The 138,084-nt window shown below is 40.7% G+C and overlaps 7 protein-coding genes and 1 long non-coding RNA gene across 17 annotated transcripts; 5 read left to right on the top strand and 3 right to left on the bottom strand.

Moving 5' to 3' along the window:
* Nucleotides 1–10,286: 10,286 nt before the first annotated feature.
* Nucleotides 10,287–11,344, top strand: MC3R (melanocortin 3 receptor; the record flags this gene model as incomplete). Its single annotated transcript, XM_084538043.1, has 1 exon — nt 10,287–11,344. One exon carries the CDS (start codon nt 10,287–10,289, stop codon nt 11,262–11,264), a length of 978 nt encoding a protein of 325 aa, XP_084394169.1. The 3' UTR covers nt 11,265–11,344.
* A 35,236-nt stretch (nt 11,345–46,580) lies between these two features.
* On the top strand, nt 46,581–53,185 carry FAM210B (family with sequence similarity 210 member B; the record flags this gene model as incomplete). Its single annotated transcript, XM_084538597.1, has 3 exons — nt 46,581–47,225; nt 48,921–49,093; nt 49,906–53,185. The coding sequence occupies 3 exons, from the start codon at nt 46,581–46,583 to the stop codon at nt 50,120–50,122; spliced, it is 1,035 nt and encodes a 344-aa protein (XP_084394723.1). The 3' UTR covers nt 50,123–53,185.
* A 391-nt stretch (nt 53,186–53,576) lies between these two features.
* AURKA (aurora kinase A) lies at nt 53,577–59,934 on the bottom strand. The gene is made up of 9 exons (XM_084538282.1): nt 59,887–59,934; nt 59,600–59,690; nt 58,219–58,501; nt 57,572–57,650; nt 56,690–56,881; nt 56,238–56,376; nt 55,704–55,852; nt 54,885–55,059; nt 53,577–54,290 (listed from the first exon to the last, which is right to left on the bottom strand). Exons 2-9 carry the CDS (start codon nt 59,651–59,653, stop codon nt 54,099–54,101), a joined length of 1,263 nt encoding a protein of 420 aa, XP_084394408.1. The 5' UTR covers nt 59,654–59,690; nt 59,887–59,934; the 3' UTR covers nt 53,577–54,098.
* Nucleotides 59,935–60,192: 258 nt separating this feature from the next.
* CSTF1 (cleavage stimulation factor subunit 1) lies at nt 60,193–68,658 on the top strand. 4 transcript variants are annotated; one of them, XM_084538278.1, is made up of 8 exons: nt 60,196–60,413; nt 60,743–61,234; nt 61,680–61,850; nt 62,493–62,688; nt 64,096–64,373; nt 65,084–65,281; nt 65,866–66,256; nt 67,766–68,658. In XM_084538278.1, exons 2-8 carry the CDS (start codon nt 61,115–61,117, stop codon nt 68,023–68,025), a joined length of 1,614 nt encoding a protein of 537 aa, XP_084394404.1. In that variant the 5' UTR covers nt 60,196–60,413; nt 60,743–61,114; the 3' UTR covers nt 68,026–68,658. The 4 variants fall into 4 exon arrangements, with proteins under 4 accessions (XP_084394406.1, XP_084394404.1, XP_084394403.1 ...); XM_084538280.1 differs by lacking the exon at nt 67,766–68,658 and adding an exon at nt 66,964–67,057 and having other exon boundaries at nt 60,193–61,234; XM_084538277.1 differs by having other exon boundaries at nt 60,196–61,234.
* On the bottom strand, nt 68,003–75,190 carry LOC311445801. The gene is made up of 4 exons (XR_014698632.1): nt 75,051–75,190; nt 74,573–74,673; nt 73,584–73,683; nt 68,003–73,327 (listed from the first exon to the last, which is right to left on the bottom strand). It is a non-coding gene; the product is annotated as an uncharacterized lncRNA (long non-coding RNA).
* Nucleotides 73,246–96,854, top strand: CASS4 (Cas scaffold protein family member 4). Of its 7 annotated transcripts, none has more exons than XM_084538269.1 (7): nt 73,246–73,379; nt 85,724–86,152; nt 89,147–89,251; nt 90,265–90,411; nt 92,220–93,545; nt 94,350–94,409; nt 95,116–96,854. In XM_084538269.1, the coding sequence occupies exons 1-7, from the start codon at nt 73,335–73,337 to the stop codon at nt 95,527–95,529; spliced, it is 2,526 nt and encodes an 841-aa protein (XP_084394395.1). In that variant the 5' UTR covers nt 73,246–73,334; the 3' UTR covers nt 95,530–96,854. The 7 variants fall into 7 exon arrangements, with proteins under 7 accessions (XP_084394395.1, XP_084394399.1, XP_084394397.1 ...); XM_084538271.1 differs by having other exon boundaries at nt 73,260–73,379; nt 85,606–86,152; XM_084538272.1 differs by lacking the exon at nt 73,246–73,379 and adding an exon at nt 76,650–76,849.
* A 146-nt stretch (nt 96,855–97,000) lies between these two features.
* RTF2 (replication termination factor 2) lies at nt 97,001–121,866 on the top strand. Its single transcript, XM_084538283.1, has 9 exons — nt 97,001–97,199; nt 97,959–98,053; nt 98,155–98,248; nt 98,481–98,620; nt 99,399–99,477; nt 114,957–115,070; nt 117,464–117,518; nt 117,602–117,694; nt 120,369–121,866. Exons 1-9 carry the CDS (start codon nt 97,131–97,133, stop codon nt 120,554–120,556), a joined length of 927 nt encoding a protein of 308 aa, XP_084394409.1. The 5' UTR covers nt 97,001–97,130; the 3' UTR covers nt 120,557–121,866.
* On the bottom strand, nt 104,025–114,940 carry LOC311445798 (beta-1,3-galactosyl-O-glycosyl-glycoprotein beta-1,6-N-acetylglucosaminyltransferase 7-like). The gene is made up of 4 exons (XM_084538281.1): nt 110,706–114,940; nt 106,012–107,208; nt 105,435–105,530; nt 104,025–104,616 (listed from the first exon to the last, which is right to left on the bottom strand). The coding sequence occupies exons 2-4, from the start codon at nt 106,985–106,987 to the stop codon at nt 104,390–104,392; spliced, it is 1,299 nt and encodes a 432-aa protein (XP_084394407.1). The 5' UTR covers nt 106,988–107,208; nt 110,706–114,940; the 3' UTR covers nt 104,025–104,389.
* Nucleotides 121,867–138,084: the final 16,218 nt, after the last annotated feature.

Here is a 138,084-nt window from a genome sequence, read left to right as displayed (position 1 = left end):
AGAAAACATTCATTTTTCTTTTTTCTTTTTTCACTGTTTTGTATAGTATGTTCTGCAAAGCGTAGTGTCAGTTTGATTGTTAAATAAAGCAGATCAGTAATTAGCAATAGAGCTAATCGTTATTCTTTTGTTAATTGGTAATGCACAACCTACTTAGTCACTGAATTTGAACAACAGAGTTTTTCCCAGTCTTTGAGAGTGGATCCTTGTCACGATCAAGAAAAGAACAGAAACAACCCACGTGTTGCTAAAAATAACAGTTCTTCATCCACTCAAGCCATTTCCTGCAAGCTCCCCACTGTGTGCAACAAGCACTAATAAAAGAAATGTCAGAGCAGGGCTCCCCGGTGCATCCCCTGCCCTCCCAGCTGGCCGCTCAGTGCTGGGGGACCACACCAACCCCAGGCCCTGAAAAAAAGAAAAATTACTTGCCCAGAAGGTGTGGTCTAATCTGACTGGGATACCTGTAAAATTACAGAATCACAGAATTTTCTAGGTTGGAAGAGACCTCAAGGTCATCGAGTCCAACCTCCAACCTAACGCTAACAGCCCTCCACTAAACCATATCCCTAAGCTCTACATCTAAACGTCTTTTGAAGACTTCCAAGGATGGTGACTCCACCACTTCCCTGGGCAGCCTGTTCCAGTGCCTCACAACCCTTTCAGTGAAGAAGTTCTTCCTAACATCTAGCCTAAAACTCCCCTGGCTCAACTTAAACCCATTCCCCCTCGTCCTGTCACCAGGCACGTGGGAGAACAGGCCAACCCCCACCTCGCTACAGCCTCCCTTGAGGTACCTAAAAAGAGCGATAAGGTCGCCCCTGAGCCTCCTCTTCTCCAGGCTGAACAAGCCCAGCTCCCTCAGCCGCTCCTCGTAGGACTTGTTCTCCAGGCCCCTCACCAGCTTCGTCGCCCTTCTCTGCACCTGCTCAAGCACCTCGATGTCCTTCTTGTAGCGAGGGGCCCAAAACTGAACACAGTACTCGAGGTGCGGCCTCACCAGAGCTGAGTACAGGGGGACGATCACCTCCCTAGCCCTGCTGGTCACGCTGTTCCTAATACAAGCCAGGATGCCGTTGGCCTTCTTGGCCACCTGAGCACACTGCTGGCTCATATTCAGCCGACTGTCCACCATCACTCCCAGGTCCTTCTCTGCCTGGCAGCTCTCCAACCATTCCTCTCCCAGCCTGTAGCTCTGCTTGGGGTTATTGCGCCCCAGGTGCAGGACCCGGCACTTGGCCTTGTTAAACTTCATGCAGTTGACCTCAGCCCATCGGTCCAGCCTATCCAGATCCTCATTCTTTGTTCCTCTCTTGAGCTGAGCTGAACCTTGGCTGCCTTTAGCAGCACTGCTCATGCCTGCTTGCCCTGCCACAACCCATGCTTTAGTCATGAAAGCTTTGCTGAAGTTGGTGACACTACACAGAGCCCCATTTTAACTCATATTTCAACCTCTTACAAAGCATTTCATGCACAGTCGTACACACCTGAATATCAGTCTTGCCTTGGTAATATTAATGGTGCATCCAATGACAAACCCTAAAGCTAAGCAAGTTAACAACATGTGGTATTCCAAATATATAAAATATACAAAAAAAAATATATATATAGGCAGCTCTATATATTTACTCCTCTGTGGCACAAGATGGCACCAGACACTTCCCTAATCTCAGTCTGTTACAAAAGTGGACAGGCAAAGCAGTTTAAACCAGAGCTGTATGTATGGGTTTAAGTGACAGGAGCCATAAGGCACTGGACTCCACCAGCTGTGTTCAAGATGTCCACTAGCCCTCGGGAGTGCCTGGGGCACAGAAGGATGCCTCTTCTCCTGAGAACTTCAGCCTGTCACAAAAGTTTTTTGGTATTGACAGAAGCAATCATTAGAAAAAGAAAAAATAAATAAATAAAAAAATAAACAACAACAGATCACTGTTACCTCCTGATATTCCCTCTATTTCATTCTGTTCACTGCACCATAAACTCAGACAACTCTAGTGTAGTTGCTTCCTCTGTTTTAAGTCTTGCCCAGCAAATGACAGGATAAGAGTAAAGCAACAAGCATCCCAATACAATCTCTATGTCTTAGATAAGTTGACTGATGACATATTGATGGCTGGATCTGCATGTGCAGTTGACCATCCTTGTGCACACAATTAATCCTGTTGCAGGCTTTAGACAGGAGTCTTGCAAACACCAAGCATTCACCAAAACCTTCACCCTTCTTTACACGTGCAGTGGTGTCATTTTAAGATCAAGCAAGGCAGTGAATCATGAGCACTTCAGCACAGTCACAAGCCCAGCTTTTCTGAAGAATTAGCTATTACACATCACCTAACTCAACAAGCACAAAATGGATTTCTAGATCCTGGCTTTTAAAAATTATAGACAGAGATGTTGTTCAAATAATAAAATTAATCTAAATTAATTTTGCCTTTGGGCAGGTCCTTTTGGCTCTGTCTCTGAAGCAACATCCACAAGAAAACAGGCCTGTAGGCATGGTCCTGGGCAGCAGCAGCAGAAAACCAAAATTGTCTAAATCTAGACCTTGCCAATTTTCCCTCCAGAAATCATTCATCATCATCCTGTATTTGACAAGGTAAGGAGCACTCAGCTACATTCTCTTCTGTATTTTTAGCCATAGCTGTTATTTAGAAACCTTAGCCACCAATGTTTGCCAGTGGCAGGTGATTACTAAGAGCTTTTTGAAATTCCAGCATCAGTGTCACTGTTTCTTATCATTGCAATATTTGCTGGGGAGTGGAAAGAGGGAGGGGAAGTCTGAAGAATTTGGATTCACACATCACTTCTCACTTAGTATGAGAAGTGAAGATACAGATTCCAGGAAAAATATTTGCCCGGCTTCACACAACTAGGGGACTACAGAAGGGAAAACCCAAAGCTCAGGCTCATGGCCCCAGTGTGTTTACCCCCCTGCTTTTCATGGATTGAGACCTCAGTGAGAGGGAAAGTAGAACTACATTTGAAAAGAAGAATCTTGTGTTCAATAGACAGGAATTAGGTACTCTGGGTTTGAATCTCAGTCACATAATATCATTATATCTCTACCGCAGAATGATAGGAGCATGTTATTCCCTTTCCTGCTTTGACATCTAATTAGCCAGCAAAGGAAAGATAACCCAGTAGGCATGGGTGTGTGTCTACAGCAGGGACAGATCTCTGGACACCTTGTTAGCATATGATCTCCCCAGACAGTCCACAAAAGCCTTTTAAGCTAATATTTCTTGGAGGAAGAAAGGCATCATCAGATCACATAAAGAAAATCCTCGGTAAAATTAAGCATATATATTGTTAATATATTATATGCACACATATATTAATATTATTATTTTATGTTTATATATATATATAACTACCAGAGTAGAAGACAGAAGGGAGTCAGGGGGAAGCAGGAGGGGGATGAAGATTCACCCTGTCCACCTGAAAAGAAAAAAAAAATGCTGGGTAGTGACAACGTTCTCTTTCAGAAAACTATGAACAAGGGACATCGTGAAATCAGACTTCACTGGTTTAGGGTTATGTCACCTGCATCCTCTGAGCCCAGGAAAGCAAGGTTGCAGAATGGTTTCAGAAGTTTCTAAGCTGTCAGCAAAAGTGTCCTTGGTGAATTCAGATGAAATCTAATTATTTCTGCCATCAGAAGTTAAGTAAGATTGAAGATGGATGTAACCTTTTCATGGCAATACCTTTTCTTGTCAAGAAAACATTCAGTACTTACAAAATGTCAGCTTTTCTTCTTTTAAATGGGAAAATGTGCTATTCAAAAACCCCTAACTATACATTATCATCAAATACAAAGAAATATGCGTAAATAACCTTGAGTACTTGAACTGAAGAAAAAACACATGCACACAAAACCATGAAAGGCTGTGAGTCTAAATAGATGTTGCTTCAGTTTTCATTACCAAATGGGTACAAGGCTTCACAAATCACATTTGCTTTCTAAATGTATTTAGCTTTCCATATCAGGAAGATTCTAACAGAAAATATTCTGTATTTACACACTGTGGTTTGACATTACTAGGAAAAAAAAAAAAAATATTGCAAATTTCAGAATCCAGAAAAGGGAAGCACTCTGATCCTGAAGAGAGTTTAAATCTCATTTTACCCCGAAGGGCCAAATCCCTGGGAGCAGCAGTATGACTGTGCCAGTGTGGTTGGTTTAATAAACAGACACAGGCCTTTGCTATTTGTAGTTACAGCTAAATCTAAGCAGTAACTAAAGATTGTCTCACTCCATTCTAGAAGTTATTTACAAATAGCGATGCAGATAAAAACACTGAAGCTGAATTTCTTTTTACAGCTATTGTATTAAGGTCACATCTGTCAAACACGAAAAGAACAGAATTGGAAAACCTTGGACCAAACTAGCAAGACAGAAACTAGGCTTAACAGATAATTAAAATTAAAGGTTAGGTTCCAGAAGATTTTATCACAGCAGTAAACACTCATGGGACTTTCTTTCCCCTGCTTTCTTTTCCTTCTTTTTTCCTTTCTTCAAATTTAGTCAGCCAAGGATGTTTCTTTTGCAGTCTTCATGTGAGGTCATGCACAAATAGACAGAAATAAAAGTACATGTTTTAAACAGCCTGAAACTGATACTTCTGCAAGTTTGGGACTGGCTTGTGTCAGGTACAGCACACAGTACATCTCTAGTACTTGTGGAGTAATAGTATCAGAAAAAAAAAGAAAAAAAAAAAAAAAAAAAAAGAAAAGAAAAGAAAAGAAAAGAAAAGAAAAACAGCACCTACAGCTCAGCCTGGCACCACAGAGCAATGAGATTTGTGAAGACAAAGGCTGCAATATTTTCCAGAGACACATAGAAAATACTCCAGGGATTCTTGGCACTGACAAAGCTGAACAGCAGAATGCAGCTGGCTCAATCATATCTGCTTGTCTTTCAACGTTTACGTGAGAGCACAAAACTGATACTCAGTGTTATTAGTCTAAAGCACTTAAAATCCATTGAATATGACAGAGTGCCTGCAGGTGCTGGGAAGTGTTTTGCAATCAGATCTGCTTTGTCTCCTTTTGAACTTGGATGAGAAAAAAAACCTGTGTATCATGTCCAAAAGTTGAGTCTGGTTAAATTAACTTGTTAACAGGCTGAAATTATAGAAACATTCATCTAAAAGCCAATTTGCTGTAATCACTACTAGACGTTCCTGTTCCTCACTAATCACAAAGGTTGGCAGACCCTCTCTCCACTTGCAGTACTGGAGCTTTTTGCTGCAGCCAGGGTAGAAAGGAAATTGAAAGAATCAACTCTGAAATGCTGTGAACTGCAAGCATTCTATTTAAATAGGGTTTCAGTTGGTTGTATCAGGTGAGGATCTACTCTTACTATTTGAAAATCTCTTCTAATAATCTGATACAAATATGTGCACCCTCTATTCATCTCAGATTCACTCTTGCCTCAGATCGTAGTGAGCCTCAGAGTATAAAATAACTTTATTAGCTATGGGCTTGATTGCAAAATGTATGAAATACAACTTCTTGAAGGAACACAATCGATATTTTTCCAATATTGCATCTGATTCTGCAGTCTATGAATGACAGTAGCAAAAATGCTTCCGCAAAGCTGTTACTCTAAAACTTTCATAAAAACCACAGCATTTTAGTGGACAGCACTTAATCATCCAAGTGTTTAAGATAGTGTCATCATATGTCCTTTTTGCCAGATTACTGTGAGGTTCCTGCTTCCATTTTGTTGTGCATTGATAACCTGAAAGCAAAAGAGCCCAAACCAGATTTCCACTATTTTTAATAACTAGTGATATCTTCATGACTTCAGTGAAAAATATTAAATGATTTTTTTTTTCTTGAACTAGGTCGCTACTCAACAGGTTTATAATCTACAAATTATCTGGTGAATAAGATCTCCAGTTTAATTCATTGCATTTGTCAAGTATTCTATTACCAAAAACTAAAATTCTATTGAGTCAAGAGTTCAGCACAGAATAACTCTGTGTGTCAGTAGAGAGCTGAGTAACCACCACGAAGTGCCCAGGTCATGAATTCAAGCACATGTTTAAAGATATTTCCAAATCAAAGCCTGTAACATAATGGGCACTCTAGAAAGATGCACAGAATACAAAAACAGTGTACCGTGCTTTTGCTTCACTGAGATAAAATATTTTTATTTTTATCTAAGTCTTTTTTTATAAAGAGCAAAACTGAGGAGAAATCTTCAAAAGTATTTCAATCGCTATTTTGGCTATTTGGAGCAGCAGGAAAAGAGTAATTACCTGTTGAATAGGAATAGCTGCCTGTTTATTATTCTATGACTTCCTTTAAATTTTCCAATTTGGTTTGGCACAAACTATTGTTGAAAAAGAGTGAAAATAAAATAAAATGATATGCATTTATCAGCTGATACCAGATTGATTCTTGTGACAAGTGTTAAACAAGGTTTTTCATTCAACATCATCACAAGAGAAATATGTTTAAAAACTCTATTATCCACACTTAGCAGTAACGGTTATTTTCTCTTTACCTTTCCCTGAGGATTATACAGTTTTTCTTGTGAAGAAACAAGTGAGTAATAATAGCAAGTAACCCAAAAAAAAAAAAAAAAAAAAAAAAAAAAAAAAAAAGGCATGATCAGTATATATCTCTGGAAAAGCAGCAGGAACTGACAGCTGAGTGTCATCAACTTATGTTAATATTTATAATAATATGTTATTGCAAAATACATTGCAAAATTTCATTTCATGTAGGCTTTCCAATTCTAAGCAGAGCAATCCCTAACACCTTCTGAAAATGAGGCCTAAGGTGTCTTGTGCAAGCACAGTTTCTTCCCATTTTTGCAAAGACCTTAGAGTTGGCTTGAGCTTGCAATCAGACACATGATGCTCAAGCCCACTATTTTTAGCACTTAATGGCAAAGCTAATAGTGCCATTAATCCAATCCGCTATATAACATTCAATTTCCACTTCAAATTGCATCTCAGTGCAAATGGTAGCTTGATTCCCGCTGTCAGATGCATTTGGAAAATCATGATGAAACATATTTAATGACTTCTGATTCTCAGATTCAGCTGACATATGGGAAACCTGTAGCAGTCTTTTGGAACAGTGTAATGGAGAATTCGAGAGTTGATATTTACAGAACTGAAACCGAAAATAATTTTTTAGCCTGGACTGAAGTAAAGAGTGACATTTCTTGTAAGCCATGTTCAGTCAGCCTGGATGCTTTCCGTGTGCCTCATCCCCTCATTCTGACTCTCCCAACTGGATGTGGCTAAGCCTGCTTTGCTGTTCTTTTTCCTTTTACACCTTCTATATTCTTCCTACCGCATGTGATTGAATTCCTTTTAATCACATCTTGTTTTTTTTTTCTTTTCTCTTTTTCTTTTTTTCTTTTTTTCTTTTAATGGCATGTGTTTCTAGAAGAAAGAAGTCATTGCCTTTATTATCCAAAAAAATGCAAGGAAATTAATAGGTTTCCTTAGAAAAAGAGAAGCTGCAAGCTCTGTTGTTGTTTGGTTTTTTTTTGTCTTGAGTCATTTCTCCAGCTAATGGCTATTTAAGGATCAAATCATGATATCCAAAGCAATAAATTATATAAGATGATTCACTCGTGCTTTATACTAATCATGACTCAATTCTGGTTTTGCATGTTAACTCTAGAGACACCTTTTTTATTCTGAAGAACTAACGAGCATAGTGCAGTACATTTGCTGTGCCCAGCCAGATGGGGAAGAGAGGACTGGAATTTAAATGGCAAAACACTCCTGGGAATTTGTTTACATGGGGGTAGCTAAAACATTAGTGCCCCTCCATCAGCAGGTAGTCCAGAGCCAAGCTCAGAAGGATGCTGTACCTCTTTGAGTACCTCAGGTGTGGGCACCCTTCTCCATGACAGGGAACTCTGCCTTCCATCCTGCTCCCACCAACAAAACAACCTCCACCTGCAACTTCACAAGACAATCCACAAGTAAGCTTGCAAGGAGGGAATATCCTGCCCAGCCTTGGGCTCCTCCTCTGTTGGAAAGACAACATTTATTAGGACAATGAAAATCACTATATCCAGAAATCACTATCTTCAGTGCACTCCATCAGCTCAAGAGAGTTAGCAAGAAACAACTGAGGTTCGTTGCACAAAATAAAGGCAGCTGCTCTAGGCATAAATCCATAACTGCTACACTCTAGAGGGGGCAATATATTTTCCCTATCATGGGATTAGAGGAATGGGAGAGATATTTTGTTGTTTTAATTTATCTGCTTTGAAACACATCACTGTGAATTTAGGGAGAGACTTTGAAAGATCAATTAAATTCTTTACAATGTTAACTGGACAAATTGTTGGGCAAGTCCCCAGCTTATTTTACATATTAAAATTCCGGCAATGGATGCCGCCCTTGCACACGTATCATTTGAAGTCTGAATTTGAGATTGAATTATTGGTGCATGTTAATGAAACTGTGGGCTCAGAAAGAAAATGAAAAAGATTTTTCACTTTCTGAGCTAACAAACCTGTGATAGAAACTCCAGATATCAGTACATGTGACACAACATTGCTTTGATTCTACAGAACTTCTGTGAAAACACCAGTCATGAAATACACAGACATCAGTTAGTGCTTCCAAAAAAAAATCAAATTAAAAAAATCACTACACAGCTATAGTGTGACTAAATAATGTGCAAAGAAAATCCACCTTGTGCTTGCCACCTGCTTTACATGGTAACTGGTCCCACACAGGCTAAAATCAGTACAATTCCACGTAAGGGGTGGCCTCCCAGCAGAAAAAGCAGCTACTGGAAGGAAGGTTTAATTTTCAAAGAGTAAAGAAAGGTAAGAGTGCATGGAAATTTATTCAATTTCTCCAACAGAGGCGCCTAGCTGGGGATCATCGTTAGCTTAAGGGATGACAAAAAAGTTCAAGTGCAATTAGGTCGGAAGAAAAGATTACTTCAGGTCATTGGACATGCTTCCAAGGAAAACAGACCAACATTAGATTTCCATTCTTGTGAACTGAACAATAGTATAAATAATAATAATTATTATTATTATTAATAATAACAATAATGGGGATGGGGAAGACAAATGAGGCAATTGAACTTGAAGAACCCTGTCCTTGAAGCCAAAGTTAGCAGAGCTGGTTTGGAAAGTGTATTCATCTAAAAATTCACTTCCATGTAATACATTCAACAGCTAGTTGAGGGTCTGGGCCACCTGGGGTAACCCTTCACTGCCTATACAATATAATCCATTTCTGAGGCAGAGGGAGAGGAAAAAATATATGTATTAACTAGCAAGAGTTGGTTAAGCCTTTAGGCTGTCTGAGCTAGGCCAGGGAAGAGGCACAATGCAGAGGAGACAAGCACCCGCACTTTGCTTCACTTGTGAGCAAGGAATTTGGGAATCAAAATAAACAAACAAACAAAGCCCAAACCCAAATCATTTGTGAGCAAGAAATTAAACCCCCAAGAGCTTGTTTCTGACGAAACCAACACTATCTAGCTTTCAGAGCATGTCAGCTAGAGCTCTGGCTCTGGGCAGAAGGAGTGTAGAGCAATATAATGCATGGGCACCCTACACACTTCTGAGCACCCTTTTTTTATTATTATTTTTCCCCCAGATGAATTTTAGGGCAAATCGATCATATTTGTTATCTGCAGAGGGCGCCAGACAGTTTCAGATCCGCTGGTGGATCTAGCGAGGGGATGCTGTACCTGGTGGTTGCAGCTGTCACTCAGAAAGGTGCTTGCTCTCTAATGGCCACTGCTCTGCAAGGAGGATGTAGTAGGAGTTGTTTTTTATTTCATGCATGTATAAACCCCTTGGTTCTTTTTTTTTTTTTTTTTTTTTTTTTTTACTTTTCTTGCCACTGAAGTAGCAAGAGATGCTTCACACAAGCTGCAACACACGAACCCACACTGGCCCCAGCCAGCTGACAGCAGCAGATGGGGAAACTGCCTGCTTTTAATCACCAGAATTAGAACCAGCAACGTGCTGCTGATGATTTTTCCCTTCAGAGAAAACTGTCTGATGCCTGATTTGAAGCTCACTTTCTTCTAAGGCAGAAGAGCAGCCTGTGACTGACACAAAACTCACTGTAATTGAAGATTTTTTTATTTTTTATTTTTTTTATGTTTCTACTTGCAAAATCGATTAACAAAAACTCCTGCTTGATTCCATCCCATGTGCACAACAACAACTTGGAAAGCTTTTTTTTTTTCTTCTTTTTTCCTTTTCCTCCTTTTTTTCAACCTTTGCTCTGTCAGGTCTGTAATCCCTTGTGAATTCAAGTCTTTTGCTGACAATGAATACCACACACTTTGCCTTTTCATTTCAGCCTGTGCTGCTTAATGTCACCGAAGACTTCAATGACTCAATCCTCAACAACAGAAGCAGCGATGGATTTTGTGAGCAGGTCTTCATAAAAGCTGAGGTCTTCTTGACTTTAGGGATCATCAGCCTGCTGGAAAACATCCTTGTCATTCTTGCAGTCCTGAAGAATGGAAACCTACATTCTCCCATGTATTTCTTCCTGTGTAGCTTGGCTGTGGCAGATATGTTAGTGAGCATGTCAAATGCCTTGGAGACCATCATGATTGCAATCCTGAGCAACGGCTATTTGATCATTGATGACCACTTTATTCAGCATATGGACAATGTGTTTGACTCAATGATATGTATTTCTTTGGTAGCCTCAATTTGCAACCTCTTGGTTATAGCCATTGACAGGTACATAACTATTTTCTATGCTCTCCGTTACCACAGTATCATGACAGTGAAGAAAGCTTTAACCCTGATTGTGGTCATCTGGATCGCTTGCATCGTCTGTGGCATCATATTCATTGCCTACTCAGAAAGCAAAACTGTCATTGTCTGTCTCATCACAATGTTCTTTACCATGCTCTTTCTCATGGCCTCCCTTTACGTTCACATGTTCTTGTTTGCACGCCTGCATATTAAGCGGATCGCTGCCCTCCCTGTGGACGGGGTGCCCTACCAGCGCACTTGCATGAAAGGAGCTGTCACCATCACTATATTACTAGGTGTCTTCATTGTTTGCTGGGCACCTTTCTTCCTTCACCTCATTCTCATTATTTCTTGCCCAATGAATCCATACTGTGTCTGTTACACTTCACATTTCAATACCTATCTGGTCTTGATAATGTGCAACTCGGTAATTGATCCGCTTATTTATGCCTTCCGGAGCCTGGAGATGAGAAAGACTTTCAAAGAAATAGTGTGTTGCTGTTATGGCATGAGCATGGGACAGTGCATGCTGTAAACATCTGGCTTTGTGTTGAGAATAGAGAGAGGATACATACAATAAGTGTATGAATATATACATGTATGCAGATACCTAGCAAGTCCATTTTAAAAGCCTTGCTTGAAGGAAGGGCACAGGGAAAAAGAAGAAAAAAAGAAAAAAATATATATATTTAATGCCTTGATTTATACTTTTCAAAATGAGAAGGATTTAACTAAATGATTTGAAGTTATTTAAAGAGTTGTAACAAAATTAAATCAAAAGCAGTTTGCAAAATAGATCAAAAAACTTACTGGGAAGAAAAAAAAAAGAATCCTGAAAGTGAATGCTACTTTACAGAGAATGGAATAATATTGTGCCTGTACCCTTCATTTGTACCTGTTGCTTTATCTCTGTGCCTCTGTCAACAAAGTCAGTGTTTTCTAAGAGTCCATTAGTAACTCCTATGAAAAGCTATTCATTTGCAAGACAAGTGAATCAAAACAAATCAAACCACTGATAGGTAACAGCGTGGCTGTACTGTAACTCCGATGTCTCTATCTTTTAATAAAGGATTAGATTGACATTTATGCTGCTTGCTATCAAGTCAACTGAGAAAAAAGGATCAAAGTAAGCAGTTGCCTGGCACTGAAATATTCTTTCACTAGAAGTCAGCTAACTGAAAGTGAACTGTTGTAGAAGTGACAGTGTGATTTGAACAGCTGACTGACAGAAGTGACTCATTTAAGAAGGCATCTACATTGTTTATTGTGATATGGGAGTATCATATCCTCAAAAATTAAAAAAAAAAAAAAAAAAATGGAATGCACTGATAAATGTACTATTTGGTATGTTAATAAAATAAAACATGGATATCTCCTTTTGATAAATAGTTACCAATAAGATTCACCCCTTGAGAATTTTGAAGACCAGGGGTCTGAAGACAGAGATGAATATAAGGAATAGCTAAAATGCCAAATAGTTTGAATTTAGCTTTGTGTTAAAGCTGCATGAACTCTTCAGAAATAGCCATTTGGCTAATTTAGGTACCTTTGAGAAGTAAGCTGTGTACGGCAGATATGACTTCTATGCACTGTCAAATATGTGTCATGGGTCAGACTGATTTTACTTAAAGATCTTTAAACTGAGTTCAGTGGATGAACACTGCTGCATTGGAAATAAGAAAGGAACGTGGTCTTTGCAATCATTTTCATGTGCAAGTTTGTGGCATGTAAAGCATGCAATTTCAGCTACAACAATTTAGTCTTTTCCTCTGCTTCTGATAGGAACAAACCACATAAGTGGCCTTCAAATAGCTTATTGTAACTGAGCAATGGCTGACATGATTTGTATATAACACAATGTACAGGCAGTATCTCTGTCATCACAGTGCCAGACTAAGAAAACTCTAAGCCATTCAAGTCTACTTGGCAACTTTCTGGTATCTTGCATTCAGTAAGGGCAGCTTGACTTAAGACTTGATTTTATTTTTTTTCAGCAGAACTGCTAAGTTTTTATTTCTGAGGGTTCCCTTGCCAGTCTAGGAACAGTTATCCAGACCAGGGCCCCCCAGTCTATTCCACTGCCAGTTCTGCATCCACACAACTATAGTCTGGCACAATCCCAGGGTGATGGTAGCTTCATGACCACAGAAAGAAAGAAAGAAACAGAAAGAAACCACCAAGATCCTTTGGGCACTGTGAAGCACATAGCAGAACTGGCACAAATGAAAATTTTCCCACATTTAAGGTAGAGAACAGAGAAAATCCCATCAAGTGGCAAGTAAACTCAACCCAAATGCTTTCAACCTGTATCGATGTCTCACAAATCACAGTTTCACAGTACTAAGATCTATTTTGTCAACTCAGTCTGTCTTTTGCAATGCCAGATGTAGCACATTAAGATGAACTGAAATAAATCATCACAGGAAATCCCACAACTGACTTTTCTTGCTGTGGAAATATTGTACCTACTTATAAAAAAGCCCTACCTGCTGTTAGTGTTATGTACATTTATACCATGGAGCATGGTTTGCCATGATATTCTGCCTCAGGTTATTGTGTATTTAGTTCTTATTGTACCTGATGTCCTACTTATGTCTCATTTTGAAAGTGATTTTAGATGAGACTGATTCATACTGTGCTGTGCCTTTAAGAAAATAAATAAATAAATAAATAAATAAATAAATAAATAAATAAATAATAAAAATAGATCTGTTGAATAAAACAATCTGAAGGCATCACTTTGAATCCTGTTTGTTTCTCTCCATTCATGATGCCATGTCAAACCACAGTCCCCGAAACTAGAAATAAAGTTTAACACTGGTCAAAAACTCCTCAATCTGCGTGCTGTCCACAGAGCTATGCAGAAATGAGTAAAAAGCCAGGCATCTCCATCCCACTCGCAAACACGATGGAAAGAGGACCCATAAAATCCCTCAAACATCTCTCACACTTCTAGCACCAATGAGCAAAGGTGCAGTTCTTCCCCACAAATCATCCACTGAGATGGATGGTGTGCTTGTTGAGTCACATTTCCAAATTCCCAACTGTAACTCACACTTTGGAAGCCCATGGTGCAGTACCGTACAGGGAGCCAGGATGGCAGTCATTGCTAGCCCATCTGTGATGGGAAAGGAAAGAAATTTTCCTTGGGACTGAACTCTGGAACGAAAGTTAGTGAACAAAAACTAACAGTTACAGCTCCAGGTGTGAAGTGGGAGCAAATGGAAGAACAGGACTGTGCTCAGAAAATATCACTGCAATCATTTCCTTTGGGCCAGACCTTAGTGCTTCACAGAGAAGGGAGTCAAAGAACTGGTGTTCAGCCACCCACAGGGTAAGAGCTGAGGCTCAGGTCAGCACTCATCTAAGGGACATGCAAGGAATGGAGCATCAGCAGTGGTCCCCCAATACAGCATCATTTCCCAGCAGCACCCACTATAAATGTGTCTGTACAGCAGAACAGACATCACAGCAGCACCTCTTTCTACAGGGCTGCAGCCCTGAACATATGCAAAGAATTGGAGCAACATTTCTATCTGCCCAGAATATGCCCTTGTTTATAGTTGCAGTGAAATAGGAACATTTTCAGAGAAGCTAGTGGTAAACATAATGCATGTTATGCTCATGAGCAGAAGTACTTCTTCCTTGGTAAGAGTGCTAGGCTTCATGAGATAGATACTGTTTCCCCTTAAATAGGATGAGAAATGGCAGAGATAATATCCTTTCCATTTAAAGATGCCATTTGTATGGATTTATTGATTCAGTTTCTGTGCACAAAAATTAGTCAGCCCATGAGTACTGCATTTTCCATTTGAACTGTCATTTGCTCAGAGATTTGTTAAAAAACTCATATATTCAGACAAATACTTGAATTCTCAGGAGCACAAGAAATTCACTAAGCCAACTCAATACACCATATTCTGCAAATTATAGCTAGCCTTGCCTCTTTGATGTAATATTAGCACTATGCATGCAATTTTTCCATCAAAAAGTGTCTAAATATTTTATAATTTAAAGCATTTATCCTAATGGATAAATAAAAAAGTCTAGGAACAGAATCCTGCAGTAAACCAAGGTCAGTTGGGCCACTGGTACAAATACCTTGTCAGAGATGAACCCCCTTCACTGAGATATAATGATTATAGCAGTTGATGCCCAGACTGGGACTACAGTTAGCTGCTTGATTTGGTAGCTATACCTAAACCACTTAGGTGATTTTTAAGCTGCACACCTCTCAGTATGACAGAAACCTCTCAGCTAGTATGACCTGGGCACAACAGCCAGCATGGGTACAGCAAATGCAATTGTTCCAGAATAGCTTGTTCCTTCCTGGCTCCACCTCGGAAAAGTAGAGGCAAGCCACATTCAGACTGATTGACATGAGAACTATCCCTTCTGAACAAGGTATAGAAATTTGGAACATTCTCTGTGGGCTACAGGGTACAGGAGGGCTCCTATAGCTACTGTTGACAATCTGAAGGTTGGCTCCAAATGTCACTGTAAACATTGCTACTGAGCAACGGCAGGGCTCTTTAACATTCCCTCTTCAGAACAGCCCTGAGTACAGGCATGGATCTGATTCTTCATCACAGCTGTAATGCAATGCCTGTATTCAACAGACTCTTAGGTGGAAGGCTGAGGAAAGATAAAGTTTTCAAGGAAAATTAAAAAAAAAAAAATACTACCCATATATCTCTGTGAAGAACATTCAGATGTGTTGTTCTGCCCATTTTCAAAGGTTAAAACTTAAAAGGTTAAAATGCAATCCTGTTTTTTAGTGTTTCAATTAATAATAGATATTAAATGACTAGAGGCGTGGACCAAAGAAGATAAAGCAGCTCCTTTAGGCTAGAACTACAAGTGAAGCCCTTTTGCACAGCTTAACGCTCACTACACAGAGTGCAATGTGGCATCACAGCTGCAAGTTTTGTTGTGTTCTCACTAGGCTGGAATAGATTAGGGTTACAGCTCAAGTCAGACTTTACACTGATGAATGAAAATAAGCTGTATTGAATTTTCTCCAAGGAAAAACATTGCTTTCGATCCTTTAAATCTGATTGGAAAATAAGTAATTTTTATTCTTCTTCCTTGTTTAAAATGATTTTTTTTCTTAGAAATAACAAGTACAGGAAAGCTTTCTTCAAATCCAATTTTCATAACCATCCACCACCTTAGCAACCTCATAGCCATTATATATCTCATAGGCAATTTAAATTGTAGTTCACAACTATGCTTATTCATCACTCTCATAACATATACCTGTTAGAGTCGATCACTGGGTAAGGTACCAATACAGGGCCTTTCTACTCGCACCAGTGCAGGTATGAGCAAAAGATGCATTTCTATCACACTCAGATTCAAGTTGTGCACAGTAGATCTAAACTTGCATGAGACGTGGAGGTTTGTATATCATTAGTGGGATAGAAATGTCTCTGAAACAAAAGCCATAAAAATGGAACGCAATTGATTTGGTGTTTGTGCAACACTGTATTGGTCAATGGGGCAGAAGGCAACTACAGAAATGTATATATTTCAAGAAGACTTCTGACAAGGACTTTGAAGAATTAAGATAAATGTATGTGATATTCACAGCATTCTGAAGACACTGATGAGAAAAGGAGATCTACTCACAATTCTTACTCATTCATATGACTTTGGCTGCACCAGAAGAGAATACGGAAGTATGTTCTGGAAAGACAATGAAAGTACATTTAATATTTGCTATTATTGTTGGTATGAATGTTCATACTGCCAGAATTAACTGTCTTCTGTAAATGGTTCTGAATTTCCAAGTTTTTTTAACTGCAAAATTTAAAACTATGTAGAACACATTTTATTTAATTTCTTTGTTTACAAAAAACACACATTTTATTTTATTCAAGGATATTCCTTTCTTTATTTTTTTATTTCTTTAGAGAAAGATTAGAGACAAACAAGGCACTTGTGAAGCACGATTTACTTAATAGATCCTTAAATCCATGATTCTACCATTTCAACTCTCTCCATTAATAAAAAACCACAGTCAATACTCACCCTCAAGCATTAACTGATGCAATTTCTGGTTTGCTCTATACTGCATTATTGAGTCAAACTCAATGATATTCCAGGAAGAGTAAAATATATAGAACAGTCCTCTTTCACTGTAACAAGTATAATAAGCAGCATGACACTTTCAACACATTATTGATATAATTGCCATAATTGTAAGGATGCACTCTCTGGGTAAGCTGCAACTGAACCACAAAGCCAGATGCCAAGTGTGATGGACTTGAGGCTGCTCTGTACATAACTTGACTTAACACATTTAAGCACATGTAAACCCACATACGTCACGAGGAATGAACATTTCTGGAGACTCACATATTCCTAAATGTACAAGAAACTGTAGGTAAAGCAAAACAATCGCAGACCTCCACCCTTGTGCACCTGCTATTGCATGCTTTTCCATTCAAACTAACTTACTCAACACAGTCCCATTTTATACAAGCAATTGGGTAGAAATTTCACTATCTCTACCTTCAAAAGCTGTACAACTGAAACAACCTATCCCCACAGGGGCCATTATACTGAGTGAGTTGATAATCAAAGCAGTGAAAAGGTGCAGCAGGGAGAATCAGTCTAAACAGTTATTTCCAGTGATGAGGAAAGACAGCGAAGGCCTATTAGCACTCATTCCATTAGGAGTTCATATTACACCTTAACAGAGTTTTGCATGAGTGTCAGTGTATGTGACAAATGTGCTGGAGTGCATGCTGAGAGAAAAGCATCCAAGTGTGATGGAGAATAAGAGCATTAAGTAGCAGAGCGCTTCCTCTGCCATTAGCATACAGCTGTGAAGGTCATCTCAGGACTTCTTGAGCTATAAGTGGATTGAACTCCTTGTCTCTTTTTGTACTATCTTATTGCATGATGGTGGGTATTCCTAAAAGCCAATGTCACAAGCAAGGCAGTTTCTCTTAGTCTCTTCAACAGTCACTGAAGAAGATGAGACTCTTCTGCTCACTTCCCAGAAAAGTCAAATTAGGATAATGCTTCATGACATCTGCACCAGGAACAACTTTCTTCTTTGGCTACAGAGGGAGCTGACAGGCCCTGCTAAAAGCTAGCTCTTAAATCTTTTTATCTAATTGTTAGTTTTGTCAAGGTAAGTGGTCACACAGTTCTATATTCAGGAAAAAAAAAAAAAAACAGAAGTAGCATTACCTTGGAAATAACTTGTTTTGTCCTCTACCCCCAGTAAAATGAAGTGAATTTATATCCTACCCTGCAGACCCTGGCCTTTCCAAATCAAAAATGAACTACTGAAAAAATTGCAGAGTACTTTTGTTTTTCCTGAAATATCTACGTAATGGAAAGGGGCAGACAGAGGCATCTCTATTTCTTCTAGTTATGCCATCACTTCTGAGATCATAAAGAAAATCTGGTTCCAGAATTGCCTGAACAGTGGGAGACCTAGAGCTATAGCACTGCCTGCATGCAGGAGTACCAGCGTACAATGAGTTCATTCCATAAATCATTGCAGTTCAGCAACTGCTGAGACTTTCATCACCATCAGGTTCAACAGCCCTAAGAAAATATTAGGTAAAAAAGAGAGAGAAAAGAAGGCTGGATGGAAAATTGAAGACTGAACATCTGTTCAAACAGCTACTGGTGGCATGTAGCAAGGCTAAAAAACATGGGAGAAGACAAGATCTGACAATGGATAAGTTTGGTGCTTGTGAACAGACAAGGACTATTATCTGTGAAATACAAGCATCTGCAGCTAATTAGTACAGACCTTGTCTGAATCATTGTTAACTACCTTATTTCACAAAGGCAACACGCTGCTCCTGTCTTCAGCCTTTAAGAACAAAGCAGCTCTTCATAAAATCCTTGTCTTTCAAATCGATGCTGAACATATTCTTCATTTGGGCAGAACACCAGACCAATTCTTGCAGCCTTTTACTGCTTACCTCTTCATGACAGACAATTATCTGATACCCATGAACCTATCTGACTTTAGTAATCTTAAAACTGTACAGCACGTACTTGAAAATCAGCTCTAAATCAAGGACTCATAATTTGTAGTTCTTAAGTGGTATGTGGATAGTAAACAAAGATATTCTTTCTTTTTCAGTCTTCTCTGCACAAAATCGACTGAGGTAGACTTGGAATTCAAAATTTCTGGTAAAAAGAATTTAGAAAGCAAAACCAGAAATGAAGCATGCAGTAAACTTATCCTCATAGATAAGTAAGTGATTTGTGTGTTTGTTTATAAATCTTGACATGCAAAAAAAATCAACCAAACATACTGCTTGTCATAATGAAGTGTACTGCGTTATATTTTTATGTAATATACGATGTATTCAATCAGAAAGGTATATTATATAACACAAATACAGATTTCTACATATAAAAGATGTTCCCAAATTTAAAAGAAATCATTTTTATGTAGACCCTGTTAATATATTTCCAGGTTTGCCACCCAATATGAGGTAGGAAGCTTTATTTTTCTTGCCATTGTGACTATGCAGCTTTTCTTTTGCTTCTGAGCCAAGGATGCGTAATAAGTAACTGTGATCATCTGTTCTGCAAAAGCTATCACAGGGACCATTAACCACCTTCATATCCCTCATTTGAGAAAACAGCTCTAACAATTCCAGTAATGAAAAACATTTGTATATGGTTATGTAAGTCTAATGCTTAAATAAGCTTTATGGGATGCTAATCATCCAGATTTTATACAAAATCATATGTAAAATAAATGAATGTGTGATTTAATTTATAATGATGAGCCATGTAAGTTGTATAAGTTTGGAGAGGGTGGAGGCAAAGAAGGAGATTTGGGTAGATTTGGAGAAGCTTTTAAATGTCCAAACAGATTGTGTAAATTGAAATGAATGTCTTGGTTTTTGTTTGTTCGTTTGTTTTTTAATTCACAACTAAAAACTAGGAAAAGGCTGGAGGTTTCAAGAAAATGATTTTCAACCACCAGATTGGCCCTGGCGTTTTCATTCAGGAGTCAGAGCATACCGTATAGCTAATCTTGGGGCAGAGACCAAAGGGCTTGTCATTTTAAAATGTTACCCATGAGCCCAGCCTGTATCTCCTGAAAGACACAAGTGACTTTCTCAGCACTAAAATCATGAAAAGAGGTTCACCTTAGCAGCACAAAAACTAAAGAAAATGCCTACCTACTGCATCATGTAATAACCTGAGCAATCAGTTCCAGGAGAGGGAATAGCAAAGGTAGGGCAACATGTCCATCATCAGCAAATAAAAAAGTAGTCTCGAGACATATTTTTAAGCAGAATCACCTAACATTCTCTAAAAACAATGTTCTTCTCTCAAGCTGGTTTGAGGGGGTTTCCCACTGCTTTCTGTGACACCTGTTGCAGAAGGTACTTACAAGCAAAATTTGAGTAGGTGATTCTCTTTTGGTTTCTGATTGCTTTTCTGTCTCTCTTTGCCAGCTGTGCAACAGCATTTTCAACCCTGTGCTTTTCTATTTAAATGAAAGAATCCAATTAAATGAAAGAATCAATGTTTAAGAATCAATTCACCCCAATTCCTGAGCAGCATTTTACACAATTTCCCTGTTTAATGTCATGTGTAACAAATGGGAACTTCACAGGAAAAACTCTGAAAAATAAAAATAAAAATAATCCATATATACAACTGATGCAAACCTGTCATTTCTATAAATATACAACTGTGTTTCAGAAGTTCATACGTATTCTGCTGTGTTATTGTTATTGACCAAAAAAAAAAAATGTGTACAGGTATAATTAAAATCTTCATATGGACTAATGTACCTTACTGTGTACTGAACAACCATTAAACACAAGTTAGGTAAAAGCAATTAATAAAACACCAAAGAGAATTATGTATCAAACCTAAGAAATCCCCATTGGTCAAAATCAGATTCTATAAAGCAGAAAAAAAAGTGCATTGTGAATGTTAAATTTGGAAGCAAGTGTATATTTGTGTACAAAGTGACAGTTGCATATTTCAATTGTAAAAAGCTTTTACTAATGAATGATTGTTCTCTTATGGTAACTTCATATATATCAGAAAGCATCAGCCTTTTCCTTTCTACTAAGGAAGCTGAGTTTAAAGTGAGAGCAAATGCAAGCATTTGACACGTGGGTGTAATAACAATGCAAATATTGTTTCCACAACTGATTTGTATAATTTAGCCTTATTATGCGTGATCTGGCATTCAGTTTAATAATTCTATCATATTATTATTATCTAAAATGCATATATTATTTTGCTTTTAAAAAAAGTATCTGAAAATCATAAGCCAGATCATAAATTCTGTTACAATGTTAATGACTATGAGAACATAAATCTTAAATTAAAAGCTAGGTGAAATGGAATGGCATTGGTAAGAAAAGCAAATTTTCATAGGGCAGTGATTTCCTCTTGAGAAAAAATACTTTTTTATTTCTTATTTCTTTTCCTCAATTTCTATGGGCAGGTAGTAATTACTCACAAAATCTGTTGAAAGGGAATCATGCATGCATGGAATCAGAGTGCACACAGAAGTTACTAAATATTCTTTTTAAAAATGAATTCAAGTGGAAAAACATGATGTTCTCAGAGTTTCAATTCATCATTTTCTTCCCTCATCTCATATAATTTTCATTTAAACAGGTTTAGGTTCGATTTCTACCTCTGGTTATTATACAGTGTCACTGGGAGCTGACATGTCATCATGACTTCACAGTGCAAAGATCTTTTTTGTATTAAAATACATTCTTTGCTGGCTGAAAAAAATAAAAACTATGACAGATGTGCTTAGTGGGCTCATATGTATTTCCAAAGGCAATCACATAAATGAGAGAAGGGAAATCTTGCCTCCAACCTGCTCTGAAAAGAAGTCATTGTATTATGATGTCCAGGAACAACAGCTTCCAGTTGGCTTGATGGGAGTTAGTCCTAACCTCTGCTAACTCCCAAAGGGGCAGAAAGAAACCTCCAAGGCATACTTGAAAACGTTGCCCTGTAGCTTTGGCCTCTATATTTAGGCATCCTTAATTTTAGTTAATTTAAACCTATTGTACTTGTAAGGGTTAAATGACAAGCCAGGAATATCCTTGAAACTTGAAGCCTACAACATGCAGAATTTTAAGGCAAGAAAGCCCAAATAACAATGTTATTTGGAGTGAAATATTCACTATCTAAATTCTGTATGATAATGCAAGTACATTGAAAATCAACGTTCTCTCTGTTAATGAGACAGGGTAATCAAAAAGAAACTAATTATTGCTTAGATATGTAGGATTTAAAATATCATTTTTTGACCTAAGTGCAGCTTCTTACAAGAATCTAACAATAATGAAATTACTGACAGTCCAAATGTACAAGAAATATTCAAAGCCAGCCCAATTACTATCTGAAAAACAACATGTGAAGAGGTAATCACTGTTGTACTCAACACTTTCCTTTTGCTTTGCTTAAGGAAAAAGAACTAGAGTGCGAGGCTTTGTTTTTCTTGGTTTTGGCTTGCAGACCAGAAAAACACTTAATTGGTACTGTGGGCAGAAGAATCTTTTGAGTACTTCCCTGCTGTTGCCCACTCCTAAATGAATTGAATTTCTTCTTTAGCCACCAAAACATACTGATCACAGGTTTCCATCTTTCAGGGTTCTGTAAAGCGTAGGGAAGAGGTAGGAAAAGATGTAGGGGAGCATTTGTTAATTAATGTGAAATAGTGAAGCTGGCAGAGTTGGCAGGAAGGATATTTTGTTCAGGGAAGAGAATTTTCCAGATACTAACAGGAACAGCTCAGGGAAGAAAAGAAAAAAAGAAAAAAAAAAAAAAAAAAAAAAAAAGTCTAGGATAGCTGCAGCTATGTTTTGCGTTTTGTTTTCTTAAATACACTCCCTGTGGAAGTTTGCCTTAATTAAAAATTATTCTGATATATGGAAGTAATACTTTACTTCTAATGTGACAGTTACTCCCAATTTGCTGTATAATTACTCGTTAGGAAAGCCAAATATCTTCCTAGGCATATGCACAAATATTGCTATTTAGAAAATTATTTCACTAATACACTGCCCATTTTTTTGGTTTACTGGAATCTGGTAAGAGAACAACATGTAACAACATCTTTTAACACTTCTTTTTCTGAAGAGATAAGTAAAATAAGGCAGCTCTGTAAACAGTGAAAGTTTTTCATACTCAAAGCCACCACTTCAAAGAACTTTAAGCAATCAGATTTTCTGAATAAAGGAAAATATGGAATTAACATAACTAAGTATATACTTTCCACGTTTATGCAGCAGTGTATACCAGATCATTAAGACATCTGCATAGTGAGCGAGCATGTATTTAAAAGAAAAAAATCTTTTCTTAGAGGGAAGAAGGTGTTGGAATTTGAACAAGCCTTATCTTAATGAGAAACAGTCATTACAAAATATGTCGTTGGTTTTTAATCATTTAAAAGTTACAGGATTGTCTTAATGTTGTAACAATGTCATTTTCAAAGGTCTTTTTGTTCATATTGTAAATCCAACAGCATCTTGCCCGTTGTGTCAGTACTTATGTAGTCAGACCCACACTAGCTGTATATATTCATGGTGTTTAAGTACCTAAAACATGCTCTTTCACATCCTACAATAAGCAATTCCCAGTTAAAAACAGAACTTAGGAACTTCCCTGTCATCATGAGTTATGTAATGTGTACACATTTACCTTATACGTGTGCCTTTATACACATACACATATAAGCCCATACACTCATTTTCATCACGAAGTCATACTTTGAATCTATCACTGACAATTCATAGAAAATCTGGAATGTACTGGCTTTTACACAGTCAAGTTTGTTCTTCACATGTATGAAAGTGTAATTTGTTTGTGTTCTGCTAGTAAGAATTTAAACATCCTCTGTTCTGCTGCCATCAGTTACGTCTAGCTAGTTTGAATTAAAATGTGAAAAACAAATGAGATCCACAGATTTATAATGTCATTTTAAGACAAAGTGGCACAAGGCAAACTACAATTTACTTAGATTAACACTACCTAGTGTTTGTGGAAGCTTAAATCTCAACTGTTCTTTTCTAGAGCCTCTGTTAATCCAACTGCTGTTTCAATTTTTATCATCTTATTTTGTGGATCTACAAAATACAACATCTCTAGTAGAGAAATTAGAATACCAAAGCAATCTCCTCTTTGATTTTTCTCTGTTTTAGCCCCTGTGTGTATTTGAAGGCATATGGGTGCCAAATTTCTTCAGAGAGCTGGGATCTCTGAGTCCTGAAAGAAATAGGAACCTAACCATGAGCAGCACAACACTTGAACTGCTGAGTATCCCCTGGGCAAACGCAGCCTGCAGTTTGATTGCAAATCTAACCCAGCAGGTCAACATTTCTGAAGAGCTCAACATCCTATTTTGGAATAACAAAAAGAGTGGCAAGCCTTTCAAGCAGCCTGGCACAGCTCCACGGCAGAGCACAAACCTGCAGTTTAAGCTCTGCGAGGCTCTTTGTGCAAGCGTGGCAAAGATGATGACTGACAATACACAGTGTGTCCTTCAAAGGTTTGTGCTTTTTTCCCCCCAGATTGACACAAATCAGGCCACTCACAGATAGCCACCACAGGCACGCTGATGCTGTGAGCAACTTGCTGTGCCACACCATGGCAGGATCAGGGGCACTCAGCAGAAGTGCTGTCTCGCAGAAGTGTTGAACTCAAACAGATCTAATCAGCAGTGCGGACAGGGCTGTCTGCTCCACCTGGCCTGAAGTGTTTATAGACAAAACCAATATGCTAGAGTTTCCCTGACATTCATGCTAATAAACTGTGGAAGCAAATCAGCATTACAAAGCAAAACAACAGGTAATTGCCATAGACATGTACTGCAAAACAACCAATTTGTCTGTGATTTAAATGAAAAATTACTATTACTCTGCCTTCATTTGCTATCTTCTGTATCAGAGCCTGTTATTAGTCATATTCCTGGTCCACAGTCCAGGAATAAAAGAGTTTAATACTGAGCAGGAAGTGGGTATGTTGACATAATAACCAAAGTGTGTATATTTTGGTTGGTTAATTGCTTCTTTTCAAGAGAGGAAGGTTATGGAGCCATCGTGCCCCCAGTTTTGGACAGTCAGACACCACCACGGGAAATGATAGCTCAAGTAGGTAGGATAATCATTGGATGCAACACTGTACACTAAATTACAACTAGAGAAGTTTCTTATTAAAAAATAAAATAAATAAATAAATAAATAAATAAAAAGAATCAATTACCTCTTACTGTCAAGCACATGGAAATTAAGGGTTTCTTGACACCATGCTGTGAAATACCGGCAGGGTTTTTTTTCTATTCTGCATTAGCAAATATTTCAAGCCCTGACTCATTACACTGGTTAGCTTCAGACCTTCAAATAACTTTCAGTAACAGTAACTAAAATGTCTGAGGATTCCCAATCCCAATAGAGTGAATTATTAATGGAGGGAAAAATCCTGATCATTAAAAATCCTCTGCTGAAAAATTGTCACAATCATGTGACAAATGTGCCCCACTGCCAGGGGCTCTCCATCCCATTGCCAAAAAATATTTTTCAACAAGGACTTTGAAAACTCAGTCAGGTGCATATCAGCTGTACCTTTCCCATACTTACTTCAGGAAGCAACGATTTGTGCATTTGTTGTCTCCCGACTGCTCTCATTTATAACATGCTGACAGAATTCCAGGTTCATGCTTCTAATTCTACTGTTCTTGTTAGAAGAGGTGTTACTTTTGGACAATAGATGATCACCTTCTCTCTGGGGTGCTCCTGCAAAGCAAGAAAAAAATGAAAAGTAAAACAGATACTGTGAGCCTCACAGTGTTGTTTCTGAACAACAGGAAGAGGTCATCCAAGCTTGCTCCAATTTACTCAGACTGTGCTAACCTAAAAACCTGCTCATCTCAGAGATGTTGTTGCTTAAGGCATGCCATCATGCACTTGAAAGGATTTGTTTGTTTGTTTGTTTGTTCCAGATAACTAAAAGAAGACTATGACGATACTGCCATCTCTGTAAACAAAAGCAGGCTTCCTACACTCTCCAAAATTGTATGACACTAAAAATTACTGCTACCAAACAGTAATGGGACAACACTACAGAATGGGAGATCAGCAGAACTGTCAAATTAATGTGAGGGATCTAACCTGCAGGACGTTCAGGACACTGGTAATTTGAAAGAAGGACTGTGACTTAACTGGCAAATATTTCATGCTGAATTTGTTTCAAGAGATCTGTTTTCCACAATCTTGCAAAATATCTCAATGTATCCCCAATATTTCAAAAATACTGGGGGGCAGTGTTTGTTTTGTGGGTTTGTCTGGTTTGTCTGTTGTTTTTTTTGTAACACTTCTAGTGACATCGGTACACTGATCTGTTAAAGACCAGCACATATGCTTTCCTGGAGTAGCCTTCTTAATGCCCCCCTTTCTTCTCACTCTCTTTAGTTCTCACCCAAGGGCTAAACTCAAATTTTTATGATGAGGACATGACTCAGAGTGGCACAGTCAGAAAAGGCAAAAAATTCAAAGAATCATGCAGATCCACTTCCCTTCTCTTTTAGGACCTAATAAAGCAAAGCCCTGGAGAATGTGTTTGATTTTAACACCTCTGCTATCAGCAGCAAGGATCTTTCTCCCAGAAGTTGCAGTGATAGGAAGTAATTGGAGGATTTAATGTCAAGCAGTGTTTTCAAGGAAAACCTGTCTTCAGGTACTTGCTGAGCACCATGCACATACTCATTCTGGTTATGTTGAGGCACTCGGTCAAGCACAGACCTGAGGGTGATTTTATCATCTTGGAATATAATTCACTAGCAAACATTTCTGGTTGCTGCAGTCCCACAAAAAAAGTGGTTTGGAGTGTCCACCTGGTGCCAGATTGCACAGCTCATTACCAGCATGTAGGAAACAGAAACAAGCAATGAAAATCATTTGTGCAGATTGCTTTTCATTGTGGTGAAAGCAAAATTCTCCATTCAAGCTTCAAATCAAGCACTACTTCACTAATCATGGAAAAACTACAGATGGGTAAATATTGACAGCCATTGAGTTCTGTTGCACAACACAAGTAATTGCTCTCCACAACAAGAAAATGAGAGTGAGAAGTGCAAAAGAAACCTACTGAAGAAGTTCCAGCCTGGCCAACTGCAGGTGGAGCTTTGGAATGCGCCAGAGCAATTTAGCAGGCTGTGTATAAGCAGCCTGTGCACCAAAGAAAAAGAGAGGTGGTTAGAGGCTTCCTATTGATGTGAAAAATGTTCAGCTTCACTCACATTAACAGAAACCTTCCCTCAACAAGAAATAACTTTGTGGCCCTGTCGTTTATGTGAGTCCCCTCCTTTGAGGACAGAGACCAGGAACAGGGAGGAACCCTTGTCCTTGTTCTCCTCCACTACAAGACCCCTCACCATAAAGTGATACTATACTATACTATATTACACCACACTACACTGTATTTCAAAACAGTTAAGAAGTTAACCACCAAAACTGAGGAATCCCTGTTATTTTGCTGCCTTTTACTCGCTAATCTACGCAATGCTTAAGTAGAGGTTTTCGAGGTCTTTCAAAATCACAAAAGCATTCTAAGAAAAAACTCTTTTCCTTTTTCATCCAAAGAGAATTTTTCATATAAAAGTCAAGTGGTAAGCTTTCCTGATATCTTTTAGATGAATGGAAACGTTCCAGACAATAACATTTTTTGTTTCCTGTGCAGCTGACGTAAGAGATGTTACGGCAGACTAAAATCTAAGCCACTTGCAGTAACCATTTAATGCTTTAATTTTTTCCATTATATGTAATTTGGGACTCCTAGGCAGGGAAGTAGGGAGTGCATGGACAACCGACACAGCTAAAAGCTTTGCAATTAGCCGAGTATGTAGTTTAGTGCAATTAACATTAGAATGTGTTTGGTTTTACAGTTTTTTAAGCCAGCTCTGGAAGCAGCATGTACACTTTTAGAGCAGTTTAAGCACTACAATACTCTCAAAACTCCCCTTGCAATGGGAAAGCTCTGAGGTAGGTTTCTTGCCACTAGCATCATTGCAATTATAGTTGCCCTGATGCTATCAAGTGTAGGGAGAAAAATGGGGATCTTTGTTTTTCTGTCTTTATTTGAAACCAAGGGTATTTCTCCCTCTGAAAGCCTCATCCCTGAAGATGAGGAAGCTTTACTAAAGAAGCGATGCAACAAAGTAGTGACTTGTTAATCCTCGGTCCCACTACTCTGTGCCACACACACAGATAAAAGTCTTAAGAAAAAGCATTAATACGTTTTGAAGTGGAACATATGTGCACATCTTCTGGGCATTTCTACCTGAGGTTTCCTTTGAAGTGACTCTGCACCCCGGATGCTGACCACTGCTGGCAAGATAGCAAAACTCCTCGTACAACTTGTAGGAAAATTAGGTCCCTAAACAGGAGTATAGATCCTTCAACAGGAGCCCTGCAGCTTCTAGATTCACACAGAAATGATCAGACCATCCTTCTCTTACTGAGGCTAACCAGTCCTGTAGGAGCAATAAAAGTTACAGCACGGCTTCTAGGAGTAGAGCTAGCTGCCATTTAAATATTTTGCATTACTATTAAGGAAAAAATCAGACTTTCATAAGTGTCATAGCTCAGTTAGAAAAATGAAGCAATAGGCAAAGATACAACACACTGTGTGCAGCAACAGCTCAGAAGGAAATGCATGTTGTCTTAATTCTGAGCACAACATAGCATCCATGTTGTTTTGTACAAACTACTGCTTTGCCAGCTTTCCACAGTGTTTGTTATTCTTTTTGCAACAGAATTGATCATTTAGCTGCATCTGATGCTCTGCTTTTATGTGCTGTCCCCTGGCTGCTGCAGCCTTCTCTTTTCAACATTTTCCCCACAGAGCATCCTTAATTAAATTACTCTGTGTTGTATACAGACTGCAAAGGGACGGGGAGCTAGAGCTAGCACACAGCTTGCATTTGAGCAAGGAGGAAGCCAGAAAAGTCTGGCTGGAGAATGGTGTAACCCCCATGCTGTAGGCACAGGTCTTCCTGTGCAAATAGAAAACCTCCAAGCACAGAGTATCTGGCTACAACTAAACACTGACAACACTGGGAACAGGATGGTGCTAGGGATTTCCAGACAAAAACAAAAATATATTTGCTTATCTGAAGGTTTGGTTTGGTTTTGGTTTGGTTTGTTTCACATAGGTGCAATGTAATGTTTCCATCCTTTTATTGGTTTATTTAACCTGATGTTGTTGCTGGTAGTTAACCTTTAATCTAGCAGTTCACCCAGAACAGAGAAGTTAATTGCTAAACACATTTCCCCTCTTTTTTTTTTTTTTTTCTTTTTCTTTTTTTTTTTTTTTTTCTGTCTGTTGTGCAAAGGTCAGACATGGAGTGTGGAAGGGCTAGTCAGTATAGCTGTGCTACTTTTCTGTAGTATGTTGTTAGTGGATATTTTGGACATCACAGCCAGGGGAAAAAAAAAAAAAAAAAAAAAAAAAAAAAAAAAAGAGAGAGCTTTGGCAAAGCTCAGAAGCAATTAATAATGTTTGAGACATTTTGTTGGTGTTACAAAGGAGAGCCACTGCCTTTTATTCTGCAGTTGTCTCACAGGCATGCCACCCAGCACCCTCTCTGCTAACCTGCCCCAGATGTAGCCCAGGAAGCTCTGTGTGGCCCAAGGAGCTGCTCCGTACAAGAGCTGTGAGCAGAGCTGTAGCTAATGAGCACGGTTACAGCACTGCAGCCTACCGGAGGGTGTGCAGCATGGGGAGGTGACTGGGTACGCTCCAAGTGACAAAAGTGAGCTCTAATGCTCAGCCTTAATTCCCATGATTCCCAAAACATTCTTTTGGTTGTTGTGTGTCCGTTTTTATTATTACTTAGCAGATAATTTGTTAATGAGCCTTATAGATGGAGCTGGAAATGAAGAGCTGAGTCACTTCCTCAAAGACAAACATGCCGCTGCAGACTGCAGGCTTCGGGCACTCCGCTTCATCCACTGCTCCCTGCCTGCCACACGAAGCCCTTATTTCTGTGACAGGGGAGAGGACAAGAACTAGCTGGAGCACCTTGTCAGCCCTGCTGCTTCTGTGGCAAGAGTCTGCCCCTGAGAGTTATAGTTGATTCTGAAAGAACTTGTGCAATCTTTCCCATTATTTAGGCGATGCCTAGTAAATATGGCAGGTGCCTCCTTTAGGAGAGGCAGCAGCTAGTAGCAGAGCATCTCAGGAAATGACACATATAATGGAAAATAAAAATCCTTGGGAAAAGAATAACCCAGGCTTGCTAAGAACCTGCCAGAAGATGCAGCTAATCAGGGCAATTGTTAGCATGAGCAAGCTAAAGCCTGCTAGTTCAACCCATTCATTGGGCTTCTGGATGCAAAACTGAACTATTTACATTAACTTAGACTTCTCGAGTAATTCCCAAATTCCTTCAAGAAGTTCAATCCAAAGATTTAAAATCTCCTGTCCCATTCCCTTCCTCCTCCCAGTTTCCAACAATTCTGCCCTCATGAAGAATAGCCCTGTATCACTTGAACCTTAGTGGGAAGTTTCTCACAGTGGGACAGCTTTGCATATTGATTTTTTTGCTGAATGAGATTAATCAGAATGAAGTAGATAAAGGGAGATAAATGAGAATGAACTCATCAGCTTAATCAAATAATAATTTAGCCACATTACAGTTCTGACAGAAATAACACCCAATATGTGAAGTATCGTATAATTAGACCTACTTTCAAATAATACTCATGTTTCTAACAATCTAGCTAACACAAGTGCTTAGTCATTGATTTATGCAAATATAATGATTCTATTCTCATTAATGAATGTTGAGAGGAAATGGCAAAATACGTTAAAATTAATGATATGCAAGGTAAAATACATGGCGGTGACTGCACTTTTACCAGCTTAAATCAGGGCAAACAGAGTCAAGCAAGACCAGTCAGCTCTGGCACACTTCAGCCACAGAGCTTTAGGACTCTTGCTTAACCTAGGGAAAATGAATGGGTTTGGTCCTCAGTTGCCCTGAGTGGAGTCTGATTCCCTCTCCCATCCCAACTAAGAGGAGTATGTGACCGTCTGTGTGGTGCTTAGCTGCCTGCCAGGTTAAACCATGACACACCTGTTGCAGGTCTTACTCTTTTCAGAGAAGACTGGATTGGATCTACAGGATATGATGATTACAAAGTGTGCTGTAAAAAGCAATAAAAGGAATCCAGCATATTTTTAAGAGCAGAGGAGAACAGAAGTTCATCAAATCTAAGATAAATATACATAAAATATATTTCACAATCTGATCATCAAATAAGACTCATCAGAATCATCAGAATGGAGAAAGAAAAAATTAAGCTTATGTGCACATCAGATTCTGAATTAATCAATTTTGCTGGGATCAGCCTAGAATTGAAATGATCTTGTCTGTGTACGACTAAAGGTTACCGCTTTCACAATTCAAACAGAAAAATGTATTCATCAAAAACATATCTATTAGCTTCACAATAGTAAGCACTCTATGAATCCGAAGATGTTTCTTAGGAATAGGTAACATGGAACACTTACCTAGAAACTAGATAGCTGACAATTTTCAGAAACAATTACTCGATTTGCTAGCAAACATTTCTTCTTTCAGTGCTCTGGTAGGAGAAGTTGGCTGTACTTACACACCAATATGTGTATTTTTGCAATGCTATATGCTTATGTATTTTTAATTTTCTGGTAACTTTTCTTTATATCATTTTAGATAATCCATTAAATCCATAACCATGTTATTTACATAGCCTTGTAAATCAATCTCCAACATAATGTACCAGCATTTCATATACATCTTTCTATTCAGCCCCAAAGCATTTCAATAAAGAGCAAGAGCAATGATAATGCACTGCGTTGTGCATCACCATGGCAATGTTTCAGAAAATAGCTTTTATTTGGGGTCAGAAACATCAAACATTCTAATAGATTGCAAGTACAGAGTTCATCTTGATACAGCCTAAAATTATCATGCTCTAACTATCATACCCTCAGTTCTCAAGATTTGCGCAGAAGGAGATATTTAGACAAGAGTGCTGAGGGAATTTAGACCTTCAAGACATAGGGCACATTCAGAAAGTCTGTGAGTAGGTTTAAGGTCCAGTTTCCCAGAACAAAGCTTTTGAAGTTTGAGCCAACCTATATCAAAATGCAGAAATATACCTTAAAAGACAAAATTCTTATGGATCACTTGCTTCATCTATCTCTCAGTCCTTCACTTCACTTAATCCTTAAAATATCCAGCTGAACTACTGCAAGGCGTGGTAGCAAAACCTACCCTACAGCTAATTAAGGCTATTGAGTGTTGGTAATAAGCAATATTACTGTTGGGAGGGGGCTGTGAAATTGTACTTGCTTTGGATGTGAATGTCATCTTCCTCCCTTAGAAAATAACATGTTATATTTGAAACTTTTTGTGTACCAATTCTGTTTTTTAAGGAAAAAAAAAAAAATAGGCAAGTGTTTGTGCTCACGGTAAAACAAAGGGCTTCTCGATCAGGAACAGTCTTGGTTTGCGCAGCTGGCTTAGCACCCTCTCTCTCAGTTGCACCGGTGAGCTTCTCCACCTGCTGGAAGAGAAGAGAGCGACGGCCGTATCTGGCTGCAGCTCTGGAAAGGGGCTCTTTCTTTCCAGCATTGGAGATTTTCTTGCTTATCTATCTACCTTGCAGATTGACAGACGGAAACGCAAGATAAAATACTCGTGTAACTTGCAGACCTCTACATTAAGGTACTAACTTAGTCTTGGTGCTCAGCTCCCTGTGCCATTATATATATAATCATCAGAGGATTGCAGAGTTATTTGTATTATTAAAACAAGGCGATGCCCAGTGCCTTGTGCAGCTTGGAATCATTTAGGAGCTATGTCTTCCATTCCTTTCACCCACTTCTGTCACCGCTTGGCTCAGTTCTCTTCAGATGGTCTCTGGATGCTGTAAACAGCCCTGGTGTGTCCTGGGCAGAGCCTGGACATGGTTTCAAGTCCTTCAGGTACACTATTTTAAGCAGATTCCTATCTGAAGGTTTGGGCAGTTCAGCCCTCCATACTCCCAGACCCCCCATGCATGGTTAATCTCAGCTCCAGAAAGGCGTAATGACAAGAAGGTGAGTGCTTAAGCAGAAGGAGTTTTGTTGTGTGGTTTTTGTTGCTGTTTTGTTTTTAAACACAGATAATTAAGTTAAAAAAAAAAAAAAAAAAAAAAAAAAAAGAGGAAATAAAATAAAATAAAATAAAATAAAGCCTGCTTGGGGGGGGTTGGTGATGGGTCAGGGTCGATGGGTTCCTTTTCTCTTTCTCTTTTATGGCACCTTCACCCCTTGAATCAAAGGAACAGTAATCATTTAAAGCCCAGCAAAGTTCCTTCCTGCCTTCTCTCTCCATGGCCGTGGACTGGTCTCTCTTCATAGGAAGAGTCCCTCTTCAAAACCTCTTCTGATTCTTCCCTGCTGTGTCTAGGCACAGAACCTCAGTGTCCTCCAGCATCAAGAGGCTGTTGTGCTGTGCTGGTAATCAAGGACTCAGTGGCATAACTTTCACTCAAGTCACTCACGCAAGTAATTGTTAAACGCTCTTCCAAAGCTAGCAACATGCTGAGATCAGTTTTGTCATCGCAGGGTACAAAAGTACAGGTAGAATATAAAATGGAAGAAAGGTACAAAAAAATGGATGTGGAGGAGGCAGGGAGTCATCATTTGACAGTTATGGCCCACTTGTCTGTTCTTTTATGTCTACTTAAAAAAAAAAAAAAGGCAAATATGTGAAGTAAGAAGCGTATTCTGCTTATGTTACTTTGCTAGAGGGGTAGGCACACTTCGAGAGCTACTGCAAGTTGTCATCAATGCAAGCACTATAGACAAAGAAGCAAATGATCTTAGAGTGATACAAAGAATTCATCAGCAATATTTAACTGCAGATTGAGGGTGATTCAGATCCAGAATATGTAAAAGATAGATGTCAAGTTAATGGAAAAAATCATATACAGATGTTTCTCATCAACATATTCTTTTACAAATACAAAAATAATTGTGATGATAAAAATTACCTTCAGCAATATGCAAAGCAAGGAAATAGATGTAGTTTTACAAACACTTTCCAGGCTACACTCTCGTGCAGGTATATCAAGTGAAACATGAAACATTTTGTACACTAATGTCAGCTCTGTAAGAGGAAGAGATGATTTATTCATTAATACTCTGCAAGACTATGACAACTTCATGGAAAACTTGGGACTAAATATGAGCTTTGCTGTGAAGAGAGTTGCAGGATCAGACACTTGTTTCCTCCCTCAAGACATTTTGGGTGCACAGAACATCAATACATAAACCAATTCTTCACCTTACTTATTCCGTTATTAAATGAGTGTCTGTTTGTCTGATTTCTGAGAGGATGGAAAAACTTACAAATGCATTAAATAAAGCATTTTTATTTAAAGCCAAAAGGGAAAGCAGCAAAAACCTTATTAGTAAGAAATCCTTGAATATAAATGTCAAGGTCCCAAACCACATAAAGTGTAGTGATTTCCAATTAAAGCTGTTGTACTGGTCCACAGATTTCCCTAACTATGTTCAGCACTCAGGCTACTAGCTTTCTCAGCTTCATGCTTTATTGAATTTTAAATACCAAGAGATTTTACAAAATTGAAGTTCCAGTGAACATCAGAAGATGGTCTGTGTCATTTTATTCAGGATACAACTAATAAAACGGAAACTCTGGGCTACAACAAAATATATACCTGCAAGCACATAGTAGTCTTACCATATGGCTTATGAAAGAAAGCAAATAATTCTGAAACCCTTTGGAATCAGAAGGGGACAAATCTGCTAATCAGACTTTCTCCCATAGTCATACTCACACACACACAAACCCCAGTATTCATTACAGACTATTCATCTAGTTTTCTTTTCAAGTTGCCTTAATCTTTGAACATGGAAATGTGCAACCTTTAAGTCCTTTCATATTAAGGCAGATATGGGGATGGTAATGCTACAAGTTCAGTAATATTTATTAAATGAACAACTATATTTTAGAAGAGAAAAATGTTTGGGTCTGGTCTGTGATCTTCAACAAATTCCCAGGAAGCCAAACATTTTCTCTGAAGGACATTATTGTGCCCTACTAATACACAAATTTTACAGCTACAGAAGAAAAATACAAAGCTAGCACCTGGTAGCTTACAGCAGGAAAGAGCAAGTCAGACAAGGTTGTTTTCTCAATTATCATCAAGCAGTTTTCCTAATAACAAAGGTTTCTTCCTTCATTTGGAGCTTTTCTAACTACAAAAATACAAGCCTACAATATGGGTCCGAATTTGTGACCGCATACGGTTGCTGCTTCAGAAATGCCATTCAGATGTTGATAACAACAAGCTCCACATAATATAGGTTCCAGAGGAAATTAGTCCAATTTTTATCTTCAGTCCCATTTAGATTTCTGGAAGCAATTTTTAAGCATTTTTTTTTAGCTCCAGTGGCTTATGCAACAGCAGGTATTGTTAACCTAGATGGGAACCATTTTTCTACCTAGCATTTTACATCATTTAAAAGAATTGCCAAGCATGAATATACAGCTTAGAATTTCAATTTGATTGGTATTGTCCCCTAAAGTACATTCTGTGAACTGATTATCTCCTCATTCCTCTATATAAAGATCTGAAAAGTCCCAAGGATTTTTTAAGCATTTCTTGCAGCACATGCTCAGTTTGCCACAAGGTCAGGCCCTAATTGCCCTGTTTGGCAACCTGTACCAAGGCAAATGTTGGCATGTGCTACCACCATCACTATTTTATATCTGCTCCACAGGAAAAGGGAAAGTTTCTGAAATGAGTGCATTTTCCCTGTTGCAGTTCCCCCCTTCCAGATGGTGGTGATCTGTTCAGAGCAGTTCCAACGAGCACGCAGGAGATGCTGCCTGCAGGGCTGGAAGCGTGGTAGCCAGGCACAGCCGAAGCTGCACCTCTGCAGAGCCTGTCCTGGAAACGCATCCTCTGGCACCTAGTGTGAAGATCCTATTCCAAGGGAAATTGCTCTAAGAGAATGGGTTATCATAAAGTCAAGATGATTTCTTTCCAATCTCACATATGTAAAGTTGCTTATAGGTGGCTCAGAAAATGTACTAGATAAACTATTGATCTGGCATCCGTACGCTCTGAAAAATTAATGTGTGACAATGATGTGTGAGAAAGTCTATTTAGGTATCACAGCAGGGTAACACTGTCACTAATCGTAAAGGACAGCTGACCCAGTTCTTAATTAACATTCCTAGTTGCTATTAGTTTCATCATATTCAGCACTGATGGTGGTATTCCAGCACTGAGCAACAGCGACCTGATTCAAAATGACACAGACAAGGCATTTTGCAGATCTTGTTGAATTCGTCATTTATATTCGCTGTTAACCACTCTTCCCTGGCAGCCGGGAATGACATTCTGGTTCTTGAATCAATTCTGCCCCCTGTTCCCAAACCCTTCTTTCTCTGCCTTGCACCTCATGGTTACCCGCTGTAAACGCAGAGTTACTCAGAGGCACTGCACAGGCTGGTTTTGTTTGTTATCTCTTTGCAAGCTGCTTTATTATCCCGGAGCATTTGTGAGTGCTGAATGCCCTGATTTGTTACTCTGAGGATATGCCATCTCCTCAGAGCTGCAGAAAGGACCGAAGGGTTTACCTTTTGTTTTCCTCCTAACTTCCTGACTTTATTCTGACAGCAAAAAAGAAGGAAATAATCTGAGAGGTTCACATGGCAAAGGACAGGACTATTGGCCAGAACCTTGTCTTAGAATACCTTCTTCTGAGACAAGATCAGAAATTCATGGCCATCCTGCAGAGCCCAAAGACAAAGAGACCATTTCTGTTCTTATGTCCCCAAAACGACTGCGGGGCAGATAGTGTCACCTTCTCTCCTGGCCTCAGACCCAGTGACCAGCTGGAGGGGCTGACAGGGTCGCTCTGGAGACCACCCCCCTTCCCAGGTTGATATGCTCAGGTAGCTCTCCATCTCTGGAGATATTCAAAGCCTGTCTGGATGCCTATCTAGGCAGCCTGCTCAAAGGAACCTGCTTTGGCAGGGGGGTTGGACCCAACGATCTTTTGAGGTCCCTTCCAACCCCTTCAATTCTGTGATTCAGTGATTCTGTGATTTCTAACAGGTACCCGGGAAACAACCGTCCTCTAGGAGGTAACCGCCAAGAAGCATGGAGCAGGGCTGTGCAAGCCTGCATTTAGCTCAGCTGCTGGCTGAATTGGAAAATAAAAGTAGCTGTTTGATCTGAATTGAAAATTAAAATGATTGTACTTTTCTTATGAAAAGGAGCTCAGGAAGTTTTATTTAAGGCCAAATGCTGTGGGTCCTGATTCCTGTTCTGCCATTTTCTAAACTCAATATCCCAAGCCAGCAACTTGCTTTTCAAAAAACTGCACGTATTTTACAATGTTAGTATAAAGGAAAGAGAAACTCCTTTGGCACTGCCATCCTTGCTGCAGGATGAAGGCTTCCCATTCTAACTCAGGTGTCTCTCTTTCTGAACAGGAGGCCTCAGCACCCTTCCCTCAGCTCTCTCAGGAATACGCAGAACTATTGCCCTGCCCTCTGCTTGTGTTCCCTGCAGTAGCTTCAGTCGTTCTTCTACATGCACCACTGTGCTGTGGAAGCATCTTTCCCCCGAGCATACTTAACTGGGTTAGCTTAGAAAGTCCCAGCTAACTTAAACACTCTGCTTTTAAAGAAAGACAACAGAGAGCACAAAGCAAGTCAAATAAACAGAACTTGTCATAGCCGAGCCATTTCCCTACATAGTTTGCAAGGCTGATACCTAACGCCCTTCCATCTTCTATAAAATAAAAACAAAGAGGAGTCCATCAACATGCTATAAATCCAAGACAAATAATAAGGCAACCTAGATGTCACAAAAACAATCAGCCTTATAACAGAAAATTAGAAACTGTGATTAACTTTCTAAAAGGCTTTCAGATGCAGTGGACGATATTTAGAGAACAGACCAATGTAAACTGCTCATTTTCCCTTCCAGATGTTACAAAATGTTGTTTCTTTACATCCTACTCCAGTGACAAGAACAGGAGCCTTTTTTTTTTTTTTTTTTGAAGGGAAGAGAAGGGAGTTGATGACAGTATTTTTTTAAACTCCCTCCCTTTGACTTCTATACATATTTTGGAAAAAGAACTTGTCCAAATTTTCAATTAATAACTGAAGGAAAAAAATAATAATAATGTTAATGCTATCACATACTTAAAACTACTTTAATTAAAACATGAAGGTAAAAGACAAATAAATCAAACCAAATAGAATAAATTCTGTCCTTTGGATGAACTGTTGTTTTCCAGTAAAATGATGATATCCACTACCATATTCTTTTATAAAAAATTAGTAGGAGAAAGGGCAGTATTTCAGGACAAAATTGTTTCTGCTCCCTCTGATCTAAGCCCGAGCTTTTTCTGTTCATTGAGGATTAAATCCTAACATTAAATACTAGTGAGGAAAGGCTGCAGTGCTTATCAGTACAGTTCGTGGGCACAGAGAGTGAATAGAGAGCAGAATTACAAATGCTTGTACAACTTCTGTCTGCATAGTGGTTTTCTGTCACAAGTACTTCATACCTAACAAAGGCAGAATTAAACATCTCTGTGCATCGTTTTGGCAGTGTGTGAACTGCTTCACACTAGCTTTTTGCATCAATTACTTTGGCATTATCAAAAAAAATCCAAAAAATATGTTTATTTCCCTTCCATTCTTTAAATAGCTTCTAATGCAATTCCCATGGAAACCGTGCTTACAACCACATGCCTAATGTTTGTGGGTTCAGGCATTATCCAGCAACAACTCCAGACTCAAAGAGCTGTACGAAAAAGCTGAATTCACGTGGACTATGATCAGCAATTGATAAACACTGATGTTTATTTACTTTGCGAGTCAGTACAGAACAGAACTGCTTAACCTAGTGAAGTTTATAGCACACAAAGTGTCCTGTTAGACCTTCTTTTCCAGTATCATTCCTCTGCCTGCAGTCCTGTCAGAGGCTGCTGAAGGTTTCTCAATTACATAGGCAAAATTAGATTTTGTAACCCCAAACTCGAGACTAAAATATCTTATCTTCAGGTCAGCAAAATTCAGTTCTACTCTGGCAGCAAAGCATCTTCCCCTAAATCATCCTCTTTGGGTTATCTGTGGCAAACATCCATTAGAAATTGGACACTTCACAAACAACCAAGAACAAAGCAGGCGGCCCTGTGGGATGTCGATCATTTCTGATTATTAGCAAACTCTCAGATCATCAAGGGTTCAGAAATTCTGAACCCAATTAGAAACAAAATGGTCTACTAATCTATTATTTTTCTTAATTATCTTAAAGGCATTTCCAGAAGGCAAATGAGCAGTCAGTATGTGGGAGGTGATGTACCAGGGAAACATCTAGGGTTTCCATAGGACTGAACCTGCTGTTATGGCAGACTGGTAGTTAAGGCATAGATCTCTGATGGGTAACTGGATAACATCAGTTTTATGCAATTGCATCACTATTAACTTCATTTAACTGCATCCAGCTAAACAAAGAGTATTTTCAGGCTGAGTTTCTTTAGGGGCTTTAGGAATCAGCTTATTTTTCAAAGCTCATCCAGGCTGCTGAAACAAGATCTTTTTCACAGACAGCTTTTCTTCTGACCCCAATTTTATTTTATTTTTTCCTGTTTCTTCTTTTCTTTGAATGCTTAGTAAACTTTGTACAAAATCAAAGATTCTTATTGGTTTCAATTCTGTCATCTCTCCTTTCTGATTCCCCTTTTGTTCTCTACCATTTCAGACACCAACTCTGGGTTTATGACAGTGCAATTGAGAATAACTTCCCTTAGTTCAATCAACTGAGAAGTAGCCCAGAATAAACAGATAATTTGTTAAATCCATGAATAATAACTGAATTATCGTGTACTATTCCAGAGGATAACAATATTGAAGAAAATGGGAAATAATGCAGCAAAATCACTTTCCTCCCCCTTTTCCTAGCTCAGAGGTTACCTTCTGAGCCCTCCTTCCTCCAGACTTGCTCCTGTAGCAGATTTTACACTGTGGTTCTTAAAAGTGCATTTTGGCAACTGGCTGCACGTCTGAAGGACGTGGAAAAAACCTTGTGCAGCAGCAGAAAACCTTCAGCAATTGAGCTGGTATCTGTCCATATTCCCAGCAGATATGCTCACATTTGGCAGCTGCTCCAAGTTTTAGTAGAAGCCACGTAACCACATTAGCACGGTATCAGGCCTGAAAGAATACAGCTTTTTTCTCAGCAGAGCTCATTAGCTCAGCACAATACAAAACAGCTACATGACTTCTGGTTATCTTGGAGCTCAAGCAGGTTGAGCTCCTATCAGTAAAATGTGCCATAGGCCTTCACAGTGAAAAAGAAAAACTCGCTCTCTTTTCTGTGCTGACACAGAAAGAGGCACAGCCAGCCTTTTCCTAATGAGAACTAGGGAGTGATGCACAAGAGCTGGCTGGAGACGCAGCTACATTGCTCTAACAGAGCTCCTCAATGGCCTACATCTGCCCCATCTTCAATCCAGGGGAGTTAGCCGCATAACTCTTATAGAAATAACCACTTTGCGACAGCAACTTTTCATGGTTTAAACTGAACGATGAATCATAAATGCATTGCAGAAGCTGGTTCCCAAAACTAGCCCAGCTGTGAAAAGCCAGCAGTGCCATCCATTGACAGAACTTTGTAAGGCATGTGCTGGGCACGGGAAAAATATCTACCAGTGAATCATTCTGCCTCATTGCTGCTGGAGATAATTTGCCAAAGTCTTTCTGCATCAGGCTCTGGTCCCAAACAAGTGCTTACAATGCCTGCTCTCAAGCAACAGCTGCCAGACACGTTAAAAGACTTCACTCATAGTGGCAGAATATCTGCGTTCACACTTGTTGACTCATGATAGATGGGTGCTTGTGCCAGCTGTGTCTTCGTCTAGTGTCACAAGAAGAACATGACAAGTCACAGGGTGGTCACATGCCCAGGGCCAAGAACAGGCTCCTTATTTTGTAGGATCTCAAAGCTGACAGCCCTATACAGAATGATGCTTTTATAGTGGTCCCTTTACAAAACAGCACCTGAAAACATGACACAAATCTTTCATAAGTAATAGATTACAGGCTTTAAAAGAATATTCCTCAATTTTAGGGATTGCTAGAAAGTCCAGCAGATCAGGATGTTAACAACTGTGGTTTGTAACCTTTAATGCTCTTTAGCTTGTATTATGGACTCCTCACATCTATTAAATGCTTGCATCAATGCAAGTAATACTATTTTTCTTTTAGGTTTTGACATTATATGCAGATACAATTTTGGCTGTCACTCACTTTGAAAGGCTCTGTCCTAGAGCAACAACATATAACCAGCTGAAAGATGGGGGAAGAATTTCCAATAACCTCGTACAAATAAGGGCTAATGACTGTGTTTAGTAATTCATATCAGCCTTTTCTGAGTATGCTGCAGATTGAATATTGCATTGCACTGAGTTGTTTGGCCAGAAACTCATTATGGTATTACGAAGGGAGAGGTAGAAAAGAGGGTATCTGGCCTTGACTGTTACTTGTTTTGTCTAAATAAGCTAACAATTTGCTTTATAGCAATACTGGTGAGGAGCAAAGGGCAGGAAATCTGCACTTGAAAATCTAAATCATGGGCTGCAACAGCAGAATGTTATCAACTATTCACAGGGCTTTTATGCCTGAAGGGAAAGAGGACAACTGGCTTTTGTGTTTGTGAAAACAAGTTGAAATTGTTGAACATTTAGTAAAACAAACAGAAAATATGTCTCTAGCCTATTTTTTCCTAAGTTCTTATGTAGCTAAATTATGATCAGTTCATTTGTGAGTCAAATCCAAAAGTAAATCTACAGGAGTCTGTGGAAATTTGAGTGTCCATGGGAATCAGAGAGAAGAGCTGCAAAACAGCTTTGAGGGGGTCTGACACAGACAGCAAAGCAATTCAGACATTCAGCTTCCAAATCTGTCATCATACAGTTTGACTTCACAAAATACCATTTAACCCATTATAATGGAAGCAGAAATTCAAAGAAATTCATCAGTAAATAGCACCATTTTGCATCCCTCTCTGTGTTATATTCATAAATAAAGGAAGTGGAATTATCACTGAATGATTAAACAGCCAGTGGAAATATTACCCCAATGCCAAACCCCAGGTTCCTGAATAGTTTGCACTTCACTGCAATGTAAACATCAGTCTAAGGGTGGAAGATGATAACTTCTCCACAGACTGTAAATTCTTCAGGAACAGAAACTTTGCCAAGTATAAAAATTTAAAAATTTTTAAAAAATAAATAAATGAAAAAGTCTGTTTTCCAAACTGAATGGATACTTAATACCACATCTCAAGGAACCAGCAGTGGGTATAGTAATTATTGCTGCATCAAGTCTAAGCCAGGTTTATAGTTACTAAAACGTGAGAACGGCAGGTGACTTCTCTGAAGCGTTGTGTGTGTCTTTAGTGGCAGCATTATTACATAGAGGCAGGGCAAAAAGGCCAAGAGCTGTTTGGACAAGAAGACTGAGTTACCTTCCTCCTCAGGGTGAAACCCATCAGTGGGTGCCAAGGAGGCTGCTTGTGCTGCAATTCCCTGTAGTTTATCTGTTCTGTGAAAAAACAATCTTCCTCCTTTGCTGGGGCTATCAATCCCTCACCTAGCAGGAGACATTGAATGTGATTTTCAATCACACACATCCAAATGACTGTACATCACACCATCCAAATGAGAAAGTATCTCATCAGAAGATGACTGGATAGGACACTTGCGGAGAGCAGAATTAATGCCACTGACCTGTTGTATCAACTAAGGCACAAAAATCCTGAAAAAAATATGCTTCCTCTATGAGAAAGAGAGGGATCTGCTGCTCCACAATGACAGTGTCTGCTCACCCACATGCGTGATGTAGATGGGCACATGAAATCAGCAGCAGGTCACATAAATACAAGCAACTTGGATGTTTTCAGTTCTATTTTCATCTTACTTTACGTCCCTTTTTCTCATCAAGACAAGGGGGTCAGTGGGCAAAGAGCAAGATCTGCCTCGTACATGAAATTCATATTTGTGCAGAGGTTTCCACAAAAAACATCCCTTGGTCAGATTAGCTTTTAGAGTGATTTGGGTTGAAGTCACATTTCCCTTTGCTTGGTTAATCAATGTTCTGCAGTGCAGGGTCCCACATTTTTCCTGGGAACTGGAATGAAACAGGACCTTACAGCCACATTCTTCAAGGATTTGCAGATGAATTGGCTTTTCTTTGCTTTCGTGTTTGGAGAACTTTTGCCCCAAATTCCTGTCTTACAGATGAATATACCTGGACTGGCTTCCTTTGGCTTTAGCTACCCTAGCAGGATAGTGTTCTCCCATTTGAATAAAAGATAGCAAGTTTAATGATTTTCCACTGGTTTTGCTTAAGAAAGAAGATGGCCTGTCCCTGAGAGCCAACTCCATGTACTGAGGTGTTCATGGAACTAGAAATTTCCTACTAAATGTGTTTGTAAACTATATTTGGTTCATCAAATATTATACAGGAAACTTGGTATATTTTTCACAGATAATTTTCTTTATTTCAGTAAAACAAACAAACAAAAAAAAAGTTTTACTTATATAATTCAAATTTAGGTTAATTTTATCCACCACCCACATTACCTCATTTTCATAATTTAAGCAACCTTGGAACATGATGTGAAAAAGCCAATGTATTAAAGAACTGAGCCTCTTAAAACTCTACTTCACATGCCATGCCCTTAATTTACTATAATATAAAAAAATTTGCTTTAGCTTCTTTTCTGAATGAGGTTCGTGATCTGATCCCAACTTGTCTCATTATATTTGTGGCACATGGCATTACTACATTTATAATAATACTAAAAGATACAGCTTCCATCACGCATACGCAATTGCCTCCCACTCTCACACAGGAACCAATTCTTACATGCCCATTAGAAGGCATTATATTTAGGAGCTATCACATTCACTATCCCTAGATTATTAGGAGATGGAAAGATTTGAAAAACATATAACAAATTTGCTGTCATACAATTTATAAAACTTAGAAGACTTCTAAGGTTTCCTCATCATCAAAATATCATTGTGGTTTGACTGAGACATTATTAAAAGTTAGCAGTTACTGAATTATTAATCACATTTATCCTTACAAATGAACTTCACTCCTGAATAAGCTCACTGCAGGGTCCCACAAGTATCAATGGCATTACTTAGCTTGCGCTGTTGGCAAACCACAGACTGACCAATGGATTTGCACCCTGGATTATTTTTTTTCAGTGTGGATTTCCAGTTACAGAAATTGGTGTCATGGAATACTTCAATTCTTCCATTGTTTCTACTGAGTTGTAAAACTGTCGGGAGAAATCTTTCCTTCAAAAAGTCAAATTATGGGAGGAAAAGTGTAAGGGCTTTATAATAGATACCTTGATAAAGGATATCCTTATGTTACTTCATTACAAAATTTCTGATAAAAGCATGACAAACAATTCTGAGACAAATTATGTGAGAATGGCCATTACAGAAAAAAGTTTGCCTCAGTGAAATTGAAATGCATCTTCTGCTTACATTTTAAATACTGTATTTGGCAATCTCTTAGTTCCTTTCTCTGTGCTTGCAAACTATGTCTATATTAAAGTATCTTAAGCCAGGGTGTTTGCTTGCTTTTCAATGAGCATCTATCATTTGATGTTTCTGGTATTGCTGCTTCCTGTTTCTAAGCAAAATCTCCCACTGAGATTTTTGAGGCAGCAGACAGACAGACAGAGCGTTTAAAACTGCCAACTCTTCTGCTTTTATGCCTCATTAACTGACCTATTGCTCTTTTCTCCACTTTCCCAGGATTTCTAGATTTCCTTCCGCAGCATAAAACATATGCCACAGGAGAGTAGTTCTGTGTTATCTACCAGGCAATGGATCTGAAGCATCTGCCAGACAGAGGGAAGTCTGCAGTGCATATGGACAGACCACCTCTACATCACTTGCACTGGCAATCCCGAACGTATTGGACTATAACACTTGCATTTTGTTGCACCTGCTTACAAATTTATTTCAGGATAATCTCGGGCAGAAACATGGCTCTCAGTACTTTCTTCATCAAAACTTGCAGCTATGATTCCAAGTTCCTAGATCTGATTTGAAAGGAGCTGAAAGCTACTAAGCAAAGAGCCCAGTGGTACTCCATGCCAGTGGAAATTAACTGGCAACTCCTATGCTGAGTGACATTACTCACAGGATTTGATATAATTCAGGAAACAAACCTTTGCCCAAATTGTAGTGTGCTATGATTACAGCCCTGCCATGCTAATGTCTTCTTTCTGCTCAGGTGGTGCTAGTGTATAGTCACAGAAAACACATTAGCGAACTGCTTTGGAACTGTAATAGAAAAACATAATAAATATGTGAAACCATGTTCTGAGAAATTATTCCTCTGCAAAGCATTCAGAGAGAGACTAGATTTATGAAACAAGAACTAAAGAAAGCGCAAAACCCTAGAACTGGCAGTGCTCTTTGTTTTGCCCTGAACAGACTATTTTAATGCATGCAAAGCGCTCTCCCTCTCTTCCTGCAAGACACTCCTCGAAACCCATCTGTTCTGTGGTGCATCCTACTTAACAAGAGCTGTGCACCAGGCTGTTTCAGCATTGTGCCATTCAGTGCTGTCCTGTGCCGTTTCAGCTTGTACTCCTAAACTGCAAGCTCTTCCGGAGGGAGAACCTCCTATTTATCTGACACAGTCCCCCTATTGTACTGCTCTATGTGCTTACACCACTGTAAAAACTACAACTGGCCTGAAGAGGAAATGCTGAATAACTAGGAAAAAAAAAAAAAAAAGAGTATTTTATTGCCAGAACTTAGCAGGCTGATGCATTATGTCTGCACAGCAATACGGTTACACAACTTTTACCCTCCGCTAGTAGTAAGACGTTTTGGTGATGGCAAGGAGCCACCATTTGGGGAAGCTGCAGTCAGTGGGGTTGTGAAAGCCCTGGTATTGTGCAGGGTAGTGGTCAACAAGCAGGCATGAAGCCACTTTCACTAGCATAGAATCATAGAATATACCGAGTTGGAAGGGACCCACTAGGATCATTGAGTCCAACTCCTAGCACCACACAGCACCACACAAAAATCAGACCATGTGTCTGAGAGTGTTGGTCAAGTGCTTCTTGAACTCTGGCAGGCTCGGTGCCGTGACCACTGCCCTGGGGAGCCTGTCCCAGTGCCTGACCAGTGCAGAACCTTTCCCTAACCCCCAGCCTGACCCTCCCCTGTCCCAGCTCCATGCCGTCCCCTCGGGTCCTGTTGCTGTCCCCAGAGAGCAGAGCTCAGCACCTGCCCCTCCGCTCCCCTCGTGAGGGAGCTGCAGGCCACCATGAGGCTTCCCCTTGGCCTCCACTTCTCTAGGCCAAGCGTTCAAACCAAGTGATTTCAGACACTCCTGAATATTTTCTCTCTATTTTTCTGAATAGTATCTTGCATACCCTTCTTTGGAGTCTCTCTAACAGTTTTACCTCTTTCTTGCATTGTGTTGCCCAAAACTGCACACAGTGCTCGAGGTGAGGCTGCACCAGCACTGATGACTGCGTGACAATGACAAGAGAATCCCTTCCCTTGACTGGCTAGCAGTGCCTTAACTGATGCACCCCAGGGTACATCCTGGGCCCTCCTGGAAAGTTAAATGGCTGAAACACCACAAATTCCACAAATGTGCTGGAATGAAAATGCAAATTTCCAGGAATTACATGACAAATGTCCAGGAATCGCTACGGGCTTGTCCCAGTCCGCCATGGATGGATCTTTCCCATCAACTGAAGTTAAAAATGGATCTCATGGGGACACAGGGAGCCCTCTGCCAGGGCCACCTCCCCACGACCTCCCATGCTTGTCCCACAGGGGTTGTGCCTTATTGGTGTCTTTAATTCTTATTTTGCACATTAGGGTTGTGGTCTGCCAACAAGGCTTCACACGTGATGCCTCTCCCTGTCAGCAGGCTTCCTCTGCGCCCCGGGGTGCCACGGGACACCCCTCAGGACACCAAAACAAGCTCACCCTGCCCCGTCCCACCTCAGGGCCTCGCCCACCTCAGCGAGCACCCCTCCCCAACACTCCCCCTTCCCCAGGCGGGCGCTGCCCCTTTAAGAAGGAGCCCGCCCGCCACCACCCTCCCCGCTGTCAGCTCCGGGAACCCGCCCGCCCGCGCCACCGCCGGCTGCGGCGTTTCTCAGGTTTGAGCGCCCGCCCGCACGCCCCGGGCGCTGCCATGTTCCGCCTGCTGCTGCGCACGGGGCCGCCGCCGCCCCGCGGGCCCCCCCTCGCCTCCGCCGCCCGCCGCCGCCGCTGCTGCCCGCCCCCTGCCCCGGGCCGGGCTCCCCTCAGCCCGCCGCCGGCCCCTCTCGTAGCGCTGCGGGCTGCCGCTAGCAGCTCGGCCAAGGTAGGCGGCGGGGACGGCCCCTCCGCACCCTGCGAGCTGCCTGGAGGTGGCACCACAGGGCTGGGGAGGGGGGGTCGGGGGCTGTTTTGGGGTGAGAAGAGGGGATTTGGGGTGATGGGGGTGGAGGTTGTGTGGCTGGTGGGCTGCGCTTCTCGCCCAGCTGGATGGGGCCGTGCGGGGCAGTCCAGGTAGCGCTTGGCTTATTCAGCATCCTGCTTCGGCACCACCCAGACACTGCCAGCTGTGGGGGGCTCGGAGCACGGGTGAAGGGAGAAGGAGCTGGGTTTTGGTTCCTAAGAACCATTTGTTGAACGTGTCTGTGCTGCACCGGCCCAGGGTGCACCTACCTCCGTGGGCAGTCAGCTCCTGTTTCCCTGGCACCTGAAATGAAATGTTTTCCTCTGAAATCAGTCCTCATATTGGGCTCTTAAATAGATCGTGCCCATCTTTCTTTGGATGACAAAACCACTGTGTTAAAAGCTAAAATGCCATTCGAACCATGCCCGGCTTTTAGGAAAATCATGCTGTTGAATAACAGAGTGTGCTTGGCTAGGCAGGTGGTGCTGCTTTTGGCAGTAGGTGTTATGAGACTGTTCTGCTTGGTTAATTCAAGTAGTCCCAGTTCGTAATTCAGTATCTAAATTTTATGGAACAGAATTTAAAATCAGAACTACTTCTCCCCTCTAATAAAACTGAAGAGTGAGAATGACTTCAGAAACACTGCTGTACGTGGTAAAGTTGCAGCAGTGTAGTACAGCCACAGTGTTACGTGGCTGGAAGTACTAAGGTTATTTACCTGTGAACCATGTCTTCTGCTTAATGAGCTTGTTTTAAAAATAAGTATTTGAATCTTGTTTCTTCATTTACTGTCTAGTATTAAATCTGGTTTTAACAAAAAAGAGGTTAGGTGAGTTTTTGTTGGTAGTTTTTGTTGTATTGTGTTTGTTTGTTGTTTTTTTTTTTTTCTTTCTTAGTCAAGTTTCAGTTCTGTTCACGTACTGTCTTGGTTCATAAGCCAAAGTAAAAGAATAAAAATAAAAACATCTAACATTATTCATTATGTTTGGAAATTTTAAAAATACAAGAATCAGAATAAGTCCTAGCTGACAATCTTGCCAAGTCCAAGAATGAACCAAAAGCAGTAGCACTCCCCTTGTTCTTCCTTTTGTCAGCCAACCTACAGAGGGTTCTTTGTAGGAGCCTGAATGCTGGACCTCTTCTATCAGTAGGTTGTTAGTAGGCTGGAATCAGTGTGCCATCATGTAGGCTTCCAGTGCCATCAATTGCCAAGCTGTGTTAATGAGAATTCGTTGTACAAAGCTAAATCAAAAATCTCTTTGGCACCTCAGTCTCACCTCAAAAGCTGCATGAGTGTGCCGCGGCACCTGTTTGGATCAGATGGAAGGCTGGGACCGTAACAATTCTTTTAATGATTGAACCTGCATTATGTAAGAACTTGCACCACGCTCAGCGCACCTGTTGGATGTGAATAGTTGGAAAATGGGAACTTGTATGGACTCGGCCTACAGGCATCAACTATCCTGAAATGAAAATGCAAAAGCATGTTACTGTCTTTCCCAAAGCCTTCCAAGTAGCACTGTACACAAGCCAATTGCTTCATTCTTTCAAATCTGCTCAACTGACTAGAATATAATATTGTACTTAATGCTAATTAATGTTTTGTTTTCTCTTTAGGATGTGGGTGGATCCCCTGACAAAGCAGCCACAGATCTCAGCAGTGAAAACAAGAAACTCAATAAATCCCAGCAGCTGAAAAAAGTTTTCAAAGAATATGGTGCCGTAGGGGTTTCATTCCATGTTGGAATTTCATTAGTATCTCTAGGAATCTTCTACCTGGCTGTGTCAAGGTACGGTTTGACTGTATAGCCTCTAGGTAATGGTTTAGACAAGAAAAATATTCTACCATTGTGCTTATTTCTGGAAAGAGATGTGCTCTGTGCTTGTTTGAGCTATATACAGGAATCTTCTGAATTTTGGGTATTGATTGATGCATAAATGGATCTAATTTCCAATCAGGTATGAGTGAATATAAACTTGCTTGGTCATTCTATATAAGTTCATTGACTGTGGTGGGCTGGTGAAAACAACAGAGTAGAGACTGTGCAAGAGTAACTAAAGAAGAATTTATTTTGTTTTGCAGAGATATCTTTTGTTCTCAAGCAGTAGCATGGCCTGTAGAGATAGAGCTGTATGAAAGTGCTGGAGCTTAGAGATAAGTTTATTTTTCTGGGTGCTGAACTCCATTCAAACTGCAGAAGGCAACAGCCACTAAAACAGAGGATCAGGTTAAAAAATAAAATGCCAGATAACAGAGACGGGTAGGAAATGCTGAGGATGGTGCTGAACATTCTCCATGCTGTATCTGTACAGCTGTATAGCTAAGAGGATGTTTGACTTCATAGGGACCTGGCCAGTGTAAAAAACAACAACAAAGAAGTGCATCTCAATATATTATATGTACTATTGTTATAGAAATAATTTGGCTGTTACTGCTGGAAGAGTTCATTGTTTTTTGTTATTTAACATGTAAAATTAAACAAATTCCAGAGTTGGAAGTACATCATGTTAAATTCCCTGAGTAAACAATACTCTTAATTTAAATCTTCTTTATTGTGCAATTTTAAAATAAGCTAAGAATTCTTATTTTCTTTTTCCACAGTGGTGTGGATATGACTGCAGTTCTCTTCAAACTTGGTTTCAGTGAATCCTCGCTGCAATCTAAAATGGCTGCTGGTACAAGCACTTTTGTGTTGGCATATGCTATTCACAAATTGTTTGCTCCGGTACGAATCAGCATTACTATAGTTTCTGTGCCATTTATTGTCCGATACTGCCGGAAGATTGGTTTCTTCAAACCACCTACCCCAAATCCATGATAACTTCTTCTTGTTTTTTACTATTTTTATTATTATTATTTTAATGTTCAATATTCATGTAGTTTTTCAGATTGATAAATTTCTTTAAAATACTTATTTGGGTTCATGTTAATGCTGACTTTCTCTTGCATTTCTCACTTGTTCTTTCAGGTAAATGTAATGCAGTGAAAAGTGCTGCCCTTATCTTTTTTCCCTTTGCCACCTCTTTTTTTTTTTTTCCCTCAGAAATAGCTGTTAAAATATCTGTTTTCCACTGCAAGTGGTAATATAAATGCTTGACAATGAACAGTCTTTTGAACACACAGTTCTGGGTCTTTATAATCTAGTTTTTTTGACTATAACTTTTTTCATATCAAAATACAGCTGCAGCAGTAGTTTATTACTGCATAGATATTACTGGGAAATAATCTTATTTTCCTAATAGTCTGTGGATTAAACAATATCCTACTATATGAATAGGTCTTTTGGTAAGCAAATATATATTGGGATCTTAGGCAGTATGTAGGAGTTCTTGTTATAAAAGACGTTATGATCCTGGTCTTCCAATCCAACACCCATGCCAAGCTAATTTTAGTGAGTACCCATATGCTTAATTATTGCACAGTGATAATTGTTTTAGCTAGAATTGGTAATGTACTTCATGTACTTCTCTGAAGCTACAGCTTCTTTGTGTTGCTTCCATGTTTCAAGATTTTGTTGTTTGAAAATATGCTTTTCTGGCCTTTCTAAGGTTGGTTGTTTTTTGTTTGTTTTTTGTTTTTTTAATGCTATAAACTAAGAGATCCTGAGTTTAGCGAAATCAGTGTAACCAGAATTACCTCCTGTGTGAACATATTCCAAAGACCAAGTCAGATGCAAGGTATCTATGGGTTTTTCATGTACTGAGGCCTAACTTTTGTACTGGGGACGCTTTTTTTTTTTTTTTTTCTGAAAACTGACCACAACTGCTTCCTGCTCCTGTGGATGAATCTCAGATCTGGGACTGACGTCCAGACACTACAATTCAGATATCAAGAGTAATTATTATGCTTTTGTCTGACAGAATGTTATTCTGTCAGAATATTATTATGACAGAATAATATGACAGAATATTATGACATTCTGTCAGAATGTTGTTATGCTTTTGTCTGCTGAATGTACCAGTTAGAGGTGTAATACATACTACTCTGTTAACCGAAGACTGGATCTCAAAACTAGGTACTTGGCTTAACATTCCATGGTAAACCTGAGTTTCAGACTTAGGACTATGCTTCTGTGAGATGACTGAAGCCAGATCCAAGAATCTTTTAGATCTGCTCCTCCTTCCAGGTCTGTTCTTTTTACAGTGTCTGCCTCCGTCTTTATGCTTGTCATTTGTACCAAGGTGGCTCTGGCACAGAGCTCTTTGTACAGGAATCTGACTGAACTAAAATGGCAGAAAACTACCTGGGCCATTAAAATTGTTTGTTTTTTGCCATGTTAGTGAATCGTGAAGAAGGAATAGTGCTGAAGGCCCTAGAGGAGAAGGAGCAAGTCATTTCTCTTCTTGTCAGCAAGCTGTTAATGCAGCTCAGACATGTTAAATTACACTCTAACACCTTTACCATTCAGAAAGTCCAACCCAGAGACTGGTTGGGTGCTCTGAGGATTCTTGAGATCACAAGTGAGAAAGGAGAGGTCACACTCTAGAAAGATAAATTGTAGCTACATATGTACTTACACCTCTGTACTATTTCTACCCCTTGGTTCATCAGAGAACGGGGAAATATGAAGAGACATTTCCTTCCTTTGTCCTGTGGAAGCAAGCTGTTAATAGAGCCTACCTCCTGAAAACCTTGGCAATGGCTTTGTCACAGATAGGGTGTGCTGTTAGCCCCATGTCTTAAAATGGAAACTGCTGCCAGTGAGCAGGTACACCGACTTGATCTCTAATGTGTAGCATACACACAAAGACATGTTACATAGATAAACACTTCTCAAAATACTAACCTTTGACAGGACATACCAACTCAGCCTTGCAGTATGGCCTGCTTCCCTGGGAGCTATATGCTCAATCCTCTGGCACAGCTTGTTGTGCACAGCTGGTTGTTAGGATACAGAGCCAATGCTCTGCTGTTTGGTGTGTACAAGGAATAGCAGTCAGATCCATTTTGACTAGCTTATTTAAAAAATTAAAAAGACAGGATTTGTCCCACTCTATGCCTGCTTTGCTGCATGGCTGCTGAAGCTGACGGCACCCTCTACGAGCTAACTACCTTGCTGCTATCTAAACCATAATTAGAATGTTTCATATCAGCTTGTCCCTGAAGGAAGCTCTGCCTTCTACCCTTGATAAATCAGGATATTATATTGTTACTTAAATGAAAGTTTATTGCTGGATGTTTAGTGAGTAAAAACCTGCAGGATAAACAAGTGAAGGGTTACTGTGTTGTTACATGCAACCAACACTTCCCTAGCTTTCCAGGACCTGCTGCCTTCTGGAGTGAGTGGAGATACCAAGTGTCAAGTAGACAGACAGTGTATCTTAAGAGTAAACATAATGAGCTCTGTTGCCCCTGATCTAAGAAACATGTTCTTTTCTATATATCCTCTAGCTGTTCAGGTCACTGTTCTCTTAGCTAAGGGTAACAATGATTTCAGAATAGTTAAGTGATGAGATTCTTGTTTTTTATCTGATCAATTAGTTTTAAACAAAATAGGTGTTTTGTCCTAAAGTTAGAGAAGTAGGATACAGGCTTCTTTTCCTTTTCCAAAAAGTATTGCTCTAAAATGGGAATTGTTTAAAGCAAATGCACCTAGAAGTTATTAAAAAGGCATCAGCACTAGAGCTTTTCTTTCAGTAAAGAAAGAGGGCTTCATTAAGTTGGGACCAGACTTCAGCTTACCTACTAATAAGATAGTTGTATAAACTGACAATTTGTTTAGATAAGTTTCTGCAAAGTATATTTTAAATTAATTTGAGAATATATTTTAAAATCTAGAATCCTTGCTTGTAAAAAAATCATTTTTTAAATGGTTTGTAAAATAGTGAAGGAGACCTTAAGGTCTTATGTTAATAAAAATACAATAAATTGCTTTCTCATAGCATTTGCTTGAAGTGTTTTACTAGAAAAGAGGTGGTTTGCATGTTTTGTTTCTCAATGTCTTTCCTTGTCTACAAACAAGTTGCACCACAATTTAAGTCGCTTTCTTTTAAAAATCTCTATCTTTTCAAAATTGCAAACATCTTTTAGTGTCTTAAGAAGCTTCTTAATGCTATGCCATTTATTTCCTACCTTTTATTACAGTGTGGTGAGTGAAGAAAAGTAGCCACAACTCTTTCAAGAATATCAGCACTTTGATATCAGCTTACTTTTCAACCAAGAAAAAACCTTGCTCTGTAATCATGGATGTGAAGCCAAGCTGTACTGTAGTATGACAGTAAAGACAAGTGATTTAGGTGGAGGCAGCAGAAGCAATAAGAGTACCATGCTGGTAACAATATATAACAAGTCTTTATTTTAAACGTTGAGTGCTCACATTTAAGGCAAAATTAGAGACAAAATCCATACATCATTCAGGACACAAATGCATTCACCTGACTCAGTTTCAGATTACACCACAGGTACGATACCCTTAGCAGCCCAATGAGTTCATAGGCAGGCATCTCTGGGATATTGCACTGTTCAATAAGACAGAATCACAACTGCCTCTTGGTACTGGAACAATGATCTATAACCATGACAGACCACATCATAAAGGCCTTGAACAGCATAATACTTAAACCTGGCCCACATGTAGTTATATTTCAAGTATATTAAGTATTCCACAACCTCCAGCTAGAAGTCAAATAGATTTCAAATAGATTTACACTGAAATTTGAGATAAGTTCAAGCTGACAACCAACCTAAAGACTTGTGTTCCTTATTGCCACTGGATTCCAAGACCTGCTTTTCTTATTATATTACAGCAGTCACAGTACAAAACTCCTCTCATTGATCCAATAAGATTATCCTTGTTAAGACTGCGTTCTGGGTGGGGCAGTAACATCACTCTTTCTGCTGTTGGGCAACTTCGTAGAGTTTGCTGTAATCCAGGGATGAACAAGTACATCCTTCAACGGCATCCGATGGAATGGGTTATGCTTCAGGAGCCTTGAAATTAAATCCTTTGCACCTTCTGTTACAAATGCAGGATACTTGAACTCCACCTGGTAAAAGGAAACAAAAGATTATGCAAAGTTCTTGGGTACTAATTAAAATTAAAGAGCCACAGGGCTCCACCCTCCAAGGCACAGATAGGAAGAAAAGTTGTCAGCCTTGTGGGATGTGCACTGTGCCTATTTAATTTCAACAGGGTTATGATGGAAACAAGGTTCTTGCTGCATGTAGATGTTAAGCTAGTGCTAGTGTACTTTTCAGTGTATTTCAAATACAAGACTAGTTTGCTGGAACCTTTCTAGAGCACAGAACAGGAAAAAAAAATCAAGTTTAATACCTTGAATGTTAAATTTTATAAGCCAGAAAAATTAAAGGTGGAAAAGACTAGTTGCTTTATGAAGAGGTGGATATTCAGATGCAGGCAGAAACAGGACAGAAACAAGAAGCCAGGCAAAGTCTTAAATCTCTTCAGGTAATTCTGGAGTGACTGAGGACAGTTTTAGCAGCCTAGTTTTGTGCACATCTCATTATGTCTTACTATAGTTCTAGTTCTACATGCCCTTCCTCAAGGCAACTTGTAGTTAAGCTTTAAGAGAAGAACTGAAAGCAAAATTCAGCTAGTCTAAGTAAGTTGTAGCACATACCCTAGAAATAGCTCTGTAGGTTTCCTGGTATGTTGCTGCTTCAAAAGGTGGCTTCCCTACAAGGAATTCATAACACAGAACCCCCAAGCTCCAAATATCCACCTTTTCATCATGTGTTCTTCCCTCAATCATTTCAGGAGGCAAGTAGTCAAGTGTCCCACACAGAGTTGTTCTCCTGAAAAAAAAGTTACAGTTTATCATTTACCCTTTATAGCAATTAATATCTGTTCTAGGAAAAATCAAGATGTTAATGCCAGCAGTTAAGTTGTCTATACCTCAGTGCAGTCTACCCCAGATGGACTCAGCAGCACTGACATTCCAGCAATAGGTTTGTTTTTGTTTGTATGGTTTTTTTTGTTTGTTTTTTAAAAACTTTTGCTTCAAAGCATTTAAAATCACTGCAGTCAGTCTTGCCCTTCTTTTTCCCCTCCCACCAGCTCACAGGTCAGACAGGCTTCCTTTTTCAGTTTAGTTAAATATACCCTAAGTATATTCTGGGTGTGTGGTATTTCAATGGAAGTTCTCATCTGTCACCTCAGGAACCACTACAAGCCTCCACCAGTACACTGCCCCGACCCTCTTGTTTCTGGTTCAGCAAGTTTTGAAATACACAAGAAGCAGAGGGAATATTGTCCCACTTTGCCACACCAGTTAAGACCCTCACTGCAGTAACCCAGTTCTTAAAGGATATTTTCCCCCAGTATTTTAGGAAGCTCACATTTGCCTCCATTCCATAACTAGAAGTTTAACAAGAAATCTAGCATTTTCATTTTCACCACATAAGTATTTCACTGTATAACTTACGTATTGCATTCTTACCTAGAAGATGGAGCATGCACAGACCATCCAAAGTCAGCAATTTTTAATTCTCCATTTGAGCCAAGCAGCAGGTTTTCTGGTTTGATGTCCCTATGAATCACATTCTTTGAGTGGCAGTATGATAGGGCATCTGCTAGTTCTGTGATATACTGCAAATAGAAAGAAAACAAATCTGTCAAGCATGAAGACACCAGCATTCTAGCTTTGCTGTCTAGAGCATAGTATATCCTAAGCATAATTAATGGTTTGAATTTAAGCAATGATTCCTTACACCCTTGAAGTAAAATAATACAGGCTCTGCCTGAAATGACCAAGAGCTTGTAGCATTGGGCAACACTGAATGTTGTTAAGTTTAAGTAATGCTGTGCAGTAATTTGTCTTCTCAACATATTGAGAAATAGATTACAAGTGCATCAACAAACAAGCATCTCATGAGTCAGCTTCACACAACTGACAGAATTTCATCTGGATAGCTTTATGCTTCAGGTACTCCAGATAAGAACAAGTGATGTACAAGCAGCTAGAACGACCTACAGTTGCAGTTCTTTGTTCATCAAACTTGGTAAGCTTCTGAAGTTCTTTGTAGACTTCTCCACGGGGTGCATACTCTAGAATAAGATAGACTCTTGTAACATCATGGAAGTAGCCGTATAGTCTGAGAATATTGGGATGCCTGCAAGAAGATTTAAAGATTTTTCTGAACAAGGTATTTGTACAACTATAATACTTATAGGTACAGGACATATGATTTAATATAAATGCCACACAAAACAGTACAGTCCTGATTGCCATGTATTGCTTGCTTCATTGCAAATGAAGCAGAGGTAAGACTTGCTTCTTTATGCAATATAGTAAGAATCTTAGTTTCAAGTTGTCATGTGTTTAAAAAGAAATTGCTGTTTTCACTGTCATGTTATCAAGAACAAGCTCTTTTTTTTTTAATTGAGCATAAACTAAGCAAAGAGAAATAGCTCACTAAGCTTTACCTAAGATGAGACTGTATTTCAACTTCTCTTCGTAGTTGATGTTCTACACCAGCTTCTTCAAGTTGTGTTTTAAATAGTACTTTCAGTGCAAGAATAAATTTACTCTGCTTTTCACGTGCTAGGTACACATTTCCAAATTTCCCTTTCCCCAGAGGACGACCAATTTCAAAATCATCAAGAGACCACTGTCTTCTGCAAAATGAGAGATAGTTAAGTTACAAAAGCTGATACCTGCATGTACAAACAATGTTCCTGTTCAGTAGATACTTGGTGATCTCAGCTAGATTTTGGGATTTAATGAAACACCACCAAACAGACGATGTGTTGAGACCTCTGACAAGATCCTGAAAGCTACTCTCTGGCTTCATAAAGCTTATGCAGAGAAATACTGTCATCAGTCACACCTTACAAGAATAACAGAACTGTGTGTACTAAGCCAGGCACATTTCAATACACTTCTGTATTCTGCATTGTCAGAATTGTTTTAAAGCTAGCCCTAATACAAGTTAACTTCATACACAGACTCCAGCCTCCTGCACATATAAAGGAGGAATATTTTCCCAGGAGTACATGCTGTGATTAGAGTGGTGGTTATCAGAATTCTCTCATGGGAAAAGCATTAAACAAAAGCTTTTCTTCAGATTACAGTAAATTCTTGTTCCTGAGGATTATCAGGTCCAAGTAAACTTTCCTAAGGTTTCATTTTGAAATGTTACCTCTATGAAGCGTTTGGCCTCTGTTTTTAGCAATCAAAGACTGGAGTAGCCAGCAGCTACTGGCACAACACAACAAGTTTAGTTGCAGCACAAAGTTCTGGAAGTTAAAAGCAAGCCTAACCCAACAGGACTCAGTCAGCTGGAAAAATTTCAGCATGCAACTTACTTTTTATTCTCTTCGTTTTTCTTTTTCGTAGGCTCTTCATTTTTCTGTTTAGAGCTGCTTTCTGCCTCAGAACTTTTTGCTGCATAAAGTAGATAAGTAAAACAACTTTATGAGATAGACCAATCAACACAACACAAACTCACACAAGGAACAAGTATAACCTCTGTGCAATATCTACAATTCAACTATATTCTTAAAACTAAACTAGTGTAGTTTACTATTGGCAAAGCAACATAGTTAGAATTGCATCAAAGTATAATTCCAAGTCTTCTTGAAATTAAACAAGCTTCCCCCCACCCATACAATATCTTTGTGTATCAGATTAGCATGCATACTGGAGAAACTAATGCAGGAGTGCCAATTCTATTCATTCACAGCTGACTGATGAGCATCTGTAAGCTTTCCAGAGGAAAGAAACACTTATGTTGGCTCTAAATACCTGATTCTGGCAACACAAATAGTACAGTAACATCTAAGTTATAGTACATGCTGCTGTTCTGTTTCTGGGTGCAACCACTTATTTCTCTACATTACTGTCCCCCGCATCATCCACATGAGTTTTACACTTTCTTCACTGCACTCTGCTTCATGGACATATCCCAGTCGTCACATACTGATAAATATGTGTACATCATCCTCAGAATTACCAGGTGCTGGAGCCTGTTGAGGTTTTTCATTGGTCTTGCTTGGAACCTGGGGTCTAGCCATTGGCTGGACTGGAAACTTGGGTCGGGGCTGCTGTGTTGTCTGGTTGTTAGACAGTTTTTGGTTTGACGGTACAGACTTCTGTGATTGCACAGGAACTCGCTGGGCAAGGTTTGAGGGACAGAGAACACGTTGTGCTTGACCTCCACTGTTCAATACCCGGCTCTGGGCAGAATGTTGAGACACAGGAACACGTTTTGGGCCATCTACAACAGCATTTGCAGTCTTCAGAAAGAAACAATTGTACATTAGTAATAGAATAACACTATATAGCCCTTACGATCCCATACCATAGAGTTGGGTGTGGGTTGTACTTGAGTAAGGTACAGAGGTGGAAAAACATTAAGTAGTTAAAAATGAAATATTAGGGAATTCTCATCTTATATTTTAAGAATTAAGTTTACCTGTAGAGAGCTGCCAACTTGTTAACAGCATGTTTATTTATAGCTGGCTATAGAACTTTTCCACACAAGCCTGAATAGCAGTAAAAACTCGTAAGCCATCAGACCTTTACTATAGAAAATATTTGCAACTGATATACAGTTTTAAGCTACTACTCCCTTGAATGGTGTGCATTTTAAGATGCCTTGCACCGCAACAGAAGTTCAGCAGAACAAAAGAGTTTATTTAGTAAGGTTCAGTTGACTGCTTTTAAACTTTTGCTTTCAGTAGGTGAAGGCAGTTCACATTTATATTTAAGAAATCTTTAACTGTTCTAGCATAATTTAGCTAGAATTAAGTTCAAACACTAATGATTGGCATCTCACATCAACACCTCTGATACATATATTTTTGTTTTTTTGTTCAACTCACAGACAAACGATTAAGAAGAGGTTTTGCTTTTGTTGTCTTAAATCTTTACAATGGCATGCTTGTTTTTAAGTTAAAAGAATAGGAACATCTGCAATTCTGTATATAAACACTTTCAGTCACAGAGATCTTGAGTACTCCCACACAGGCATGCAAACGTTAACAGTGCTTTCCTGCGGAAGCCATTTCTCAAGTAATGAACCTACTTACATTTACTCCCTAGCTAAAGGATGCTACATTACACCTCAATCACCTCATCATTTTGAGAGCTCCCCAGTTCAAGGGTCACATAATAATAGTAGTAATAAAAATAGTAGTAATAGAAAATAATGAGCCTTGGGCATTACTCTCCAACAGAAAAACTGCCAGACAAAGTTTACTGTAGCTTACTAGACACAGAAGACACTGTTTTGTGTTCCTCCCCCTCTGTTATTTAGTAAGTTTAATAGTAACGGTCACAAGAGCCTCAAACTGCGTGATCAAGAGGAACGCATCTACCAGCCTAGGAATTACCTTAGGGACGCGAGCAGGGTTCCCAGAACGGTTCTCTTTTGTATTCTTGTCCATGGCACCTGAGGAGGGCAGGGCCCGCGTACAGCCTCACCTACGGCGAGAACACGGCGATGGCGGGCAGCTCCACGGCAGAGCCTCACCTCATGCCCTCTCCCACCTCCTGCCCGCCGGGGCCCAGCCTCCCTCCCCCACAGACGCCTCACCCCCGGCCCCACAGCCCCTCAGGCCGCCTCTGAGCGGGGAGGGCCCGACCCTGGGCCCGCTCCGCCGGCCCCTCAGGCGCTCACCTCAGGCCGCGGCCGCTCAGGCTGTTTGAATTCAAACGGCCCTCCCTTAAATACCCTTTAAACCACCGCCCCTCGCCATTGGCCGCCCTCCCGCCGCCCGCCGCCGCTGCTGATTGGCTGCTTTCCCAGCGCCCCGCCCACCGATTGGCGTCTCCTCAACGCGCCGCTCGTTGTCAGGCCCGAGCCTCGTCGCTTCCCCCCCCCTTCCCTCTACCGCGCAGGCGCAACGGCGGCCCGTCTGCGTATCCCGCGTCGGGCCGGACCGCCCGCCCCGGGGGCGGTGTTTGCGCTCCATGCGTATTTTACGTAGCGCCTGCCCCGCCGCCGGCTCCTTCCGTACTCCAAGTGCGCGGCGCGGCGCCCCGCTAACGCACGGCGCTCCGCAAAGTCTGCCCGGCCGCCTCCCGCCTTACGCAAATCGCGTATGTCCAGACCACCCACCTGTGGCAACGCTACAACTGCCGCCCCCTCCCCGCGGGCACCCAGGCCTCGCAGCGCCCCGACGGCGGCCGGGGGAAGGGCCCCAGGTTAGTCCCGCAGCCTGCGAGGCGCCGGCCTCCGCCCTCGCTGCCTCCACACACACACACGCACGCACACACCCGCGGTGCTGCCACCTCGCGTGAAGCCGGGCGCGAGTGGGGCCGGCCGCCTGCCTTTGTGTGGTGGCGGTGGCCGCGAGGTAGGTGCCCCGCGGGTGGCAGCTCTGCGCGGAGCCGGGAGGGCCGGGGTGAAGCAGGCCTCGCCGCCTCACGCTCGCCCCCGGGGCAGCGCTCCACGTGCCCTCGGCTCTTGAGGACAAGTGCGAAGGGGACGCCTTGCCCTGCTGCGCCGCGCCAAGGGGACGCTCGGCCCGCAGGTTGGCTTCGCCGTGAGGTGAGCGGTGCTGAGCTGAGGCCGGTGGCAGCTTCTAAAAGCCTGCGGGTCATCGAGGAGCGGAGCCCGGACAGCACCGGCAGCGGGTGAGCGGCGCTGCTCGTGAGGACAAGCGCGACAAGGAGCGAGGGGCTGCGCTGGTGGCTCAGTGACCAGGCAGCTGCGAGGTCTTGCTCACACCTGTGAGGAGGACCTTGGCCGGCGAGCAGCGGCCAGGACGAGGTTCAGTTTGTCAGGTCTCTGAAGAACCATAATCGAAGGCAACTCTTAACCAGCTACGCGTCGCTAGGAACAAGTGCGAAGGCCGCCCCGTTGTGTTGGTGTTTACAAGCGGTACAGGATAGGGAAAAAGAAGATGTCAGGTCGTCGTGTCGCCGCGGCATGTGACAGGCGGCAGCTGCCAAGGGGCATGGGCAGCATGGCAGCGCCACTCCTCGACCCGCGTCCGCTTCGACTGCCGTTTCTTGAGGCTGACGTGAGTAGGACTTTGGGGCGGGTGGCGGCGTGCTGTCGGGACGGGCTCTCAGCGTGCCCCGACCAGGAAGCGTGGCAGTGAGCACAGCGGGGAGGCAGGCAGCACGGAGCAGCAGCGCTGCCAGCCAGCTCCACAGCCCCGTTACTCGCCCCCGGTGCCCGCACACCCGGTGAAGCACCACCTCGACGCTTCCCGGGGCCGGGGCACAAAAGAATCCCGGCTGCCAGCCGCTTCCTATGACCTCCAGGGCGGGCCGGGGGCTGCACGGGCCCTACGGGGAAGGGTTGGGGATGGAGGAAGGGGGTGTGGGGGGGGTGCTGGGGGTCCCCCCGGAGCTCCGCGCCCGGCCCCTCCCCGCCGCTCGGGGGCTCCCTGCGCGCGTCACGCGTCACGTGACCGGGGGGGGGGGGCGCGCCGTGACGCCGCCGCGCTTGTCTCGCCGCAGAGCCGCCTCCCATCGATGTGCGGGCGCTCGATGCAGCAGCCCTCGCGCCGCAGCGTCCTGCGGGCCCGGCCGCCGCCGCCGCCTCCTCCCCTACCGCCGCCGCCCATCGATGCGCTCCGCGCTCCGGTCGCCATCTTAGGGGCAGAGCGAGGGAGGCAGAAGGAAGGGTCGGTAGGTACCGGGCCGCTCCCCTGCACACACACACACACACACACACACACACCGGGTTGTGTTGCCCCCCACCCACCCTAGAAGCCGCCCGGCCCTTGCAGCCCCGCCGGGGCTCAGCGCCCTCCCCGCCCTCATTCAGAGCCGCTGCCCCACGCCCCCTCCAGGGCCGGGTATCGCCCCCCCGGGGCCGGGGCTCGGGGCTGGCCGGGCGGGCAGCGGCTGCGGGCCGGGAATCTCCAGGGGGTGCCGGGCTCGGCGCTGTGACTGCCCTGCATGGCCCTCCGTGATCGCCTCCCGAGCTCCGCCCGCCCGGCTCCACCTGCCCGCCCGTGCCAGCACGAGGGATACCCGCAGAATGAATTCGAACTAATACCCTATCTTTTCCCTCCACAACGTTATTTTTGTTGTTGCTCCTTAGTGCAGCTCACATTCTGTTTATTGGCCAGATTTTCATTTCTGCAGTAAATGAGCTCACCGGTTTTCTCCCATTTTCTTTCATTTCTCAGTCTCTGAATCTAACCTGAACTAAGCAAATACTAAATATCTATGCACCACAATTCATCAGATGCGTTTTATTTAAAGCTTTTAATTGTGTCGTGCGTCTCTATCATATATAATTTTTCTTGTTCTTTTTTATTTCAGGCCCCTCCAAGGCACTCCTTGCTCACAATGTATAGAACAAAAGTCAGCTTGAAAGACCGTCAGCAACTTTATAAATTGATAATTAGTCAGCTACTATATGATGGATACATAAATATTGCTAATGGCTTAATAAATGAGATAAAACCACAATCAGTCTGTGCACCATCTGAACAACTGCTGCACCTGATTAAATTAGGTAAGGTGGGGGAAAAAATGAGCATAAAAGTCCAGTATCTAAATCCTTAGATTAAATCCGTGTGAATTAAGGGTTTAGTGTTACTGACAATACATTTCAGTATTTCAGCTTATTTCTAGTAATACCACAAAGTTTTTATATATTTAGATGCAGCCTTTGTCTCCGTGTTTTACTTTTTTATGGTGCATTCCAGTTCTGTGTTTCATTCTTGTGTGCATTGAAAGCAAAACAGGTCACTGAACGTTGTCAGAATGTTTGTTTCAACTTTTTTTAACGTGTTAGAATACCTGCCAAGGGTCCTCTGGGTGACTGACAACCTTCTAAAAATATGCTCAAGTAAACAAGATCACCAAGTCCACAGATCTAATAGGAAGTTAGATCTATTACTAAATTGCAGCTCTCTGTGATTGTTCCTGAAAGTGTTGGAGAGGGACCAAGTCTTTTCACTGGCCATCTTCATTAGCTTCTATATACCACTCTCAAGAAAATAAGCTTCACGGTCTGGGGTCTCAGCAAAGGTATTGCCTGTTCTCTCCCTATACCTTTCTCTCTGAAAGTACGTCTGTGCAGCACGCAGTAGTCAGAATTCCTGAGCTGCTGTAGAAACAAGCTGTCTAGGTTATTGGAAGAGGCCTAGCCATGACAGCATGTCTTCTCTGTATTGTAACTGAACTGGTTCTGCTGCTTCAACTAGTTGATTTACATGAGTATAAATAGGTGAAGCGTTGTGTCTGTCTGAAATAATCATGCTAGACTCGCAGATTGTAGATGAAAGCAGCAACGACTTTTCTGTTGAAGTTGGTAACAGCAGTTAGGCACGTAGCTGAAAAATTGCATGTCCTGTGTTGTACAAATTCCAATGCTGAACTGTCTTTGTCCTGTAGAAGCATCATGCAAAACAAAAAAATTCTGTTGAGTGGGTGTGAAGTAATAATTTCCATCAGCAATGCTAGGATAGTAGTTTGTGGGGTGGAGTTTTCTCCTTTGATGCAGTAAAATGGAAAGAAGAGTAATTGGTAAATGCTTCTATTTTTTATTTTAAATGTCACGTAATAGCATTGGGGCTTGCTTCTCGCTTCTGTAAAAAGTTGACTATAGTCCAGTCTATGACTTCTGTAAGTGATTGGTATTAAGTAGTTAGGTACACATACGATGTTCATGGTTGTATTTTCACAGTTAAGTTTAACAGATCTGCAGTCAGCTTTGATATAGCCAAACTACCTTGCTTTCATCATGAATATTGCTATACAACTAAACCTGTTCCACTAGCTTAGCCTTGTTCAGCATGGGCTGTCTCTTAAAGCCTGACTGCTGTAGCTGTTAAAGTCTATAGCATAGATCTGGACATAGCCTATCTGTCTAAAGAGGAGGTGAACCTGGTTTACGAGTGTCAAATTCTCTTTTCAGGAATGGAGAATGATGACAGTGCTGTTCAGTACGCAATTGGACGGTCGGACACAGTAGCTCCGGGCACAGGAATCGACTTAGAATTTGATGCAGATGTACAGACCATGTCTCCTGAGGCTTCTGAATATGAGACTTGTTACGTCACATCTCATAAGGGACCATGTCGTGTGGCTACGTATAGCAGAGATGGGCAGTTAATAGCTACAGGATCTGCCGATGCCTCAATAAAAATTCTTGATACGGAGAGAATGCTGGCCAAAAGTGCTATGCCTATTGAGGTAAAATGTGACTTGAATCGTAGCCACTTTGTGAATTCTTGAGCTGCTGTCTGGTTTTCATGCAACGTCTGTGCCTTGTGGCTGGCTCAGTGAGTTGGACTTAATGTCTGTCTCACTGTATTTCCTTTCCAGCAGTGGTTCATAAAGTACCCTTGAAGAAAAGAAAGAAGATGTAGGGCAAATATACTTGTGTGACTTCTTGCAGCAGCCTGGAGATCTGAGCCAGAAATAGCTTCTCATAGTTGTTGATAATTGCTGTGCTGTGTAAACACAGCTTGTCTTTGAACCCTCTTCTGGCCTCTGCAGCATCCAGTGGCTGTTTCAGTACTGGTTCCCAGAACGCATATTTATTTGCTTTATTTTTTCTCCCGATAACACTTATCAGGCAACAATTCAAAAGTGTAGTTTTTCAGAATATACACAACATTCTCAGTAGTAGTCTATATGAGTGAAAGTTGCCATTTTCCCTGTTGGTACACCTTCCCTTAATTCTTTTGGCAATATAATATTTTGATTTGGACCCTTCCTGAAGAAGGTGATACATTTTCTTGCATCAGTTTACTGCTGCTGATACTAGTTCATTCTTGAGCAAGTCCATTGACCTTTGTAAAGATATGGGGATGTTATCTGATAATTTATCAAGTATAAAATCTGCATTACCTGTCAAAAGCATGTTCTCCCTTCTTATGCTAACTTGTTCCATGTTGCAGGTCATGATGAATGAGACAGCACAGCAAAACATGGAAAATCATCCTGTTATTCGGACTCTGTATGATCATGTGGATGAAGTTACATGTTTAGCTTTTCACCCAACAGAACAGATCCTTGCATCTGGTTCAAGGGACTACACACTTAAATTGTTTGACTATTCAAAGCCTTCTGCCAAAAGAGCCTTCAAATATATACAGGTTAGATACTGTCATCCAGTTCAGAACAACCAAAGCTTGTGTGTAATTACTGAGCTATCAGTGAGCTGAATTGCATCCGAGTATGTAGGTGGTTAGGTGTGTAGGAGGATGTAGCTAACAAAATTTGCAGACGTGCCAATTTCTGTGTTAAGAGTGCATAACGGATACGTATACTTACAGTCTTTGACTCTCATGTCTGTTTGCTTTTTGTTAATCCAGACCTAATCTAATATGGGTGACTTTGAAGTCAGTTATGTTATCATGGTTCTAGAGACGAGTTTGGGATTATGTGGTGGTTTGACTGGCTGACAAAACCTTCTGCTACTGTTGTGCAATATCCCAAAAATAAATGGGCACAGCAAGCTGCTCTAGGAAAAAAAATGTGGTATATTTAAGTGTAGGCTGTCACAGGCTTTTTAATGCTATGTAGAGCATTTTCCATTTTGCTGAAATACATCATGTCATGCGAATTGATAGTGTAACTAATTTTTAGCACTTTAATGCCACCAAAACTGACACATTTTAGCTTTTTATTTTTATTTTTTTAATAAACTTACACCAATTATGTATTTTTGATCAAACAGGAAGCAGAGATGTTACGCTCAATCTCTTTTCACCCTTCGGGAGATTTCATTCTTGTTGGTACCCAGCACCCAACTTTACGACTTTATGATATCAATACTTTCCAGTGTTTTGTGTCTTGCAATCCTCAAGATCAGCACACAGATGCAATTTGTTCTGTAAATTACAATGCAAGTGCAAACATGTATGTGACAGGAAGTAAGGATGGATGCATCAAACTGTGGGACGGTGTTTCAAATCGCTGTATCACTACTTTTGAGAAGGCGCATGATGGAGCTGAAGTCTGTTCAGCTATTTTTTCCAAAAATTCAAAGTATATCTTGTCAAGTGGAAAAGACTCTGTAGCTAAACTATGGGAGATATCCACTGGTCGAACACTGGTCAAATACACAGGTATGTATGTGGCAGGTGACCTTCCAAGTACCTTCTTTTTCAGCTACTGACCAAGGGGGGGCAGGGGTGGTGTTGTCTGAAAGATTAAGTCTGTTATTGGTGAATACTAATCCTTAAAGGTAAGGGGAGACAGCTTCTTTGAAGATAAATTGCCCCATATTTTTTAAAACGTTTCATGTAAACTACATCAAGAAGAAAAGCTGTGTCACTTTCAACCTGCTGAGTCTTAAGTAGAATTTTGGAGGCTTCTCTACCAGCATTATGCCATTGCTTTTGGAGGGAAGCGATTGCTAAGCTAGGGAAAAGGAAATAGGAATGTGAATCCCCTAAAGTTTAGAACACTTGTGCAGAAGGTTTTGTTCCTTAGTTTTTCTTTAATGTGTTTTAGAAATGATGAGTATTCGGAGGGAAGGTGGAAGACCTCATTGCTTTTCTTGCCGATGATCATCTTTATTCTTGGGCTTGTCAGTTTATACTGCACCCTTGGTCTAGCAAAAAAAAAATACATATATATAAAAACGAAGGATCAAAAGTAATGCATAATCCTTTTTGGGATAGAGTAGGCCTCTTGCCCGAAGAGTACCATGGACTGCAGGGGAATAAAATCCACATTGGGGCAGTTAACAATTAGACTCTTGGGTAAATAAATGGTTCAAGTAAACCATGGCAATATTCTGAAAAATGTTTGCAGCTGTACTTTTTTGCAGGATGAAATTATGCACAAGGTAGCCACACTTCCAGCATGCTGACAATACCACGCTTTGATCTCAGCAGGACTTGGGAAATTATGAAAGATGGAAACTGCATGCAATAGCAGTTACGTGACTGGGGAAGCTTTAGGGTGAAGCAGCAGTGTGCTTAAGTATTGGGAGTTGAACCATGACAGAGAGTGGATGCTGAAAAATTTTTGTTTCAGCTTTTGGGGTCTGTGCAGTCCTTGTACACTAGCAGTATTTTTGCTCTCAACCAGCAGGGTGCAGCACCTCCTTAATAAACCCTTGCAAAATACAACATAGAAAGTAGGTCTATTCCTTGGAAAATAAATGCCTGCATATGAAACACGTTTTATATGAAGGGGGGGCGAAGGTATGGCCAAGGTAGGTCACACAATATGCCATATGATATTCAAAAGGAAAATTATTGATAATGAGGGTCTCTGTCTCCTGCTACCTATGGTCTTCCTGGCTAGTTACAATTGTAAGCCTCATACAAAAGATGTAAGGTAAAACTGCTTTTTAAAGCTTACTGTTTGCACTCATACTGAGTGGTTGGACTTGATTGCCACAGCTGGAGTGCTTAATCCTTCCGTACTCTAAATTCTAGCATACACACTGTATATAGGTACAAAAGAATATCTGTAATTGATTCAGTTGTTCTACATGGAAGTTGTATAATAACAAAGAAAATAAAGCTTCTTTTAATAGTCTGCAGCAATTAGTAGATACAGGAGGTTTGCAAATTTCCTAAAAGAGATCATATTTGAGTTAATATTTTTCTGCATATATTTAGGAGCTGGTTTGAGTGGACGGCAAGTACACAGAACACAAGCTGTCTTCAACCACACAGAAGACTACGTGCTGCTTCCAGATGAAAGGACCATAAGTCTCTGCTGCTGGGATTCAAGAACTGCTGAACGGAGAAATCTTCTTTCTCTTGGGCATAACAGCATTGTTCGCTGTATTGTTCATTCTCCTACCAATCCTGGCTTCATGACCTGCAGCGATGACTACAGGGCTAGATTTTGGTACAGAAGGTCAACAACAGACTAAGGACACTTTTATAAAACAGTGATTATCCAGATTCATTATATCATCTTGTATTGATTGTACTGCCAACAGATGCCTAGATGAGAGCCACGCTGTGTCTGTTTTCTTGTCGTTTTTTTAATTCTGTCAAACGTGGCAGAAAAATCTTGGAACACCAGGATGAAGTTTTGCCCCATGCTAATTTTTTATTAGTGTGTGGGACATTAATTTTTGTAAGTCATCTCTAATTTTACTCAAGGAGTTGGGGTGCGGAATAAAATGATCCTTGCAGGAAGGATTGTATTCTCCCGTCTTTCTGAATCCTGCAAAAGATAATGTGACTAGATCTTGCTCAAACTGGGCAGTAAGAGCCAGTTTTGCTCTGCATTGTATCTGTGCAATCCCACTGAAGTCTGTTTAAAGAATGGATTACACAAGTAACAGCAGAACTTGGCAAATATTTTAATGAAGCCTTAAGCCGTCTTCAGTAAAGCTCTGTTTTGTATCTTTTAGTCTTCTTTTTTCCTCCAGTTGGACAAGTGGACCTTTGATTCTGAGCCAGTCTTGTGCTATAAGAATTTGAAACACAATTTTAAACTGTTTAGATGAATTGAAGCAATGGTGTTCTAGTTCTGATATTAAAACTCAGAATTGAAATCTTGTCTTCTTTGGAATTTATCTTAACAAGTGTAATCTCAAATTCAAGGAATATCTACGTTGCAACTATAAAATGGGGCGGTGCTGCAGCACATGAAAATGAGAATAATTTGATATAGACACCTTCAGTAACCCCTCAAAAAAAAGAAACTTATGCATATTAATTTTCATATATGTACTTCAGAAATGTCACTTTGCTTCATTTTACTTAGAAATTTTGTTATATAGCACTTGAATTATTTTTTTTTTTTAGTTCAAAAACCCAGACTCACTATTTCTTATCTCTAACAATGCAAGTTTCCCAGACCCATATTCAATAGAAGTACAGATCCTTAAAAAAATCTGAGCTTAAACCTTCTGTAAGTTTGAAAATTCACTACGTATTCTTACAGATATGTTATTATCTGGCCTGTGCAGTTTTAAGTGTGTTCATTCAAGTATTCTGCCTGCAGCTTAGTGAAACAGTACTTCTGAGCTTCGTGTGTGAGAACCTTCCTTTGGCCATAAGCTCAGCACTTGCTTTCATTAGGATCTTTAAATGTAAGGTTATTTTGTTACTGCTGGATTAAGCATTGCCACTGATTAAGTGTCTTGTTTAAGGGCTGATGAGGGTTACAGGTTTTGTCTGTATTTAAATAAAGATTACCTTTTTTAAAAGTTGTTTAATATATAAAGAAGGAAATGTAGTTTTATTTTCTATGTAACAAAGGACAAATCAAACGCCGGAAGGATATGATCTAGGGTCGTGTTACAGCTTGATGAATTAATCTATTGTACTACATTTGGATCAGGCATAATCATAGATGTTCAGTACTGAATACGGGGTGTTTCATTTTCAAAAAGTAGAGAATGAAATTTAATGTTCTTGAATGCTTCAGCTCCACAAAACAAATTTGCTTAGGCTGAGCAATCCTCTTCCTTCCTCTGCCTCCCTTCAAGTTTCTAAAACTTTAGAAACATGGGAGGCATAAGATGGTGGTTCTGGTGGCTTTTTGTTGGAGGAACAAGGAGGACTGGAGCTTGGTGGGCAGGAAAAGGGAAGTCTTGACGCAGTTGCAAGCGCGTGCTATACTATCTCAGCAGCAACAGCCCTCCGACATTAAAACCAGTCAGCTAAATTGTTAGTGATAATTCTTTATTGGAGTGCAGCATTTGTTCCTATTCTGTTAAAGAAGTTGTCTGTAAGCAACTCGTTACTGGTCTTTAGACTCTCTTATTTTTAAAACGATATTTTGGTGTTTTAGATACTAAACCACTTCTGAAGTTGATAAGTTAGCATGCTAGCTTTCACTTTGAGCTTCCTTAATTCCATTTAGAGATTTAATCTGTTAAAAACATCCTGAAATAAGCCCGTTTGATTTTTGTCTTTCAGCACTACTTTTTTAATAAGAATTTTGATGGTTGTTGGAGAGAGAAAAATGAAGCTGCAGGATGTTTATTGATTTACTTTAAATAGCTTGATTTCTGTAGGTAATTAGAGTAAGAGGCCATGTTTTTCACAGTAAGAATAGTAAATTCTTTGCCAAATTAGTTACCTTGTTCCATTACTTATGAAGATGGTTTGAAAAATACAAGAGATTTTGAAGGGGTTCAGAGAGCAATGTAGATCTAGGATGACAAAATACAAAGAAAAAAAATGTACAGGCTTTAGAGGAAATAGGATGTCCTCTACCTGAATAAAAATAAGTGTTTTTTTTATCTTCAGATAATTGGAGTCATGAATGCACAGTATAACTATATGAAAAGGCAGGTGACCTGAACCTAATTCGAGTTTGGGGAGCCTGTGAGCAGCTGAACCAATAGCAAGGAAGTAAGGTTAAGCATGTTTAGCCTGAGGAACCACAATCAAAAGTTCAGGGGTAGTGAGGGTACAGAGAATGTAGGTTAGGGAGGATAACACATCTACCTTCTCTTGCCTACTGGAATATTTTCTGTAATGCAACAGAGGATTGTTTTTAGTGTACTGAAATTTGAGTAAAATTGATGAGGCAAATTAAGCTTGCCTACAAGCAGACTTGTTCAGAGCTGTATCCAGAGAAATTACCTTCTCAAAGATGCTGTTTGTTGTTATCCTTGTGTTCTATGCTTCTGTTAATGCAGCTGGGAGGAAAAAAAAAAAATTATATGTTCCAATATTTGGGTTGTTTTCAGGATGAGCTTTAGGAAGACAGTTTCTAAAGCTCTGCCTACTCTTAAGTGATATAATCATACAAGTGTTTTTTTGCTGAACTCACCACTGCTCTCAAGAGTAGACAGATGTGATGGTGTCGATCATGCATATTACTAACAGCTTCAGAACAGCTGTTTATCTTAATGAAGGTTACAACCCAGCCTTGCAACTATGTTTGATTTCCTGGGGGCCTGTTTTGGAATTGTTTTTCCTTGATATAGTCAAACTAGTGTTAAGCGAGTCTCATGCTTTCGGACTAACGCAGCTGGTGAAGGGAGCATCCTTGCCACTGTTTTGTCCATGGTAATAGATAGCAAGCTTGGTACACCTCTTGTATGGAAGAAAACATCTATTTCTGGCTGTTTTACCAAAACATCTCTTCCACTGTCTGCATTTCTTTCTTAAGCAGCTCAGTGGGATTCCATAGGGGGGTACCATGAGATATGGTGGGAAAGGACTTGGGGACTGTAGGAAGCTTTCTCCTGGTACAGCTAAGTGCTCCTTAGTATTCTGTAGAAAGTGAAGAGACAGCTGCCTGCGCAAGTACAGTAATGAGCTAACCCTGCACCTTTGTTTTTCAGAAGCTCTGTTTTTAGGACCTTCCAGAGTCTATCTGAGGCTAACAAACTGGGTAATTATCCCAGTTTAAGCTCTTTGCTCCTTAAAGCTTAAAGGCAGCTTTGCTTCCAGGAAAAAAAAGAGGAAGCAAATGTATAAACAAGCTTTTGCAAAACCAGATGCTTGCCCAAGATTATGAGTTGCCATGGGTTCAAGCACATGCCAAAGAGGCAGCAGTGACCTCATGCCCTTCCAGGAAAAAGGGATCTTCCATTGGAAGGCAACTTAGACTCCACTGGTGAGACTCGTTGACCAGCAAACATCAGTTTCCTCATTCTCACAGTTTAGGCAATCCTCCTTTGGCAAAGGAATGCCTTACCATGCATTCAGGGTTTGATCTCTTTAATCCTTGCATTACAGGAGGTAATCTCTAATCATAATCGTAGCAGCCCAGCTGAGGCAGGAGGCAGTGCTGCTAGCTGATGACAGTCTGTTTCACTTGGGAAGCCCTTAGAAAGGGGGAGCTTCAAACTGCCTGTGACAGTTGGAGCACTGGCTTGAAAGTAGGCAGGGAAATACAACCAGAATTCACCTACTCTTCACACAGGAGTGGCTTGAAATGAATATCAGTTCCTCTATTAATCAACAAATTCCAGAGAAGCTGCTTGCCCTCCCCCAGTTTCGCGGTCTGTACTCCCAGTAGCTACATCCCGCGGCGCTCCTCCGCTCACAGAAGCACGGTCATGCTCGGGATTTGTTTTCTCAAGGAAGTCTCCGTCACCTGCCTGAAAGTCAGTTGGATGCATCTGGTGTGTAAGTGGCGCAGAAGAATTCATCGTGAAAACGTGGTGAGGTAATGCCGCAGCTAATGTGTTAGGCCAGTGAGCTGTGCCTAGCCAGAAGCCAAGCAGCTCTGGAGACAGATCTTAATCGTGGGTTTGTAGCTTGGCCTGCCAGCACTCCTTGGCACCCTGACTTGGCAGTCAGTAACTGGCCCAGGGATCCAGGGAAGCTCGTTCCTAAAGGGGCACTGCTGGAATTTGGCTCGCTTGCTACCCATTGAGACAGATTTCAAACTTTCTGCTTAAGAGGGCAGAGTGGTCTCAGAGAAATATCCCTCATTTCCTGGACACAGAGGCTGCCGTGAGAGACTGAATCCCAGGAGAAAAATGACAAAATGTAATTAAGGAGAATTAGTTGAGAAAATTGCAGCTTGGGATAGGAAGTTGTCCGTGTGGCTGGAACAGGCCCTACAAATGCTGCAGCAAAACTGCTCTGCTCGCTGACCAGGGCATCGGGATGAGCTGAAGCCTGTGCATTTGCTTTCTGTGTATATTTAAGCCTTAGTGCAGCTAGGAGAAGTCTTCCACATATAATTCACCCCCTAGTATGTATGGGAATATATACGATTTTCACAAGCTCCTTCATAGATATCAAAAACGGTGCCTTAGATGACAAGACAGCTTCGGAAAGCATGTAAAATACTGGCTTAGAAATCCTGGATTGATAGGACTGTGGCAGTCTTATTTCCATCCAGCACTGTGCAGCCTCTTGTGGTACGTAGTACTCTTGTATTCATTGCATTTCTAAAAGAGGAAATACAGGAACATGTAGCAAAAAAGAAGGTTGAGACTTCTGACTGTGGTTAATTGCGACAAGTTGGTGACAGAGTGATCAAGGAAAATTCCACTTGCAGACAGACTTGTCTCTCAGTTCTGAGCGCTAATAGGGTTTTTCTGCTCTGTTTTCTTCTTTTCAATCTTATCTGCTGTGGCAAAAACTGTCTTTGACAAGAATCTTTTGCACACATTCCTAAGTGCTTTTAAGGGTAGAGCTGTCAGATGTCTTTTCTTGAGATGTAGTTCCTGGCACACAGTGACTGTGCAAAGCTGACGGCTCTTCTCCCCGCGGTAATTATCTGTATTGCTCCAAGTGACACTGCTGGTGAATGACAACTATGGATAAAAACATCAGCAGCAACAGAACTGCAAAGGTATGTCTGTTTTGTTTTTGTTGTTGTTTTGTTTTGTTTGTTGTTGTTGTTTTTGGTTTTGATTTGAGTAAAGCACATAATTAAAATATATATGTTCTAGAGTAGGGTTTGACATTTGAATTCAACGTTATGCTAGGTGATGTTGGATGTGTTTGGTATTCTCATCCTGAGGGACAAGAGAGGGCTCTTAGGATGATAACGTACCTAATGCCTCTGTGCTTTTTGTTGTGACAAAACCATTAACTGGAAGAATTGTCTTCTTGAGGAGCACTCCACATAAAGCAGGATTCCCAACAGCAAATACCTGTAAATAAGCTCACTTGTGAAATAATAAATATATAACCACAAGGTTCCATCTGTCTTCTTGTTGTTCTGTAATAAAGTTTGGTACGCTGTTATGTTGTTTGAGACTTATGGGGATACTCCAGATGAACAATTGCATGATAGATAATTTCCCTACATTACATGTAAAACAGGAAAAGGTTTAAAATATCTCCGTTTCTTTTGAAAGACTGAAGCTAGTTTATGAGGTTTTCCATATTTACTTATATATTCAAATTGTACCTAACGTATATATTTTTATACATGTATAGAGAGATAAAACAGCCTGCTGCAGCTGTAAAGGTTAGAGAATGCAGAAGTCTCAATTCCTAATTCAATGCCTTGATTATCCTACTGTCTGTGAGTCTAATAAGCACTGTAATGGAATTACTCTTTTCACCCTGGTCTCAATATTTACTGTAAAGAAACTGCTGCCTGGAAATTTGATACAAAACTGGCTGTGTGGGGGAGGTTAGTACTATCTCGATGAGCCATTTGTGGCACTCCGAATTTTCCATTGAGGCATGTAAATGTAAGAGGGCAATCCTCATCATCAGAACCTGATGCAGGACATCTATATAAAGAGAGCGTCTATTTCGGGGAATGCTATTTTCGGGTTTTCTAAATGGCTTGCTGATGGCTAAATAAATTTAATGGTAGCAAGCTGGTTTCCAGTTCTAGTCCAAGGACCTTAGAAACAGCAACACTATGCCCAGCCAAATTCAGGGACAATAGTAACTAGAAAAAGACAAATTTCTTTCTGCTGTATCATTTATGAATCATTTAGGAGGGAGTATCCTCCCTGTACCGCTCGTAATAATATCTGAATGCTATGCTCAGTACTGAAAATCAAAAGATGTTTTTCCTACTACCTGGATTTCTTGAAGTCCCATCAGTAGCTTTCCTATGACAGGTGATGCTTTGCCATTACTGCTGTGCCCCAGCTCTTCCATCTCCACATGGAAAACCGCTTCTGAAAATGAGTTCAGTCTAAGTTCACACCCAGAGAAATGATGTTATTTCTTCCTTGTTGCACCTGCGACAGTCCGCACAGGAAATGTTGCACATCTTGGTGCAATTTAAAGCACGTTAGCATGACAGCCTGTGCTTGGGAAATAGCTCTCTCACTGCTGGACAACGTTTTCTGTGCTGCTGCCAAAAGAAAAACAGGAGCATTTCTTTAGCATGCATTAAGTTGATCTGATATTTTCCTCTCCTTCCAAAACACTCAGTTTATATATTCCTGTCTTTCCCACAAACAAGCGCGTGAGTGAATGCTTGTTTCTGCGAGCTCCTCTGCACCTGGGAACAGGGATACCCCCAGCCCCTAAGATGCCTGCTGCCACCCACCCGGACTCCATCATGGAGCAAAGACATGCTTCAGGCCACAGCTAATACATTGAGCAGGGAGTTATTTAAACAGCCAAGAGGAAATACAAGAGAGAATGGTAAAGTCTCCATTTTTCTGGGCCTGGGGTAGTACATTTTGGGCTACTCTCAGAGAAGCAGTCAGGAGGAGGAGGACCCAATGCCCGTCTTTCCTGAGGGAAATCCTAGAGGTAAAACTTTAGTTCTGCCATGGGCAAAACAGCTTCAACACAGGGAATTTTTGCATCATTTAATTTATTGCCAATTAGCCACACTTCTAATCACAGATTTGGCTGGGTATTGGGAAAGACAAAACCCACAGACAATTAAGCAAGCACTTACGTAAACACCTCTTCTCCCCCTTCTCAATCTCAAAGTGCCTTGTTTTTGGCAGATTTGTTCCCCCAGCCCCTCTCAGCGCAGGAGGTTGGGGCTGGGGTGCGGTGGTCCCTGCCTCTGCTCCCCGACTGCCCCAGCGTGGGTCACCCGCAGCCACAGTCCCTTGGGGTATCCCTGTCCCAGCACACCGGGGATCCTGCCTGGGATTAACTCAAGAGAACAGTTAATCGTACGTGAAGGCAGTTTTGTGGCAGTGCTGTTACTTGTGTTTCTGGAACACCTCAAACGCTGGTGGCACCTTGGAAATTCCTGGGTAGAAAATGAGCGCCTGTTCTTTATCTTCTGCATGAAGTGGGGTGTTCAGGCTAATAAAAAGGCTGGCGGCAAGAAGGAAAGGAGGAAAGAAAGACCCCGAAAGCATTCAAATGAGTTGTGCTGACAATTCTCTCTCATTTGGACAACAGCTTGTCTGTTCCAAGCCTGAGCCCAAAGGTGTGGATTTTGTTGAGAAAGCATTTTCAATTCAACATTTAGCGTGTAAGATGCATTGCGTCTGAGCTCAGTGATTGTGGATGTGGGAGTGAGTATCTAATTTCATCTTAAAGCTGATGTGGAAAGAGGAAGGAAAACGCTGTAGCCAGAGAAAAAGCAGTGAACACAAAGCAAAATTAGTAAAAGTGTGAAAAGCTTTGAAGCTCAGAAAGATATTAACAAGCACAAATCAATGAAATCTGCTCATTTGCATGAGAATAACCTGGACGGAGCTCCTGCTGAGCAAATAGCAACTATGAAAAATTGTATATAGCAAATATTGTTGAACAACATTAAACAATTTTTAGTAATCAAAGAAACAAAACCTTTCACCCACAGTTAATGTTTAGCTCTCCTCCTCAGGTTTTGTGCTTTGTGAGAAAGTGATTGTTTTGCAGTGATTTCCATAACTACAAAGAAGATCTGTTCAGTTTGTGAGAAACATTAATATTGCAAGGTTCATAATTTATTTATTTTTTTAATACAATACAACAGCAGTAAAAAATGATGCTGCAAAATTCCATAAAATCACTTTCTGGTTCATCTCCACCGCCCTCGTAAAACAGAAAAGGTAATTCCAGGGGGACTCTGCAAGAGGGACATCTGGGTGTCCTGTAGCAGGCTCTCATTAACATCAGCAGCTGCAAGCCAATTGCACCACGGAGATAATTTTGCTACGTAATTAACTCCCTTCATTCCCAATAGCTGCTCTCCTCCTGAGCTCCCAGCAAAGGCAGCGGTAGGTGGAGGGAGGCTGAGCATTTGCTTTCCAGGCTTCCAGCCAGCCCCCAGAGGACTCCCGCCTGCTCTGCCAAGCTGGACGGGGAGAGAAAGGGCTGGGAGAGATCACAGCCTCCTGTTTTAGGTGATGGAGTAACAGGGAAATAGGAGACAACAGAATGAAGGTCAACGTAAGTACTAGATTATTTTATTTCTGTTGCAATGAATTTAACTGCGTTGTTTATCTCAGTTGTAACGAATGCGTGTCTGGCATTAGACCTGGATCTGCCTGGGCTGCTTCTCAAAGCACGCTGTTGATCTTGTAAATGAGTTACTAACAAAATACAAGGTCTTATATTTTAAAACACAATCTGAATTTAAATGAGGAAAAAAAACTTTTTTTTTTTTTTTTTTTTTTTAAAGAACAGTATGTCTCAGAAGGGTGAGGTTTTGTACCACGAATATTAGGCAGTAATGTGCCTTACTATAAAGTTATAGTGAGTGACACTGGTTGGCTATGAGGATGCCCTTTGCCTTCCTCATTTGATTGGAAATAACGTGTATAAATAACAACAGTTTCAGTTTTACCCCCCAAGAAAGAGGATGCTGTATTCTTGATGTCAATCTGATACCAATTACTAGGATATGAATAAAGAAAATATTTTAACAGCTTGAGTCACTCAGATGAAGAAATGTAAGGTCATTTGAATGCCTGTCATGTGAGTATGGGAAAGGCTGTGCTCTCTAGGACTGCGATTGACCACGTCCTACAGATCTTCTGCAAAGAGAACTGAAGCTCAGAAGAGGAAAGGGATGGTGGTTGTATTCATTTTTAGGAAATACTGCTTTGTTCTGGGAGAATGGGGGAGTAAGTGGATGGAACGAATCCCATTCACAATTATATGTAAGTGTTTTGTCCCAGACTTCAGAGCCGTGCACATGCAGACAGCTTTAGCTTCCTTTGTGCTAAGCAAAATTTATTTGGCTGTGAGGCTAAATGAATCTTTCAGTCTGATGTTACAGCTGATCCCTGGCAGCTGCGACTCAGGGCAGGGACCTCCGCGGTCCCCACATGCCCCAAGTTAATGACAGCGTGGTAGCAACGTGCAGCTGCTGCACGGGAGTGGTGCTGTGCCCCAGTCATCAGGGCTGGTGGAAATCCACCTCTTCTCTTCGCTGAGGAAAGTTAAAACTTCAGAGAAATTAAATTTTGTCCAAAAGGGTTGTTTCGGATCAGAAAAACAAAAGGAATTGTAATTTTGGGGCAGATCATTTCGATGAGGGAGATGGAGGAAGCCGGAGCACTTGGGAGTTGCAGTGTTGCATTATGAATCACTGAGAGCAGCCTCCTGGAGCCTCCATCACTTCTGCTGCCTTCATGGCATCACTAGAATCCTAGAACCTGCTGAAAGTCATGCAGGGTGCAGGGGTGGCATCCCATCACCCTTGTGCACTCAGGAGGAAGGAAATACAACAGTCCCTGCAAATGAATAATTTTTCTTTTGTTCCAGACAACTTATCTTAGGAATTTCTTGCCTGTTCCCTGGGAGGGCAGAGAACAGCATGGACCCAGCTCCAAAGAATTGCTGTTAAGCTGCTCTTTGCTTAGAAGTACTTGCTATGTTTTTAAGCCCATGTTTGGAAATAAATCCTGTAGTAAAATGAGTTAGGATACTAAAAGGTTTAGAAAAGCACAAAAAGTACATTAACTGGAGCAAAAGCCTTTGGATAGTAGGAGGAAACAAAAACCAGATATATACACACTTTTTGAAATATCAGGAAACAGCAGTTTGTTTTTCCTTTAATGTGGGCATGAGAGCCCATGTGAAAACACTGAGTGGGAATGAAGTCCTGATTGCATGCAAGAGGGTGGGCGTGTGTCAGTTGGTTTTAATACAGCCAGGCTTTGATTAGCAACACTTGTGGAGGAAAGAGTGGTTGGGGGAAATTAACAGAGCTGGCCTTTAATTCCCACCACTGCTTGACTGATTAAATGTGACTCTGCAGAAGTTTCCATCTACGTTTCTAAAAAATCAGTTCTTTATTTTATCAAAAACTGATTTGACCATTCAGGACTTAAAACCTGATGATCAGTATGTTTCCACCCTCCAAAAATCAAGTAACCTGTTGAACAGGCAATAAAAGCAAGCCCTGATATTCATTCATTCCTTGCTCATACAAAAAGATCTGAAACTCTGCATAACAAGAACAGTCTTATTTTCTGAAATAAACAAAGGTAGAAGCGTGTTCTGCAAGCCACAGATGATGTTGCCCATCAACAGGGCCATACAAACCCCGCACCCAGAAGGAGGCCTTGTGCATGTAAAGAGAGATGTGAATGCTTAATGCAAGTGCTTCTCCTGCATATGTTGAACATGTGAGCTCTGTCTGCAATTAACTGACTTGGGTAAAACTTAAATTGACTAAATTGGCCTACCCTTTGAAAGGGACTTATTTGGGAAGCACGTTCCCAGCTAGCAGGGCAAGGGGAATGTTTATTTCTTCAGCTTTGTTCAGAGGTGAAGAGATTAACTGGAAATGGTTCTGTAAACATGTCAGAGGGTGTCACTGAGGCATGAACATAGCTGTATAGCAAACACAGCCCACTGCCTTGAATGGTCTCTTCCTTCTTCTCAAATACTTAAGTCCCTTTTTTCTGCAGTAAAAGAACTTACAGACTTTTTGAAGTGTAAAATGCAGCTACAGAAGTTGGAAAAATGTTTGTGTTCATCCACAAGAGAAGCTTCCACAATAAAAATTATCTTGTTTAAATTATCTCAATAGGTTTTTTTTTAAGAGGCAAATTTAAGAAAATAGATGAAAATTTTCTTTTTTTTTTAATTGAAGATGAAAATACCATCAGGACTGTAGTACCTATGGATCACAGAAAACACTATGTAGTAGTACTGGAGTTTCCAAATGAGAACTGAGGGGGAAGGGAGTACAGAAATGATTTTAGCTGACCTGCAGGTAAGCAGCTAAAATGACTGATAATTGTGAAGGATTTTTTCCAGCAATGTTTGCATGTGTTCTGTGTTTCATATTGCTATCGGCTGAAGATACAGACTGGGGTAAGAAAGCGGTCAGGATTGCTTAGTAACAGTAAATATTTTATGATGTTCTCACATTGTGGGTTGGCTTTTTTTTTTTTTTTTTTTTGCCTTAGCACAGACATTCATCCTATATATAGAGCACAGATGCCAGCCTATGTGAGTACTCCAATTCTGAGGCTATAGGAATTGTTTCCCATAGAACTGTACAATTTTGTACAATTACCAGCTTTACTGGCTCTTCATTTTTTTCCCTTTCTGTATTAACAAGCAGGAGTTAACAGTTTTCATTCTGAAGGCTCTCAAGTGTTGTTCTGTAGTGGGAGCGGGATAAGGACATACAAACTATAGAGATGCAAAAAATCCAACTAGAAGGGAGAGTTCCTACTGCAATCTTGAATTAGATGAATTGATCAGAAATTCAGTAGAAGTAGGTGCACTTCCAGGTACACAAGAACTTTTCTTCACACCTAATTTAGCCGAACCCATGTCACCAGAGGTGTTATCACAGAATCACAGAATCACAGAATTTCCTAGGTTGGAAGAGACCTCAAGGTCATCGAGTCCAACCTCCAACCTAACGCTAACAGCCCTCCACTAAACCATATCCCTAAGCTTATACAGCAAAGTTATTCACTACAGTTGGCTCAATATACGTGACTGATCCGCGTTGCGGTTACAAGGTCACAGGCTCCGTATGGGGGAGAGCAACAACTTAGAAAAGGTTGCAGAGGATGCAAGCTCTGTTTTCTAGATCTGTGCTCTACCGTCATCTTGTTAAAACGTGCTTAGTGAGCAGGAAGAGTAGCAGCGCTGTCTGCCAAGGTGCTTTCTCATGTGGTGATACACTGGTTTTTAAGATGTTCTTTATCTTACAGTAGGTCTGTGGGTGTTTTTTTGGGGCTGGTTATGGGATGATGGGGAAGAAGCAACAAACGCTGAAGAAGAAAAACACTTTGATCTCATCTACATTGCTTTAGAGCTTATTACATGCTGGGCACTGCAAGGACACATTAACGAGACTTCATAAAATAACGAAGAACTACACACAGCTGGCCCGAGATGGCATTTTGTGGATGACAGTGTTAGACAGCCCGTTTCCGCTCCTCTGGTAATACAGAAAAAATGCAGATCCCACTGGCCCCGAAGCACAGCTTCCTCCTATCTAAGCATCCCATAAGGTCTCTGTGATCCTGGGAATGCGAGGCTTGTTTATAGTTAATGGCAGGTCAGAAATGTTTCTGCTTACATGACAGAAAGGGGCTGCCACAGTGATTCTGTACATATGTCCTAGGCAGCTGAAAGTGCAGATAGGGCCTGATTTCTGAGAAATAACCTCGCATTAGATAAGGCAGAGCCTGCACTACAAATGACCTCATTCCACAAAACCCTGGACACGCTTGTTATACTTTGCTAGATGTGCTGTTGGATCAGACGCTCACCTGCTATAAACATAACCTTAACTTTTATCCATGGAATTGCTCCCACTGTTATTGCAATCACAAAATCAATTGGCTAGGACAGCTTCTCAATAAATGAGCCATTTGGAAGAATTCTGGCATCCAGCAGCTGCTCAGTAACTCCCTCTGTGTCATAATGTGAGCAGATGGAGCCCGAAGGATGCTGAGCTGCGGGGCTGGCTGGGGCCTGGGCACTGGGAAGGGAACGGCGAGGGCAAGTTCCTTACCCAGCCTTGCAGAGCTTTGGTTTACTTGGTGTGACTGTACCTTCCCTGTGGGAGCATTGCTGAGGATTTAAATTCAGTGGAACATGTGCAGAAACAGTTTGGCTTTAATAACTGACCCAGCTTAGCTGCCGTTGTAAGTTTTTCTAGTGCTGAGGAGTTCAGCACCGCCTCAAGCTCCAAGAAAAAGCAGCTAATGCTTAGCGTGCTCTCTGCTGCCAGAGCTACAGCACTTTCCAGGACCCAAGTGAGCTAGCTCAATGCTTTCCTGTATGCATATCCCATAAAACAGCTAAACACATCAGCACCTGTGATGCTAGGCATTGCTGGGAGCTTGTTGCATTTTATTTTGCCAATATTAGGCTGATCTACAGCAGTTGTTTCAGCATCCTGGGCTCATACACATTGAAGCCATAGCTGGGACTCCAAAGAGCTTACAAAGCTTACACAGTTTCCATACCACCAGATCCTGAGAGGCTGGTAAGTAACCAGAACACTCAGAAAGGAAGCAATAAAGGGGACTTACTACTCCTGTAAGCAGAGGAGCAAAGGGCAACAAAGGGCAAGATATGAAGGCAGACCTGTTTGACCTGTTGGTTTTTCACATTGTGAAGTTGTTCCTTCTTCTGATTTCTTGGTGGTGAGTGTTCAGCAGAAATTATGTTACTTCAGTGGCATGGTGTGGTGCTGCTTGGGTTGGATTTACTACATGTTGCAGTAGCTTTATGCCAGGTTGTGGACACAGAGCAGGCAGAAGAGTCTGCTTAAAGGAAGGAGGTGGTTGTGTGTTTTGTGGTTTGGTTTTCTTGTTTTTGCTATTGCAGTGTGAGATGAAGATGCAAATAGAAGATTACTTTGAAAGAGTTTTGCCTAGGACCTTCCTTTAGTTTGGTGGTTACAAATTACTAATATTCTTACCTATCTTTATCTTTTATAAAACTCCTTCAGAGACTAGTTCCAAGGCAAAAGGAGAAGAAATATTCATTAAAATACCTGAGTTTCTCTGCCCTTCTTGAAATAGAGTTATACAATATATGCACTTATACTGAAACTGAGAATGAATGGAGAAGACTTGCTCTCAAACTATCACACTGAACCTATACCATGAAATGTGAAATTTGATTTTGCATTGCCTTAGGTGAAAGAGCTTTTCCATTTCATTTTTATCTCTGACAACTCAGCTGGCCAGCAGAAGTCTGACAGTCACCCAAATCAATCATGTTCTATAGTCTAGAGCTTGGTGCTTGTCTCCATTGATTCTCTATTCAAAGTCTTAATTTTCCCAGGTTCCAGCCTTATGGATGGGATACAAGGAGATCTAAGAGAACAGGCTTGTTGTTCCAGCTCAGTTGGATGTTTCCAAAGCTTCCTTCTACTTTTTTTTTTTTTTTTTTTTTTTCCTTCCAATCTCCTGGTTGGCTTGCAATTGAGATAATGCCCAGGAGCCTTTGAAATCCATGTTGCCAACTGATGTGAGCCTGTACTCCCTAATTTGATCTCTACAAATCAAGGGCTGGCTTTCAAAATTTGAACCACTCTGTTCTGCTCTGAACTGTGTCTCATCTTGGGTGTTTGCACAGTGTCTGTTGACAAAATCAAAGGAGTGGGCAGTGTGCTTCAAGTAAAGAGATCCCTGTGTTGAAAAGGTTTGATTTCCATGCAGTAAGTTTAAAATGTAACTCCTCATTCACTGGGGTTGTTACTGAATATATTCATCTGACTTTGCTAAATGAAGTGTTGGTCAGCTGAGTTGTGATGCTTCTGTGGAACACCTTTGCTGTTGAATGGAGTTCAGACTCCCGTGTTGCTCATGCTGACCGGGCTGTTCTCTTGATTCATTCATTTGGCAACGGAAGCAGACTTGGCAATGTCTAGGAAGAGAGATAAGAGGACAGTTGGAATAATTGCTCTTGCTAATATTTGTTGCAGTCATGTTTGAATGTTGTTGAAGTGTCACTGATGGGAAGAGTACCTCCTCACTCTCATAACCTAGGTTGCAGCCTAGATGCAAACAGAAATTCTCACTGGTGTGTACGGGCCAAATTCTGACCTAGTAAAAATCAGCACGCTTACTGTAAAAGAAACACAATTTGAAATTAGACTTGAGTAACTTCACACACAGGTTAATTAATGAATTGGGCTCAGTATGCTACTTCCACAAGAAAGAACTAGTTGGAAAATGTTGACATTTGGACTTCTAAAACTATACTGCAATCCGAATTTCCTCTTTGTTTCAGTGGAACTTGGAAGAAAGGTTTTGTTGAATAATGCATTAGAGAGGAGATCAGTTCCTGAGTTCAGATGCCCTGGCTCTGCCACCAGTGTCCTGCCTGACCTTGGATAAAGTTCTTTGTACTTCAGCTGTCTGTCTGCACAAAGGGGATGGAATTCCTCTGTTCCTATACGCATCTTCTTGGCACATTATTAAGAGGCTCTGTCCTTCAGCATCTGTAGAGTGCCCAGCAAAAAGAGGCTAAATGTCAAGCCACGTCTAGAAGTGTTGTTGAACAGTAGGAAAAGTCAGATGAGGCAGGGGAAGGGGGGTCAAGTGTGGTTGTGTTTGTTTTTGTTTTCCATTTGTTTTGTTTTTATTCTCCTTTCACTTGTAACAGCATGTGAAGCCCAAGCCCACCCTGGGCTGCACTCTGTGATGAGATTCCTGACAGCCTGGCTTCAGCATGGGTGGTTCAGAGCATTTGGCACTGCCCAAATAGAAAGTGGGCTACCGTGTTCATGGCAAAACTACTTTAATCAGACTACACCACAAGGAAAATGGGACAGTTGTCTGTCTCTGACAGCTGCTGATGGACCAGTCCATGTATCGTGAAAAGACCATTGTTCATGGTCATTCTCACAAAGAAATGTGTGCTGCTAACAACAAGATACTTTCATCAGCTGAGCTGGCAAATGGGCTTTCTGCTGCTGCTCCAAACCAGCTGTTTCTTTACAGCAAATGCTCTGCATAAAAATACAAGGCATCATGTTTCCTATTTGGGTACTATCTTTTTGGACATTACTTGCACTTTCTGATAAGAAATTAATGCTGGAACAGCCAGTGGGAAGCAGTCAGTCGCATTTTAAAGCTGCAAACAAATGGTATGTTGTATTAAAAAGCACTACATCACCGTTCTTTCTACCCTTTGCACAAATGCACCTGGCTAATAAAGCTACCTCTTGCAACTGCTTTCACTCTCCTGTCTTGTAATGAGTAAACATACCCAATATAAATATGCTAAAAATAAAACACAATCATCACATATATAGGCTTCAGCTGAGACGGATATGGCAGTCCTGTGGTGAAGAAGCTTAAAAAATAGGAGTATTTGCTGTCTCATTTCTGTGATCTTAGGCAAGCTGCTTATACTATTCTTCCTCGGATTCCTCTATATTTAACAAATAAACAATAAAAGCGCTGTCTGAAGATGTTGAAAAATACTAAATACTTTGGTCTTCAATGTACGGTGATGTCTGTGTGATGGAGAGGAGCATGGTCACTGTTTCAGGTGTTCTTGCCTGAAGGTAAGTTTATGGATGCACTGCTCTGCCTCAAAGACTTACCAGCTATCAGGGAGATCAATTCATTTGGTGTCACCTGCACAAAGTTGGATTTTTCTCCCTTAGCTAAAGTGTCACATAAATTGTTAGCCTGGGATTCTCTGAATTGGTAGAATCCAGCTCCCCAGGTTGGGGTTGACAAGGATCCAGCTGGAGGTTGCGTCTGCGGCAGCTTTCCTGCCACTGGCATTACCAATGGACATGTATTAAACTCCTCAGTGTTGATGTTAGTGAGAGGTCTGTCTTCATAAGGCTTTGAAAAGAAAAAAAAAGTTTGAGGGAAAATAAGTAGTGTGTGTGTTTGCTTCTTTTTTCAGGTAAGAAACAGTTAACCTTTTTCATGTGCATCTGAAGGCTTCAGATAAATGAGGTAGCGGTCAGGGAGGGCAAGTTTTATTTTTAGTTGGGTGATGCATTTCCTCTGACTTCTGACAAAGAATCCACAGAATGCCAGTGGGGGGAAACCACCTATTTTTCATAGCATGGTGTTCATAAAATCCAAGCAATAAATGTTGGCTCTGCTTTCAAGAGCCTTGGTAGGCACAGTGATGAAGAAGCGCATAGCAGCATTATGCTATTGCTGCACAACATAGTAGACAGATGATAGAAAACATTTAACACTCTGAAACCAATGCTGAGAAACATTCTTTAATTGCAGCCCACCAGTTTTTATACTTAATTGAAATTAAAGCGGAGATGAACACCAAACTGGGAACTAGCACAACGTTTCTATCAGCGTAACATAACAGCACAACGCCATGGCTTTCTCTCTCCAGAACACCTTGGCAAAGGCGCTTTATGACAACAAAGCGGAGTGCTCGGATGAGCTGGCCTTCCGCAAAGGAGACATCCTGACAGTTCTTGACCAAAATGTCATCGGCAGCGAGGGCTGGTGGAAATGTTCCCTCCATGGCAGGCAGGGCCTGGCTCCTGCCAACCGCCTCCAGCTCCTGCCCGGCACTCAGGCCCTTCCACTGCCTCCTTCCACCCATGGCGATGTCCCGGAGCCACCAGCAGGCCAACAGAACATCTACCAAGTCCCCTCAGTCCCCAAGCCTCCTGTGGCATCCTCTACATACGAGAAGATGGAGGGGTGGGTGAAACCACCAGCTAGGGCCTGCACTCTGCCTGCCCAAGGGATATACCAGGTACCGGCCTTGGCTGCGCAGCTGCTCAATGAACGGACCCAAAGCTCAACGCGCCAGGTAAGAGTATCAGTGGCTAGTAAAGTAGTAAAGGTTGTTGTAATTAAAGTAATCCTAGGCGAAGGGAAATAATAATGGCTATTGGCCTGAAAAATCCAGGGGAATTTGCAGCGAAGTCGTTCAAATAAATGGTGTTTAGGAAATTCCCATAAAGTCTCACAATTTATAGCATTACGGGAGAAAGGCTGATCTGGGCAGTATATGAGTCTCCATATTCTGTAGTGTCTCACTGTTTTTGACAGTTTAAGGCAGCTGTAAAGTACAGCAGGAAGTACAGAATATACAGTTTGTTTGGGGGAATCTAGAAATGATTTACAAACCCGTCCCAAAGTTAAACAAGACACAGAGCTTTCTCCCCTGGCTGTATACAGCATGCATCTATCCAGTGTCCTCTGGCACATGAAGGGGTCTTTGCAATCATCTGCACAGGAAGATGATTCCTAATAAACAAATTGTCGTTTGAGACTGCTGGCTTTGATGTAGTTTCTCAGAGTGCTGCTGTCTCTCTTTTTGGCTGTTCGAGGTTGTCATTACCCTTGCACAAAGCAGAAGCGCCTACTTTAGACATGCTGAAGAACGCGGGGTTGTTCAACAGTGAATGGGGCCTCAATCAGTTTCTCTCCCAGCCTGTTTTTACTGCTGCTGAGACAGTGACAAGGGTATGTGGGATGAGAGCAGTTACCAGCACCCCTGGTTAGGGGGAACTGCAACCCATTTTTCTAGGATTTCATTACAACTGCTGGCCTGGCTTTTTCTTTCTCCCTGTTCCTTTCATTTGGCATTCAGATGAAACATGTAAGTGGAAAATGAAATTTTGTTAAATGTCACATAAAGCATCTTAACATCAAAAACTTGAGCTTTCTTCAGCATAAAATTAATTGGGAGTCTTCTATAATAAAAGATAAATAGAGCAGGTGTGGAGGGAGTTCAAGTGCAAGCTTTTGTTGGGTCCCATGAGCTCTTCAGCCCAGGGTAGTTCTTTATTCTGTGTGTGAAAACCACATTAGAAATGTTAATTGGCAAAGGAAAGACGTTCAGCCCTGAACTGTATAGCCTTTCAGGCTGTTTAATGAGCATCTGATTATGGGACTCAGCTGGCCAGCTTTCCTCCTGCTGTGTTGGAGGCAAGCTACAGGACCAGAGGTGCTGGTCTCTTCTTTGTAGCAAATGGGTGGTGGAAAATGGACAAATTCAGTGCATCTCTAGTGACTGAAATCTCCATTTTCAGTACTTCAGCTGCACACCCAGACCTCATACACACCTACCATAAAGGCAAGCTCAAACAGGGAAATGGCTCCAAAAGACCCTTGTGTGGTTGCTGTGGTCTGATTTCTCTGTGTTCATAACCCTAAAGAAGGCAAGGCATTTGCAAACTGAAGTGAGATCAGTCCAGGTTTTCCACATTGTACCAGCAAATCAGGCCCTGAAGTTGTCATCTTTTTCTCTATTCAAGTGCACAGCCCAGTGTTAGAGATCGTTGGCTTTTCCTATATCTGTAATTTCATTATACGTGCCTTGCTTGCCCTACCAGGGAAAGGAGAAAGGGAAAAGAAAAGCCCTAACCTGCTTTTATTATCTAGAAGTTCAGCTTTGCCTGAGCTGTCTCCTGCACAGCATCACAGCTGTTGTTACAACAACTGTACCTTGGCGGTCACAAGCTGCACGCAGATGCACCACAGCATCCTGGACTGCCCTGGGTAGATCCTACAGGACAACTGGCAAAGCTCCTGGCATACTCAGCTGTTCCCTGAACAGCTGGGTAAAGCCACTGTAAGTCTTTGAGGGAGATGATTGAAAGCAATAAAACAAAACAAAACCTCTCAAAGGCTGTATGCTTTCACTCTATACAAAAATGTTGCCCAGAGCTTAGGGCATCTTCCTCCATGTGACTAAAAGTGTTATCAGTTAAGGAGAACAAATCATTTTATAGTAAGATGTTTCCTCTACTGTATACTGAATAGACTTTTTCCACATGAAAATGCCAGTTAGTGCTGTTTTGCAAGCAAGATGGCTCATGCTGTAGAGCACTGTGGGGATCCGTGTTCACTCTCTTTTCTTTAGATAGGAGCAAAGAGCTTTCACAAAGACAGAACAAGCAGCTATGAACCTGGAGTCTTGTTGCACTACCACGTTTCCCCTAGATTTAGTTGCTGCGACTATTATATGATGGAGATTATTACATTAATTCTGATATTATACAGTTTGTTTTAATGCCTCATCTCCAGCAGCGTTTCTGTGGGTCAGTAGTTTGTAATCCTCTCTGTAAAGCAGGCATGGAGACCCAGGCTAAACCATGCTGAATGAACAAAACTCTGTTTCTGAGGCTGGTGAAAAGATCTTTCCCATCATTCATATTTTGGCATCTTAACTAATTGTCCCACAGACCTGGTCATAGCTCTTAAAACAGTGTTTTAAGCAAACAGGGGAATTAGTTTGTAATTGGCCTCAATAATGTAATTCCCATATCAGACTTCTGTTTAAAGAGCTGGACAGGACATCAAGGTAATTATGTTTTCTCCTTCCAAATGAATAAATCCCTTGACATTACAGAATAATGCACCTCAGCTTGTATTTTTTGCTGCCATTACTCCTGCTAAATACGGCCTGACCTAATGGCTCTCTGAGAGTGAAGAAGTAGAAATTCCCTTGCTTTCTTTTTTTAGTGGTTCTGCTTTTGGGCAGTAAGATTTAAGTGATAGCAGAAGCTTGATTTTTCTCCAAATCCTTCCCCTCCCTTGGCTAATCACGCAGATTCTTTGAATTGTATGTGCCCGTACTTATTTGAAATAAAGCAGAAATGAAGGTGAAGGAAAAAGTATGAGGCCTGCTTGTAAGTTTAGCTCCTCTCTATCACCATAAGTGAAAAGCTGGAAGGTTTTTAATCACTTAAGAGCTCTCTATAAGTGGCCTATTCAGCTAGTTGAGTTTTCAAAGATGTCCTGAGCCTACTGCTGACTGCAGTTCCCTCATTATTTGTTTTTCTTCCCTTCTAAGCACCTGTTTACTCTCCCAAGAGCATCCCGGGCTTCAGTCCCGAACATCAGAAGTGAGGTGTACGACGTTCCCTCCACGCAGCGCCGTGAGTCCCTGTTCACACAGGTAAGTCCTGCTGTGGTCCCCCCATGCAGCTGGGACCTTGTTCTGCCTCCCTCCTCTCAGAAACATAGCTGAAGGTTTAAGGTTCAATTCTAGAATTTCCCTGTTGGCTTTTTGCAAAATTTGGCAGAAAACCATGTATTTTTGGGGAAGTTCAAAGCATAAAGCAGTTCTCTTTTGAATCTGTTAAACACTTTAGATTAATGTGTCTTAAACATGGTTATGTTTCTAACAAACACTTTTAGTTTTACTGTCACTGAGTTCTAGGGTACTCTTCCACAGGTGAATTCCCAGTACCAGAGCAGCCAGCCTCTCTGCTTTGGTTTATCCATCAGGAAAGGGGCTTTGTCTTTGTGTCTCTTGCCTAAGAAGATTTCAGGATGTTTCCAAAATGTCTGTGGTGCATGTACAAAAAGCCTAAATGTCACCCACACCACCCACCCTCTGGGCAGCGAAATACAAGGGATGAGATCATGTAACCCTAGTTCATTCAGAGGAAAGACAACATGCTGATCAGGTCTTCCACTGGAGCGTCCTGGTTCATGATCTTCCTCTTGATAACCTGTCTCTGTGGAGAGCAAATGTCACCATTCCCCCTGCATCTCTGCAGTGTGTCCCAGCCCCATCTCGCTGCCCACCATGCAAAGGGGGGCGTGCAGGATCGCAGCAAGTCACAGGAACCTCACACCCCCTGGTACCAGCTGGCAGTGCAGGGTTCAGCTCACCTGAATTCACTTAGTACCAAGCTGTAACAAAGTGGGTTTGTTTTACCTGCTTTGTATTAATGAGGTGATCCCTGCTCAGCACCAGCACCAGGCTGCAGGTGACAGCTGCCTTGCACCACCTAGTGCTCATCCCCGTCCTGTCCAGCTCTGCAGACAAGCACTTCAGCAGCTCTCCAGCAGATCAAGCCCTGATCCAAACTGTATGATCTGAAAGCCTTTGGATACCAGCAGAGTCTTCAGTGGGCTCTAGCAAGGATTGAAGCCAACCTCTTTGCTTTTCCCTTTGGCCAGAGTGCTGCCACTCCGCCCACAGCACGAAAGGGCTCTGTGCTGCTCAGATCCACCGAGTGCTTCCAAGAAGAGCAGCAGCTTTACAACATCCCATCCAGCCCAGAAAAGACAGGAGGTGTTAATCACAGAGACTCGCCAGTGGCCAATGTAAGTAAGGTTCATTGGGCATGAGAGAACAGTCTTCTTTTACTACTGGGATATAGGGTGTGTGTGCTAAACTTCCCCCTGAGCATGTTTGTAGGTGAGGGTAATGGGGATAAGACCACATCTTCAGTGCAGTCCTTTGTCCTTCATATCAAAAGGACGAATACAGCCTGACTCCTGGATAGTCAGGATGCCTACCAGGACAAGGACTACCTCTTCTTTTTATGACAGTGTGAAAAGCGAATTCAATATTGTGCATTAGCGAGTGTCGGATTATTTGTAGTATTCAAGCAGAGAGAAACAAACTCTTCCCCTTGCATGCGGCACTCCTGCCATTCCATCTGGGAGAGCAGCACGCTTGGTTTTGGGGGCGGTATTGAGGTGTAGGGCAAGCATCCTGTGTCCTCCTCACTGTTTGAGGAGCACCCTCCTTGAAGAAAGGGCTGATCTGAAATTTCACAACAGGAAATGCCTCAATGGAAACTCTTTATTAGCTGAATGCCAAATATTTCAGTTTTCCTGAACAGTTTTAGGATCCGAGACAATTTTGACAGGTTCCCTAGCACGTGTGCATGGACACTTCTAGGGTTGGCGAAGGGTTCCAGGGCAGACCAGCCCAGGACAGGAAACTGGAGGCTTCATCGTTTTGTGGGCTTAAAGAGAAGTGCCATAGGTTCATGGCTGCACCGCAGCTGGAGAAGCCAGACTTGAAGAGAGTGTGGTTTCCCCAGTGAAAATAAAATGGAGACCTTGGCATATGAGCAAGTGCTCATTGAAGCTGGCATTCCTGGCATCTTCATGGCTATTAACAACCGTGCCAACCAGCTGCAACAGCCTGGAGCAGATTTCCTTTTGGGGACGCAGTTTATCATTGCTTCCAAAATGAATTTTTTCTTAGAATTCTTCTTCATGGGGAAACTTAAAAAATGCTGGCTTTGGTCTAAAACACCCTTGTCTGCGCTCCCTTTCTCATGCACATTTTCTGCAGAGGACCTGGCCAGTTCTTTCTAAAGTTTTTATTATGTAGTGGTACCTTCAGTTGTTTCTTGTTGTGACACACACCTGTAGCTCCTCCACTCCTTCCCACTTGTGCTTTGTGTTTGTAAGGCATTTACATATGATCTATTCCAAAGTGTCTCTTAGTATTAGTTTGGATGTTCTCACACAAGAAGTGGCCTTATGTGTGCATTTTCAATTTCACAGATTTCAGCTGTGCACGCATCTTTTTAAGGCATTGCATGAGATCTATAGACATCTTAGTAAAACCCATCAAGTAAAAAAAATTAAACTCACTGAAGCTTTTTGACAATGGTTAGTTCTGCCTATTGGTGGCTTCTGTTTGTCAATGTATGCATACGAATGTGGGTGGGGATACTGAAAAATCAAGTGTTTTCTTATACAGAGGTTAATAAAATGTTACCTGCTTCACTCTGTAAAGCTGAGTGTCTAATGTTTCCTACTAATAAGCTAATATTTAACTTTTCTTATAGTCATTTCAGAAAATTATGAAATGAAAGTGTCCCACGCCAAGGAAGATACCACAGATTTCACTGGCTGGGGATACTGCTGTGTGACTTAATCAGTAGTGCTCGAAATATTTTAACCTCCACATGTGCAGCCTGTGCATTTTAGAAAGGAAATAAATACTATGGGTTAGACTTTTTATGGTACGATTCCATTGACATTACTGGAGTCACATACATTTGCACACTCCAATAATTCTTTTTTTTATTGTTGTTGTTATTGTTGTTTGTTTTTGTTTTGTTTTGTTTTTAAAAAAATGCTTATAAATCCTGTGTGCTCTGTTGCAGTTGTATGATGTGCCTCCCAAAAGAGAAACCGATGCTTCAGGGAAGGGATCTCAGAAAAAGTGCTGGGGCCACTACAATACGTTGCCAAACCCTCGAAAGTCAGAATGGATTTATGATATTCCAGTTTCACCTGAAAAAATGGGATTAGAACACAGCCCTTCTGGCCCTTCCTTGGAGAACCAGGTGCTATACGATATACCCCCAGCCAGGTACAAGGCACCAACAAGTACTGAAGCCAAAGGTGTGAATCCACAATTATACGATATTCCACCAACACAACGGAAATTAGTGTTTCCAGATGCTCCTCTTTATGATATTCCACCCCCAAGGGACATGCTCCTTTTGCCACAAAACGGTAGCTGTGAGGCACCCCCAAGTCACCTGGATCCAAAGGCAGAGAACCAGACTTCTGAAGAGAACGTTTATGATATTCCTAAAGGTTTGCCCAACACTTTGCAGTCCAATAAAGAGAGGGAAAAACCCAACAACAGTTCTGGAAACCAGGCATACCGTGTTCCAGTCCAAAGCTCAAGAGACACCAAACTAGAACACGACAGATTATCTGTTCCTAATGCGGACAGCAGAAGCAGCACTGTCTCTAAGTTCTCAAACTCTTCTGCTGAGTTTATGTCATCATCAGAAGAGCCTGTCAAAGAAATTAAACTGGATCTTGATGTAGCCATAGAGACACTGACTAGACTGCAGCATGGTGTATCCAGCTCAGTTGCTAGCTTAATGATTTTTGTGAGTAGTAAGTGGAGATTACAAGAACACCTGGAGAAAAACATTGAAGAAATTCATAGGGCAGTTGATCACATAAAAGTATCACTCAGAGAATTCTTGGCCTTTGCTCGAGGCATAAAGGTAAATGCCTCCTACATCACTGATAATAATCTTCAGACCAGAATTAAAAAACAGCTGGAAATTCTTATCAACTCATTCAAAATCTTAACAGAAACAAGAGAAGCTCTAAACAACTGCAACTGGTCACTGGAGGCTTTGGTCCTCAGGAAGCCTCAGAACAGCCCAGATGATCTTGATCGCTTTGTTATGGTAGCTCGCACAATTCCAGATGATATCAAGCGATTTGTATCCATCATCATTGCCAATGGAAAACTTCTCTTCAGAAAGAGTGAGAAGGAGCAAGAAATGAAGCAATCAAATGTGAGCCCAGAATATAAAATGGCAAAACAAATCCCAGTGCCAAGAAGAATAGAAATAGAATCGCTTCAAAGAAATGCTCACGACAAGCCGAGCCAAAGTCAGGTCTCCCAAGAGAAAACAAAAGACGATGATATTGAGGACTGTGAATATGTTCAACTACAGGTTAGCATGATAGGATTTTACACATATTCTTGATTTTTTATAGGCATTAAGTCATTAGCACTATTTTATCTTTGCATCAGAGCAAACTTCAGTTTGCACAACTACTTTTTGATGGCACAGGTGCAGTGACCAATAATTTTAAGTAATGAAGAGAACTGGCATTAGGGAATTTGCCCACATAGAAAGACAACAGTGAGAGGAGATTTTTAGCTTGTCTGTTTAAATAAATTTGAGAGACTTAATATATATATATATATATATATATATATTTTTAGCTAGGAGTTCACAATTTTTTTTCTTCTCTTTAGACTAGTGGTTGCTTTCTTGCCTGTACATTCCATTTGTTGGCTCTGAAAATCATTATACGAGAAATGCTGACTTTCTAACTTGAAATGTATTAGGCTTTTGTAGAAAATTTTGACTCACCAAACTAAACTCTAAATTATCAAGCTTCTTAGAATAAAAATGGTCATTTGTTAGAATTATTTTTCTTATAATTACTGAAATGCCTGCTAAGAATCTTCCTCTTTATTGGCTTTACAAAGAAATGCTGACTTGTCCTTGGAATATAAGAAATGTTTTGTTTTGTTGAAGCTGATTTCAGTCTTAGACCTTGCAGGATCCTGACACTAATATTTTAGTAGAAAAAACTGCAGTTGGTTCCAATACATTTATCATTGTAGTCCATAACATGAAGCAAACAGATTTCATGTTACTTCTCCTGAAGTAAGTGGAAAAACATATTTATACTCACATATTTTATGCAAACTATTTCAATTTTGCTTTCACTTTGATTTTTAACAGGCACAGAAAATCATTTCAGGTAAAGAAGTGTCAAAGAAGAGTACAGATTCAAAACCAAAGGTATTTCTGACTTTCAAAACTATTACATAAAAGGACTTGTAGTTCTTTATTTCTGTGCTTGCTAAAATTCAAAATAATTTGTGTTTGGAAGCACATATCTATACATAAAGATCTAGTTATTTTCTCATAGTTCATTTTCCCATAACTAGTTCTTCAAATAAGTGCTGAAAAACTATGCAAAATATTTTCCTCAAATATAATGAACTAAAGTCATACTGTTCTTTATCTATTTGCCTGTGCACATCATTTGGGATAAGGCTGTGAAAGGTTGTACTTCAAAATATCTTGTAATGCACTGTTATAAAGACTGATTCCCATTATAGTACATTTTTAATTATTCATAACCCTCATGAAGACAGTACCATTAAAAATCAAGTCTGTGTTTTGCCCAAGAGCTTGAAGTCCAGACTCTACAAAGATATTTAACTACAGTACTTTGTGTGCTATCCATTACTAAAATTGCGTTCAGTGAAATCTGTTTAGGGAACAGGTAATTGGGAGAAAACAGCATTATGAAGCACAGTACTTTGTAGAAAGAAAAATTATTCCAAAAATATTCTAGGCTGGGGATGGGGCAATTTGGAGCCCGTTAACTAAAAGAACTTGTACGTGAAGAAACATGCAACGAATACAGACTAGAACAAATAAAGAAATAACCAGAGTGACCCCAAACTGACTCTAATTACTTTTTTTATCCCTTTTCTAGGTCTTGCCATCTTCAAAAAAGAATGTAATTCAAAGCAAGCAAGAGCCTGCAAAGAAAATAGCTCTTCCAGAACATTGTAGGCTGTGTTTTGGTGCGCTTCAAAAGGCAATTGCTGTATTTAATAATAGTCTGAGCAATAACCAGCCACCTGAAGTCTTTATATCCCACAGCAAATTGATCATCATGGTAGGTCAGAAGATAGTGGATTCTCTCTGCCAGGAAACTCAAGAAAGAGATGCTCGGAATGACATTCTCCATAGCAGCAGCCGGTTTTGCAGCCTCTTGAAGAACCTAGCTCTTGCCACCAAAAACGCTGCAATACAATATCCAAATGCAGACGCAATGAGGGAACTTCAGAATCAAAATGATGAGCTGTATAAATATACACAGCAGTTTAGAGCAATGATGGAATGAAAGATGCTTCATGATTTTATTTTTTATTTTTTAGAACAGTGGTGAAAACTTGAATCTCTTCATTATTAGAGTTCTCTTTGCTCCCTTTGTGTAGGAACCAAGGGGAGTGCAAGAAGCTCAGTGCTGCCAACTTTGTCCTCCCCAAGTATTCCTACCAGGTTGTCCTCTCTCAGGTACTGATGCTCATTTAGCAGGTGAAGACCCATACAATAGCAGACAGAGAGGATTTGTAGTATTGAATTTGTACTTTCTCCTCCGCTGTTCAGACACTGTCTAGAAGTGTTATCTTACTGTTGGGGCAGAGATGTTTGCTGTGTATTCGAGCAAATTTTATTATCTGATTTTTTTTTATTATTTTTTTTTCTATACAGATAAATATATTTTCCTACTTTTTTTTGTTTTTCTATTTGGGTATGTAAAGTCTGTCTTTAAATTTAAACACACTGTTGCGTAAGTTGTCATATTGCTATGTGTACCCATCATCGTTTCTAGAGCACTTGACTCAGATCTTGTAATTAGGGGTGGAAAAAAGTATCCGAAGAATTAGCTTTGCAGCTGTTTAATGTAAAAATGTGTGTTACAGGATGAGATCTGTATGGTATAGATATTAATCAGAAATGTTCCAGCGGGCTGTCTGAGCACTGACAGGAAGCTGGGGGCTCTGCCTTGCCGGGTACAGACACAAGGAGCTGTTCCTGCTGCTCTGCCTCAGAACAAGGTGGTTTCAGTCAGTAAATATGGAGCAAGGTGGTTTCGGTCGGTAAATACCGAAGCTTTGGACGAGCACCTCCAGCACACGGGCAATGCTGATGGTGTTTGGGTCGTGCTGTGGGCGCACACCTCACACTTGGGCAGAGCTGGTGTGGCGCCTCAGCGTTGCGCCGTGCTGTACGCCCGGTAACTGCCCCTGCGGACCGCTTCTGTGCCCGGCTCCTTTTTATTTTTCCTGATTAATTTATTGTGAAGTTCTATCTGAAATGTGAAGGCCGGGCCTTTCGGGTCTATCTGCACGTTTGCCCTGACGCGGGCTCAAGCCCTGTGTTTCTACAGCTGCCTCCAGCCTCCACTCGTGCCCGCGGGGCAGAGCCAGTCCCTCACGGCACCGCCCCCACCCCCTCGCCCCGCCCCGCAGCGCCGCCATTTTGCGGGGCTCTGCCCCCCTCAGCCCGACCCCTCACAGCGGCGCGGGAAGCGTCCTCTCAGCACCAGGGGGGGGGTGTTACGAGTTTGGAAACGCCTGCTGTGGCCGTAAATCCTCCGGAGCGGGCGTTCTGCCTGCATTTGCTCACTAATTAATTAAATAAAAGAATAAATAAATAGAAAAAGACAGTTGCTGCTGCGCTAAGAGGGGGAGTGAAGGCAACCGCGGTTGGGGCGCCCCCCCGCTGGGCGCTGTGGTAGCTTCCGACGGCCTCCAGATGGGCTCTCTCGGGTGGCCCCGCCCCCTCCCGAGTAGCCACGCCCTCCTTTTCAATAAACCACGCCCCCAAGCGGCCGGTGGCTGCCGCGCCCCTCTCCGCGCGCGCCGGAAGTGCTTCCCGCCGCCGGAAGCGCGTCGCGTGTGGGGAGAAGGGAGAAGAACCCGGAAGCGCGGCGGGGCGATGGGGTGCGATGGCGGCACCATCCCCAAGCGGCACGAGCTGGTCAAGGGGCCCCCCAAGGCCCAGAAGGTCCGGGCGGGGTGGGGAGGGCTCGGGGAGGGCCCCGGGGGGCGTTCGGAGCGGCTCGGGCTCTGCCTCTGCCTCGGGGAGCCGCAGGGTGCGGGGCGTGCGGGGGGGGGGTCACTGGTGGGAGTGGGGGGGGGAGGCGGGGAGAGGGGTACGGGAAGGGGCGGAAAAATAAACAAGTAAATGGGAAAAAGTTAATAAAAACGCTTCCGTTCCCTCTCCGGTGTGGTCATACTGCTCCGTGTGTCGGTCAAAGTCGCTTTGAATATCAGCCTGCCTTTTATGGCCGAATTTGCCACAAAACCCGCGTTTTAAAGTGAGATTCTGGAGTTTGTTTTTACAGCTGACGTCCCCTGATACAGTTGTTGCTTTTCTCTCGTTATAGGAATGGCCCCGGTAGTTAGCTCGAGCTGGTGAGGTGGGAGGGGTGAGATCCAGGATTAGGGAGAAAAGGGCGGTGGGTAAGGTGTGGAGAGATAGTGACAGTGCTGAGGGCAGTGGTTAAGCGCAGGTGACAAAATGGAAGAAAACTGACTGAAAAAGTAGCTCCCAAGATGCAGAAATGAGCTCAGTAGCTAAAAACTAATTATGAACTTTCACCACAAGTTTTTGTTATTTTATGGGGTAGCTTTAAATGTAAAGATGCGGGTTTGGTAAGGTGCATGGGGATTTGATAAATATTTCAAGTGTTGTTTGAATTGATATTTAAATAATTTGTGAATAGAAAAGATATTTTAAAATCATGGATATGTTTTCATTCAGGTTGACAAAACTGCTGAATTGGTGGCAAGGTGGTACTACTGCACTCTGAGTCAAGAGAAGCTTTGTCGACCGATTGTAGCCTGTGAGCTAGGCAGGTACGACTTTCTATACAGATTTCTATATTGAAAGGTACTAATTTGTAAATAAAAGAATATTTTGAGCATCAAACGTTATTACTGAAAATTTTATGTTACAGGTTGTATAACAAAGATGCTGTCATTGAATTTTTGTTGGACAAGTCAGCTGATAAAACGCCTGTGGAAGCTGCCTCACATATCAAGAGCATTAAGGTAAAAAGGTTGTGTTTAACGCCGAAGCGTGCCACAAAATTTAAAATGTGCTGCAAAAGTTCAGTTGGTTTGTCTTCTCACTGTATATTAAAATCGTTAAAAATAGCAACCCTCAATGAAAAACATCTCTGGACATGTTGCTGTGGCTCAAAAGTCAGCTGTAAAAAGCCTAAGGCTTTTTATTTTTATTATTTTTATTATTTTATTTATTTTATTTTTATTCATCTTTCAGAACGTAACAGAACTAAACCTTGCAGATAATCCAGCTTGGAGTGGTGATAAAGAAAGCAAGAAAGGTGACACGTACGATGACATCCAGTCAGCACGCTTTATATGCCCTGTGGTGGGACTGGAAATGAATGGAAGGCATAGGTCAGTATTTTAGTTACTGTTTGTAGATTATAAAAGTAAGTACTATGTTAAATATGCAGCGGGTTAAAAGTTTTAAATCAGTAGCATTGCAACTCATGTACACACTTGAGCCTTTGTGGGGACCACGTGTCCTTCATTCATCCCATGTTTAAGAGGAAAGATGAATTGTTACCTGTTTCCTAAATCAAATTATGTCTGTAATAAAGGAGTAGAGAGCAATGTTTGCAGCAAAAAAGTGACTTAAAGTTGTCTGGGGCTAAACCGTGGGAGACTGACATGGGCAAGTGGAGGAAGGTCAACTGAGACCTTTTGCAGTGGGATAAATTGCAACAAGGAATTCCACTTTGCCCTGTGCTAGGATAAGAATGAAGGGGAGGTGTATGTCTATTAAAATCCTGTGCTAGCATCTATTTTTTATGTTGCTGAAGAAGGATTTTCCTTTGCATTGTGGTTTAGGCAAATTACAAATTTCTTTTTCTGTACATATTAAACCTGATAGATGAGAGAGGTTTGGTTCACAGCTTGATAGTTTCAAAGTATTTCTTTGTTCAGTGAACGATTAGCCTGTATTTTTCCATCACTACTTACATTAGGTACGTATTAATTCACACATCCAAAATGTGCAGATACCTTGTTTAGCTGCAAGCATATATAAAGAGAAAGTTAGCTGTGTCCTACCAGCTGTTTGCAGTATTTGTTTTGTGTTAATTTGGCACTGCAGGTACATGCTTCAGACGCACAGGGTTTTTTAAAAGTGATCTTATGCCTTTGTTTAAAGGTTTTGCTTCTTGAGGAACTGTGGCTGTGTGTTCTCGGAACGTGCTCTCAAAGAGATTAAAACAGAAGTTTGTCACAAGGTGAGTTTTTCCTTCAACTTTAGTAGCAATGGGTTTACACGTAACCCGCAGAGATAGATGTAGATATATATGAACAATTATGTTCACATCCACTATTGTAAGGCGGCTTTTTAATCAGAATATGCACATTGAAATGTGTATAAGTTCTGTTTTATGGTGGCCTGAAATAAGTCTTTACGTAGTTGTCAAAATGAATGTTTTTGCTCTCAAAAACAGTTTGGTGTTGCAATAATTACTTTCAAAACATCATTTTTCAAATATTTGGTTATAGTTTGTTTAAAAGAGGGTTATTTCTTTGTCTGGTTTGTATTTATCAGTGTCTGCTATATTTGTTTAAAATGATTACATTTCCAAATTACGTTTTGATCCCTGTATTTTGAAGGGCCATTGTCTTTTTTTGGAGGCAAAAAAAAAAATAATTTTCAGCAATTTCATGGATTGTTGTTGAAAATACTGGCCGCGTTTCATTTTCACAATAGTGGAGTGATCTCCTTATGAAGGTCTCTTTGGAGATGAAGGCAATGATTCATGTTGCAAATGCTCTCATCTTCATATCACTACTTTTATTTGCATTTGATTTGTGGTGACACTTGCCACAGTTATTTTTCACCAAATACCCTGATATTTGATAAGCTGTACCGTGTACTTACAATAAACAAGACCTGTGAACCAAATACTTTCTCAGTACGGTGTTGTATGTGATGTGAAATAGAATTAATCAGCTTTAGCCTCATTTTGCTGCATTCAGTGTTAATTTTGTTCTATAGAATGCTGCTATAGCCCTTTAGATAATGGCTCTGCTTTCCTGTTGCCAGATGCTGCTTTATTTTTAATGTGTTTTTTCTCTGTTTCTAAGTTTGTTGTTGATAGATGGATGTAATGGGATTAGTAGATGCAGAAACCGGATGTTTTTTCCATGGTTTGGCCAGCCTAGTAATCTTATAAAAAACTAAATTAGTCCCACATGTTTTATGTAATTTTATTAATAATTAGGAAGTATTTATCATAATTTCATTATTTGCGTGCAAGTGTTTTTACATGTATGTGACTTCACTATATACAGAAGGATGCTTCTGGAAATAATGAAGTGAATATAATACAGCTTAGTCTGTCTTCCTTTCGTTACTGGATTTTTATTCAACAAGGCAATGGTAACCAGCCATGAGGATGTTTTAGTCTTCCCTTTGATTAAGAGTGATTCAGTAGATTTTTAGATACACGATGGTAATGCTCTCATTCTGTGCTCGGAATCAGGAAGAGGGACTGTAACTTTTATTGAAAGGATCATGAGGAACTGATCGCCATGCTTTCTGGTGGCTAACAGTTTTAGTATCCATAGCCCTAACTAGCTTCATTGACCCAGCACACTTTGTTTTTATATTGCAATATACTAAAATGAGATGAAAGTAATGAAAAAGAAAAAAAAAAATGTTGTGTGTTGTACGTATGCTGTTTTCATTTCATCCCAGGGGATGAGATTTCTAATATGGATGCAAACTGGGGAAGTGTCAGTCTAGATGTTTAGCAGCTCTTTTCTCCACTACTGTGAAATTCAAGAAAGCTCTTTCAAAACAAACTATTCTTGTGCGTTAGTCTCACCTATGAGCCTAGAGAGCAATCTTGATGGTCTGCTAATTTGTAAACAACAGTTCCCCAGAGGACTCTACCAAACAGATGCATTAATGATGCAGTAAAAACATTCGCCAAAGAATACAGATATCCGACAGCCTGAACGGTAATTCTGCAGTCCTCATCTTCCTACTCATTTGCTTTAAACTAGATAAACTGAATTAGATAATTAACATATTTACATGCTATAAAGATACTTATCACAAAATGCTGTGCTGAAGTATTTGGGACAAATTTTGAAGATTTTAACTACTTAGGCTGAAAAGGGTTAAAAAAAATAGTAACTTGTGAATGCAAATAACTTGTAGTACCTTTTTACAGAGACATATTTTGTCTGGGCCGTATTGTTGAGGTTTTGTAGAACAAGTTGAGAAAACTTAATCAGTAGGAAGTTGTAGGCTCAAATGTGCAGGATAGGACTCCCAGTAGGCAGGAAGGGAAACAGCTTTGTTTAAGATACTGGAGTTTGCTGGTTATGAGTATTCTGTAGGAGGAAATCCTGAATAATAGCAGTTCTCTGCTGCCTCCTTCCTGCCTGCAGTTCTTCAGGAAGGGTTTTATGTGATGTAAAAAACACCAATTTAAAATATACACTTCTAAATTGGAACTATCCACCTACTATTGGTTTTGATTCTTTGTCAGAGCACTAAAATTAAAAGACCAAGCCATATAGTTTCCAATCACTGTGTTTGTATTTGATGGTTTCTTGAGCAAGACCGGTACCAGTGTGTACGTTCTGTTGAGGCTAAATGTAATTGAATGATTAGGATAAAGAGCAGCAGTGAGAAGGAGCTCTCATATCACTCAGTGTTGAAAATTCCACGGGTCTGGCATAACCAAAAGGGATGACCAGCTTCAGAGTTTCATGAAGCTCCCCCCGTATGAAGGGGGCAGGAGGCAGGGGAGAAGCACGAATTCCTTATTATAATATTTCCTGTACTTTGTATAATTAATTTCTGGCTGATGATCATCCTACAAACCTGTTTCTTAACCAGCTTTTTGAAGTGTAATCTCTTGCATGTCTTTACAGCTTCTTTTGGAGGTGATTCCAGGTTCAACAGATTTCAATGCACACTTGAAATAATACCTTAACTATTAAAGCTTATGCCATATAGAACACTTAATCAAATGTTTAACTTAGATACAGAGCTATTGAACGTGTGCCTTCAGCTTTTTAAAGCAGAAATTATGCATACATCTTTCAGATAGAGTTAAGGTGTGTACAGTATGTTATGCAGCGTAGTGTTTCCTAGAACACGGTCACATTGACAATTTATGCTCTTAGATCAACAGTTTCCAAAAGTTAGTAAACATTGGTTGCTGAGATCCAAGAGTAGTGATCTATCTACTTGTTTCACAGTAGCACATACAGGACTTTAATGAATGCTTGTCTATGCATGTTGAATGCTTTCAGCTTTCACAATTTTATAACTTACTCTTTTAATTGTTGTTAGAAGTAAAAAAAACATTTCAACAATTTAATGAAGTTGTGATCACTCAGTAATGGGTAAAATAATATTTCTCAATAATTGAGAATGGGGTGGCTTGTTTAAGATTTTGCATAGGGTTTTTATAGGCGTAGAATTTTGTGTTTAAAATATTAATTTCTTTAGGAAAGGAGAGTCACTCCTCAATGTTTTTCCGGATTAACATGGCTAAAGTAAGACATAAATTATATTTCTAAGAGGGATTTAGAGATCTACATTTTTTCCTTATTTTTCTGGTCAGTTGCTGCAAACCAAGCCAGTTTAACTAAGTGCCTTGCTATTGAATTTCACCTTTTCAGTCAACTCAGAGGTGAAACAGTTGTTCCATATGAGGGTGATGAAAGGTAAAAAAACCTAGGTGCTGGATTGTCTCCAAAGACAGTAATGAGGAACATTACATCCATGTTTTAAAAAGCAACACAGAGTAGATAAACACTGGGAGTGCCTTACAGTGGATTGGGTGTGGTTTGGAGAGAAATTCAGTCTGAATATTGTTATGGTTAATACATGTCTGGGACCCATTAGCTTCAGTAATGGCTTTCAGAGGGACTCTCAAAATGCCCAGTGTGAGCATGGTGTATGGCTTTTTTCCTTCCTATCCATAAAAAAAATCTTCATCAATAATTAGCCATAAGATAGGCCATGGGTTCTACATGAGACTGAGTACAGGGTTGAGCTTTTTAAGTTTCTGTAAATAAATATAGACCAGATGGTCCTCCTCTAGGTTAAAGTTCACTTGAAAGAAATTGTTTCCAAGAAAATTGTGTGGGAAAAGGAGCACTACAGTTCCAAGAACCTAGGAGTAAGTTTGTAATAAGAAAATTTTGTGTTCTATTGTTGGGTCATTTCTTGATTCATTTGAATTTTCAGAAGAATGTGCAGTCTTTAAGTTAGTTTTCCTGGTGCTGAGTTCAAAAATCTACTTCCTTGCTGTAGGCTAGTGAGAACTACGCTTGGTCTGCAAAGGATCTGGAAAATAAGATCTTTGTCCTAGATGGTGGTAGATGTTAACGCCACTTGTCGCAGACTGTTGCAAGATTCAGGGAAGTTTTGTTTCCCTACCCTGGGACTGAAAGCTCTTCACTCAGTTTTTCCATTGTTCCCTGGCCTCAGATTTCCCACGTCTCATTGCCATGAGCTCCTGCAGAGAATCAGAACCAGGGACTTAGAGGTAAACATGCATTTCAGGACCCCTGCTAATGTTACTGCTACAGACACCCTCGTCATTAGGAGCAAAGCATGAATAGTGCAAGAGTGGTGTTGCCATGCTACACAATGAAATTAGAGATGCAGATGGCCATGAAAAAACAGTGAAATGGACTGTGTCTGAAGCTGGCTGGCACCTGTTTCTCTACAAGCTCTGCAGTTTGTGTCATCTTTGTTAATCAATGTGATGTAGTTCATAAAACATACAGCAGACATAACTTGTGTTCTTCATATTTCACCTTTGTTCAGTCATTACTTCCATTTTATTACTTTCATACCATTTTTTCAGCTGTAGACACACATGGGGAACATGTATTTTCCACTTGAATAAGTCACGTAAAGGATTATGAATGTCACCCTTGTGTTCTGTAAGTTGCAGATTTAGATATGTCATTTTCTTTAAACTGATCCCTTAGCAGTTGTTGCTTTCTTTTACTGTAATATATAAAACTGCTTATTTCACTGGTGAAACAGTAGTACAGCATTAAAGCATGAGGGTAAGCACAATACACCAAGTGAGTGAAGTCTGTGGCTAAAAATCTTGATGGGTTCTGTCAATATTTTGAGTATTTTTTTAGCTGTTGGTTAACTCAAATGTTCAGCTTCATGTTGAAGTAGTTATCTTCCTGAAAACGCCAGTGATCTTCAATTGGGACTTCTGCCTGGTGCAGTACTTTAAGTCTGTGGCGTCTCTCTAGGCAGTCCGTAACAAGGGGATATGTTGCAGGCTCAAACTTGTTTGCAAACAAGTGAGGTGATTCAATAATCCACTGTAAATCCCCCAGTCCATAGACGCAAATGTCTCTGATGTAATGACCTGCAAAGACAAACAGAAGCATCTGAAAGCAGCAGAAAGCTGACCTGAATCACTGAAAATATTTTGACTCTGTGCTGTTATTAATAAAAACTACCTTTTGAGTTCTCACAGAGCATTATTACTCTAGGTTTTAATACTAGATGTTTTTTAACAGTAGATTTTTTTTTAATACTAGATTTGAAACTTGATTTTGTATCTCCAACTGCTTCAATGACACACCGTATCTTGTAGTGGGGCATGCTGAAGTTTTTCTCATATCCTATTTCTTTTTGAGTGCCTATTTAATCATGCAATGTTTTACTAAGCTGAGTTTTATGGTTTTGTATTTTAAACTTTTTTGTGTGTGTGGTCAGCACATGAGGAGATTTAACCCAGAGCTGATGTGAGTATCCGACAGTCGTGCTTGTCGAGTAAATCCCTTCACACTTCTCACTGAAAACTGATAAGCCAAGTTAATGCATTGGTAAATGTAATAGAAGAAGGCAATCAAATAAACAAAAGCTTACAAACCTTAGCCACCGAAATATAAAATAGATGCAATCCTGCCGTTGCCCCCCTTGAATTATTGAATTATTGTAACTGGAGGTTGAAAGAATGGTTGTCAGTATGTGGTTACTGTGAAAATCTTTGCAAGAATCTGTCAGAACATATTTAAATTAGATACAGTGGAGGAGGATGGATTGCTCTTTTATTCCACACTTCCAAAATAAAATATATATGGCTAGTGAGACACATTTAATAGCTAGCTTAACACGTAATACGTAATGTGCAATGAATGCTAGTCAGTGAATCAAATTCTAGTTCACATTTCACATTACCTTTGCAGCCCTTGTGTGTGGTGCCTTCTTGATCTTTCCATTTAATGGCTCGTATGTTTCCTTCCCAGTCTGCATTTGGTGTAGCACCTGGAGCATCTTTAAAAACAATGTTCTGATGAGATTCCTTTCTACTTATTTCTACTAAGAGGGATAATTTTCACTGCTGTAGACTTTTTAAGCATAGCCTTGTCAAGTATTTATTTACAGTTACTTACATCATAAGAAAATTATTTTGTTCTCTGTTTCATTTATTCTTTTTTTTTTTTTTTTTTTTTTTGTGAGAGCATAAGCTTTTATGTAGTTTAAAAAATTACTTTTTTAATCAACATTTTTGTAGCCTTGTAGCTAATGGTCTACTACAGCATAAGTAGTACTTCCTGGAGTTAGGCTTCATTTTACCATCAGGAGATGGGGTTTGAAGGAACAGCACCAGGACTGAAGAAATTACCATATTTATGCAACACAATTCGAGCAAGGTGGCATTAAGCCCCAAAATGGAGCTCACTAGCTCTCTGTTTCATAGACCCTGCAGTATTGGTGCAGGAGTTATCCACAGTAAAAATTGCATAAATCTTACCATTTAAACGATTCAGTGTGACCCAGTAGTGTTCGTCCGGACTGTATGTGTCTCTTGACCATTCAAGCAAGTCTTTTGCACGTGCATCAGTCAGTGTAAACTCCACAAATTCTTTAGTGAGAATGTAATAGGCACTACCAAAATATATAGTCAAATTATACGGAGGTTTAGATTTTATGTTCTTGGTTGGATACACGTATGACGTTCCAGAACGCACGTATTCTCTGTAACTAAACTGTGTTCTGTGTTTCATATGAAGGGGTTGGACTACCCCAGGAGTCATATTTTTACCATTCCATTTACTTTTGATGTATTTGATAATGTCTTTGTTTGTTTTAATGGGATAATCTTGGCCACACAGATTAATAACGTAATTCCACTGAATTTTGGATTGAACTAGATCTCTCATGCAATTAATATCAGCTTGTAATCTTGAAAATCCGGCATAAACAACATTTTCTCTTTTTGAGGAAATAAAAATATTTTCAAAGCAATTAACAATATTTTGTACAGCAGCTTTATAATCCTCTGATGATTTTTCATCGACATGTATGCAGTAAATATTCTGAGGCATATAAATAGCTCTTAGTAGCTTTACAAACATTTCCAACTCCTTGTGAATTGTGATAATGTATGCCAGTGAGAAGCTTCCTTCTTCAGCTGACAGTGGTCTTGTTATAAAGTGTAGATTCTTCAAGACCGTGGAGCAGTTGCATGGAGTCTGAATGCAGTTGAATGTTTCAGGTTGGTAGGTATTCTGGCAAACGTTTCCAATTTTAAAAGCAGCAGTTTTCCCCATAAAAAGAGCTGAACAAAGTTCATCTGGGTAAAAACCACACTCTGCTGTATTTCCACTAAATTTCTGTTCATTTGGATCTTCGAGAAGTGTATCCTTTAGGTAGATGAAGGTGTAGATGAAGGTACAGACTGCAATGCATGCTAAAAATCCTGATTTTGTTGCATCAAGTGGGTTCATCTTTTATTATCCGGAGACTGTCTTCAGATCGTGTGAGGGTCTAGCTCATAAGCGAGAAGTTGATCCTACTTTGAAGCAACGTGTGCTCCAGCAGGTGAGCAGTGCAGTAGGTTGGTCGAAGTCCAGTCCCCCCCACAGGAACGGTGGGCAAGCTCTGTATGGGACAGCGTGTAATCTCAGCCATTGACGAGATTTCCTTAAGGCCTGGGAAACCTTAGCTTCTGTTGGAGGAACAGAATTTAATTCAGTGAATTAAGTCAGCAAAAAATTTATTAAATAAACAAAAGGGGAAGATGAAAATGCATTCTACAAAATGCGTCATTCCTTATCCTTATAAAGTCAGCAAATGTTTCTTTCTAACTCATTTTGGACCTTCCCCCCCCCCACACACACACATCTTTGCATTAGTGCTTTGGAAAACAGCACATGTGGACAACAGTCATCCCTTATTTTTAGCATGTGTACGTATCCTGAGATAAAGTATGCTCCTGCCTCCATTAGCATTCATAGATAACTGTAATTTACATTGCTGTTGACATAGGAGTTTTTCTTTTTCTTACTTATACCTCTCTTGTTGAAATGTCCGAAGCATGATAGTGCAGCAGTCCCAAATCCCACAGCTATTACGTGAAGTTTTGTCCTTGAAACATTTGGTACAGAGCTACCTAGAGAATGTTCCAGGGAGGGGAGGAAGAGTCCATCAGCTGTCATTAAGCTTAATAGTTAAGAAATATTTTATGTCTTTTAAAGAAAATTCATATGCTCCTGTACCTTATTCAGTGAATTTGTTTTTAATGCTTTCTGTTATTTTCACCTCTAAGTATTCTATGTTTTGCAGCTGTCAGCATCGCAACATATTTGCTATTATGTAAGAACAAGCATAGTTTTGTAGTTTCTTTGTGACCACTGTTGTGGTTAGAAGGATCTAGGTATTTGTTAGAAAATCAGTGGACTTATTAAAATGAAAAACCAGTATATGGCAGTCTTAGAAGCTCAAAAATAGAGGTCATTGGAGTCAAAGTTGGAAAGAAACAGAATTTTAAAAGCATTAAAAATACAGGATTTTAAGCAAGAGTACAGATCCCGTAAAACACTAAAATTTTGATATCTATTAGGCTGTTGGGAAGGAATGTATTTATCTTGTTATCCTTACTGGTATGCACTGAATTTCATGCTGAAAGAATGCCTCTTTTGCACTTAGCATTTCAGAAAGTGACTTTGTGTGTTAAGTGGAGGATTCATCCATTTTGTTTCAATGTTCTGTCAACAGTGCTCCTCAGCCTGCATTGAATGCATAGGCCAAAGAAAAACATTAGGAAGTCAGGTCCCAGAAGATTTTTTTTCATCAGCTCCTGAGGGATACATTTACTGTGTAAACAAGCTTGATTGTCTTTCGGCCGTTTGCGTGAAAAACTTAAGCAAATCAAGTCCACATCAATCTTTTAATATTGTGCAGAAAGGAGGAGAACAAGAATGCCATTAAAAGGTAGAAGCCAGAATTTTTCCAGTAAAAATGAAATATGCCAGTGCTGTAGCCTGCTACCAGCTGACTACCAGAGCCAAGAATAGATTTGCGTAAGAGCCATTATGTGCCCAATAGCAGAAGCTAGGGAGAGGGAGTGTTTGTTAGGAAACACTGTTTTTTATGGACCTGGAGCCAGAAAAAATGTTTTATTCTTAGAAAATGATGGGGGGGGGGCATTGAGGTTGCTCTGAATTAGGGAACATGATGAGATCTCTGTGATCCAGCACGTGGAAAGACCACTCTGCACATAAAAGTTACACTGGAGACATAGAGCAGTTAAAGAAATCTTTGGGACTTCGTATTTGCTTAGAAAAGAGAGCATCTGTCTGTATATGACCAGTACGCGCTTCATGGTGTTTGGTTGCTTGTTTGGTTGTTTTAATTGAACACGATTTTGTGGATGGGTTGCAAAAGTTAGTTCCCAAGGGAACCAAGCTATAACCAGTTTGTTTTGTACACTTACGTTTTTATTACCCATCAAATAATAGCTACCAGGGATGTTTCAGCTTGTTAAGTATTTACTCTGAATTCTTCCTATTGAATTACTATAGCAGCATAAATGTACACAAACAATCCGGTGTCAGGTAAGAGGAAACAATACCTTTCATAACAGTAAAAATGTTTCTGGGGGTTGACCAAATGATGAAGCCTTGCCTAAGAGAGCAGAATTTGACGTCACTCAACCTCAGGATATGTTCACAGAATGCCAGCATTGGCTTTCTGCTAGTGTTTTAGCAGGTCTAGAGCTGAAACTGTAGCTCTTGGTCCCATTGTGTTGGAAATTTGTAACTGACGAGATTCATCTAACCTCTATTCTGTTACCTGCTGTCAAGGACTCTGCTACCATACTCACTCCTGCCCTTGAAGAGCAAGGGATCTTTCTGTTAAGATCCACTGTCCAGGCACAAGCCAAACTGTCTTGCCTTACGTTAATTTTATCATGCTAGAGTGCCCCTATAGGTGTTTATTGTTATCAAAACATCTCTGAAATCCGACCTTACATGGATAGGTTTTCTAAATCTGGAGTATGAAGTTGTCTTAATCTTTAGCAGTGCTTGGCATTCTTCAAAAAAAATAGCACACTGTAGGGATTTTCACGCATCTTTGTGGCTGCTTTTATGGGTATTACCTAACGGAAAATTGTCATCTTAATCCATCTCAATTAAATGTCAACTGTAGAGAAAAATGGAAGTATGCTTGTACCTGAAAATAGGCCTGTAAAATATCATCTCAGTTTATAAAAACCCCATTACAACTTGCAGTGTATTTCATAGTTAGTAATGAATTGTTTTATAGTTCATTGTTCCTTCCTGCCATAAGATTTTGGACTGCATCATTGCATGTCAAATTTTCCTATTCTGTCCGTACTCTTTGTACTGGTTAATATTAATGGTTAGATAAAATTTAGTTTGTATGGCAATAATCCAATGAAACAAATGGTTTAGGAATACTTTGTCTTGTACTAATTAAATGGGCAAAAGGCATTAGCTCCTGTATTTCCAAATCTTTTTATGCCTTTTTTTGTCTGAAAGGTGAAAGATTATTCATGCAGGCCTTAGTGTAGACATTTCATAAGCAAGTGAATACTAATTCAGTCCTCTAAAAGTTTAATGTTAAAATCAGCACTTTCAATGGATTCTACCTTTTTTTCATTAAGGCCAGGTGAGTGTGCTGAGGCTGCCTTTGTGTCACGTAAAAGAAAAACTTATTCATACATCCCAGTTAACTATCTTATAAATCTAAAACTGTTCTCACTTAAACATATTGCATCAGTGTTTGCTGATAAATATAAACAGATTTATGGAGGTGTACCTTCTTATCCTTAATTTTTTCCTATTTTGTTATATTTTTTTCAGAATGTTTGATCTTGTAACAATCTAAAACAAACACTGTGATAGCTATTTAAACTGTTACGTTATATGGTTGTAAGGTACTAATTTGGTTGGACCATTTTTTATAAATACTTGTTAAATTCTGAGTTTATTGATACAAACAATACGTGCAGCAATGACCTTCTTGTACATCTCTAACAAAATTTAAAGAAAGCTTTACTGCAGATTTGAGTATTTTGTTAAAGTGAAGTGGTCTTTCTGAAATGCAGATATGGCACTTTATAAAAATTACAATATTCTGTGCTTTAATAAAGAAAAAGCAAAAACCCAAAGTCCTAAAATCTAAATTATTTAGTCTTACCTTGCCCAGAATTATCCAGGAGAAGGCAACATAATAAAAATAAATAGTCCCATTGTCCTTCAGCAAAATTCAGACAACATTCTTCATTCTGTTGCTCGTGTGGAAGTCTCAACATAAGTGAAAAGGGGTTAAACATTAACGTGCATGTTTTCATTTAAGGCTTCATCTGGCTTCCCGCAATGCTTAGCATATTTATTCTGCAGTAATGCTGGTTAGCCTCGGAAGAAATGTCCTCAGCTTCTCTATAATGAGAGAAAACTTGAGCTTTTCCAAATTTCTGTTGCCACTGTTCGGAGACAGCCTTTAAAGGACTGAAAGCCGGCTTTCAGATCCGTGGAGTACATTGCTGGTGGTTGTGAATTGCATAGCTTTACCACAGGCTCTAACCTCGGTGCTGGGCGATGAGAACTGCAGGGGAAACTCGCCTTTCTCTCCTCCTCCTCCTCCTCCCCCCCCGGTTCTTAACTGTTTGCCTGCTGAAACTTTCCGATTTGCAGCACACAAGTATAGGAAAGAATTGTACCTGGTCACTTCTAGGGTCTGAAGCTTAAAGATACTGAATGAGATGTGTTCCTCCTGAGCGGTCACTGCATTACCGCTTTTACTGAGATTTTTTGGGGGGTGGAGTCTTAAGCGAAAAAAATAAGTTTACTGGAATTACAAAGCTTTGGGGCTCTAGAAATAAGAAGGCTGGCATATTTTGGATACTTACAGATTAAAATAGTGTATTACTCAGAAATAAATAGGGAGAAAACCTGGAAGTAAACTAAGGCACAGCTGCAGGTACAGCCTTTAAGGGCAGCTCTGTGAACAGAGGCTTCAGCTTGGACACTGTTTTTGTAGCAGATGCTACAATTTCTGAGTGAAGTTCATGATCACTGACTTAGTATGAAGGAGGCTTCTTCCACTCTTCCCGAGTTACCTTTTCCCCATCTCTTTTCCCCATTGCCACTCTCCTCGGCCCCTCGGACAAGTGCCAGAGGTGGTGTTCAGCTGCTCATGCCCTACTGGCCTCCTAGGGAACGAGCTGCTGGAAAACGCCCTCTCCCACTCCGTGTTTTTAGTTAAAGATTATTGTCTTCTCTAACTGTTAATGCGTCAGCTTACATAGCTGGTAAATGAATACTGATTTGGTCCATGGCTGAGTAGGATGTCTGCTCAGGCTGGTTTCTAAATAGGTCTCAATCCTACCTCAAGAGGGGCGGTCAGGATGCGGTGACATAGCCCCTATGTGGGTGAGAATTTCTTTTGGAAAACTGTTCATGTCCTTTTGCCTTCCTCCTAGGGGTTGTATTTAGGAGGGCTGCAGGAATGAACTTGGTGTTTATAGTTTGGGAAGGGGGTTTCAGGTCTCCATAGGATATTGAACTGTAACATTGATGTAAATATCTAGCTGTGGAAACATAATGCAATTGCGTAACAGGCAAAGATGACTGGAGTAGTCTGGGATGGAACTACATGTTAGATGCTTTACACACACACACACAAAAAAATGAAAGTAGCTTACAGCAAGAAGCAAGGTACAAATGTCTTCTGTAGCTGAAACGTGTTGCAAGAAATGATCTTGAATTAAGATTCCGTTACTACTGAAAACGAAACCAAAGAAAACACTTGCAAATTAAAAGGTCTTCATTATTCTAAAAAGTAGTCTGACTGTTACTGGTGTGTTGTTGTTTGTTTGTTTTTTTTTAAATACAGCTTTTTTTTATTCATCTTCTGACAACTCTTAATACCTTTATTGTTCTAATGATTTAAAGTCTTTGGGGTGCATTTTTTTTGTTAAGCTGGTGTGTGAACATGTAGAGTATGTAGAGTACATAAATAAGTGAATAAAAGATTTTGAAGAAATTATTATTACTTGCAGACCCTTTAAATAAATCCTTGTTGCAAGCATGTTAAACCATTTTAGTATAAACAGTTATGAATGTTTTTTATAATTGGATCCTGAAAGGACATTTAGACAAAGACTATGCAGTTTATCCAGCATGTCCTTCAGCTAACATCCCTGCCTTATCCCAACCTTCAATTAACCTTTGAATCTCACATTCACATCTACAAGCTGCTGTTCTAATGCTTTTGTCCACTCCAGAATAGTGCACAAATTCAGTCTCATCTGTGAATGTCTCCTGTTCAAGGTGCTGCAAAGACGTTAAGGAACTACACTAGGCACCTTCATATGTATTTTAAATCCCAGTATAAACAAGGTACAGCAAAGGGGACCTTGTGATATCGTAAGACAAATATCTGCCACAGAACACCTTAGGTGGAAGGAACAACCTTCCTGAGTTTGCAAAACTGAAATTTCTTTCTGTTTTTTATCTCAGCGTTTCAGATTGTTGGGATAAAGTCCTTTTATTTTTTATATGAAAAGATAGCCCCAAAAAAAAAAATTAAAACTTTGCATCGACCAATGATGACAATTAAAAAAAATGTGATGCACATCCAAACAACAAATAGTATCTACTGGAGTAAGTGAAACCTGGGAAGGTGGAGTTGGTTCTACGCATGTAACTTGCTGTACTTAAAGTGTGTTTGGAACAGTTTGGTCTCTGTAATACAATCTGGTTGTTGTCATGGCAAGAAGTTATCTGTTTCAGTGTATGAAAACAGGACACAGTCTTTTCCCCATTTATTGTAAATATTTTTCATTTTAGAACAGTTCCACCTGTGTTTTCCAGATGAGAACCCTGTATTTCTTTGCTTTTTTTTTTTTTTAAATGCAACATTTATTCAGATTGGAGTCTTTTTACGTAAACTTTTACTTGCAGGAAATAGCCTCATATTTTTGTATTAATAGGTTATGCTTTAAAATATTGCAGAAATTACTTTTCAAACCAGTAGCGTGTAGGTGGGTGCTGTCTTTCAGGCTGTATTCAGAAAACATCCGACTGGGAATGTATGTGTAGGGCTTCTTTAGACTCAGTACAGCTCCAGTCATTTTCACTTTAGTAGAAAGATTAATGGTCTGTCTTGCTTATCTAGACTTCTCTCTCACCAGTGTCTGAGGTCATACTGAGCTGGTATTTCTAGCGGTAGCTTATTGAGTAACTATGGAAAAATGTGAGCTACTCACCCATTTCCTGTGTGAGACTTACTATTGCGCCTGACTTACATGAATATTCTCCTTTGTTGTCATTCTGAACACTTGTACTCAGATTAATTTTTTTTATTGTTCATCACTTGAGTATACTGTAGTTAAACAAATGAAAGGAGGTATGTACAGTACTACAATCCCTGCTACAAATGCCTGAATAACCTTTCTAATCCTTTGTTCAGAAAACATAAGAGTAGCAGCAGAGACAGAATTATAAACTAATCTTGCAGACAAGGAGAAAGGTTCTGGATTTACCAAAAGAACTTATAAAAAATAAAAAAATGAGATCCTAAAACAGTAAAACATCATATTCGATGTCCTGGATTTACTAGATGATTAAAAATTGTGCAGTGAAACATCTGTATACTCAATCAGAAAATAAATGTGAAATTACATGAAGCAGATCACATACAGCTAAATTAATAAGTACACTTTGAAAATGTAAAACTTGATAGTGTTCAATAAATCAGGTAAAGGACGGTGAGATGGCCAGGCAAGGTTAATGAATAATGCCACTTTCATGACCCCCCTTTTTATCTCCATAATCATTTAAAATAAAATAAAAAAGTTTTCCTGTTGTAGCTGCTGGGGAGAAACGTTCTCTGGTGCTGTTCCTGGTCAGTATAAAGGAACTGCTGCTCAGGCGTTATTGGTTGTGTGACTATAAGTAAGTTGAAAGACATCTTAGAGCATTGTGTCATAATACTTTGATCTTAATCAAATGCATTCATAAATTAAAAAAAAAAAAAAAAAAAAAAAAGACAGCTTTGAAGAACAAAATATTTTAATACTTCAAAAATTATTTTAGAATTTCCTGTACAAATTGACATGGGAGCTGCTTTTAAATGTGGTTATCACCAGTTCATGATTCACAGTGAAGATGAATATTCATCTTCCTTTTGATGAAGAGGGATGCTGTCAGTCAGTATTATTTTGCTCAGTAGTAAAAACTATGGAGATTTTCCCTTTGATGTTTTAAGTGAAAAGCTGTTTCAGACTGTGTTAGAAGAGAAGAAATATCAGAAAAGACACAGTGGTAAAGGGAAGAGTTAGGGAACACTTTGGAAATGGTAAACACAGAACTGTTAATTCTAACAAAGGTTCACCAGCATAAAGATCCTGAAGAAACTGTGATTTTTGTCGTCTTTTTTTTAAAGTGTGGTGTTCCCTTTCAAGAGGAAGATGTGATTATCCTTAATGGTAATAAAGAAGATGTGGAAGTGTTGAAGAAAAGAATGGAGGAAAGAAAGCTCAAAAGTAAATTAGAAAAGGTAATATTTTTATATATTGCTTAAAATAAGTTATTCTCTATAATGCAAATTTTGATCAGACCACATAGCTTGGTCTCCTGATCTTTATACCCACTGGAAGATGTAAAACTCATGAGATTCTGTGTGCATATTCTGTTAACAGCAATTTGAAATTGTGTCTACTGAAACTCTTTTAACTAGCAGACACTGCGTGGTGCTCAGAAAATCATGGAATTAAGTGATACGTGTTTAGGGGAATCTTGAGAGTGTGAATCATCATTGCCTGATGCTTCCAGCAGCCAAGACTTTACGGAGATGTTAATCACTTGACCCTTATTTCTGCGCTTGATTTTGTCTGCATCTAAGATTAGATGGCATACAAACGTTTTCCTAGATTCTGTTGGACTGAATGCTAGTTTAGTTACCAGCAAGCATGTAATTCCTTTTCATTGGAGTCACTCACATGTGCCAGTACAGCACCACAGGGCATGGGCCTGGGTTAGCCCGGGCATGGGTTAAAAGCACGGTTTTAAAAGGACTTTAAAGACAGTTGAGGATAAAGTATTATAGATCCCAACAGATGCGCAATCGTTCCCAAAAGCGGTCATTTGCACTCAATTTTCATTAGGAAGGTGTCTCTTTTTGTAAGTGAAGCACCTGTAGCTTTGGTTCAAATAGACTGGAAGCTGATGCTAGCCTTAACTTCTACACAAGAGAAGTACCACCAAGGTGTACTGAGCAGTTCTCTCTCTTACGGTGTCAGCACAGTTGCTCTTGGCAGCAGACAAAAAATTATGCTTTGGTCTTGAGCACTGTGTGGGCATTTGAGTGTGCCAGTATTTCTGTTTTAGAAGAGACGTGCATCACAGGCTGGTGCAGTATTTGCAGATCTCTCAGCAGGCCTCTTGCGTTTTGTCCTCAGTTACTGATGAGTTTCACAACACTTCCTTGCCCTGTTGCCAGATGAATTTTTGCAGCTAGAATAGTGATTCTGCTCTTCTCTGCTGTCATTGGCTCCACTGGTTATAACCTGAGATCTGTGAGCTCCAGCTCTGGTGTCAGTGAACAGTTACTGGCTTAGAGCCTGTATGCACTGCTGTTACTCGGTTCCTGCTATCTAGGGGAGCAGTCTGAGTGTACCAACTGTAGTTGGAACAAAAACCATAATCTACTTTTCTTTATACCCATAAGACAAATCATAAGGAAGATGCAGCTAGCACTAGTACTAAAAAATAATAATAATAATTCAAGTTTAAGTGTGTCATATGTGCCCATGCTGAAATATGTATAGTATACACTCATGTATAGCATATATTGACAAACATCTCATAATTCAGATAACATATACTGGGAGGTAACTCATTTTAAATCCATTCGTAATAACAAAATCTGAAGCACCTTGAAAAGAATATTTTTGTGTACAGTGGAGGAGGACAGGAGAGCCAAGTCTGCTTTTGGAATAGTTACGCTCTGCCACCACCTTCTGGCTAAGTTTTGCAGCAGCATGTGGTATAGTTTTGTTTTGTTTTTTTTTTTTTCCCCAAGCATTAATTGTATTCTTGACAGCATGGGTTCTCCTAATTCTTACAACATATTGAAAGGAATTTGTTTTTTTGGGGGTTGTATAACTTCTTTGAAATATGTACCCCATTCTGAGTGTATATGGAGTCAGCTTTTTTGATAACGCTGCCAACAGCTGTTTTAATATATCTTTCTTTTTCAGTTTGACATTTTATATAATCAAAGCCAGTAATGAAACTCTTGCTGTTGCTGCTGTTTGGTTTTGTGTTTTGTTTTTTTTTTTTTTTTCCTTGTGGTGTTTTTTTTAATCTTGACAATTATGAATTAACTAGGAAAATCTGGTCCACAGATGCTTTTAAAAAAAATGGGTTAGCTCTTCACACCTTTGCTTCCCAAGCAATTTGCATCAAAGAGCCCACTTACTGAAAGTTACCCAGAAGGGATTTTTTTTATTAACTAAATAAAAAGAAGTAGATATAAGATGTGGGATTACTCTGAATTTTATATTGAAAAATGTCTGTACTGATTATGGTTAGCTGTGTCCTGTTTAAAGTCCTTCAGTTTATTATCCTGCCATGTGAGTTCAGTTTTGAATTACCTTAATGATTATACCTCCTTCCCCTGCAAAGTATACAAACCAAAATATCAGATCTAGACGGTTGAATTTTGGCCTCTATGTCTTTATTCAAGGTTCCTTTAAGGTTTCCGATATTATTATTTTTCCCCTATAGAAATAGTATTGAAAATATGGTTTGAAGTTTTTTGAAAATATGAAAATATTGAAAAATTATGTTGGGAACAGTTCCACTGTTCTTGTTGTGTGTCTATCAAATGCAAATTAGGAATTGCATATTCTTCAGTAAATCATTAGATTTCTATTTGTGTTGTTTCAGAAATCAAAGAAATGTAAGTCAGCAGAAACAGCTTCTCAGCAAGATACCACCGAAGGTAATGTCACAGCTATTAATTATGTTTACTCTTAGGAGTTGTGAAATAGGTTGATGATTTCATTTATTTTTTTTAATTCATAGAAGCTCCAGGTCCTTCAAAAGTCAAGAATAGAAAGGATTGTATCAGTTCCAGTTCTGGGGAAAAGAGGCAGATCATCTTCACCAAAAGTTCAGGTTGGTGATAATGCTTTGAACTAAATGTTGAAAAAAGTGAACAGTTCTGCTTAGAAAAATATTGCAGGAGAGATCCTTCTTTGTATTTTTGTACCAGAGTTTTCAGAAGCTACCTGGTCACTTCTTTTCTGACCAGTAGGTTATTGCACTCAGTTTGCATGAAGAATTTCTTAAGCTAGAGCTTTTCCAAATGCGTGTGTTTAAGTGTAGTCTCTTGTACATGTGAGCCCAGGTTTGAGTGAACGGAAGGAATTTTCTTTGGGCTTTTTCTTTACTGATTTATAGAACTTCATTCTGAAACTGATTACACACTATCAGTTAAAAATTAGAGAAGATAAACAATTTTTAAAATAATTTAATTTAGTCCCTCTCATTTAAAAAAAAAATCTGTTATTTTAACCACATCACTAGTCCTAGTGTATTCGTTAGCTGCCCCATACTACTTTGAAAGGCAGAACAGGGAGAACTGAGAATACAAATTTCTTCACAGCCTATCTTAATTTATTTTCTTTCTTGGTAATAAAAGGTCAACTCCGGTCTTCGAATGAGCCATGATGTTGTTCTTTTTTCAAAGAACCTAGTGTTTTGAACATATATCCTAAAGGCTGTCTTTTCAAGCTGGAGTAGGAAGCTTCCTCTTGAAGTTTAACAAAGTTCCTTGTTCAACAGAAACTGTAGTCAACTTTTTCTTAAAATGGAGTTTTGCTGTACCATCTGCCAAATCTACAAAACTGGCAAGTGCTGTGATAACTAACGACAATAATATACGCTGTTAACTATACTGCATTTCTGCATTTTTTGCCATGAAAACAAGGCAGATTTGCTTGTTTATGTCATTCCAATGTTGCCGTGCTTTAAGTTGGTGGAAACCGACTTAAACAAATATGATGAGAGATTCTTATTCACACAGTTATATAGTCAAGGGTTTGGTGTATCTTTTTTTTTTTTTTTTTTTTTTTTTTTTTTTTTTTTTGGAAGAGATAGTGTGAGGAGAATTAGTAGTTATCCTGAAGTTCAAGCAGTCAAAAAGTCTTCTATGGTGATTTATTTCAGTGAAGTTTATTAAAAAGTCCCAAGCTGATGAATTTTAGTCCTCCGTTTTAGCTATTAATTTGCTATGCTTCACTGGGAGCATTGAAATATAACTTCAGGATGTACTGGTGTATCTACAGTAGTTATGAAGGTATGAATAAAATTGCCTGTCCTTTGGTGACTCTCTTTAGGTAATATATATTATTCTATTTAATGTCTCCAATTCATACTGATGTGTTAATACAGAAATATAAGAATGGGTGTGTGTTTAAAGGCTGTCTGAGGTTTTAAGGTGAAGTATTAAACTGTGTATATTACAGCCACAGGAAAAGTCAGAATCATTTGTTTGAAGAATCTAAATTTATCTACACTTCATTGTTTAATTATTCTATGTGATAAGCTGAGAGAATTTCCATTAGAAATGTCTAACCTGCCACTTTCTGTTTTTATAAGGGCTAAGCTTTTAGACGTGTTTCGTTTGTGATTATAATTGCTTTAAGTTGTTGAGGAACTTAGTAATTCTAATAACACGATGTATTTTTCTTTTCCAATAACATAAAGGAGAAAAATATGCCTTTTGAAATGGCAGGTCATTGGTTTGTTTCTGACAGCAGTTACATTGACCAGTAGGGGAATAAGAGGAGAGAGGGAAAATGAAGAAAAAACATGGGGTGAGGAATGCCAGTAGCATAGGAATTAATTTGTGAACATGGCACCCTAAGGTTTCTGGACTTCCAGCATATGTATTCAGTCTTTCAAATCCAGTGTTTAGTAATTCTTTCCAGACAACTATTAGTGGCATTAAAAGCAGCATTCTCCAAATACAAAAAGGGTCTGATATATGATGCTTAAGATTGCACATAAAATTCCTATGACTACATGCAGAAATTGGATAAGTGCATTTTCAGACAGGCTCCATGCTAATTATTTACATGCAGTTGTGCCTAAATTATACTAAATATGTAGAGTTTCTGCAGACCTTTCTGTGTTCATTTCTTTGCACGAGAGATTTGACACATGCTTTTAAAACACTGTCCTCCTACTTCAGAGAAGGCTGAGTAGTCATTAAGAAAGAGTTCTTTTTTTGTAACACTAGATATAACACTGAGAGAAATGGTGTGAGAAGTGGAGGGATGGACACTTTCCTATCCCAGATATTTAAAAAAAAAAAAAAAAAAAAAAAATGTAGGTGAAGTTGTTGGTCATGAATGACTTTGCACAGAATAAAGAGAGCAGATTCCCTGGGGATAGTATGTCACAAGTTTGGCTTTTGCCATTTGATAGCTAATTTTCAAACAGTACTTCAGGGTGATGGAATACTTTAATGTTTCTTAAGATTAGAGTTCAGAGCCATTTTTCATCTGGAGGAATAAATGTTGTCAGTACTGAATTACAGTGCAAGGGTTTGCACAAGTAGGAAGGAATTATTCTCTTCAAGGTTTGTAAATGCATTTTGAGCATAAATTTTGTAAGCTAAGGATATGCTTGCTATTGAGTTCAATTATAGGATATTTTTGTGATAGCCATGAAAAAAAGTATATACTCCATGTCTGTACGCATAACTTAAAAAAAAAAAAAAACAGCCTTAATAACAGCTCACAATTGGAAAAATGTATGTTTGACTCTATTCCTTTTTCTCTAGGAGATAATGGAAGTTCAGCTGTCCCAGGAAAAGTCAATAAGGCGGCTTCTACTACCACGAAGAGATCCATCGCAGACAGCGAGGAGAAATCTGAGGCATACAAATCTATTTTTACATCACACAGCTCAGCAAAACGTTCAAAGGAAGAGTGTTCCAATTGGGTTACTCACACAGCATACTGTTTCTGAAACAATGATGAGCCTGATCCTAATGTTCATTACTGCTTTCCTTCCCTAAGGCTTTTTCTGTACAACTCTAATACAGAACAGTTGTTGTAATCTGATGTTATCTGGAATTACTCAGTTCGCAAGTAGTTTATAAACTTATGAATAGCTAATGAACTTGTGTTAGTTGCAACTTTTGTTAAATAAGAAATAGATTACCAGAGTCCATGTTGTATCAGCAGACCTCATTCTAAAATGATGGATTATTTACACAACTGGTTTTTTGTTCCCTCAGCTGGATGCTGTCGTTCCCGGTCACAGTGTCTCAGTACTAGAAATAAGGATAAGAGGATATGCCTGCTGTCCTCGTCTGTTGAAATCTGCTGCAAATGTGTTTGAATTTTTCATTGTATTGGTACAGAAATTCAGCCTTTTGAGACTTTCTGACAGTAAAAGAAGCAATAATGCTTTCCTTTTGAAGTATCGATCTTTGCTCCCAGTGGAACTGTTATGTTTCTTAAGGGGCCTGTAGGCACTTTCAAGTACTATACATTTTGTTGGTGTATATGGAAGCATTATGTTTGTACAAATGCTTGTACAAACAGCAAAGTAGCTGTACAATATTCTTATTGTATGTGTTGTAATCTGCTTTTAATAACATACTTTCATAGTTAATCATTAGATATAAAGGTGAGCCTGTAATAATGAGTTTTTGGTTTTCCAAAAAGGCTTGGGAGGTTTCTTAGTGGTGGTGTTTGTAAAGCTAGAAGTATCAGTATATCTGAGCTTTGATTCTTCTGTTAGAGGATCAGAATAGAGTGGAACAAAAGTGTGTTTTCTTACTCATCTGCTGAAACAGTAAGGTTCTGTGTCATCTGTGAGGAGGAATTTGCCTTTCTGGGCTGAATTAAATTCAGCAGCTTACTTGAAAATATGAATATTTATACAGGGAGAGAGAAAAGCATGCCTAGTAAAAGAATAGAAATGGACAGATCTTAGCTGGATTTTTAGGGAGAAAATATGGTATGTGCCATGCAAATCAGAAACCCGGTGGTAGCTGATGGAGGGAACCCTTCAAGGCTGAAGTTGCTCTTTGAGAACATTTCTCTTTCACTTTGTGGGCAACAGAAACGTGTGACTTTGAGAACATCTGTAGTACACATTATTTTATTTTCTGACAAAATTCTCCACCACAAACGACTATTTGACTGTTAACTGCTGGTTACAGGAAAATACAGCATTATAGTACTTCACTGAGTTTTGCTTTTGTATCTGTGCTTTTTATTCCTGTGACTTTGATATAAATAAAACTTGCTCTTGTCGTATGACCATAACGCATCATGTTCAGTTGAACAGACACACAAATGTTTATTTTGTTAATGTTAGAACATAACTTTTTAATGGTAGCCATTGTGTAATGCCATAGGCTTTCATTTAGCCCTTTTCTTCTTAGCTTTTCTCCAAACACAGGAATCCTACTAAAATGTTCATGTTCCATATCAATCAGCGGTTGAATATTTGAATCCAGTACCATCGAGATGAAATGACCAGGGAGAGGGACAGATGCTTTTCACCTGTATTCCTCTTCAAAGAAATGAAAGCTGCTTTTATGATCTTGGCTCAAACTAACAGAATAGAAATGCAGAAAGTAGGAGGCTTTTAAAACCACTGCATGATGTTACATTGTTACCTTTGTATGTGAAAATAGTTAATTATCCTCCTAATTTATTTTTTTAAACTGTCCCCATTTATAATTGGCAATAATTAATCAGGAATTAAAACGCTGTGTTTATATTTGCATAGGTGGTCTTCGTGATACAAGTGCATTGAAAGAAACTGGTTGGACTTTATTATTTTGATAGGTGTAAGAAGCCAATGTTTATTGGCTTGTTGTAGAATTTATATGGCGGTGAGCATTTTTGTTTTCCAAAGATGTGAATGCATATATCCATCACATCAAACAGTTTGAGGTTCACTTGAGCTTCCAGGAAGCAAACAGACACACTTTATATGCATGTCTAATAATCGGCTTTGTTCTCTCTCTTTTGTATTCTTTTCCTGTTCATTATTATCCTTCATTATTTGTTAGTTAACGATAATGAAGTTAATGCACTAATATATATACCATGGCTGTCCCTTTACTTGCAGTCTAATTCAGTTTTGACAATACAAGTTAGTCTTATTAGTATTTTATAGGAGTCTATTTTTCTTTCATTTAAATCAGTTATAAATCTTGAGGCAAATTAACAGAGTTACCTTAATGCTTTTGATTTAGCTGTTACTCAGCTAAAGAATAGGAGCAAAATATAACGTGCAGTATTGCTTCCTCCCTTTTCTCCCTAGTATATTAGGGCAAGCCCTGCCTGCTGACTTGGTAACAAACCTTTCCTGCTCTTTGGGGCATAACAGACACATTTTTTTCCATCTGACCTGCTCATCTATTAAAATAAGTTTAAAACTACCATGATTTGGTTAGTATACCGATTCTTTGTATACACTTAGCGCAAACTATCAATTCCAGAAAATAAACCTATGCCCCTTCATTAGGAAGAGTTTTGTGTGGTAGGTTACCATCCTGGCTTTGTGGATGGAGTTCTCAAAATGTTTATGGTTTATAGAAGTGTTGTCAGTGACTGATGAGGTCTTTTCCTTCCCTTTACAAAAAGCAGCTGTGAAGGAATGTGATATATTGTTGGCATGTGATGCAATTCATCGCCACAATTGACTTTTGTTAATGTAAAATAGAGAAGGAAAAAACTGACACTTCTGTTGTTGGCAGGCTGGGTTAGGCAGTTGAGACTGGAACGTTGACTTGGCAAGTTTTAATAGATCCAAGCGAATAGTTTGCTGGAGGATGTTTGCTTTGTTGTGGTTTTCTTTTTGTGGGGGAGGGCAATTTAATTTTCTTTTAATGTAGGTGAATTTGAATGTTGGTGAAAGTTGAAGACAGCAGAAGTCCAAAACCTTCTATATTTTTTGAGATGCCACATAAGTCTGCCACAGCATTGCATCCATGTGCCTCTGTTCTGAGGAGTTCACAGAACTGTTAGTTCTGCTTCCATGAAGTTCCAGTCTTGGTCTTTCTTCTGAAGAGCCTAAAAAGGATTCAATTAGTGTCAGTTGTATAACGGGGAGATTTCTGTGTCAGTGTTGTGGAACCTGCCCACTGAGAATTGGACTAAAATTCAACAATTTCCTTCACGTAACCTAACAGTCACACACTGGTAGTGAAACCTGGCCTGATACACACCGGTGGAAAGGGGCTGTGAAGCTCTGTATCCTGTTCTGCAGTCTGTCAGCTATCTGTCTTTCTGCACGCTGACATAGCATTCAGTACATTCAGTATTTGAACCTCTAAAACTGAATGTATGGACGCCCTCGGGTTTTGAGACTCAGTAGAGGTCAGCCTGGTATCAGTCGTCCATACTGCACCTTTATTCCCTAGTCACCCCAAATCAGACGTGGTATTTCATGCTGTCTTACAGGAGATCCTGTGAACCTTTTCCCCTTGTCCCCAGTGACCCTTAACAGCACCAGGTGCTGTGAGGCAGCCTGCAGCCTCCAATGCTGGGGCACAGCTACGATGCACTCCTGCAGCTCATAAACCAATTTGCGGCCCCCGTGCACTTGGAGATCTGGGAAGAGGAGCGGAGAGGCAGGCACTGTGCTTTTTGCCTTTGTAGAGGACAATGAGCTTTGCGTATGGAGCATCTCAGAGCTAAAAGAGGTGAGTTTGAGCTGGGTTTGTCTCTCCTGGTTCCTGCACTTTGTAGTAGAAGGTGATTTCTGTCCTTTGTTCCCAAACCTCCAGTACCTGCGTTCCTTACACATCTCCTGACCTGACCACAGCTCCTTCCCTTCCGTGTTTGCCGGCAGTTGGGCTGGAGGTATGTGCTGATCCACCCGCCGGCAGGTAGCTGCCCAGCTCTGCAGCCTGTCCCTCTCTAAGGGCACTGCCCTTGGAGGCCTTGCCTCTCCAGCCATCTATTTCTGCGAGACCTTGGTAGAAAACTGCATCTTCAAGGTTTTTATATCTCTGTGAGCCTTAGTTGAAATCAGGCGATGATTTTTTACACTGCTGAAAGAAGGGAGGGTGTAACTGCTTTAAATCTCTAGAAAATTAAATTAAAATCCTTCAGAGAAGAAGCATGCACACGCATGACCAGTGACCATCAGGAAGGCAGAGTGGAAGAGGAGGAATGAGAGGAGGAATGAGTGCTGCAAAGATTAGAATGTAGTGACTTGCTGATAAAAAAAAAAAAAAAAAGTGAATAATAAAGGGACACAGTTCAATCTGTAAGGGTATTTAAAATTGTATTTCCCTCAACCCCTTTTTTTAGAAGTAATTGTAGAATTATTCTCCATCTAATGGGAATAAGCTTGAGAGGTGTCCAGTGGGAAAATGCATGCCATTCGCTAAGATGGGATTTTACTTGGAACCTCAGAGCTTCTCTGAGTCAGTCTCCAACTTCCATGCCATGAGATCATCACATGCCTATCAAATTGACCAAAAAAAGCTTTAAGTATTCTTCTCTTTTAAGCATGATGTTTGTTAGATTAAAATATTTCTTATTAATGTCCTATTATTAGCTAAACTGAACGAACACAACTGCCTTTAAGTGTCCCGTCTTGCTTGCTTTGCAGCCTAGACGCCAGTTGCAGTTGGTATACTTTGTTCAAGATTCAGAACTGCAGTGACCCTGCCAAATAGTTTCTTAGTTGCATTTAAAAATAAAAGGGCTGTTTATACATTACAATCCACAGAGGGTCTGAAATCAGTATGTCCTAAGATGAATACAAATCATAGACAAAAAGTGTTTTGTTGGAAGCCTTCACAAATATGGAACTGATTACTGCTAGACAGTGCAGATTTCCTTCTGTAAGATGGAACTGATATAATTCCTTCCTGACAGCTAGAAATTATAATTGGGTTGGGTTTTTTTCTGTGTTTTAAACTTCACCAACCTTCAAAATGAGCAAGAAGGATGGAATCCTGATCCATCTGCAGTTGATGGGAATTCTGCCTGTAAGCCAGGATTTTCATCTAAATATCCATCCAACTGCCCGGTTACTGTGGAGGTACTGCTAACAATTTCATAGCTGTGGTTTTGTCAAGCATTTAGCTTCATGTGGATTAAAATATCTCTTACAGGTCAGTGACAGAATTCAATTTGCAAATTGACCACAGGTCTTTTTGGGGAGAAGAACCGATTTCACTATGACATTAAGTAAAATGAAATTCCCTTTTAAAAATGTTACCCTAGCAGCTCTTTATACCGCATCCAGCAAGCATCCAGCCTTTTTGTAGTATTTTGTCAGCATCACATCTCTAAGAGTTTTTCTCAAAAGTCAAGGGCACGAGTTAGTGAAAAACAACCCCTTTCCTTTGCAGAAGCATTCATCTGTCAGACTGCACCACTACTTTTTCATCCAGTGTTGCCTCCTTCCCTCTCATTCGCCTCCTTTGTTTCTGCTGCTTACATAAATCAGGCCAGTGCTCTGCTTAATGGTTATCAGCAGAGTGGGGAGTACGGAATGATCAGGGCGATGGGGCTCTGGCTTTGGGTCCCTGATTGCTCGTTTGGGCTGGTTTGCATTTGTTAGGCAGTCAGGCTGCCTCATCAGGCTGAATTTTCTCCATCTTCCAGGCGAAGTCCTAAATCTGATGGCATCTTGAGTCACGGTAGACTCAGGAGCCATGTCTCGTTGCTGTATGGATTACTTATTTTGCTACTTATGGGGCAGTTTTTAAAGAGCAGGGTTGTTTCCACAGTAGAGAACACCAAGGTGTTCAATCTGTCCTTGCTTTCCTTGTTACTGCTAAGGACACGTCTCCCTCCTCCTTCTCTGATGCTGGATGGATGTCCAGTCTTTCACTCCCTCCTCTGCCATGTATTTCCCCGCTGTATGAGGTTGTCTGAAGACTTAATTGTTATGTTCAGGGACACCAGATGTCCGTATTAGCAAACAGTGTAATTTGTAAACAGAAGACATGAGGAATGCTTTTCCGTGGGCTGACTTGACTCTGGAAAGAAATATGTTGTTAGGTGTTAGATGAAAACAGAAACAATTTGACAGTGTAAGTTTTCCTTGCAGTTATAAATGTCATATTTTTATTCCATGAGTTTCCCTTTTTTTAATTAAAAGTAATTCAGTGGAACCACACAGCATCCACTTTGCAGCGATAAGTGGTTTTTGCCATGTTAGCTTTGAAAGGGCTGCATTGAACGGGATGGGTGTAGCTTTCTTCAACTTGCCTACAAAGCTAAAGAAATGCAAAGCAGCTTATTGCTCAATTATGCTGACTTTAGCAAACTCGGTAGGACAAATTAAAAAAAGAAAAAGGGAATATCTAGTCTCAACCTGGATATTTAATGGGTCCCGAAATGTGCTGAACTCTTTAGTCTAAATGGGCTCTTTAGTGTGGTGTCAAATAAGTTAAAAAGCGAGGGAGCTTTATAAAGCTTGCTTCATTGTTTAAACTTGTTTAACTCATGTTAAGGCTAATGTACATTTATTCAGACTGACAAAGTGCTGAATTTACACAACAGGGATAGTAATAATTAGGTCAGATACTTTTTAAATGGCAATGGGGGAGTGGGAATACTTGACTCTTACATGCTTATGAATGGAAATGATTATGAGCACTGACTGAGGCCAGCCACAGTACATGCATATGCTCTGCACACCCCCCACCCCCAGCAATTCCCCTTCCACGTCCACTGGTGCCAGTGCCCCTGTCCTCATGTCCTTGCATCCTTGCTCCTGTCCCGGCTGCAGCCGAGCATGGGCAGCAGCTGCCAGAGCTTTGTGCTGCATCTTGTGAGGACGCCGCACTCCTAACGTGGTTCCATGTGTCTGCTGCAAGCCCGTAAATGTCCTTTGAGGCCGGCTCTCATCTTCCCTGCCAGGGTCTGATTGAGACCAATAAATTACACTAACAAAGATGAAAACCCCGTCATTAAAGCTGCATTGTCTGTTCAAGCTTATGAAGTTCAACTCTAATCTTTACCCATGTCCACTTTGACGAGACTATTTAGTTGTTAGGTATCTGCGTTTTCTGCAGTTATTACCTCTAGGGCCAGAGGTGATAGGGGTGAGCTGTCTGCGCCTTGCACCTTTCTGAGAGATTTGAGGCTGGTAACTCCTAGGAGAGAGTCCCAGATTAGTTAGTCCATGGAGCTGATCCAGCACAGCAGGATTTGTTTCTCCAAGATTTTTTTTTTCCCCTTGGCTTTCCTAATATTTGAACAAGCCCTCTTGTTTAATTCAATGAAACCGAATCTGCTTGCCTTTGAATTGTGGTCAGCAGTGGGCATGCTGGGCTGGTTGGATCTCTTAAGCTGCAGCCATTTACTTCCCCATTGAGATTTAAGCTACTCATAGCTCATTTGGTTTGCATGTTTCCATTCTTTAAGGAGTCATTAAACAGTCCCAAGGTGCTGTCAGACGGGCCAGCTGCGCAGGGCCAGGCAGATAGGCAGAGCCGCCTGAGCGCTCCTGCGCTTACAAACTACGGAAGGGAGCTGGAATTGGGCTGAAATGGTGAGGGTTTGGTCACAAGCACCAACTGCTTGGAAACCAGCACCTGGGGACGTGTGCGGGTGCTGCTCTCCCTGATCACGGTCCCCAGAGCACAGGGCGGGCAGGGGCGCAGCCGCGGCACCCAGGGCTGGAGGCAGAGCTGCTGCTGCTGCAGGAGCCACCGGCCCCAAAGCCAGCTCGAGTGAAACTTCGCTGCAATGGGGCACTCCTCTGTGGCCATTCACCGAGACTTTTTTTCTTCTCTGTGGCTTTGGGCCAAAATACGACGGCGAGCACATACGAGGTGCACTTGGCCCTGTCGTCCATGCGGTGGCACCAAAGGCACGGCCCAGCCGCCGGCTGCGCTCTTCCCCCTCTTCTCTCTTTCTTTTCCTTCATCCCTCTCTTTCTTCCCCCTCTCTCTTCCTCTCCCCACTGCTCCCAACCCAGTGCGACAGCTTCACAAATCCAGAGCTGAATTTCTTCCTCCCTAAACCTTCTGGTTTGCTTCCTCTGCTGCTCAAAGTCTCCAAAACTCCCCCAGCTGCGCTGTAAGTCATCTCTTTTTCAACCTTAATAATCGGCTAGAGGTAACAGCCCTGCTAAGGCTTTCCCTTCAGTCACCTACAGAAATGTGCCTGTAACTCCGTAGAGCAACAAGCAGATGATGTTGGAGCCTGGCACAGGAGTGCAGCGTGCAGGAGGAGCTGCTGCGTGCCAGCTGGGCAGCAGTTTGCTAAGTGCCTGCCCTGAAGAATCAGCGATCACAGGGTAAATCTGCCGTCTCTGTCCTTCCCTGCTCCCTCAGTTGTTTTCATATGTATGCAGATTAAAAACCCTTAATATCAGGGAACGCATCTCGTCTGTGAGTGGAGAAATACCAATAGCAATAAGGAGATGGACTGCAAGAGGGGGAAAAACATCTCTAGAGGGAGAGGGCAGTGGAGAAACAGTGCCCGGCTTTTAACAGAGGGCTCCCAAGTGAAAACAGCAGGATTTATTTGACTGTTTAATACGCTGATTTTTCAAAGAGAGTTGGTCAGAAAAGAGAGTATTTGTTCCGCAGAAAATTCCAGTGCTTCAGAGCTTGTTTCCATTCCAGATCAGAATGAAAAGCACAAACTACCCCCCCGAAGTAATGTTCTCTAACGTTGATTTGGGACGGTTCAGCTGGGCCCATTGCTTGTGTTGTTCCAGCTATGTTATAATATTTTTCTTTTTGTTTAAAACAAGCTGCTCACAGAATTAACATTTTCATTTGTCTCAAAGCTGAAATAAAATATTTGGTTCTCTCATCCTCTAAAAACACTGCAAAAAGCTGCCTGTTCAGGGTTTAAATCCCATTTTCTGAGATCTTTAATACCTTGAAAAGTTTTCAGCAGCTCTCCTTGTCATGTCTAGCACTTCGTATTTGATTTGGAGAGATCCCCAAGTCAAGTTGTCTGTAGTTGAAATTTTAAAAACAAAAGAGGGAAAGAAAAACTTGTCTTCTATTTTAGGGTCTTGCAGTACTGGAAATGCAAACAGTGCACAGTGAATATTTAACTAGTGCATGAGAATCTAAAAAAGTGTAAAGCAAATGCAATGCAGCAAGTCTATTTGCCTTGTTCAACTAGAGCAGCATTAAGACATTAAAAATAGATTTACAGATTTCATAATGTGATTGCAACATTCACACAGGTTGGGATTTTTAATTTAACTTTGAACTGGATAGTGCAGATTGCACGGAGACCAGCATGGACTGTATTCTAATGGGAGCATTTGCCTTATGCGGAATTAACATATCAAAGGCAGAGAACGATTTTTGGAGAAGATGGCACAATGATCCGTCTTGCTCGCAGGGTTGACATCCTACTAAAGCTGGTGGCATCAGAGCGTGGGTTCAGACTGTTTCAACCACATGATACAACCGTGGCGGAGCCTGGCAAAATTTGCTTCTGTCTTCCCTTGGTGTTAGAGGTCGGCACGGTGCTGGAAGGGCAGTGTGCTCCAGCAGCGAGCCGGCCTGGTAGAAGCCACTGAAAGCAGGCTGTAGTTTTGGCAGGACTGCCCGTCCCTCTCGCAGACAGTGGTGACCAGCTTCTGTACACATCATTGCAGCTTGCCTCGTGCTCACTCAAACTGAAAACGTTTGCACCTGGAAGCAATGCTTGAAGTGAACTTTTGTAGCTGAGGACGTGACAGCTTGCTTTGGAAATGGACCTCAGCAAGGCTGGTGGAGCAGTATGGTGGGAGCAGGTGTACCTGTGGGAGGGGATGAGCATCTGGGGGTCCCTTTCCACCATTGCTCTGGCTGCTTTGCACGCCATGCGCCTGCCCCTGCTCTGCAGCGTCTGCGAGGCAGCGTCACCGCACCGGGTAGAGGTGCTGCACAGCCAGGGCAGGCCTTCGCAGGTCCGGGTCAGAATTTGGGAAGTCTGCAGAATTTCCTGGTACCAGGAGAAGCCAGCCTGTGTCTGAGAGAGGCCAGCACCCCAACACTGGCTTACTTCAAGGAAAATAATAACAATAATAATAAAGAAAAGGCAGTGTTTTAGCACTGTTGGCTGAGGCAAAACAAGCAGGTGTCAGCCTCTCACATTTCTTCCCTGACAGCTGCCATCATGCCCTGACTGAGGTGTAGTTGAGAGCGTTGGTTTGAATGCCAGTCAAGTAGTATTGCTAGAAAAGGAATTCGAGGCAGGGCTGTCTTCAAGGAATTTGTCTGTATCACTAACAAGGATTGATAGATGCAGTAAAGATTTTGAAAGTACAGAAAAAGAGAAGAGCAGCAAAAAGGACACAGGCAGGTCCATTGGTGGAACTGCCTGCTGTGACAAAGATCGAGCCCCTGCTGCTGTCAGTTTACCTCTGCACTGGGTTCTTCTCTTGGGGATACATTTGACAGTGCAGCTGTGCTGGAGATGGATCTCTTCTACACTGACAAACAACCTGAAAGATGGAATCCTTTGCCGTTTGACTCCAGAAGAATCAGTCATACACCATCTGTACTTCAAAAAGCAAGACACAACTCTGTCCCCATGCACATGCAAATGTGTAATTTTGAAGATGCTGTGTCTGTCATACACTATTTTGCAACCCAAACACAAGGACATCAGATAGGTTTACACCAGCTGCAAACTCTTGAGGAAGTACGCTCTCTGACCAGCCCGTACCCGTGTGTACCTATACATCTTACTGTGAAAATCCTTCTCTGAGCCTGATAAAAGGTTTTCAACAGCTAAACTGAGGACCACATTAGTTAGCTGTTTTCTTAGAAGGGGAAGTAATGTATTTGCAAACATCAGTATTCTGTCCTTCAGCACAAAGACACTGCAGCCCTCCACTGGTGTGGTAAGCTCTGCGTGCTTTTCTAGGATGTTGGCATTTTGTGATCACAAAGATTATCCTTGCTCTTCAACAATGTCAGAAAGTGGTCCATATGAAAACAACTGAGTGACGGGATAAACAAAAGGAATTATGAAAACTATATAATTTGGTCTGAGAACTCTGATGCCTTCTGGGAAGTATAATATAATACCCAGCATGAAATAACCCATCAAACACGGACAGCGCAGCCATGGAGCAATGTTGAGCAAGAAGTTTGACCAGAGCACCGATTACTGATTTCAAAACACCCCAGTGCTATGTGGCCACAACAATCTGAGGCGAAATTGGAGTAGTCAGAGAGAATCAAAGTGGTGCAGACGTGCTGCTCTCACAACTACTGTTGAAGATCACTTAATGCAGATATGCAACAGCTGCAACAAGTTTCATGCAGAGACATGCCTTTATATTTAATTTAAGTATGGGCATTGGCACTCACAGGGGAAGGAATGCTGCCTGAAAGTAATATTGAACCTTCTGCATCTGGAACAAAGATTCATATTGAATCATATTGAAAGTGAAGAAGTCGTGGGTAGCCCAAGAGGTGCTTTCATTGCAGTGACTTAGGCAGTAACAGCAGCAGTTGAGGATTAACTATGAATTGGGCTATCTCCTTACATCTTCAGGAATGGAAAATGAGGTTATTTGTAAACTTGCATTGCTGCTGTCTGCAAGGTAGTTGTCCTGAGGATAAGGATGCTGTGATTTGCCAGGGCGCAAATTAAGTCATTCCTTTTACACCCAGCCTTTTTTAAAATCTACACTGCTGCTTTCCAGCCAGCTCCAGCAGCCTCCAGGGGTTCATGGGTTACTCCCAAGTGACCCGTGCATGATAGCAAAGGAAAAAAAACCAAGTTCACTAAACAGTGATCCTAGCATCTGCTGGAAGGTGTCTGGAGATCATCAAAATTAACCATGTGGAGAACTGACCTCCAGTAGAAGTTAGTCAGGTACATCAAAATCAGCAAATATCAGACTGTGCCTTCTAGGTGGAATGTGAATGGTTGCTGACCGAAGGCCACAGACAATTCTCTGGTGTGGTCATTTTTAACATCAAAACATGGAATTGTGATGGCACAGCAAAACTGTGCCAGAAACAGATTATGTCACCAAATGCATCTGAAATATCACTTTGGAAATCACTGTGTTTTTATGTGATCTCTTTGCCTTATTTCTTCCAAACCAGCAGCCATCTGCCTGCGGAGTCCGATCTGTCTTCCTGGGACATTGACTGGGGCTGAGGTCCACCAGTCTGTTGGGTAAAAGCCACGACAGCATTTACAACTCAGACCTGCTGATTTTGTCTGCTAATCTTTATAAAGTTACAATTTATTTATTGAGAGTTTTTTTTTTTTTTTTTTCCTGAAATAAGGTTTAATATTTATCTAAAACAAAGCAGCAAGTGTTTGGGAAGTAGATTAAATCCTTTCTATAAACTGTGGATTCAAGATTTCAAGATTATAGAGCCATTTTTGCAAATTCAGCTTGGAGCATTCCTGTAGGTTCTTAATCTCACGAGATTTCACCAGCAGGTATTGCAGTAGTCTGCAGTGACTTTTTACCTTTTGGGCAAAAATTAAATAAGAATTCATAATGCGATTGCATTAAGATTTAAGAACTATGCTGCAAAAACTCATCAATGTTGCTGTGATCTTACCTGCCTTGAGATTGCAGGCAAATACCGCCCCGCTGGTACAGTTAAACTTTCCAGAGCAAGCTTGGATGATATACTGAGCTCCAGCATGTTTTCACTAAGCTTCTCTGAAATGATTTTCAAAGGGCAAAAACCTAGGCTTAGCTCATTGCGGAGCCAAACTGTTACCTGTAGTCTTTAAAGAACATGCTGTAACCCTTTTGCTAAACGATCTGCTCTGCTGTTACCAAGTTTTACCCAATATTCAAATGAAACTTATTCCTTTTCAACCTTTGCCAAGCTGAGGTTATTAAGAAAGAGATACAAATTAAAAGGATTAAAAATGCAGCTCTAATTAAACACATATGAGCAGTTAAGAGTCGGCTCTGCCCTGGTTATCTGTGCACATAGAAATATCACACAACTTAAAACAGCCATAGTCTCCATTAAGTGCTTGCTAAAGGCACCACCAAGCAATGTAATAACACGCTGTGTCTTTCTCTAGAGCTTTTTATATATAGGTCCTAAAATGTTTTGAAAAATGAGATGAGCCATTGCTGACCCGTTTACAAAGGAGAAGCTGTGGCAGAGCGAGAAGGGCATTTCACTGACTTGTGCATAACCAGGTGTGAGGACTAGAACTGGGTCTCTGAATGTGCAGCTTTGGACAGTGAAGCTTCTCCCTTTTAAAATTATTTCTCAGCATCTCAGAGCTGTAACACTGCTTCCTGCTGCAGATGATTTCTGGCTCTGCTCACCTCTTCAACGGGTTTGTAGTACCCAGCCTCCTGCATGGAGGAGAGCTGCTGGTTGTTCCAGAAAGCTGTGGCAGTGGCGTGAGGCAGGGTAGCCTGCATTTCCAAGCAGACCTGATGGTTCTTCTCAGAAAAATGTAATGTGCAACCAAAACATATCAAGCAATTTTGGCTTTCTATGACAGAAGTGAGTTGGTATCTCTTAATATGTATCCAAACAAGCCCTTGAAGACATATAATCACAAAACAGCATGTGCGATCACAGCTCGGCATTTTAAGGGATTAGAGGGGGATTAGGACGTTTGTAAATTCCTCACCAACCTTTTGTACAGACAGGATGGAATATTTTTTAAAGAATTCACAAGCAGCAACTGTCTGTTAAAAGCCTTTATTCCACTCTGATTTGTGCTAGGTGTGGCTTGCTTTGTGATTTTTTTAAAAGGTAGCATAACATAGCTCATCAATCCAGGCTGCATATAAATCCTGCTTTGTGTGATTCTTAATATGTTTCAAGGGCTTTTTGCTCTTCATGAAGAATAGGAAAACCTTGCAACAGAGCATAACAGGTCCTTTCATTCTCCTCCTGGTGTTGCTGGTTTAACACACCCACCCAAGGGAATTATATCACCCGGGGAAAAAAAGTGAGTGAATTTTGATCCTCAAGAAGTGTTCAAGAAAAGCCATTAATGTTCTAGTACTTCTGGGGCCAACTTATCATGATTGGCTTCAAAAATCACAGTAAATAATCAGGATTTATCAGACAGGATAACAGGACTTACCTGCTTTTTCTGGGAATGGGAGATGAAGCTGGACAGGAAAGGAGAGCAACACCCTGCCTTGTGCCCGCATCCAGGTGTGATGATCTGACAGATCATTTGGATACGGTGCGTATTAAACAGCACTGCTCAGAGCATCCCTCGGGCAAAGAAGAATAGGAAATGCTATGTAAAAAAAATGTTGTTTGCTTGAATGGGTCAATTTTTCAATATTATGGCTGAATGAACCATGGCTACTGGTTAATGGTAAACTTTCTAGGGAGAATTGTCCCACAGGTAGGGAGCTGCTGCAGCACACAGTGCTAACATGCTTGATCTGAAATGAAACTTTCTCCGTGCACATGTCTCTAAGATTGTCTCCTGGTTTGGGAGAGTGGATACTGTTTGGGACTACTGTAAGTCACTCCAGGCCAAAGCTGTCGGTGCCACAGGATCCAGGGGTTGTTGTCTTCTCACCAAGGCTGCTGAGGATGGACGCTCTGCACTGCACCCTCCACCTGCTTCTAGCAGGGCGCGGTAAGCCTTGTCTATTTGCAGATCTGCCAAGGATAGGTCAACCAGAAAGACTGCAAACTGTGCAGAACTTTTAGGTTCATTATTTTTCCCAGAAGACTGAATGTGTAAAGCTCTGAACTTGACAATTTCCTCTGTATCCAGTACCTCACCACTGTTTCTTTATCCAAAAGCTAATCTTGACCATGACAGTTGCTTTGGGTCAAGGATGTGAATATAAAGCACCCCACCAAATCCTTAATAGCCTCTGCATGCCCACTTACTGCACTATTATTTCCAGGATTTGCCTGGAAACCTTTGGAGAAACATATCTGGAGGAGGGAGGGAGAGGCCCTGGGGTCAGCAGCCACAGTGTCGGGCTTCTGGGCCTTTGCTGCTGATGGAGCTGGTGACTCAGGTGTCAGTAAAAGTGACTGTGCCACCACCCAGACAGCAATAGCAACCTCCCCGCAAGGAAAAGATGGGGGTTGCCACCCCGTTTCTGTCTGACTGGTTCCTCGCTCCCTTCTGGCTCTTTGTTCACTTTTAAAGTATATTTGGAGTGTTTTTTTGCCCAGTACGGTGTGGCTAAGGAGGGCACAGGGATGTTAATTTTTGTTACTGCTCATCCTTCAGACATAGCTTGCAAGCTGCAGCCCAAGGGCAGCGTGGAGGGGCCTGCACTTTGTGTTTCTCCAGAGGGAACACCCGACACAGAATTCCGTGTGGTCACCCCTTAGGAAATACAGTAATTCCTATTGGTTTAATTTACCCCGGGAAGACACTGTAGTGAAAACAAGGCCACCTGTAAGGGAGAGCAGAGCAAGCACCAGGGCTGTACAGGGGAGAGTCCCCAGTTTTAAAGCGGAGAGTAGGTGTCAGTCTCTTAAAAAGTGGGGAGGGATTAGGACATACAAGCCCAGTACCAGCCTAATTTATTGGTAGTTGCGTGTTCAGGTGTAACTTTATTAAAAAAAAAAAAAAAAAAAAAAAAAAAAAGTAATGCTTGAATATTCACTGTGCCATTTCTTCATGGCCACCGAGATTAATTGGGGAATGAAGCAACCGAGGGAGCCGAAGCAGCCATGGCCTGCAAAGTGCACAACATGGCCACCTCCACACGTGAGGGGTTTGCTGCCTGGGCCGAATTCTCTCCTCTTTCTCCTCTTCCTCCTCCTCCTCCTCCTCCATGTTTTAATAATTCCTGGGTGACTGAAACTGACCTTGAGGTCAGGAGCCTCCGGTTAACAGCCAGGAAATGCCCTTCCCATTGGTCATTATTGCCTAATTAACAACTTGAAATATTTCACAATAAATCTCAACGACACAAGATGGCCATTTCGAGGGTGGGGGCTGCAGAGCACTTGGCAGCATTTGCATTTAAAAGCCCCCAGTGAGATGCAGAGGGCCGAGTGCATGCCTCAGCTCTTGCTCACCCGGGAGTGGTGCTTCCAGCCTCCCTCACCCTCCGAAGAAAGTTTTCACAAATACAATGGCCAGGAATGACTGGCTTTAAGGCCAGGTATTTCCAACCACCGCCACGGTGCCAGAAAGGGCTTATAAAAGCCAGGAACGAGGAGGCCGGCCTTAGCAGCCCCTTCTCTCCCTCAGATGAGGAATTCTTGGCTTGAATCAACACCGGGCTGGCCCGAGCCATGGCATGCTGGTGGCCTTGGGAGCAGGGGCTATGGCTGGGCCTTCCTCACCTCCAGCCACCAGCCAGGACTGTCAGCCCCTGGGGCTTGCCAGTGACGTGGTCCCTATACACTATATTGCAAGGGATAATCCCAGTCCAAGGGGTTTCATAGTTTTTGTGGCACATCGAAGGGGGTGTTAGGAGAGCAGGGTTTGGGAAACAGCTTCCCTCTAGGTGAGGAGGAAGGTAAGGGCAGAGGGAATGCCCTGAGTGGCTGGCAGGGGGAAGTAATGCAGGAACATGCTGTGGGCATGAAGGCCGGAGATGGAAACTGGGTGTCAGGGTGGCCTCCATGGGCCACTTTAAGGCCCTAATCTGGCAGAAAAGTCACACAACAAAAGCAACACGTGGAGGGGTCCAGCAAATGCCAGGAGCTGGGTCCTGCCTAAAAAGGGAGAAAGAAGAGGCAAAAGATGAAATCCCCTTGTCTTTTGGCACTGGTGAGCCGAATTGGTTCGGCTGGCCACAGAGGAGCAGCCTGAAACCATGTTCATTATAAGCGAACCTGTTCCCTGCCAGTGTCCAGCAGCACACGTCTGCTGAGCATCAGGAGTGCAAGGAGACGTATGTCTGCTGAGATGGAGCAAGTAGTATGGTGTATACCCCAGCACACTGCTTTGTCCTGCCCCACCAGGGATTTTGCCAGTGCCCCAGCAAATTCACCCCTTAAAAGTGTAATAAAACCAAACCAACAGAAGGAACTTGCTTCACTGTGAAGATGGAATTGCTTCAAACTGAATTTTGCATTTTCTGTTAGTACACCTTTACACCGAGGTTTAATACAGAGTAGTCAATTTAATTGGTTGTTACTTCCATCTGTAGGCACTGAGAGTTGTGATGTATTTACAGTAAAAACGTGTGCCATGTGTCAATATAATGAGTGCAGCTTATAGAGCTGCTCCTTGTAGAGCTGTGGAGGAACCACTGGGCTGAGTGCTCTGTAACCACCCCGTTCTTTGGTGGTAGGATCACCAGTTGGGTGAATGTTCTGCCATATCACACCACCAGAGCAAAAGGGTCAAGCCAAACATGAATACACCTAAAAGAGCATGTACTGCTATAAATGATGCTGAAATGCAGATGGATGCAATAGAGCTGAACCCAGTTTTAATGTGTTTTGTGATTTTAGTTTGTTCATTGTACATATTGGGCTGCAGTTGATGTCACTGTTTCCTTTGGATAACCAGAGTGCTTTTATTTGTGTTAACCATCTGCAGTAAGGGAAAAATAATAGAAAGAAAAGCCTGTGACTGTTGCATGTCTACAGACAGGAAGAACAGTGCGAAGTAACTGATTTTTTGTTGTTGTTG

This window comes from Aythya ferina (assembly GCF_964211825.1).
Source record: "Aythya ferina genome assembly, chromosome: 16".
In the NCBI taxonomy this organism is placed as follows: domain Eukaryota; kingdom Metazoa; phylum Chordata; class Aves; order Anseriformes; family Anatidae; genus Aythya; species Aythya ferina.
Note: the sequence above shows the minus strand (reverse complement) of the source record. Positions and strands in the feature narration are given on the sequence as shown.

Bases quoted from the DNA above. Each gene is read 5' to 3' on its own strand.
- CSTF1 (XM_084538278.1), top strand. From the start codon at position 61,115: ATGTCAGGTCGTCGTGTCGCCGCGGCATGTGACAGGCGGCAGCTGCCA. The intron at 61,235-61,679 runs GTGAGTAGGACT...GTCTCGCCGCAG, and splicing joins TGCCGTTTCTTGAGGCTGAC to AGCCGCCTCCCATCGATGTG. The intron at 66,257-67,765 runs GTATGTATGTGG...GCATATATTTAG, and splicing joins AACACTGGTCAAATACACAG to GAGCTGGTTTGAGTGGACGG.
- CASS4 (XM_084538269.1), top strand. From the start codon at position 73,335: ATGACAACTATGGATAAAAACATCAGCAGCAACAGAACTGCAAAG. The intron at 86,153-89,146 runs GTAAGAGTATCA...TTCCCTTCTAAG, and splicing joins CCCAAAGCTCAACGCGCCAG to CACCTGTTTACTCTCCCAAG. The intron at 90,412-92,219 runs GTAAGTAAGGTT...GCTCTGTTGCAG, and splicing joins GAGACTCGCCAGTGGCCAAT to TTGTATGATGTGCCTCCCAA.
- AURKA (XM_084538282.1), bottom strand. From the start codon at position 59,653: ATGGACAAGAATACAAAAGAGAACCGTTCTGGGAACCCTGCTCGCGTC. The intron at 57,651-58,218 runs GTAATTCTGAGG...TACTTTATGCAG, and splicing joins TCAACAGGCTCCAGCACCTG to CAAAAAGTTCTGAGGCAGAA. The intron at 55,853-56,237 runs GTAGGTCGTTCT...TTCTATTTGCAG, and splicing joins ATGAACAAAGAACTGCAACT to TATATCACAGAACTAGCAGA.
- RTF2 (XM_084538283.1), top strand. From the start codon at position 97,131: ATGGGGTGCGATGGCGGCACCATCCCCAAGCGGCACGAGCTGGTCAAG. The intron at 98,249-98,480 runs GTAAAAAGGTTG...TTCATCTTTCAG, and splicing joins CACATATCAAGAGCATTAAG to AACGTAACAGAACTAAACCT. The intron at 117,519-117,601 runs GTAATGTCACAG...TTTAATTCATAG, and splicing joins TCAGCAAGATACCACCGAAG to AAGCTCCAGGTCCTTCAAAA.
- LOC311445798 (XM_084538281.1), bottom strand. From the start codon at position 106,987: ATGAACCCACTTGATGCAACAAAATCAGGATTTTTAGCATGCATTGCA. The intron at 105,531-106,011 runs GTAAGATTTATG...TTGTTTTTAAAG, and splicing joins CACACTGAATCGTTTAAATG to ATGCTCCAGGTGCTACACCA. The intron at 104,617-105,434 runs GTAATGTGAAAT...TTGTCTTTGCAG, and splicing joins CACACACAAGGGCTGCAAAG to GTCATTACATCAGAGACATT.